General features: G+C 45.3%; 1 protein-coding gene across 1 annotated transcript; it reads left to right on the top strand.

Annotated features, from left to right (window-relative positions):
- Nucleotides 1–30,586: 30,586 nt before the first annotated feature.
- LOC144792103 (cathepsin S-like) lies at nt 30,587–76,082 on the top strand. Its single transcript, XM_078667007.1, has 8 exons — nt 30,587–30,637; nt 34,453–34,556; nt 38,598–38,740; nt 43,435–43,620; nt 44,868–45,050; nt 49,541–49,703; nt 69,344–69,443; nt 74,147–76,082. Exons 2-8 carry the CDS (start codon nt 34,454–34,456, stop codon nt 74,262–74,264), a joined length of 996 nt encoding a protein of 331 aa, XP_078523133.1. The 5' UTR covers nt 30,587–30,637; nt 34,453; the 3' UTR covers nt 74,265–76,082.
- Nucleotides 76,083–135,168: the final 59,086 nt, after the last annotated feature.

Below are 135,168 nucleotides of genomic sequence, written 5' to 3'. Positions count from 1 at the left end.
ATCATAATAACAATACGTTATTATCATTTTATTTTTCCTTTAAGTAGTGGCGCGATGCTGCTCCACCTTAGTGGAGAAGCCGCCACTGATGGTATGTTATGTTATGTTATGTAAATCTGATTTGTATAGCGCATGGCTACCCAGCAACGGGGCGTCCCAGCCCTTGCAGACGTGCCTAATGACGAAAACAGCATGAACAGTGAAGAGTGCCAAGAGGCCCTTTGAAGTCTGTTTGTAGCTGTCAGGTTAGAACCGAGCATGAGGACATTACAATAGTCTAAGTGGGATAGGACCAAGGCTTGGACAATCATCTGGTGGGTGAGGGGTTCAAAGAAGCCCAGAATGGGCTTGAGGGAGCGTAGGCGACCGTAGCAGGTGCCTGCCACTCTTTTTGCATGAGACTCTAGGGCGAGTGAATTGTCCATAATCACACCCAAGTTTTTGACTTCCTTCTTGGGAGTAGGTGGTGGACCCAGTGTAGGGGGCCACCAGTGCTCATCCCACTTCTGTGTGTCACTAACAATTAAGAGTACCTCGGTTTTGGATGAGTTCAACTGCAGACAGTTCTCTGTCATCCAGCTTGAAATGGCCAGGATATATTCTTGGAATTTGGCTCGGTCCACTACGGTGTCGTTAGAAAAGGTGAAGATAAGTTGCGTGTCGTCAGCGTATGAAATTAATTTGATCTTACGTTCTCTGGCCAACATGGCCAGGGGGCGGACATACACGTTAAACAACGTGGGACTGAGAGCAGACCCCTGCGGGACACCACAACCAAGCGGAAACCTGCTGGATGAGTACGGCGGAGCATGGACCTGGAAGGAACGGTCAGATAGAAATGACGCAAACCAATCCAGAGCACCATCTCCGACTCCGATCTCCCAAAGGATCCTATGGGAGACCGCGTCGAACGCCGCACTCAGATCCAGCAGGACCAGAGCCGAGGTGCCGCCCAGATCCTGTGTCGCCCCTTAGTTGTTCCATTGCGGCCAGCAGGGCAGATTCCGTGCTGTGTTTTGCCCGGAATCCGTTTTGAGATTCATCCAGAATCCCGTTGGTCTCCAAGTAGCTGGTCAAGGTGGAATTCCCGTGTGCTTCCGCCACCTTGGCCAGGTACAGGAGCAGGGAGATAGGTCTGAAACTTTCTGGCCTGGAAGGGTCCAGAGTGGGTTTTTGTAACAGTGGGACAACCTTGGCGTTTTTCCAAGAGTTGGGGATTGTAGCTGACTGGAATGATCTGTTGATCAACTCCCGCCCCTCCATCAGGATAGAGTCCTGAAATAGTCTGAACATTTCTGGTTTAACGGGATCTTCCAGAGACCCCGACTTAACTTTTAAGGCCAGAAGTTCCATGTCGGCCTGGGTGATGGGCGCGCAAGTTAGTAGGGGAGGTCCGGTGAGTCTATGGCTGGGCCAGTAGTCGAGATGAGCCTGCCAGGATTAAATGAGTTGTAAATCCCTTGGACTTTATTAACAAAGAAACAGGCTATCGTTTCGCACTGCAAGTCAGATGTTATCGTGCTGCTGATTCCCGCCGGTGACTTAGTCATATCCTTCACTAGAGAGAAGATAATTTTAGAGCGGTTTGAACTGGAGCTGATCAGATCAGTGTAGTAACTGGCTTTGGTCTTTTTTATAAGTCTATGGTAGGCTTTGGTGGCAGATCTGAAGTTGGTTTTAGCCAGGGGATCGTAAGATCGCCTCCAGATACGCTCCAGTAGCTTGCATTGCTTTTTTTTAATTGCGAGTGCCTCAGAGTACCAAGGGTGGGACTGCTCGCGCTTAGGCCTCGACAATTTCTTGGGGATGAAGTGATCCAATGACTTATTGATCCACTCTCTGTATGCTATGTCGGCCTCCTCCAGGTTGCCAGACCAGTTTGGTTGGGAATTTTTTAGTCTGGCCTCAAAGAGGGCACCATCTAATTTGTGCCACGGGCGCAGTTGGCCCGCTAGATGAGAAGGCCCTTCAAACAATTGAGTTAGCTGGCAGGCCTCCAGGTCTCCCAGAAACTTCAGTATAGCAGGGGATTCACGGCACTCAAGGTGGAGATTGAGGTCACCCAATATACTGAAGTTTGCTGACTGTAAGGCTAACGCTGAGATGGTTGAGACCAGTGACTCCTGAAAAGCGCTCGCTGGCCAAGGTCAAGATGGCCGACGAGTCATCGGTTAGCCACGTTTCCGTTAGAAATAACAAGTCCGGGGAGCGATCTACAAGAAGCTCGTGGACATCATCGTGATGTTTAGCTAAGGACCTGCAGTTCAGGCTCAATATATTTAATTTCACGGTATCTTTTCCCACCGAGGTAGTGGCCGGTGGAGTCAGAGAAGCCTCTGTGGTATTGAAACCGCAGCGGTCACACCGCAGGCTGTGAGAGCCGGGGTGCAAGAGATGGGCCGCACAGGCTGCCTGACACCGAAGAGCGAGTAGCTCCTCCAGGGAAAATGGAGCCATTCGGTATAGCTATCAACCAGGGGTCCTGGCAACGGGCGACGGACCAGCATGGACGGGCACAGACGGGCTCGCCTTTGGTGAGCCTTCGTCGACCCGCCGGCGGTCCACCGCGTGCGTCCGCTGCACGGGAGAAGGTGGTGCAGCCTAAGAAGGCACCGGTCCCGCCTCTGGCGGAAGTGCAACGCCCTCAGGGGCCGGGCCAAGGTCAGAAACGCCCTCCACACAAACGGCACCAGCCGTGATGGAACGGGGCGGCGACCGAATGCAATACACAGTGAGCTCTTTTGATTTAGCACAGTTTTAAAAGCATACACACTTGACAGGACAGTTTCAAGATTAAAATTGCAAGTTTGAAGCACACAATCACCACTGCGGTGCCTCGTACCTCAGGCGCGTCCGCTGCGCGGGAGACGGTGGTGCAGCCTAAGAAGGCACCGGTCCCGCCTCTGGCGGAAGTGCAACGCCCTCAGGGGCGGGCCCCATGCCACCTTGAAAGTTTTCCTGGTGCATGGTAGAAAACCCTATGAAAAAGAACAGGTGCAAAGATGTCTGCTGCACTGGGTAACACTACATTTTGTTACTTGCTACATCCCCACTCTGGGACTGACATCATTTTACGGACAATCAGATTCCCCCTTTAGTTAGTGCCCTAGCCAGCCAACCAGTTCACTCCATGTTCACAAACTTCTTATACATACTGACGAGTCACGCACAACTGCACTAGCACACATTCCTTTTGCTTCGTTTGTTATTATTAAGGAAAATAATTTCGTAATTCAAATGCTTTAGACAAGCATTTTTTTAAGTCAGTCAGGATAGTGATGAGAGAGTGAACTGAGTTTGCAACTTATTAAGGTATTTAAGTGTGTTAATGGGGTGTGCATGAAAACGATGCCAGATTCAGAATCGTGATGCACATTAGTACAAGAATGGTATAAAAGATAAGGGCATGACCTCGAGAAAATGGAGTGCCAGACCCATATATACATGAAGAAACCCATAGGGAGTTTGATGCTATTCTACAGTTTAGAACAAATTCCATACAAAGAATTATGTATGTTGATAAAGGTAAGAGTTGGGAGAACAAAGATATCTTGAGACAGTTCTCAAGCCAATCTCCTAGATTAGGTTTTGTTGAAAAGAGAAATAAGTATATACCTCTAAAGGAGCTTCTTTTAAAAAAAATATATATTTTTTTGTATTGTTTTAATGTAAACATCGCAGTAATTGTCAACAAACAGATATATATGCGGTCAAGGTTTCGTACAATGAAGTGAAGTCACTCTTAGTTATAAAGCAGAAAAGAGGTATAAAACTTCTCGTCACAAACTTGACATTACTAAACGCGAACTACCACCCCACCCACAAATCCCTCCCCCATCCCCATTGGCGTAACAGGAATACATAGGCATTTGGAAGTACATATTGCAGCTGCAATTAGTTTAGGCTAATGTAGGATGTCATACAATAACATTGTGCTCCTCCGTCAGTGGTAATACCCCAACAAGACAATAAAGGGCTTCTCTCCTTGCTACCAGGCGGCCCTCTCAAGGTGACATGTTTAAGTCTGGTTCGCTTGAATTTGCGTCCGAGTCTGCTTCTGAATTTTTAACAACACCACCGTTGCCTCCCAAGCTTGCGCCATCTCTACAGCTTTTTCGTTATTAGCTCAGGTCGCCAGCTGTATTCTCGTAGTCCCTTCACACTCTGCTCATTTAAGAAACTCCGTGTGCCATCTTCGAAAACTAGGGTCCTTTTTCGATTTCCAATGAATTGTGATCTCCCTTTTCGCCAGTACCAGCCCTAAATCAATGAATTTGCTTGTTACCTTATTCTTAGATGTGTGCGGGAACTAATGTAATAAACAAAGGCCCATTGTGGCCTCTATATCCCTAGTAGTAATTTCCTGCAATTGTGTCACCACCTCTTCCTAATTTGTTCCTAGCTGAGGAAATCCCCACATCATGTGAGAGAAATCTGCGCCCATCTTATTGCAGCGCGGGCACATTGCAGTGGTTACTTTAAAGTGCTGATTGATTTTTGTTGAATATCAGTAATTGCTAAATAGAAACAGAGTTTGCCAGAAATCTCTTACGTGTGTTGAGTGTTTGCCAGATGCCAGAATATGGTATTAATATCTAAAAATTTCTTGTCAACAATACCATTAGCAGGTGATATGCAAGATGTGACCAGAGGGAATGCTTAAACTGTTGAGAGTGTGGGCATAACATTGATTTTATAGCAGATTTGAAATAGGAAGAATAGAGTCCTACCCAATGGTTCAACAAATTGCAAGAATTTCTCCCATCACCTTTTATGTGTTTGATGTAATGCCCTCTGTAGCCAAAGGTATGCCCAGACATGGGCCCTTGCTCAATGTGCCACTGGAACCAAGCTGTACCTACTAAGCACATGAAAAGGCCCAATCAGGCTCAAACCGGACCTGGGTTGCTTATATTCTTGTTCAGAAAGGACCTGGTATGGCAGTTGGGGCTGGACTGACCCTATCAGACTCATGTGCATATGATATATGACTGGATGTAATCCGAGGTGGCATGATGGGCAAAATAGTGGGTTGAATTGCTACCAGGAGTGACTGCCAGTGGTTAGACGAATTGCAAGCATTCTTCCCATCACCGTATTCGTGTTTGTGGAAGAATGGATACAGGATGTGTATGGAGATTAAAATACTTGCGAATGATCGTGTGTGGTTACTCTTAAGACACAAATGTCCAGTGCAGAGCAAACGTGCAAATAATCTATAATAAAATCTTCAAAGAGCTGTTTACAATGGGTTTTTATTCTTTTATCACCTTTATCCCTCTAGAGACTTGTTCGGTGGAAGAGGGATAAAGTGGGGAGAGGTTGCCACTTTAGTAAGAGACAATATTTGGCAGTATTTTTGAAGCCTCTATTCTTTCAGTCTTTGATGTTATGCACTGCCTTTAAGAAATGAGAATATAATCCATCATAGAAAAATATGTATTGTAATGATAATCCACCCCTCCAGGGATATCACGCCTGAATCAAGGCTGAAAGTATGGGTATGATATTTTCACTAATGAATTACACTTTATAACTCATAACATTGCAAGATAAAACTCTGAGCAATTTAGTAGTCTAAAGGCAGTGTCACTTTAAAGATGACTAAAAATAGCCTTTTCTTGAAGATATGTGGCAGCCAGGTGAATGACATGATTTAGAACCCACCAATGAGGCAGGGGTTAATACCTGTGTCTTCTCAACACCTTTGAAAGATACTTGACCACTTTATCTAAAATGTTCATGTTTTTACCACTTGGTATTCATAAACAACTCATCACCAGAGACTAAAGGTATTCAAAATTTAAAGACACTAATTTACGTGCGTCAATATTGATTAAGAGCGTGCAAAGGTGTATGTCTTCCCTTCCACACACATTGTGAAGATTTTGGGAATGTTGGCAAACAAATTAACTTCTGAAAGTTGTGAAGATATAATTTAATTGTGTGAATAAAACACAGAAAGTTTAGTGTTGTATTCAACGAGAGAGGTGAAACAGATCTTTGAGTTATAATGATGAAAAATCTTAAGGGAGAAAAGTTTCCACAAATGTACTCTTGGATATCGAGTACCGGAATATTGTGGTACATTAGTATCCCGAATAAAATAACGAGTGACAAAATATTGAAAGGTAAGTGCACAGAGGGAAGCATAGATTTACTATTCTTAACTCCACATATACATACCTTCGAGGTATATGTATTGTCAAGGTACATATTTGTGGAGTTAGATATAGAAATATTGTCTCCCGATATTTTGCAAATGATGTTAGTTTCCAGGACTCAAAATTCAGAGCCCAACCCCAAAAAAGAGATTTTGAAGGGCAAACTTTCTTAGTGTGAATATAGGTCAAATTCTCAAGACTTCACGAAATATAAAATGATTACACATCTGCTAATTCCTCCAGAAGAATAAAAACTTCACCTTTACACAAAATATCAATCACACACTAAGAGGAAGGGAGCTCTGAAGGATCTTTGAGAAAGTGCTTGATTCATGTAATACACTCATGTCTTTGCTCATTTAGCTGCTCTATGGCTTAATTTCCAATGCTATTAGTAAAGAACAATTTTACATTTTAATGTGTTGACATTTTTAATTTGGAGTCTTTTTTTAAAGCTTCTATCTGATGCGAAGTACTCTTATACACACACTTAAGGTCAAAATGGAATCCTCTACAATTTCAAATTGGCTTTTGTACTCTTTAGCCCTTTTAAAAGTGTGTGTTTGTGTGATGTTAGTTTCATTCATAAATAGAAACAAGAACAGTTAAACTTAGTCATACATCATTTAACACTTTCCAGATCCACATAGGTGTGTGAAGTGTATGAACAATACCATGCAAATACTCAAGGGATGACTGTGGTCCTCCAGTGATTCTTCCCGAGAATCTTGTCCCAAGCGGGGAGCTTCCACTGAAGTGCACCTCCTTTGAGAATTACCTTGCTGTCCTCATGAATTAGGGACTTTGTTATTTCACCTGCTTCATTATCACCAATGCCAACCCAGGCATAGTCTCTGATGGGATTGACCGTCGCACCCCACTCTCCCAACCCCGGGACTCCTGAAATCCCTCTAGTGCATCCCATTCATTGAAATATCTCAGGCTTATTATATTATTTAGAATCCTGGTGGTGATCCCATCATTTGCAAAGTGATCGAAACACTGAAGAGTTAAAAAAGCAAGAACCCTTTCAGACTGTCTATTTTTGAGACCGGTCATGCTATGCATGTTTCACTGGTACACTTGGTGGGCATATTTGATCACTTTAGTGTATCACTTCAAAAGAGAGCTTAGAACGTGTTGGCTTGCACCAATGTTCATTGGCCATTGTACGTTTTTTTTGAATTCCCAGGTTTTTCTCGACCAATGATAATTCTAGATGGTTCTTTGCATTGTAAATGCTATCAATAGGGACCATTGTTCTTTTTGTTACTATCAATACCCCAGCTCCCCGGTGATCCCTGGGCCTCACCTTGTGTAAATACAAATACCAAGTACACATCATGTGTCACATGCCCGGAATTTCGTGAATGATTAATGATTTAATAAGATTTATATTTTATGATACAAATATAGAACGATGACTGGGCAGAAAGAATCTATGTTATTTAAAAACAGGCAAAATTCAATGACAAATACAATGATCTATCTTTAGGTTGAAACATTCAAAATGCAAAAAATGCCTTATATTGTCTCTAACATTTGTTTAATTGTTCAGCTACTTGGATCTTTTTCGAGAAAAAAATACAAGTCATGTATATGTCTGTTGAGTTCTAGAAGGGCCAGGAGGTGAAACTTAAATAAGTTTGTGAAGAAATTCCTGTGTTAATTTTTTGAAGGGTTTAGCCTTGTCAAGAGGGGCTATGTTGATAGGTCAAAATAGGAGTTTTAAAACTGTACAGGCAGGCTACAGTGATAGGCATGCACTCATATTTTGCACTGTCACTCTAGTAGTGGCACAATGTGTGTCACAGTCTGCTAGTGGCATTCAATTTACAGGCCCTAGGTACACTTGATACTATATACTAGGGACTTACATGTAATTTAAATGTGCCAATTAGGAGTATAGACAATTTTTACATGTTTTACGGGGTCAGAGCACAAGCCCTGGCACCTGTCAGCAGTGTACTGAGAAAAAAAACAGCAACATCACTCCAAAACAAATGGTGATGATCATCCAAGATCAGGCTTTTTCTACACAAACTCATGGTAGCTGTGCCCCAATATGTAGCTACCCTACGTTTCATTGCTAAAACCTGATAAATTCTCCAGACATGAGATCCTTTAGCTTTCTGCTTCTCACAAAATCCCTGGTTCAGTGCCCTACTCTACACCCAGCATCCCTGATGCCCAAAGCTCGAGAGGGAGAGGGGGCACTCTGATTTCCTGATTGTTATCGCACACTTGACTATGCCCTGGATTGAACTCTCTGATGCACCAATATACAAATGTGATCTCATATACTATGTTGAGGGTTCATATTTCAGGAATGATTGCTGCTCCCTAGTATCAAATATGTTGTGTGTGTGTACAATATAAAGTTGCTGAGTTGTTGTTTCTCTCAGGTGCCAAAGTTGCTGAGTTACTAGCCCTACCCAAGAATGCATCCTTTTTGCTCAAAAGATTGGCACTATTTTTACTGATTCAAAATATGCCTTTGGAATAGCCCACAACTCTCATAGCAGCTACATTTTTCCCAGGTTTACATTTTTAAATTTAGTCATACTAGCATCCTGGCATAGTTAAGGAGCACACCGTAAGAATTGTACTTAATTTTAAGATTTGCTTGATCAACCTTTGTTGTCTCTTGTGATTGATAAATGTGCCGGCCCTGAGTCTTCACAAGATGAAATGTCTAGGGGCAATGCAATTGCTGCTCAAACAGCTATTAAGACTGCACTTTTCCCGAATTCTGAAGTATCTCTGCTTTTAGTTCAAACTGATGATTCTCTAGTACAGCACTCAAAGATGTTTCTAATTTTCAGGAAGCCACACCTGAGGCTGAAAAACAGGCTTGTAAGTAAGAAGGGCCTTGAAGGAGTATTGAGGGGCAATACTGGGCAAAAGGTTGTCCAAGAATTTCTTCTTCCCAACTCCATATATATATATATGAAATAGGACCAACTATCCACAAGCCTAAAACTGTTGCTAAGGTTGACCCTACGCAACTGTCCTCACTTTGGGGTTCATCTTTCACATGAAGAAGCACCAATAACAGTTACTTTGTAAAATAGAATTGCAGGTCCTGTGGTCTTGTCTACCAAGGATTGTATCTGTGCCATAGTTGAATCAGAATGATGCTCTTTCAAAGCGAACATTGCATTGACCATACATGACCAAATAGACCAAATTCCAATAGCATCAAGGAATTGCACAAAAACAAAGATTGATTTAACCTGGGTGGATGGAGTATTTGAACTTGGTTGAAAGTTACATTTGGGGGCTTTAAAATGAAAATCATAGAGATATTGTGGACATATTTATCATACTGTTCTTTCCTAACAAGAGCTTAAATGTGTACCATTCATCACCACATTAAAAAAAGAAAAATACAAATTTGAGAATACATCCCATTGCATTTCAGGTTGCAGTCAACCCTTCCTCAGGGGTATTACGTAACAACAAAGCAGTGAAGATGGTGTTTTTGAGGAATTCCTCCGTATGGAACCAAAATAAAATTAGATTCTGATAGCCGAGTTTCACAGTATGTGTAAATCTGAAGCACCTGAGCTTCGGTACTATCACCGGTTTTTTTCCTCGGCTACTCTCAATCGCCGCCTCCTGCGTGCACACTCAGGAGGCGGCGCTCAAAAGGAGTTCCTCAAAAACACCATCTTCACTACTTTGTTGTTATGAAATACCCCTGAAATGTATTGGGATTTATTCTCAAATTTGCATTTTACGTGTTTGTAATATTGAAAGAATGTGTTTTCATGATATTGAATCACAGACCTATGAGGATTCAATTATGTTTGTGTATGTTATGTTAAATGTTATGTTAAAAGCATTTGTACAGCGCACGGACACCAGGCGGTTTCATGGCGCTAGAGACGAAGAGATGATGATGGACGTATGATTACTCGTAGGCTTGCCGGAACAGATAAGTTTTAAGAAGTGTCCTGAAGGAGAGGTAACTGGGGCAGAGTCTAAGTTCGCTCAGAAATGAATTCCATAGCCTAGGGGCCAGGAAAGAAAAACTGAGGCCACCATGTTTTTTCCGCTTATATGAGGGGATAACTAGCAGGTTATGGTGAAAAGAACGAAGGACCCGAGCGGGGACGTAGCGATGAATTCTGGAGGCAATGAAGGCAGGGCCCTGATCAGAGAGAGCCTTAAAGATTGTACACCCCAGTTTGAAGATACAGCGTTTGGCCACCGGGAGCCAATGAAGGCTCCTCAGAAGTGGAGAGACATGTTGATGTTTAGGCTGGTGGAAGACAAGCCTAGCAGCCTGATTTTGCACCAGCTGCAGACGCTGGAGCTGGTAGGCATGAAGGCCAACATAAAAGGCGTTGGCGTAATCAATGCGAGAAATGATTAAGTCCATGATGACAAGGATAAGAGCCTCCGTGTTTAGAAACCTACAGATTTTGCAAATTCTGCAAAGATGAAAAAAGCAGGAAGAGGTAACAGCATTGATCTGAGGTTTCATAGATAGGTCTTTGCAAATGATAACGCCAAGACTTTTAACCGAGTCTGCAGGGTGGGAGAGAGAACCCAAAGGGGAAGGCCAAAAGCTAGTATTCCAAGGGTTAGCATGCCCTCCAGTTAAAACAAGCTCCATCTTATCAGGATTGAGTTTCAACTGGCTGTGATACATCGAGTCGCTAATGGACAGCATGGTGGATTGGAAGTTAGTGTGGGACGCTGAGGTGGAGTCAAGTTTGAAGACCAGCTGAAGGTCGTCCGCGTAGTTAAAAACGGAGACCGGGCTATTACAGAGGGAGGTTATCAAGGGGTGCATGTAGAGATTGAACAAGAGGGGTGATAACGCAGAGCCCTGAGGGACTCTGCAGGTCAGGTTGGAGTGGGATGCCACTCCAACCTGAAGACAAACCTTAAGACAAACTTAAGACAGACTTAAGACAGACTTAAGACAAAATCCTAACTTCTGTGAATTCCAAAAGTAGTAAATTAATTCTGTGAATGCCAAAAGTAGTAAGTGCATTCTGTGAATACCAAAATAGTAGTAAGTTTAGGATTGAGTCTTAAGTTCATTCTGTGAATCGGGCCCAGAGCATTTGGATATTAACCCTACCCACTCCAGACGTCTTATGGAGTATTATGAGTAGGGGTCTCTGAGAAAAGCACGACTGAGTTAGTTCAGTATCTAGCGTTAAATTAGTGCCTTACCAAACCATTAGGCACCATGTAGTGTGGTTCCTATTTCCCTAATAGGCTCTGCGCATTGGAATAATATACACTATAATTTTGGCATAGGACTGAGGTCAATAGGCTCCTATCAAGTACATTAAACTTAATTACTTTGTGTGCCAGCTATCTCACAGGCCACTAGAAACTCCTTGAAAAATAAGAAGGGAGTAGTTTCTGGAAACCACATAAACATGACAACTTTGTTTCCCTTTAGAATCGGAACATGTCTCAGAATCATGGAAACAATAGATAACAGTATCACTCAGTCAATCGTGAATGCTTAGTTTCTTCAGAGTTACACAGAAAGAGATAGGCTGGCGTTTCAATAAAAGGATTTATTAAACAGTCTTATTTCTCATGTAAGAGATATGAGCTATTGTAAGACAGTATGGGAGATATATTACTTACAGCGTAAGCAGTTGAAAGAAATAACGCTGCAATAGCATTGTCTTTTACCTATGACACATATTCATATACATATACATAAATAACACAGGCTAAAATGTGGACACTCGTCTGATGCTTCTAACTAGTTCTACCCTAGTGTACCTAACCTAAGTGTAGTACAAGGTAAGAAGTAGGTGCTGTATTCTATAGTATGGTAAGCTATAGTTTGGTATGCCAAGAGTCCTTCTAGGTTCTAGGCAGCTCCATACTTTAGAATGAGAGAGGTGGGAATCTCTTTCCGGCTCTCAAACTCTAACACCCCGCAAAGGGAGTTAGAACACTGGAAGCTGGATTCTCTTCGAGCAGAGGTGAAAGCGTCTGGTCATTGCGTCAGGCTGGGATACGATCTCTTCTGAATTTGCCGTGGCGAACCGTGCAGCCAAGTGGAGCCATGCCATAGGTTTGCCATGGTAAGGAAAGGTATATATATACCTGGAAGGTGCTTAGGAATGTTTGCATTGACATAAAGTCGGGCACAGGAAGACATCATGAATGAACACTTAAGGAATAGCGGTTCATGCACAATAGATTAGTTCTTGGAGAAATCAATAGTCCTAGGCTAGGGAAAGTCCCAATGGCTTAAAGGTCTGGTTTCTAAGAACTCATTGTGACGTTGGGATGGACACATGAAGGTGACCATGCCATATTTGGAGAGCATGGCTAATGCCTAAATAAGGGCAGTGATCTTGTGCCTGTATAAGGGCCATGTGAAGTGTGCCTATATAGTGACATGTATCGGGAAAACCTATATAAGGACATCTAAACCGAAACACAACACCGTAGGGTGACAGTTGCCTGATTTAGAGTTGAAGTAAGAATGAAAAATTCTTTGCTTAAGGGAGGAGGCACTAAATCAGCTAGTTGCTGATTCTCCTCCAGGGGAGAATCCTCCAGTTGAATTGCTTTACTTTACTATTCTTATGCAGGAGGTCATTGTAATGGTGTATTCTTCACTAAAGGGTACTCCGTCAACAGGACAATGGCACTTCCTGCACAACTCAGAGGATTTAACATTAAAACCTGGTTTTATACTAGGTCTATAATGCAGTAAATCAACATGTTATACCAACATTGTGGGGACAGGGTATCATACAGATTCACTAAGTATAATGTTAAAGTATTAACAATTTAGGGGCTTATTACGAAATCCAGCGGACTTGCTTCCAACCGACACCGTAGCAGATACGCGTCCGACCGACCGACTTCCAGTCGGTGGCCACCATCACTTAATTTTGATGCGATCGCTCATGGTGCGTTGCAATCTGCCTTTTCTGTGTGAGAGTTTGTGCTGCGATCAGAGGAAACCGTCCGCAGCACAAGCTTCCATACAGAAGAGGGAGTTTGTGTTCATCCCTGCACTGCATGCCAGGGTGCCTGCCATACGGTGCAGGAATCAACAGGGATGCCCTCTCGGCCACTAACCAAAGGCCGCAGGCTGAATGGGGTCCTGCTAGGAGCACCTGAAGTTGCTTTCTGACAGGATTTGCATGTCAGAAAGCCCAGCATAGATACCTTGCTGGAAACCAACATCGAAATCCAGACGTCCATATGGATTACATGCCGGTTCCGACTGGCAGACAGGCTCCTGGAGCCCGTTGGAAGCCAGCCGGAATATCCGACCGGTTTCAAAACCAACAGCCTCCATTGTAATGAAGCTGCCAGTTTTTAAACCGACAATCTCAATCGGAAAGCCTCCGACATAAGGTTGCAGGCTTTCCAACCGAGATCGTAATCGGCCCCATCATGTGTTTTATTTTTTCTTGTATGGCTCATGCAGTCAGACGGCTGCTTGACAGCGCTAATTAACAAGCATTGGCAAAGCCATTAAGCCTTGCACTTGAGACCTACCTGCTTTGTTCATAGGTTTTAGCCATGCTGCACAGCATCCTGATGCTGTGTTGCTGGCTTAGGAGCAAAAAAAAATACTTTTAAAGCAGATGGCTGCATAATTTTGTAGCCATGCGCACAATGCTTGTAAGTACCTACAAATTAATGAGGGCATTTTTTGGATCAGTAACTAAAAGGGTAAAAAAACACCAGGGGGAGAACAGTAGCAAAGCTGGGGAAGTAGGTGGATAGGGAAGCAAAATGGGGATGTGGGATGTGGGACAGGTGTGAAGCAATATGGGGGCACAAGGGTAAGAAATATGGGGGACAGAAGCTACACACGTGGGACAAAGAAGCACACAATGAGACAAAGCAATACAGAAGGAACACAGAAGCACACAGAGAGACAGAGCAACACTGCAGCGTGTGTTATGCGCTGAACCTTGTTTTAGTGAGATTGACTTTTAACCACAGGGGGAATTGGGGGCTTGTTTATATGCCTAATGATACTATATTATTATTACATTTGGCGGTACTCACTGTTGCAGCCCGCCTTCTCTGTTGGCTTCGGGAGTCGGGTGGGGGTCTTCCTGCCTGCCACCTCAAGTGTTGCTGGGCGGAGGCCATCCCTCCCACTGAGACAGTTTTAGAGTGTCCATCTTGTCAGAGTGCGCTCTAGTTTTTAAGGCTCTAATTAGGTGAATGGATTTAAACCGGGCCGCTGCGCGGACATGCGCTGCAGGGGCGCCGCTGGAGCGCCTCTGGCGTGCCAAAGGCAAGCCCATCTGTGCTTGTCAGTAGTCCCAGAAGCGACCAGCGCAAGCCATTCTGCCCAAAACTGCAAACTGGGTAAGCACCGCCAGGCTTATACTTCCCAACAACTTCATTCTTTTAATGCTATACCCAGTTGAACATCACTGAGTATGGACACCTTAGGTCTCTCAGTACGCCATATGCACCTCTTGCAAATTTTTCTCACAAATATCAAATTTAGCCCCTGTGACGACTTAGAGCAGGGTCCGTCATTAAAAGCGGCACTCATAAATGCACGCTCTCTACCTAAGCATGCTATTGATATTCATGATCTTCGTAGGGAGGAAGACCTTGATGTAACAGAGACCTGGCTAACAGAGTCGTCGGGACCAGACATGTGGACAGCCATTCTGGAGGGCTATAAAATTGAACGGAAAGACAGGAAAGAGGGCACGGGGGGGCGGGTTAGGTATTATATTCCATGACTGTTACACCCTGACCCAGTTGCTCCAGGTGAACCTGGAGATGGCAGAGATATTGGGATTTACCCTAATGTTCTCTTCGAAACAATAAACAACAGGAGGCCTCATATATAGACCACCTGGTACAGAGGTCGACTTTGTTCAGGCTCTCTGTGAATAGTTTTGCCTTTGGTCCTGAGGTACATACACTGTGTTTTGATGGGGGTCTTTAACTTACACATTGATTGTGATCAACTAACTGATAGCCATATTCTGATGGGAACTGTGCTTCTATGGTACTCACACCCTCTATTAATGCCCCGAATCATCTGGCCGGTCATAGGCTGGACCAAATATTCACTTTTAGTCCCCTTGCTGTTGACTCTCCAGTGCCTATGGTTTGTTCCAATCATTTTCTCCTCAGATTTAGGTGGCCAACATTTAGTAAGGTTCCTCTCAAAGAGAGCATACTTTCCGATCGAGTCAGGGCTTCTGGCAAAATTAAAGCAGATTCTTTGATTGATGAGCTGGTTGCCTCTAGTCCTTTTCTGACTGGCAAGTTTAACACGGACGTAGGTCTTGTTGCAGATTGGATTGAGTCCGCCTATCACTCTCTGACTGCGGAAAGTAGCACTACACAGTCTCAGTCCAAAGTGCCCAGTCCTTGGTTTACCCCATCTCTATAAAAATTGAAGCTGGCATGTAAACGCAAAAAAAGGCTATGGAGGACTAAATATTGTCCATAAGCTAAAGCAGGCTATAAAGCAGAGTTAGGCAACTATTACAAATATCGTGAGAGATTTTTAAGATCCTGGGGTCCTTCTCTAGGCCGGAGGTTGGCTAAAATATGAAGCCTCCCACTAAGGAATGGTGTGAGACACTGGCCTCCTTTTTTCAAGAAAAAATTGTGTCCATCCAGACCAGCCTCCCTTTACCTGCGATGGATTCTGGCATATCAGGGAAAGCTTAGAACGGTCCAGCGCTCAAGAATTTTTTAAAGACATTGAACCGGCGAAGTATGTCCCCTGGACTCTTTTGGACTCTTTCGATCCCATTTCTTTAGAAAATTCTTTAAGGGCGCTAAAAGGCCTTAAATCGGGCTCTCCTCTGGATCCCTCCCCCACCTTCATTCTGGCCTAGGGAGCAGAGGCAATCAATCCTCACATAAATCAACTATTAAATGACTCCCTCCTTGAGGCTATGGTCCCCACTAAATGTAAATTGGCTAAAGTTATCCCTTTGCTAAAAAAGGATCAGGCCAATCCTTCTGATCCGGCTAATTACAGGCTGATCTCCATGCTTCCAGCCTTTTTGAAGATACTGGAAAAAAACTTGAACTGCAGCTAGCATCCTTTCTGGACAAAATGGCCTGCTCCACCATAGCCAGTCAGGCTTTTGCCCGAATCACAGTACGGAAACAGCTCTGTTAGAAGTGGTGGACTTTATCCAGCTAAGTCAGGAGGCAGGCGAGATGGCATTGCTGATATTGTTAGATCTGTCGGCCGCCTTCGATACGTGTCACACCAAATGCTCCTTTACGTGATTGGCATCAGGGGTTTGGCTTGGAAATGGTTGACTTCTTTTCTAGAGGGGAGCGGGCAGGAAATCTGGTGTAACCCTTTCTCAGCTTCCTCGTGCTCATTGGAGGTGGGTGTCCCACAGGGTTTGGCTTTGAGCCCAACCCTGTTTAACATCTACCTCACTCCTCTAGCTGAGGTGGCTGAATCATGCGGGGCCAAAATTGTGTCCTATGCAGTCAACACACAGTTGTTGCTTACATGGAAGGCTAACGAGCCTTGCCCGGGTGTTCTAATCAATTCCTGCCTTGCAGCTGTTTTAGGTTGGCTGGCCTTCAACCAGCTGAATTGTAACGCTGCTAAAACAGAACTACTCTTCTTTGGTAAAGCGGCAGATACCCCTTTACTTGTCTTCTGGCCTGCTCTCACTCTGGCCCCATCAGGGAATTGCTTGGTGGTGATAAATCTGGGGTTCAAACTAGACAACCAGCTGCTTTTTCACGCTTGGGTGAACGCAGTATTTGGCACCTATTTTGCTTTGCTGCGTCTTCTGCAGAAATTTCTGTTTTTTCAATCTAAAGGGGCCAGACAACAGGTGATCCAAGTTCTGATTATATCAAGGCTAGATTATGGGAACGAAGGGGCATATTATCAAGGGGGTTTATCTCCGCTTTTTTGGCTTTAAAAGCCAAGAAAGCGGAGATAAAATTATCACCCTATTACCTAGCTGTCGCTAACACCAGTTAGCGACAGCTAGTAGGAGATAGCGACCATCTTGGGCCCCACTTTGCATGTCAGTGATATTTATCACTAATGACATGCAAAGTGGGCGTGCCAAGATGTTAGCGACTGGAAACAGTCACTAACATCGCTATCTCCTATTACCAACTTATGGAGATATTCGCCCTAAGCGCGAATATCTCCAAAAGCTAACACCTGCCCTGAGCAGTTCTTAGCCATGTTATCCAATGGGAGGTGGATAACATGGCTAAGAGCATTAGCTCGGTAATGCATGAATATCGCTGACTTTTCAGCGATATTCATGCATTGCGGCCGATTTTTATTGCATTTGCGATAAACCTTGGTAATACCAAGGTTTATTTGCGATAAAAATCGCCGCAGCTCACCGGTAAATTTTTGTCTCTAACCAAGCAATAGCGATAATTATCGCTATTGCTTGGTAATATGCCCCGGAATCTTTCTGGGTATGCCTGGCTTTTTGCTGGACAGGCTTCAACTTGTTCAGAATGCAGCAGCCCGGACCATTTTTTAGCTCCCCCGAAATTTGCGTGTGTCACACCTTCTGAGGAGCCTGCACTGGCTACCTGTAAGGAAAAGAATACATTTTTAAACTCTGCTTATCACACAGAAAGCAGTCTACGGGAAGGACCAAGCTACCTTAAACGTAGGATATCTTTCTACTCTCCTCGTAGAAAGCTAATCTCTTCTGACCTGTTGTTGGCCGAAGTCCCCCTAGCTAGGTTAGAAGGTAAGTTTCTCTCCTTCCTGGGACCTTGCCACTTGAACAAAATAGGCAGAGCATCACAGAGACCAGAGATGGGGGGCAGAGAAGCACATGTACCCAAGAGTGCCTGAGCGCTGCCTTGTTTTAGGAACCCAGTAAGAACTGTTATTTTTGCTGGAAGAGAGACAAACATAACTGGAAACAATTGATTTATTAATTACAAAACCATGTTTTAAGTGATTTCCTGAAATATTTGAGATTAGTCAGTTCTTTCTATTTGAGAGAGAGTTTGTTCCATACCTTGGTTGTGCAAACAACAAACCTTTTGCCCCCCCAGTGGGATTTTCTGAATTTGGGAACTAACAATTTTTTCAGCCATTGACCATAATTGTCTGGTGCGATATACCAGGAGAAGTTTTGAAGTAAATACTCTAGTCCTGTTTTGTGAAGTGTCTTAAAAGCATTACGCAGAGCCTTTAAGGCTATACTTTTTTTTATTGGTGACCAGTCTAGTTCTTTAGGGGCAAAAGTGGCTGATTGATGTTTAGGTAGTCCAAACAAGAGACGTGCTGCAGCATTTTGCAGTGTTTGCAGTTTGGTCAAAAGTTTTTGTTGCATATTAATGTACAGGGCATTGCAATAGTCCAAATAAACAGGATCAATGCTGCGGCGATTGTCTTTTGAAGGTTGATAGGTCAATCAATAATAACTTCATTTCGCATTTAAAAAATGCCTAAAAGTACATAAGATTTCATTGCATACAGTTGATGCAACACCAAAAACAAATATTTTAAAAAAAGGGGTCCAATTTATATTAAATGAATGATCCTTTCATTAAAATCTTTCAAATAATAAACAAATGCTTATTAAATATTATGTATATACTAATCAAATGGAAGGGGGAGAAGGAATAGTCTGATCCCTCAGTTTCCTTACGTTAATGCAATAAATCAAATGGGGAAGGATCACTTGTCCTGCATGAACCAGGGTATGCAGGAGAACGTACAACGGTGTCTCCAAATAAAAAACCCTCATGCACGTGTTGGGTAGTATGGTAAGCGGTATATCTTGGTTCTCCGCTTTTCACACACGTGTGTGCATAATCATAGGGTTAGTCTCGGTATGCAGCCTCCACCAGGAGGATCTTACCCTTGGTAAAAACAGTAGTGACCCAGTGATGTGGATAATGTGCAAAAAGTTAAAAACCCCCGGATAACCAGAATAGGAATTTTATTAGGTCTGGGTTCGGGTGGATCCCTTGAGGGAATGCTTAAGTGACGTGCGCTCTGTTGAAAAAGTTAAGTTTTCAGGACGCACTGGCATTCAAAAGGGCCATTTTAATTCTTTTGAATGCCAGTGCGTCCTGAAAACTTAACTTTTTCAACAGAGCGCACGTCACTTAAGCATTCCCTCAAGGGATCCACCCGAACCCAGACCTAATAAAATTCCTATTCTGGTTATCCGGGGGTTTTTAACTTTTTGCACATTATCCACATCACTGGGTCACTACTGTTTTTACCAAGGGTAAGATCCTCCTGGTGGAGGCTGCATACCGAGACTAACCCTATGATTATGCACACACATGTGTGAAAAGCGGAGAACCAAGATATACCGCTTACCATACTACCCAACACGTGCATGAGGGTTTTTTATTTGGAGACACCGTTGTACGTTCTCCTGCATATTAAATATTATGCTCATGTGTTAAATGGCATCCATTGCCCTAGGTGATAGGTAACATATACACAGCAAGATTTAGGGCCAGATGTAGGTAATCCCAGATTACCGATTCTTAAAAACCGAATCATACCGATTCGGTATTTAAGAACAGGCAAATGGGATGTAGGTAATTTTTCTTAAACAATTACCGAATCGGTAAGTTTTGGTAGTTAATAGCGAATCGGTATTTAAAAATTCAGTAATTTACCGATTGCTTAAATTGCCGATTCGGTAAATTACCAAATCCTTTTTTAGCCTCCTACATCTGGGAAGCCTATTACCGGTCGGTAACGGCCGATTTCAGCCGTAACCCACCGGTAATAGCCTACCTACATCTGGCCCTTAATCACTTAAATATTGGGTATCAGCAGGGTATAAATGAACTTATATCACCGTTTAAGTCACACAAGATTAAATCCATCTCTATCCAATTTTGTCAAACCAAGGTAACATTATATTGGCAATCTTCCTAGTTTTTAGGACAGCTTATAGAAAAGATGCCATCATAAAACATACAAAGGGTGTTTCTAATTGAAAGTGTTGAAGTATGATTAACCAGCGTGAGCTTGCACAATAGCGGCACAATAAACCTTTTCCTCTCTGTCACATGTAAGGCACAGAAAAATAAGATGTGGAAGGTTGTTTGTTTATATAAGGAATTGCAAGGACATTCAGATAAATGGTTTAATGAATATGTGTTTTCCTGGAAGCCCAACATCAAGGGAACATAATTTAATCTAAATCCTGTCAATAGATAATGGTGCTAAGAATTCACAAAAAAAGAAAGATAAGAGGATTGACCACACAGAACAGGAGTTGTTCCTTTCCCATCTGGTCACTTTTCGCTTTAAAGAGCTGTGTCAGTCTCAATCTAGAGTATGTTTCACTGGTGCTAGGATTTTCATATAGATCCTCCAGGCCCATAGATATAAAGATCTGTCTGACATAAGTAAACCAGGGGATAGTTGTGGCACGATCAAGTTCCATAATATTGCTTATGAGTTGCTGATTAGGTTGGACTGTATCTCTTTTTGTTCTTATCACTAATATAGGACAGTCCTAATTCCTTACGTATGATAAAGTTGCTACAAGTACCAGGAATTGACAATAGCCTTTATTTAGGTTGATAGGTATAAAAAGGAGGATTTGCCTAATTATTTTTAGAATATAGAAAATGGATGAGGCAATTTTATTAAGCTGCCCGTCGATAGACAGCTTATTACTGAAAAGGATATCTAGGTTCCTTACTTTTTTAACAGGAGTTAGCGGGGCACCCACATCTTAGGGCCAAACTAACTAGGGGACCAAAACAATGTGTTATTTCCAAATAGGGGGCATTCGGGCTCTCCTGAATTTAATTTTAAACAGTTGTAGTTCATCCAGTCTACAATGTTGTTCATGAAATTTGGTGGCCGTGTGGTCTGGATTGCCTAAGACCGAGACCACAATTTGGGTTTCATCAGCGTATGATATAACTGAGAACTAAGACAATTTTATCAGTTTGGCCAGGGGTCTAATATATAATTTAAAAGGAGAAGGGCTCAGAAATGTGTCCTGTGTTACACCGACTGGAAGGGTAAAAGGAGTTTGGCACAAAGTAATCTAATGCTACACAGTGTCTCGTTCTGACAAGAATTATGTTAAGAGGGCGAGGGCCGTTCCTTTAATTCCCAGTGAGTAAAGGTGGTCAATCAAGATCTAGTGGATGACCATGTCAAATGCCGCTGAGAGGTCTAACGGGATTAGGGCAGCATTTTCTCATCTATCAATGGAGGCTCTTATATTCTCAGATACAACAATTAATGCAGATATCTAAAGCCAAATTGAGTGGCATCTAGGAGGCAATCTACTTCAGTGAAGGCTGTCAAATGTTTGTTCATGGCCTTGTCTATGATTTGAGCTGGGAACGGCCAATGGCATATTTACCTATAATTACTCAGGCCTGTTAGCAGGAGATTTTTTTACTAGGGGTAAGACAAATGCTCTTTTCCAGACTTTTGGGAGATAACCTTTGTTAAACATATGATCAAAGATATTAGTTAGATAGGCTTAGATTATTTCAGGTACTTTTGGGATGATTTTCAGACAACAGGGGTCATTAGAGGATACCGACTTCATGTATTTGGTTAGTCTGGGTACCTGAGCCGCGGTAAGCGGAAAGAAGGAGGTCAGAGATTATGAGCTGGTGAAAATAGATGTATCTCTAGACGCGCTAGATGACAGTGTAGATTTAGCTGTGAAAGCTGCATAGACATCTGAGACTTTAATTTGGAAGATGGTAACAAGTATGTTACAAAAAGACTGACAGGAATTGCTGTTTTTATTCTCGAAGGTGTTGGAGAGCGATTTCACTGTTTTGAAGAGCTCTTTAATAGAGCCTTTGGCAGTTTCAATTATATGAGTACAGAAAGATATATTTTCTTTGCAAATCACGGTTTTGTATTCTTTTAGGGATTGTTTTTATGTATATACGTCTTTACTTTTGTTGCCTCCATCTATGTTCTAGTTTAGAACACAATTATTTTTGTGTTTTGAGACGGTCTAAATACCAGGGTTCAGTAGGCTTCAGTCTTTGGTTAGTTGATTTTATCTCGGGGACTGACTTACTGCATTGTCTAACCATGAATGGTATTCAGAGACAGTCTAATCTAAAGTTTTAGCATAGGTAGGTTTGTTTTAGTGAGGGCCATTTTTTCATTTTCAGGGTCCACTTTTTGCCAAGAGTGCATTATTTTAGTTTTATGAGGTATTGTTGAGGTAAGCACTTTCTCTATCCCTGTGATATGGAACATCATCGCTGGGTGATAGGATCAAGTAAGCAGTAGAGCCTTTTCAAATTTTTTATGGGGATTGTCAGTAAAAATCCTGTCAAGGGTGTGACTCGACATATGAGAGAGACAGCTGCAAAACACACACGCTCTTATAGAGTGCTTAACTAAAAAGTGGCAACACAAAAATGAGCTGTATAAGAACACAATCATGTATGCATGCTCTAGAGGAGAGAAAAACTTAGAATGGAGACGTTAAGACCACACAAGTTATTAAATAAGAAACAAGCAAATGTGAGTGACAGTGAGGCCAACTAATGCTAAATAATTGGCTTGGCCACTGGAAGCTAACAAACAGTCTGGTACCAGCCAGTGCCTCTGCTGTCTTAGGCAAGAGCTAAAAACATTATTTAATCACAAACCTCACACATCATGTCTTATGAATTCCCAATTCCAAGTTCATATGTTTGACATGCAATTGATTACAACATTAGGAGTTCATAACTTCTTAGACTGTTTTACTGGTAGTACCCGAGCGGTTTACGGTTGAGGGAGCCCACCGAAGTCCAACAGGGTCAAGCACCCCTTTGCGAGCCATATAAGCCAGACTATTAAACTACTTAGATTGAGAATAGTGAGGATGCGCAGGCATTGGCAAGTGGAAGGGGAACAGTTAATGTTTACCCAGACTACACCATAGATTTGCAATGAGAAAGGGGAAATCTTCTTAGAGGTCAAGCGCCACTTAAATCAACTTACTATTTTCCATGCCAAGTTACGCATTATCTCACAAGGCGATTCCTACTGTTTCCTTACTCCAGAAGCAGGCTCTTAGAGGCATTAGGAACAGGGATACTTACCGCCCGTAGATGGAGGACGGCTAAAGTCACTGGGATGGCAGTACACGAACAGCCCTGTAAGCAACGGAAATGCACTGAGCAGGCCACCTCGAAGAAATAGGCTGGATCTGAAAGAGCGAGTGTGGTAGCAGTTCTCCAAAAAGAAAAATCTTGCTCCATGACCAACAGGTGGCAGCTTGGATGACTCTAGTGGATGGAGAAGGAAAACTTCCATCAGTAGTCATGCCAATGACCACAGAGGAGATCATCTGAAGTGAGGGCAGCCTCGGCAGGACTTACGAGTGTCGAAAGTCTAAGGGTCCCCTCCCCAGTAGATCACAAGAGATATACATGAAACAACCTGCTGCAGATAAGTAGCACTCTGAGCGAGTACCACCCGGACAGCTGGAATACAAAGGCATGGTACATAAATGAAAGGACATGCAAGTTTTACATTCATTGTATAAAGAACATACAGTGAATTGGGGTGGCAGTCAGTTCCAAGACCATGGCACAGTAAGGTAGGGAGGGATGGGAGTTGGGGGAAGACTACACAGTTTACAATGTTATTGATTTATAAGTATGGTTCCCGGTTTTATGGTATTTATTTTTTTGACATTTCTGTCTGTATTTATCCATATTGATTTTTTGCTAATTTTATCAGTATTTATCCATATTTATTTTGGGTTTTCTGGAAAAATTAGGCTTAAAATAATATGTTTCCACATTTATTTAACCAGTAAATATGCACCCATGCTTGAATGGCCACCAGGTTTCAATACTATAAACACCCACAGAAGATAAATTAATGTGATTATAAGAAAAAAAGCAAATTTCAGTATCAACAAAGTGCATATCTACTGCTGTTTAGAGCCTCTTTACTACAATGTCTTTCTTTTTTTAGCCCCCTTACTTATCAATCCACACAGTTACTGGCCTGACAGTCATGGCAGACAGTATTTAGAATTACTCAAAAAGCAACTCAATTTCGGTTTTATCCACATTTAACAATAAATACAGACAAGAAAAAAAATGTTTTCTGTATGTTGCGCTCACTGATGAGCAAGGTTTCATACGTAAAGAAAACTTGCTTGGACTCAATCCTCTTGAAATAACATGTAACAAATTAACCAACATGTTTTGTGAAAACTAATAATTGCACCACACGGCATTTTCTTTATGTAGGGGAAGCTTGTCTATGTGCTTTACTAACAAGTAAGCTAAGTGACTAAAAATGGCTGCTGAAAAACGCGGGAACTCTTCTGCGCATGCGTCTACTGCATCTTCGTAATATGACGTCCTTTGCTTTTGGTGGGAATTCTTTGCAGCTGCACAGTAGAGCCTAAAATGGCTGCTTCAAACCTTACATGTTAATACATATGCTTCTGCTTGAACTAAACCTCGCATGTCTTGCTAATCTGCTAATGCAAAAGTTTAAATAAAGTAATAGGATTAGAGTAGTAATAAGTGGTTTACAGTGCATTCATTTATTTTCGTATATTCTAGCATGTCCTTCTTTGACTTTACTATTAGCTCGTATTTGGGTCTGAAGGGTGACTGGAATCGCCATTTTGAAAACCTTCTGCGCATGTGCTGAAAACACTGCAGGACCTCGAGAAGTGACATTGAACGGCTGCCAATTCCCATCTTACCAGTGATGCACCTGAGAACTTTACCTCTTGACCCGGAGAAGGGACGAAGATGTGTACAAATAAAACACATTGTTTTAAAAGTAATATGAATGTTGCTGTGTGGATTAAAAGCTTTGGAAAGTAAATGTAACGGTGGAAACTTAGAACAATTAAACTAAAGTAAAATTACTTCCCTAGTATGGTGTGATGACCTCTCTCCATCCCATTAACCAATTAAATGAAGGAAATACACAAATCTTGAAACATTGTGGGGTGGTACATACCCTGGAAATGGTATAACTAAGGTAGGCTTAGAGAGTTAGATTGTCCGACTTGTCACGCACCTGTCACTGACCCAACGTATGCTGAAGGATATTGTGAATGTCACGGAGCTCCGAGGGCTGGTAGAGCACTCTTAAAGAAGAATCTGGAGATTGCTGAAGGAGAAGACTCTGTCCATCTAGAAGGGGAACGAGAGTAACTGTAGAGAGTGGTGTAACGCTAGCGTTGCACTTAGCAGAGGTTACCTGTCCTGTCCTGCATCTGTCCTGACCTGTTGGTTCCTGACTAGTCGAGAGCCCTTTCTTTCCAGCTCTAGGTCAAGGATTGGTACTCGCACCATTCTAGGTAAATATAAATCTGTGTAGTATGTCTGTGAACCGTTTCCCTTTTTCACCCTCCCCAGGTACCAATGTCTAGAAAGTTTTCTAAGTTTCTAAAGATTTTTGCTTTGATCATTATTTTCCTTCCCGAAAAGTTGGTGATTGATATGTATTGGTATTTGACTCATAAAATAATTTATACATTCCTCTCTGAATCAGAAATAGGAGGCAGACAACCCTTTCATTCTTACTCACAATTGATGAAGGAAAAGTAAAAATCTTTTGCAAGTCAGAAATAATTTTCATACTCATGGAAAGATTTTTGTACAGAAAGAAATGCCGTTTTGCTGGGTTGCAACTGCAGAAAATGCTCTGGACATCTGGGCTATAGACTCCTCCATGGAGGGAGTAAGGAATATTTTGGAATAAACATAAATAGAATTGAAAGAAGTTAGCGTTAGCTGAGGGGAGCTGAAGGGAGAGCGGGGCTGCAGAGAAAGGATAGTAAGCCGAGTAAGATGTTAGCATGTAAGTATGTTTGGGTATTTCTGAAGTATGAACCTTGGTGCTAGCAACAGTGGAGCATATTTACAATATTTTGGCATAGGGCAGCGCTGCGAGCCTTCTAGATATGCTGCCCTTCAACAAAAGAAATGGGCAAAGGGCAGGAATGTGCCGTATCTACAAGATACGACGCGCTCCTGTCATTTCTGCAGAAGCACAAACTGCAGCTGAGCGCCAAAGCAGGCCCCTTTGCCCCATGGTGGAACAGTGTATGTGTCGTTCGCATGATTGTTTTTGTGCAGTAAGGGACACTTTCTGCACAAAAACATTCAAAAGAGGGGTTTTCCTCTTTCTATGTGTGCTGCAGAATGCATTTCTCCTCATGGCGCTTGCCTTGGCGAGGCGTTAGTTTTGGCGCTGCCCCAGATTTAAGCTATATTGTAAATCTGGGGCAGTGTCAAAAACCATGGGTGTTGCGTGGGAACACCCACAGTGACACCCATGGAACACCCCTTCCACGCAGAGTGTAAGTAATAGGTCCAATACTACAAATGGATAAGCATTGACATTTCAACACAATCACACTGCAAATAATAAAGTTAGGAACTTAAATAGTACCCGATAGAAAAACAATGTTAATCTTGGCGCTAAATAACAGATGGTTATTGTTATCCAACTCCATGGGACTCATTTTAAATACTGCAGATGGATGAAAGGCTGAGTGGACCCACTGGAATTTGAACATGTGACCTGATTGATTGATTATTGAGTGTGAAATGTAAGCCTGTACTTGGGCTGTGAGATCCCGTGTTTGGGGAGTCAAATTTGTGATGCTGACAGATCAGAAGTCTCTGATTCCCATTTCAAGAGGTAACAATGTTAATTCAAGCAAAAAGACAGCCCAATAAGTCAGACTAAGTTCAAAATTGTTGCAACACTATTGTACGGTTGTTTTTGGCCAGGGAGAAGGAAAAAGAAGGTGAATTGTTTCTCTTGCCTTCTGGGATAAGGTGAGGATGGAACTGAGAGTGTAGAAGATTTGACTAATGAAGAGTGTTTAGTAGGAAATTTTAGATGGACCTAATTGAGGAATGTGCTTGAGGAGACTTGTCTATTAAAATAAGTCATTGATCATGTATCATGGGTAAAACCTTCCCCGTGATTTGCAAGCTCACATCAAGATACAAGTGTGACTGTCTGTTGAAGTGGGGTTGCTCTTTAGGGAAGATAAATTATTTCCACACATGTTATTAGGTGTAAATTGATTGACAGCATTCATGATGTTCATCTGGAAATTCCATTGGTGGTCTGGTATGGCTAGGGATGAGAAAACTGGGTTGGAAATTGTGCAAGGTAAATGGGGAATAATAAGGTGGTTAAAAGTAGGGTTCCACTCACGCTTGAGGTGGGGTGTCCTGAAAGAATTTGGTAAAGAGTATGCATTCTTTTTGGGGGGCCATCAGTATTTTACCACCTGCTTGCAGGATGCCATTGTCTCAGTTGCATGTCTCCCCACATAGATATAAAGAGTGTAATTGTGTTCTTCACTGCAGCTACTACTGGATAATGGTGTCCATTTCACTTCTATGGAAAAGAAGGACTTTTTAACAAGTGCAGGCATCAAACACAAAAGGTGTCATCCATACCAACATCAAAGCATTGGTCTGGCAAACAGTATGAATTGTTTGGTAAGTGAATGTCTTAAAACGGCAATTATGGAAGGCGCTGAAAATGGTGACGCCCTGAGAACAATGTTATGGGCTTACTGCACAGTGTGACAGACATCATAACATTCAGCGCTCTTAGAGTTAGATCTTCACTAAATTTGCTGCAGCCTGCATGACTGCCTAAGATAAAGGTTGGTGAATTAAGTGGTAAAGAAAGTGTAATGGATGTTAGGAAGCATGTTCCGGATATATTTGAATCTAGTCAAAGTAGGATCAAATAAAGATTTGATTTACTAAAAATGCTAAAAGTGAAAGCTGGAAGCAAATTATCTTTCTTCCCATATGAATGTCCCTGAAACCAGGACGAGGAAAGAGAGGGTAAGATTTGGCCCTCCCAAGAAGGTTGTGGAAGTGAGAAGGGTAATGCTGTCAAATTGTCAAATGATCAATGTGTAACTATGAAACAGTTATTAAAGTTGGTAAGAGTGACACTGTTGAAGTTCAATCTGCGGTAAGAGAGTCAAGTTAGTCTTGGATGATTCCAAGAATTATGTTAGGGAAAGCTGAACGACAGTCCAAGTGCCGTCTGCCCAAAGCAGAGCAAATGAGATGAGTTCGGCACGTAGGAAGAGAACAGCAATCAAATTCAAGGCCTATCTTCTTTCCTGGGAGAGATATATATTATTATCATTGATGCTGCAGTTCACTCTCTGTTGTGTTTTCTCTATACATTAGTTTATATTTTACTAGTGTTTTGACTTGTCTTTTCAGTTATCATGTGTTATGTACATTTTGCCTTGTTTGCCTAGTTGTTTTGTGCGTGTTTCATGAACAAAAGGGGGAAGTGTGCTATGTTCTGGTCATCTGCAGCTTGAACAATAGGTAGGTCTTTATCAAATGTATTCCCAAATTTTTAGCAACTGATGTGGGACCAGGGGGCTTGCCAAGATCTTCGGGCCATAGTCTCACATGGTCCAAAGATGCTGAGTTCCCAAAAACGGAACCTCAGTCTTGTCTGAGTTCAGTTTGAGACTGCTGTGTTGCATTCACCAAGCTGCCACCTTGTGGCAGCCATGGAATTTCTCCACAACCTTGTTGGAGGATTTCATGGGACACTGCGTCAAAAGCCACCGAGAGATCTAAATGAATGACCACTGCTTTTTTTCCATTGTCAAGGTTAACCTTAACAAACTCAATAACCTCTAACTGAGCTACTTTGGAACGAAAGCCTGATTGAGTAACATTAAGGATCCATGTACTTTCCGTAATCTGGGTAAAATGGATGCTTACCAATTTTCCAGCATTCTCCCTAAGGCTAGAAGAAGGAAAATAGGCTCAGACAAAGTGGGTCTGCGTTGGACATTTTTAATAGTAAGAGCACTAGAGATTTTTCCCATGAGCAGGGACTGCTCCTAGTTTCAGTGATTGATTAAATAATGGGTTAATCCAGGGACAGCTCCTCCGTTATGGTGGAGGAGCGTCGCACTTCCTTCTGCCAGCACAGCAGGCACACACATTAATAAAATGGAAATAGATACCATTTTGTTATATGTGGCAGGCTTGCGCTGTTAGAGTGCGATGGCAGAGGGCGGGTCTGATTAGTGAAATTGCACTATTACCTCAACCCCCAGCCAGGGCCCATGTCAGATTGGCAGGGTGTTTTCAGATGGCCAATCTGACCTGCGCACTTCAGAGCATGCAATCCTAGGGCTGAGAAACAGCTGAGGAATTGCAGCTGCAGGCCCCCAGCCTAAAAATTAGCACTATGTTAGCCTGCTCCAACCAATACAGCTCAGCTCCAGGATTGGTTGGTTTCAGGTTGTACCAGGGAGGAAGTCCTTCCCTTACTGCCGAGGAGAAAAGAGAGAGACGGCAACAGAACCTTCAAGCACATGCAACATGTATAGGGTAAATTGTTTGGACATCGCACCCCACCATGTTTAAATGTTGCTGGCCGCTACTGGGTTGATCTGTATATTAACTATTGATACAACCTGTTTTAAAATGCTAGGCGGACAAGGGTCCAAGTGTGGTCTGGCCTGGCCTTCAGAACAGTTGATTCTGTGTCCTCTGGTGTGATCATTTCAAAAGATTCCAATTTGATTAGATCACTCAAAAGCCTGGCCTCCCCAGACCAGGAGCAGAGGACGGCACTCTTCTAGGCTTATGACAAGGATTTTTGTAATCTTTTTTTCATTTTATTGTAAGAAAAGATGTCCAAATTCTGGAAAATCTGTTCCTTCTATACTCTGTCTATTAGCAAAACCATTTCAAAACGTAAAATGATTCCGAAACTACAAATGTAACATGTCACTGCCAAAAACGACACTACAAATATAACTACAGAAGCAACACAACAACACGAAACAACACCACCACAAAGGAACAAAAATATATCTCAAGAATGCAAAACCATTTAGTTTTGCCAATTCCTGTTATAAACTTTTTTAGATCTGGAATATCTCTTGCTTTATGCCCACCTCCTTCTTTTCCCATGATATGTGCACTTAAGAAAGGCCTTCTATCACTTAATAGACCTTTGCTGGGGTCTGACTGCATCTTGCTGGCTCATCTCCACTCTGCCCTGTCCCTAACATGTTTTGATCTCTATGAAAAGCTAGCCATTTACCCAGACCCAACACTGTAACCTCGACCCCCTGTGATTTATTTCTAGTATTTTACTTGATATAAGACTTAATGTGATGAATGGACATGCTGTGATTCCTGCATCGTGATGTGCTTGTCCACAACAGTCATGAAAGCTGTGGTCACTGGGTGGTTGACAGTTGATGCAGATTATGAATGGGAATGTAGTAGGCCTGAGGATATTGACAGACGTTTGAGGAGACCGTTGTGATAAGGCCACATCTCTCTTGGGGATCATCTTACTCATGCCCGCCCACCAGCAGAGGAAACGAGACAGGAAAATCAGGGCTCTTGTCAGATTCTAAGGGCTCCATAAAATGGCCAGCGCAAAAGACTTGGGTATCCTTCTCCAAGAGGTCCCACTGGAGTGCGCATCTCAAGATCGACGAAAACCTGCAAAGCCTATCAGTCAGGTAACTTACTAGAAAGGTCAGCTGAAGACTCACAACAATATAACATGTACATTTGTAAATAAGTCATTTCACTTGAATGTTTTATAACAGTGATGGCAGTAGATAACTGTGTGGGACAAAAGTCGCAGAATGCTATCTTTTGAATGCCCCTCTCTTTACCAGATCTGAGGGTTTCAAGTTAGATCAACAAAGGACTAAGCAAGCCGGATAGAGTAAATCAGAAAATGAGAGGAAATGACAGTACAAGAAATTTGAAAGTAGATCAGCGGGCAGGTCGGTGAGCCTGGGATTGAGTGATTTAATTTAAGGCAACTTTTAAGTGTATTATACAAAATAAAGCACGCCTATATGATCCAAAATTCGTGCTTTCCAAGGCTGTAGGGATAAAATGTTGCAAGAAAGTGAGTGAATCAGCTCTATAGTAAGTAAACACAGAACAATGGTATTTTATTTTCCCATAGGAAATTGGTTACATGGCATCAGTGTTTTTTTTAGTTAGGCTGCAGGTGCAACATGATGGTGTATGCTCTTTGATAAGTGGGTTTTTAATTGCTAATAAATGGATTATTTTGTATGAAGTTCGTTTGGATGCTGTTTACAGCGTTGTTTGTTCAAAAATGAGCTGTGTGCAGGATTTCTTAAAGATTAAACAAAAATACTACCATGTGCACTATTTAGTTGTGTGTGTCTCTTATGTTTATGACTCAAAGTGCAAAACGTCCAAGAGCCCTCATTTGGGGGCGCTCCTTGACATTCCTAATTAAGTCTGTTCAGCAGATCAGCTCTACTTCCAGCCTCCATGTATTTGCAGCCCAAAATTGTGCTTCATTGAGGAACTTTCTTTCCAGGACTCCTAAAATTAACACACACAAGATCGGCTAACTATTAACAAACACTTCCTGAAACAATATGGCAGACCTGTTGACCTGGCCAATGCTTACGAGAAAAAGTGGTACTTCTGTTCTACAAGGAACAGGGGCAATATTACTCTTGGTATTATTAATAATTACCATATTTATGTGTTTCACTGGATTGATTATGGGAAATATTATCAGAAAAACAGAATCAAAAGTGCTTAAGACTTTAACAACAATGTCTCTTAAAAGACCCATTTGGTGGATTATGCCCCAACAGATTTAGACCCCAAATACCACCAGACATCATTATAAGAGGGAAAATTCCATTACCCACTGTTTTAGGGATTTCTATACTGAACAGGATTTTCTTCACTAGATGTCCCCATTAACACAGCTTATCCTACCTCGCCGCCAGCTTTTAAGATGTGGGCTCTCCCTGCATTTCTCTCAAACTTTACAATCCCATAGTTATGTTTGGGGCTGTGCAATGTATTTAGTATCCTTGCAATTCACAGGATTACCATTACAAATTATAACTTCACACTCATGTGAGATATTGTAATTATATTCTCCTATATTTACTATCAAATAACAAATGCTTGCAACATGCGTTTGGTTTATTGTCATAAGTATTTTGATGTGTGTGACAAATCCCTCCTGTTTTCTTGAAGATGTACACATATATATTATAATTCTGTAATCCACTGTTCGCAAGCCGCAGAGATGCTCTGCACTGCGGCCGTTTTACAACCATTCACAGCTCCTCCCTGGTTCTCTGACTGATGGAACCCCTATTAGCCCTAGTAGTAACTATGGGTCTGATTCACAAAGGTAGCTTGCACTTTTGATTAAGGTTACACTTTTGAGTAAGTTTACTACTTTTTGATATTTGCAATCTACACTTTTGTAGCAACTTACACTTTTGTAATAACTTAAATTTTTGTAGTAAGTCCGGCACTGCACATGGCCTACCACTGGTACTGCAACACCGTGCAATAGAAAATAATGGAGGTTGGGACTCAAAATAAAACCCCATACGAAATACTGTAAAATTTAATTGAATGATACAAAATAGTTATAAATATAAATTAATGTGACAAATATATCCAAATAGTACATATGTATTATTTAACTATACATATTTCATCACCTATTTCAAACTTAGACATATTGTAACAATGAACATTATTAATTTGTAATAACATTGATTTTCACATTATTTTTTACATTCAAAATAGTTTATTTAATAACCATTATTGTTATATTATTTGTTTGTTTTTTAGTTCATAACAGGTGTCAGATTCTCATCTAGTTGTCTGTTTTGAATTCTGGTCCTTGCCATTTAGCAGGTTAGGGCACTGCAAGTATACAAACACAAATTACAAAACAGAAGACTTAAATCTTCGAAGCTAACAAGACAAATAAGGTATGAAGTATGTTAAATTAAGAGGTTGAATAGTCAGAGAAAAGAAGCCATAAGTATGAGTAACAGCTGAGGACAGGCATGAACAAAGCTAAGAAAGATTGTAAACTAGGCTGAGGTGCACAAGGGATGGGGCAGAAAGAGACTGGGGTTCAAGAGCATGCTTTGAGTTAGAGGGTGCCTAGGTCCAGCTGGGGCCGATGTTGCAATTACTTGAGGAAGGAGCTGAATCTCGGGAGGGGGTGTGATTGGGGCCTCAGTAGAGCATGGGTCTGGAGTTGGGAATTAAATTAAAAAACAGTCATACAAACAGAGCAGTTGTAGGGTCTGTGCATCACAGCTTTAAAACACTTTGGATTGTATTCCATGCCCTGAAGGTGCCATGCTCTATTTTTATTTGGCAAATATCATGTTATTACCTTGACGCATTCGGGAATTTGCAGCGCTCTACAAATATCCTTCAAATCATATCATATCATACTATATCATAGCATATTACATCATTTATTATTGCCTGTAAATACATTATATCCTTTTCCAAGACATTGACTGGCCTTGAATACCTCATTCTTGAGTTTTTGGTCTTGCAAATCATTCTTACTTGCATAAATAGGTTGGTTTACAAGGGAGAAACCCGCTTTGATGGAATTAGTCAAACTGAATGAATCTGGTCCTGGCAGTGGCCGATGGGCAAGCCTGGGTGAAAATGCCTTGAATTTTGTCACCAACCACAATTTTACAAGAATCATTTTGTGACCCTTTCTCTTTCTGAAAAGAAGAAAAACCTCGGAAGTGCATTATAATTTGCTATTTTTTGTTTTCTTTCCAAAATACCCAGGGATGTATTATTTCTTTTAGAAATCAAATACACAATTTTTTTCAGGATTATGAGTAGGTAGCTGTTTTGAGCACAATTTGTAAGTATAACCTTGAAAACATTTATAAATTCAAAAAAGGTCATACATTGGGACCAGGTGAGGCAGTAAATCTGTAGAAGTGTTTCTCTATGTCTTTAATTCTTGTTATTCCCTATGTTCAACAGTATCTAGACCCAAACCCTTATGGCCTTACAGATTAAACGGTGACTGCCTTTCCACCTAAAATTGGAAACTAAAGAACACTAAGGCAGCCATTGTTAGTCAATCGAAATGTAACAATATTTAATGCACTGTGACATTGAAACTTAGATAAGTCTGGTTCAAGTGTGCGCATAAACAGGTATCTTTCATGCCTTGCCTTGTTTCTGTATGTCTTTCATTCATCATTGACCGTCAGACAAAAACCCAGGCACCTCATAAGTCACTTCCATGTTCTCATTGTTAGACCCAATCAAAGCTTAGAACTTCCTGAGTGCTGAGACTGTAAGGATTTCTTGGGTGTATGAGCAATTAGAGATGTCGATCGAGCGTTCCTACAGGGGAGCACATTTATCCCAGTGAAGGGGGCTCTAGCAGTAGTCAGAGGGTGGAAAAGGATGTCAACGTCGAATAAATGACATCAATTGAAACTTTACACTGCCTATTTCCTTCTTGTAGGATGCAGGTGATGCAAGCAGTTATCCTCCTGCCAGCTCTCCTGGCCTTTTCCATTGCTTTCAAACATCTTGACCAGGAATGGGAGACATGGAAGTCAAAGTACGGTAAGAAAGGCGCTCTGTAGTTTCCAAAGTACATCCATCTGTTAAAACATAGAAGTCAACCATGTTGAGAATGATTCCGTAAATTGGAAGATTTCACTGAAATGAGAAACAGTTCACCAGAAATTTTACACACCCATCTCTTATAACTGTGCCAGAAATATACCAGGTTTCCTGAAAAGTAAAGTAAAATTATTTCAAGCTCTGGTCATTCATGAAAAAATGTTTATACATGCAATTTCGATTTTTAAATGGATCAAAAATCCTTGTGGGATTAGCACGCCTACTGCGGATGCCTGTTTCTAAGCCAATGCCATGAACAAATAAACAGATAGATTTAAGTAGCAAATATTATATTTTGTCCATTGCTCCATCACCAATGAAACCAGTTGTCCCTACCTCCAACCGGTAAAAATGGTCAGGTAGTAAAACCCCATTTTTCCTTTCCCTAAGGGCCGTCCCGGTGAAAAGGTCTAGAAAAACCAGTCCTCAACCTAGGAGCCCGGGAGTTATTGTCAAATTGCTTAATCATCAGACTTCTGACTTCTGAACCAGTTTTAACAAAATTAAAACACCAGTGGAAAAATATCAAAACAAAAAATTCTGATCCCAAATGTCCCAGAAATCAAGTTTCTTAATCCCCTCCCTACTTCCATCCAACTTTCAGACCCTTCCCACTCCCTCTTTAAGGTAGGGTGTTGCGATACCCACTTTATACAAATTTCACACCTTGCTAACAATATCATCACAAACAGTAGATTCCTCTGTTTGCTGCTCAGAATTACCCTTGTCTCTTCCTCTAACGCAACCCCAAACATAATTAAACTTATGCTTACCTCCAGGTTCATGTCCAATGATGTTAAAAGGACTTCATTTACATCGTGCCAATACAGCTGGAGGTTCGGGCAATGACAGAATATATGGAGGTCATCCGTTTCTCTTTCCCCACACTTACGACAACACTTGATCGACTGCTTATTCATCCTTGTTAGCCTTTTTGGTGACCAATAGGAACCTGTGTAACATGAATGAATGATTTCTCCTGAGTGAAGCAGCACAAACAACATACCACAGAGTAGACATAGATACTTGCCAAGCGCTTGGTATGTCTCCTGATGGAGATCCTTCCTTCAGATCTCAACAGGAAGAGTGAAATCTTCTTCTCCAGCGAGTACAAACGCCCAGTACCAATCTGATACCTCCTTTTTCCGTGGAAAATTTCTTTAAAACTTCTCTTTCAATATACTACAACCCGCTGCTTCCTTCTCCAATGATTTTGCCCAACTGGCCAACTGATAGTATTTAAATCTGGAGATACCCCTATTCGTCATTAGTGATAACTGCTCCCAATCTCAGAGTCTTCCCATTGAGTAACTGGCCCCATCTCGTTATTCCCGCGTCTACTAACATGCCTGAAAGCTATCCTTAAACATTCATGAGTCCCTGGAGATGCTCTTATCGGGGCACAGTTACTGTAATAAGGAATTCCTATGACTCTTCTGATTTGACACCAAAGTGTGCATGCTGCTAGGAGTATCTTCAGTTTTACTTTCTTGAAAAACTTTGGCTGGCCAAATTTATACAAAAAGTGGTCTCCTTTTAACTGTGTCATCGCCTGTAAATACGGTGGATTCTTTGGATAGTCTTGAAGTATAATTCTAAATGTTTCAAACTGAAATGCTCTACAATATCGGGACACTTCTGGGCTAGCAATTCCTCCCTGTTGTTCCCCCTTCAGAGTTTCCTCTACGCAATTCTGGTTGCTTTAGAAGCCCAACTAAAACTTGACAGTGTACCCTGCAATTTGTCAAACCAAACTTTCTTAAACTCCAGGGGATTGAGCCACACAGAAAAGTGAATTTTGGTAGTATCACCATCTTCAAGATATTCGATCTTCCCAAAAAAGAGAGTGGAAGCCCTGCCCGAGTTTTTATTAACTTTTTGGACTCATTTGCTACGCACTCCAACTTCCCCATTGCAGTGTCTTCCAAGCTCTTTGTCAGCGTAATAACCAAATACCTAATTGATTCCTTCACCAGTTGTTAGTCTGCAAGTTCCACTCCATTACATCAGTTTTTTGCCAGTTTATCTGGAACCGAGAAACCTCCCCGAATTTGTCTAAAGATTTCTTGGAGTGAAAATGACAAGTCCCTTGTAAATATCATTAGATCATCTGCGTACAATACTACTCTCTTCTCCCAGCCCCCAAACTCAAATGGCAAAATCTGTTGACTCCCATGGGTTCAATATAAAGATTGAAGAGAAGAGGGGAGAGAGGGCAGCCCTGCCTTGTACCTCTTGATATGGATATTTTTTGCATGAGGTTCCCGTTTACCAGTATCCTAGCAGATGGGCTTCTATAGATCATCTTCAAGGCCCTACCAAAAGCCTCTCCCAACCCGTATGACTCTGCAACTCTATGCAGGAAGGGCCAGCTCACCCTATCAAAAGCCTTCGCTGTGTTGAAGGTAATTATTGACAGAGGGAGCCCTTCTTGAGTTGCCATTTCTATTGCCCCTAATAACTCTTGTGTCAGCTCGTGAATCTGCCTACCTTTTATAAACCCTTTCTGGTCTTGATGAGTCAGATTGCCAGCTACCTCTCCCAGCCAGAATCTGCGTAAAGATCTTATAGTCGCTATTCAGCAATGAGATACGTCTGTAAGATTCACAACACTTCGGGTCCTTCCCTGCTTTTAACAAGAGGCAGATAGTAGCCTCCTTCTAAAACTCCGGGATAGAAGACCCTCCAAAACAAAACAATTTAATTAGCTTTGGGCAATCTCCTATTTAAGGGACACATATATCTCGTTTGGGAGGGCATCCGGACCTGCCGCATCCCCCCTCTCCCAATCTCGCTATTGGCCCTACTACATCTTCAATCGTTATTTCAGCGTTCAACAACCCCGTTTGCTCATCTGACAAAAAAGGCCATTTCAAATCATTCGGATATCCCCCAACCTGTTCCTCCGTAGCTCAAACATCATCTGTATAGAGGGTTTGAAAAAAATCTACAAAAGCACCTTCTATCTCTTTGTCCACACAACTGGCTGACCTCTGCCTCTAACATAATGGCTGGTATCCTATTTTAATTCTGATCCATTTCTAATTTCCAAGCCAGGGGCTTTCCGCATCCTTCCCCATATTCATGGTGTGCGTACTTGCTCTCCTCCCACTTTCTTCTGACTATCCCCTCCAAAATACAAGATAATTCTTCCTTCCTTTCTCCTATTTCCAACACCGCAGAGCTCATATCCTGAATATCCTGTGCTCGTTCTCGCCCTCACCAATTCTTACAGCTGTTTCAATCTATTTTCTATAGAGCTTATTTTGCCCTTGCTGACCTTACTTTTTATATGCAGCAATCCCAACCAGCCTCCCCTTAACAACTGCTTTGTAAGCTTCCCAGGTAACCTGAGGTAAGATGTCCATACTATTTACACAAAAATAATCCTCAGTTATCTCCTTCAACTTTGATCTCACTTGTGGGTCTAACAATAGAGATCTATACAGAGTCCACCTTAATGGTGGGGATTTTCTGCCCGCCTTCAGGCTCAGACAAACTGCCGAGTAATCCGACAAATGGGCAGGTAAATGCTCCACTGTTATAACCTTCCTGCCTTCCCCTCTCTCAACTAGGAAATAAACCCCTTGCTTCAGATGTAGGACCCAGTTGCATGAGAAATGCCTGGATAGAAGCAACCTAAAATTCTATATCATTGGCATGGGGTCTTATAGCCTAACAGAAAACCAGCTTGGAAGAGAGTCAGTTCTAGTGGTCAGGGTAATTGTGGTCTAGACAGCTTTATTATTCAGAGCCACACAGCACTGGTCCTGCAAGATAGCACTTCAATGACACATGGAGGTCAGGGAGGATGGGACTTGGGAAGCACTTCTTATCCTAAATTGTATTCATTCCTAAAAAGCAATTTTGGTGACTCAAAAATGATTTCACTTAAGGGATCACACAGAAAAAAAATTGGCATATATCAGTACAATCTATGCACAGAGGGTTCTTCATATTTGCATTTCTTCTTCTTTTCAGGAAGGAAATACTTAAATGCGGATATGGAGAAGGTCCGAAGGAATGCATGGGAGGCCACCTGGCAAAAAGTGAGAGATCACAACCTTCTGGCTGACAGTGGAAACAAGAGCTACCGATTGGAAATGAACCATTTTGCAGATTTGGTATGTGCTTATCTTTCCTGTCAGATCTACAATATAAACTCAACAGAACTGTCTATCAAATGTTTAAAGGTTCAAGATATACATATTTCGGTAGGTAGGACATGTGCCAGACAGATCAATGTAAGTGATATCATTGAAAATACAGATCTGATTTGCTGTCTGTGGTTTACTCTCATTCTTGCATCCCTAAACAAGCATCCATGGAGTCCATACTTTTTATCTTTTTTTTTTACACTCTCATCCGTGGGAGTATTTAAAACATATTTCCTGGCAACCTTTGTAAACTATGCATTGCATGCTCCTGTATTATTGTTCGAATATTCACCAGTTTCCCTTTGTAGTATGCATGTGTTGGATTTATATAGATTATTTATTTATTTAGTCATTTATTTATTTGACATTTATATGGTGCCGCTAATCATCCCATGGGGGATCTCTCGGCGCAAGGCAGCACACTAACAAAACCCTCACCTAGTGGGCCCCCTAGAACAACCAGGTTTTTAGACTTTTCTTAAAGTGTCCCAGAGAGGAACAGGAATAGTTCAAACCCAACTATTAACTACCTGAGATCTGTACAAACTGAAAGCAGAGGAAGCAAATAAAACAAGGTTATAGGAGGAGAGGAAGTGAAATATGAGTTGCGGGTGGGATATTGAATTTGCATTTCCTGATGAAGCCTGAGTTGGCCTGTGCATGTGAACCGCCCATTAAGGCAAATCATAATGTAGTGTGCTAGGGTTAGGCCCATTTCTCTAGTTCTCCCTAACTGCCTACACTTTAAAAACATTATAATTTAAATTCCAAAGCTTTCTAGAGCTTCCATCATAGTAATCTTAATTTCATTTTAGTTCATATGAACTTTTGGGTCTCCCAGTCATCAATATTATAAAGCTGTTATGGAGCTCATAGGTGAAGTAGGGATGTACAAAGGTTAAACGCATGAGACCTGAACAGCCATACCCTGATTGACCAGTGGTCTCCATCAGCCTCCTTCTTTGAGATGTCCTGCATTGCCCCTAGGAACATACAGAGCATAAGAGGTCTTGAAACTACTTTTTTGGCAGCAGAAATGGAAGCATCCACTAAGATCGAAAAGGGTCAATGTATATTGCATAGACTGAAGAACAAATAGAGGAAAACTAACGGATGTTGCTGGGGCACACTAAATGGGAGTTTAGAAGAAAATATACAAAAATGGAAATAATGCTAGGAAAATGATAGCATGGCTGAGTAGCCACAAAGAGACATCTTGATGGACATTAGGAGTAATGCTTACGGGATAACCACAAAGTTGTGCGCACTTAAGTGCCCTAGCAACTTCTCCCCTTCTGGCTGTGATGTCAGCCCAGCCCGCCCCGTAAACCTCCCCCAGTATGGAAAATAAAATGATAATGACGTTGTGTTATTATCATTTTATTTTTCCTGTTTCCATTGCTCACAGAGCAGTGGGGCGGCACTTCTCTGCCTTAGCGAAGGAGCCGCTGCTGGGTAGCTGTATAACCTAATTTCAGACCCATATACCCTAAATGTTTACAGGAGGCATACTTCTGCAGGTCAAACATTGTTGTTATGGAGTTCATAGGTTGTGTGCTTTGCAACAGTGACAAATGCACCACTTATCATACAATTAAAGACTGTAGTGTAATCCAACTATTCTTGGGGGAGAAACCTTCTGAATAAATGAGGGGATTTCAAAGTGTAACAGTTACTGCAAGAGTGTCCCGGCGCTAAGGCACATGGCTAATAGATTGCATCTCACACCCTACAGCTTAAACAGATGAGTTTCAACATGCTTGTGAAATGATTTCTTCTCAGGAATGCATCTGAGAGGAAGAGGGAACTCATTCCATTACTTGGCCGCAAGAACCGAGCAGGCTGATCCACCCCATTTCTTCTGTTCTGTGATGGGGATAGTTAGCAACCTCGCGGTCTGTGAGCAAAGAGTTCTTTCAAGACAGTATTCAACCATCCTATTGAACATGTATTTGGGTCCCATCTTATAAAAGGCAGCATGTGCCACCATCAGTGATTTGAACCTGATACTATTTTTAACTGGTAGCCAGTGCAATTGATCATGGTAGTGGGAGATGGAGGCATGTTTGGGAAGTTTTAACAAAAGGTGAATTGACATATTTTGCACCATTTGCACTTGATGAATTAGATCGTCCAGGGTCCCGAGGTACAGTATGTTCCCGTTGTCAAGTCTGGAAAGGATTAATACCTGGACTACATTTTTTGGGGCTTCGCATGGAGGTTTGAAAATCTTTCCAACACCCTCAATATCCAACAGGAGATTTTAACCACCGATTGTTTGATGACAGTCATGCAGAAGGATACCATAGTGACTTCTCACATGGTACGTTTGGGAATAAATCCTGAAATAGTCATGTCCAGATGCAAGTGACTTCTCTACACTTTAGGTCTGATGTTGGCCCATAAGGACATCTCTTGAATGGGTGGTTCTAACCCACCGATCTGGATATCTGTTAGCTGAGGAGGTGGGTGAACAGGTGTGTGGCCACAGAGTAATCCATTTATGAAGGCTGGGCTTTCCATCTGATCATTTCATGTTAGTTCAGATTTTACTGGGGGATGTTGATAGGAGGTTTGCAAGGTTTAGGGAAGAAAGTTGTAGTAGGGCAAGTGTAAGGATCCTGTTCACAAAGCCATTTGACATTATGCACTTAACTTTGAAACACTTTCTTCATCTTGAAATCTCCTTTGTGTCCCTCAACCTACTAGGAATTTCTGATCTTCCTCAGATTTTCTTCTCACTGTTCCTTCATTTAAAAAACTACGACTAGCTAGATTTTTTTTGTATATTTTTTTTGCATTATAGTCAAGAACTGAAATCACCTCCCTAGATATCAAGTATCAACATGGCTTTTTAGGTCTTAGTTTTTTTTAATGTACATTTTGGCAGGCTAACTGAAATAATTTGAACTTTGAACTAGCATTTACAGGATCCAACGCTGGGTCAACTTCTTCAGTATTTACATACTTAGAAAATTCATAAATAAATACATTAAATTAAATAAGAAATCCTTAATAATGCTTTACTGGTCTTATTTGTCTAACTTCTGAAATTCTATTACGGTTGACTTTTGCATAAAAGAAAGTACTTGTGATGCTGCAGTCTACCAGGAATGTGTTGACATACTTCGTGTACTTGAATGTGAGAAGAAAAACATTAAAAAAAGTTAAAGATTGAAAAGAGACATTGTATACAGGGGACAATGCAGTTGGAATTCATTCTTTCCCTTGTGCCCTTTGTTATTACTACTTACATTAAAAATATTTTGGCTCCACTGATGTGAGAAAGGGGGGATTGATAAGTATGGCGATTGAAGCTGCAATGTTTAAATGCCCTGAAACGAAATCTCTTAGGCAAATGTGTCCACATATTTGCATAGAAGAAAAACTGGTCTTTTAGAACATGAGCCATGTCAGAAAATATTCATCTCCTCTAAACACCACTTTAACTCATAACAAAGGAGTGCCAAATATGCCCTATTTTGCTTTCAAGAACCACTTTCTGTGATGGCACCAGGGTCAAGCGCTATGTGACAATACTATAGCCCTATAGCCCGCCGTGGCAGGCTATACCAGCTATTAAAGGCCCCTTCCTGGGTTGAAGGCCCGAGCCGAAGGCAATGGATTTCAACAAGGGACGGGACTTTAATAGCCGGTATAGCCCTACTAGGAAGGGCTATAGGGCTATTAGAACATTCTGCCACTAGAGAGCAGAATGTTCTAACAAATAAAACAAAGGCTTCTCAAAGCTCAAGGGGATTTAAATCCCCTCAGGCTCTGAGAGGCCATTGTAAAATATTGGAATGTTGCTCTGCGGGCCTTTACCGGCCCATAGAAGTAGGGAGCACTTCATTGTCTTCAATGGCGCTCCCAACATTCCAATGTTCTAATTCCTGTGATATCATCATTAATTCATATCATTTGATGTCCCATACTTCAACTTGGCCTTTTGGTGAATTTACATCACTTTTGGTGTGACTTGAATTCATTTCTGCAATCTCTAGGGACTGGTGTGAAATATTAGGAATAGCTACTGGTGAAGAGAGGTAATCATTTTAAGCTTGGCATTACATTTGCATTAATCTGCACACTCATACACTTACATTGAGTTTTATTGTCATGTTAGATTTGACCATAGTTAGTATAGGCCTTGATTTAAAATTACTTTTGTTAAGTTGAAATGCTTGTCTGTCTTCTGTGTATCTTTCCCTTCTCTCGTTTCAGGAGCCGGGCTACAACAGTACACATTAATTAAATGGTATCATAATGTCCTGGTATGTGTTCCTTTGGGGCTGAATAATGAACCGCTGCACCTGTGAGAAGAATACGCTAAGCACCATATAATCCAACCACAAGATATCTGTAGAAGGTCATGCATCAGAGACTTCCATAGTGTTATAGCTGGGAAGAAGGCTGAAACTAGATTATCATAAAATGTTCAATCTTGATTAGTTGTCTTCATGCAAATCGTAGGGAGTTGCTTTTCAGTGTAAAGAGATGATTTAATTGTGCATTGCAGATTTAGAGCAGATCAGATGCCCCTTTCCAACTTCCTGAGAGTAGACTGTTTTGCTCCGGTCCAAAGAGACTGACTCCTTCAACTGTGCAAATCCCACTGCATTACTGCATAATAAACATTTAATTCTATTTCTTATATCCAGACAGCACATGAACGAGAATCAAGGGGATGTTTGATCCCTCCACGATCTGCAGAAAAACCCATGGAAGTCCAAAAATACCGTACTAATGTCAACCTTCCCAAAGAGGTTGACTGGAGGAAAGAACATTGTGTCACAGAACCCAAAAATCAAGGCTCCTTCTGTGGATCTTGCTGGGCATTTGCCACCGTAAGCATTTACATTCTACTTTTTGAGGAATGCACAGCAGCTTTATTCCCTAGGCACAGTGCAGTTATTTCATATGACTCAAGAGTATGTTTGGTGTCTGAGCATTCATCACATTTGGAGGTATGGTATGTCAGGTTGGAAGAAAGAAAAATAAGTATTATACACGACGCTTTAACTACATTCTTGCACTCTAGTAGAGTTGTGATGGACTCTATTTTGAAGCTGGCAATTAGTTGTACTTTTTTGACTGGTTTGCCCTTAATCTGATGTAATGTGCGTTGGTTTAGTTACTCCACATTCTACAAACTGGTTGTGGTTGATGAGCAGAACTGCAATCCAAAGTAGCCTCATCCATTAGAACCATGTTTCCCCTTCATTTATAAGTATATGCTGAACTTGTTCTCTTTGAAGAACCTACGTTTTTTGACTCATTTTGAAACGGTGGGGGTGTGAGCAAAGAAAGTGTTTGGGGACATGATGTGGAAGGTCGTATTGCAGAAGTGTTATCGCCAAGGAGGGTTGTTGACCTGTTTTATTTGATGACACTTTTATCCGTCCTCTCCTTGAATAGGAAATCTCTTTGTTCCTGGTAATTATCCATATCATCAACATGCATTCAAAACACCATTCCTTGAGATGCAGCAAATAAATAATAAATAATAGGGAAACATGACATGTGGAAGGCTTAGATTGCCAGAATTAGGCCACAGAAGAAGAGGTCCCATACCATGGTAGCATTAAAATCTTTGCAGGGTGGCATTAGAAGCAATGCTAGCTTCCTGAATTTAGTAGATTAGATGATCATGAGTAACAGTGATGAGGCAGGTGACTGCTCTAATAGATTTAGAATGGAGAGGCAACTGTTGTTTACTTGAGAATAGAAAGACAACCATTGAAAATCAGCAATTGATCACATGATAATGGCGATGCATCCATAGAAATCCAGAGTATGGATATGCAGTCTTTGATTCCACTGATTTCATTCCTTACCACTGGCAGTGTGGTTTCCGCCCCATGCCTGGACTAGAAACTGGATTATATGTTGGATTTTTGTGGATCTTGCATGGATCTGTAGGGTTTAATGTAAAAGAACAATTCTAGGGTGGATTTCTCCAGGAAGACAAACAGTGGCACCACACGTCTTCTCCATTGTTCTTGCAAATACTCAATGAATTTGTTATTGTTTTTCAACAATGTATGATTTTACTTTTGTTTATGAAGCAGACAATAATGTATTTTCTACACAGGTTGGAGCCCTAGAGTCCCGTTATTGCATTAAACATAAACAACTCTTAGACTTCAGTGAGCAGCAACTTGTCGACTGCGACTCACGAAACAAAGCCTGCTGTGGAGGGTTGCCAAGGCTGGCCTTTGAATATGTCAGTGAACACGGAATTATGAAAAAAGAAGATTACAAATATGTGGAACATGTAAGTCTCTCAATTACAATAGAGCAGAGGTCTCCAACCTTTTCTTTAACAAGAGCTACTTATGAAAGTACACCAATTTTTATCTCGAATACTCTCTTTTGAATTCTGCTATACATTTATTTACTCAACCAAACAAAACCTTCTAATTTAGTAGGCTGGGCAGCACTCGGGAGACCTGCTTTTTGGTAGCTGGCGAGCTACCAGTCGCTGACGAGGTACTCGCTGTAGAAGCCTGCACTAGAAACAAAGGCATTTAATCACTGTTCCACCTGCGAATTTCAGCAATTGCAGCCCCAATCACGGTGGCAATTCTGTGTACAATTACAATGTTGATTACTTCCCCTTTTATGTCCCTGAGAGGGGAATTCTGGTTCTTGTAGTGTCTCTGGCATTAGACCTTAAATATACCTTAATCGTTGGTAAAAACATAGGCCATATATCTAATCCCTTTACGATGCCGATTCCTTCGCGTGCTTGCGATGGTGGCCCTGACGGGGTGGCAACCCCTAAATCACACAACAGTCTTTATCCTCATCATTTGAAAAAGACAGTGAGGGCACAAATTCCATAAAGCGTGAAACTTTTAATTTAAGGCAAAAAAAAAATCTTTTGATACATTTATTATATACATAATGCATATTTAAATAACGAAGCAAACCACATTCACTGGATGATGTCATCAGTGATGTCATCAGTGATGTCATTTGAGATGTCATCAGTGATGTCACTGACCATGTCATGAATGATGTAATATGTGACATCATCAGCAGTGGATTGCGGGTGCGCGAAATATAGTTAGTACAACTAACTATATAGGAACAATTTCAATGGTTTTGTATGAGTGAAATGTCCAGCTAACTATAACACCCCTAAAACTTATAGTTTTTTGAGTGAATTTCAAAGGTTTTTTAAATGCTAATTCCTAACTATATAAGGCCTGAAACCTATGGTTTTTTCAGTGAATTTCAAAGGTTTTTTAAATGCTAATTCCTAACTATATAAGGCCTGGAACCTATGGTTTTTTCAGTGAATTTCAAAGGTTTTTTAAATGCTAATTATATTAGCGGATAATGTTTAAATATATTAATATCCTAGTGGGACCACCTGATCAGCCCTAGGGGGTCAGGGTGTTTCTACCCTGCCCCCTTTTTGTGTTTTACACGTTTGTTTTTCTGTTTTCTTGTGCCTCAGTCTACCGAGCACAAGATGGATGCCAACACTTCCTGGTTAGAAGTGTTGACAGCCAATGAGCATGCAGCTTTCTCGGGAAGGCATGCTGATTGGCTGCCACTGTCTGTCAACACTAGCTCAAGATGGATGCCAACACTTCCTGGTTAGAAGTGTTGACAGCCAATGAGCATGCAGCTTTCTCGGGAAGGCATGCTGATTGGCTGCCACTGTCTGTCAACACTCCAAACCAGGAAGTCCTTGGCAGCCATCTTGTTCGTCACTAGAACTGAGTCAACCACTTTTTTTTCATAACTCCTACTTTCAAACTGCCATTTCATTTCCACAACTCATCTGAATACAACCACATCTACCTTCAAGATGCCTAAAGTCTGGATTGTGGGTCATAGCTTTGTTCACTGGAGTGAAAAGTATGCAGCAAACAGAGGTATTTACAACCTTGATTTACCAAATGTGGATGTTATGTGGATTGGCCAGAGAGGATTGAGAAGTCACCAATTGATACCATTGGTAAAATCCTTTATGCATCTACCACACCCTGACCTCATAATTGTGCACTGTGGTGGCAATGACCTGGGCACTTTGACTGGGGTAGGTCTGGAAATGCTTTTAAAGGACATCTTTGGGCAATTGATGTCACTTTTTCCAAAAACTGCCTTGGTATTTTGTAATATATGCCAAAGGCAAAAATGGAACTGGTCCAACCAATTTTGTCCACAGATTGAGAAAGCAAGGAAACATGTGAATAAAACTGTTTCTGCTTTCCTCAAAGACTATGGTATGGGTTCCATATACCACAACAACTTGCGTTACAACATGCAAGGCATCTATAGGAGAGATGGTGTACATTTTACAGATGAGGGGAATAGTCTTCCTCTTGAATTTGAGACTCTGCATTGGTACCTACTTGTAGGTACAAAAACACCCACATAACGCAACAGCTCTTTTCAGAGCTACCCTACCTCTAAGCACTCTAAATTATTTTTTTACTCTAATTTTTTACACTGTTTTTCCCCGTGGTTCGCTCAGGGTGCGCGTACCAGGAAGCATACATGGGAACGCACCCAGCGCTTACCCCGCAACATTTTTTAAAAGCCTTCTAGGCCCCCCTCAGAAAACCTAGGGAGTCAGGGGGTGTCTACCCTGCCCCCTTTTAATCATTTCCCCCTTTTTTTTCACCGCTTGTGTCTCGATTTTACCGAGACACAAGATGGCGGACTCTCCGGACTGTTTAGAATGTTGTCAGACACCCGAGAGCCAATCAGCTTTCCGTTCGCGCACTTCCGTGGCGCGCCGGGTGCGCTCCCCGGTACGCGTACCGGTGAGCTCTCGGAGCACGCCTATAGATATATATCTGTTTTTAAAGTTAATTTTCGAAAAAAACACTGGAGCAATTTTCTCCAAATATAAAAAAGGCACTTCTGCGTACTAGTCCCTACAATTTTGCAAAGTTTGGTGTAATTCCGTTCAGCGGTTCGGGCTGTAGCCTTGTCTATTCGTCCTATGGAAATTAACATGGGGAAAACACGTTTTGGGACCCCCCTTTTTTCTCGGCCCCCACTTCACGAATCCCCCCGAAACTTTCAGGGAAGGAGCTCTGCATATATACATATCCATATATATATATATATATATATATATATATATATATATATATATATATATATATATATATATATAGAGATAGAGAGAGAGAGAGAGAGAGAGAGAGAGAGAGAGAGAGAGAGAGAGAGAGAGGAGAGAGAGAAAGAGAGAGAGAGAGAGTGATATACACACTGCAAATTGTCCAAGTTTTTCCTTCCACCTAAATAAAATTGAAAATCTCAAATAGGTTGGTTTGTGTATCTAAGCCTGCCGGATAGCTTTATAGGGTAGGCTGATGTTTGTTGGGATGCCATCCCCTTCTAATGTCCTTCTGGGGATGACATCCACAGAGCTCACAGCTCAGGTGGAGGATGAGTCTGTGCTAGAGGTACAGGTGACCCTGCTGCTAGCAGTAATGGAGTATGGCCAAGTGGGGTGATTGTGCTCTGCTACATCCTTGCTCAAGGAAGGAAACTAATTGCATTTTCTGGACTGATGCCACGTATGATGATGTCACAAACCGAATAGCAAGAGAAGTGAGTCAAAGCTTAATGTAGTATATCGAAGCAGGGAGCGCACCTAGATACAGCTCCCAAGAGACAGAGGTGTACAAAGGCTCTCTGAAGCAAACCCGACTCACAGTTTAGTATCTTGGGTCAAAGGATTTGTATGAATGACATAGGCCTGTTTTAGAGTTTGGCGGTCGGATGCTCCATCACAAATGTGTCAGATATCCCTTCTGCCTTGTTGCAAGTGCCATACCATGTAATGCATTTGAAATAAGGCAGACAGGATATCTGTCACGTTTGTAATGGCGTAATTTGTCCTCCAAACTCAAATTCAGGGCCATAGTCTAGTCAAAGGGCTCCTAATAGGGCTTGTCCCTAAGACTGAGCTGGCCAGAGTGTGCCCATGGCTTGTAGCCCCATAGGATGGTCTCCTTCTATAGGCGTGCATTGAAAGTCCTCCCTGTGGAAACCAGTCATAATTATGTCTAATGAAGGTAAGTTGAATTTGGAATGACTTAAATTGGTGCTTCAACTTTCACACTCAGATCGAAGTGCCCGAATTACTTGTTCTCATGCATCAGTTCTGATTTTCCATTGGAGGTTTTATTTACTTAGACCAGCCAATCACAATTGGCTCTGGATGTCTTCTAAGTGAGGACCCATTGTTTGGCTCTGTGCATACCTTGGAATTATCTTAGCTCAACTCTTGGCACTAAAGCTGCTCACCCGGAAGTGGTTACATGTGAAAGCATAGCTTGCATCGGTCCCCTCTGTGGGTGAAGCTACAGTGTCAAAGAAAAGGGAGGCACAAGTACACCTGCGTGCAAAATGGTGAAAAAGCTGAGAATGCAATATTAAAATCATTGCGAATGTTAAAATTTTCAAACAAAAGCCTAATCCCACATATTTTTGTAACCTTTATGTATTAAGTTTAAATTTGGAAAAGAAGGAACAAAATAATATTTCATTCATGTGGGTGCTGCGCTAAATAGTTGCCAGCACAGGATTTTCCAGGTGGCTCGCTCAGCAGAATAATGGATCCGAGGTTAGCGGTGAGCAATAGAATAGAATATTCTGCGGACTGGACCAGAAATTGCCTCGTAGCACTTCAACACTTTAGCACTTTTTCATGTGATTAACTTTCACTGTCCGCGATAGAAAATGAAATGGTGGTCGCTCGCCTAAGGTTGTTTCTATTTCTTCCTGCAGGCTGAGATGTGCGCCTACCAAGAGAAAGATGCTATAAAAATGAATATATCAAAATTTTACGTCCTGCCCGAAGAATCCAACATTGCTGCCGCGGTGGCTTTCGAGGGACCGGTTACTGTAGCATTCGCTGTCTCCCATGATTTTATGCTGCATAGCGGGGAAGGTAATATGTTTAACTCCATCTATCACGTGACCATTATAAACAAAGGATGCACATGTTTGTTAAAGAGGTGTGTGTCCTTTCAATAGCCCGAGGGTTTGTGCAGTCTTTGTTGCCAGTAGCTCCATGGCTCCCAGGACCCTGAGTCAAGGAGAAAGCCTTGCCCCTTAAAGATTGCAGCGAAACTTGTGTCATTGCCAGGCCTGGGACTCTACCTATGATGACACTAGGCCAGGGGTCTCCAACCTTTTCTTTAACAAGAGCCAATTCCGTTGATTGAAAATTATCCTGAGTTAATAATATTATTTGAGGTGTAATAGTGACCCCCTCACACAAGATTACATTAGGGCAGAGGTCTTCAAACTTTTTGATGCCGAGACCCCCTGGTCAAACTTTTTTAGACGTAAGGACCCCTTTCTTACAAAAATTTCTAGAACCTGGTATTCCTCATCATCGACAGCCATAAAAGCCCCCAATTCCCACAGCAAATAATGTTTACGGTGGGGAAATAATATTAAACAGTGTTTAGCAAACCGAAGGTCAGTGAGCGTGGGGGTGTAGCCAGAGGTGTAGCTAGAAACAAAGGGCCTAGTTTATGAGATATTGCCGTAGGGCAGTGCCACAAGTTTTCCTGCGGCGCTGCCCTGTGCCAATGTGAAAGGGCAGGAATGCACCATATTTATGAAACACAGTGCATTCTCATCCTTTTCCCTTGCGTTGGAGCACAAATCGCTGCCTCCCACCAACATAGGCAGGGTTGTTTCTGTACAGGAAGGGGCACCTTTCTTCACAAAAACAATCCAGAGAGAAGTTTCCCTCTTTCTATGTGAGCTGCAGAATGCAGTGCACATGGAAAGAGAAAAAACGAGGTGAAAAGAAAATATTTCTCCTCGTTACGCATCTGCTGGGGAGGCATCAGTTTTTGGAGCTGCCACAGGTTTATGTGATTTTGTAAATATGGGGTAGCATGGAAATTCATGGGTGTTGCGTGGGAACCCCGTGCAAAGCCCATGGAACACGTCCTTGATGCAGAATAAGGCAACGCAGTGGCTTGCCCTGCTATGTCTTACTCCATATATATGAGGCCATGCAAAGCCATGCAGGGTGATTTTGCACCGCCTCATAGGTATGGTTGAGACGCTTGCACTGGCGGAGCGTAAAAAAAAATGCAAGCCTCTCCTAAATTAGCACTAAAATATTCTGTAGTTTTTTTAGGTCTTTCACCATCAGCTATCTACATATAAAATAATGGGCAGCGTAAATGAAAAATAAATAAAAAAGTTGTTACTCAGTGGGAAATGCACTGCAGTACATTATGAAACTTCTCTTATTTAATGCACTGTAGAGGTCTGTGCGTAACCAGAGAGCTACAGAATTAAATCTGGATTGGTGCAGTGGATAATAGTGATGTGTATTTTTAGTACAAAGAGGTCCCAGCCTGTGACAGAAAACACTGTAAATATGCAAGTCATTTTCTTATACTTGCATTACACACAGTGTAAAATAGAATGCTGCAAAACGTGCAAATAGTTTTACTATAAAATGGTGCTTCCAAAATGTAGATTTTTTTAATAATAGAGCAAATGTAATGCATTTCTTTTTTTTACACAATTGTCCCGTCAACGCCTCTTTAGGGGTTCTAAGGACTGTGTAAATGCAGTAAAATTAAAAGCATGCACTTCCCTGCCCGATTATTAACTCTTTGCACTTCCACTCACAGATTTGTTTTTTTGTCATCACGAACCTTAGGAGTTATTTGATCAATTAAATCCAGAACTGCTCATCCTTTACACTTGCAGATTGACTGGTTTGCATTTCATTCAAGCAAGTGGCTGATAAGGATCTAAATTAGCCCTCCCAGGACAGCTGTCTTTTTCCAAAAGGAAAGCAAACCTTTTGGATTGCACAGACAAGTGAAGCTGGGGAATGCACAACCCCCTTTCCAGGACTCCAGGCCCCCCCTGGGGGTTCCAGCCCCCAGATTAAAGACCTTTGCATTAGGGCAACATAACAATCATAGCAGCAATGCCACTGGCACCAAGGTAATATTAGGAACTTCTCTTCAATGCTGCATGATTTATCACTCAAATATAAGCTTTAAATATATTTGGGTAATTCAACCTTTTTTTCTCCAGACATCATCTTCTGAGTTTTGAAAATACACAATTTTTTTTATCTCGAATACTCTCTTTTAAATTTTGGTAAACATCTATTAATTCAACCAAACAAAAGCTTCTAATTTAGTAGGCTGGGCAGCGCTCAGGAGACCTAATTTTTTTGAAGCTGGCGAGCTACTCGTTGGAGAAGTCTGCACTAGACTTTGCACACCTGTTTCTACTGACAGAGGTAACTCGACAGACCTGAATCTCAGTGTTGAATTGTAATCTAGTCACTTCTCTGCTTGATGCCATCAAATAGTGGCTGCTACCAGTCGGGAGTGAATGGGGGGTTGAGAAGAAAACGAAAGAAAAGGAAAGACTTACCTGTGCCGGCCAGCCGGCGGCTACCTCTCCTCCATCCTCCTACGTCTTCCAGTCTCCAGTCCCAGCTGCCAGCAGGAAGCACCTGGGCTCCCAGGCTTCCCTAAGCCAATCACAATGCTGCAGTGCAGCATTGTGATTGGTCTAAGTCCTGTGGTTCGGCGCTCATACAGGGACTGGGAGAGTTTGCATGTTCCTCGACAGGGTGTGTAAAGCAGCCTGGTGAGGAAGATGTAAAGTGTGCAAGACTGTTTGGCTGGCCCAAGAGGGCTGGCCAAACAGACATGTGCACTTAAGGAGTGCAAACCACTCCTCTCCCTGCTCTTAATAGCCCCGCCCCGCCACTGACTCCAATGGGAAAAATAAAATGATAATAACGATGTATAAGTTTTGCTGGTACATGTTAGAAAACGCTACGAAAAAGGACAGGTGCAAAGATGTCTGCTGCACTGGGTAAAACTACCTTTTGTGACTTATATATATAAATCTTTATTCGGCTTATTCACAGTGGAAAAACCATAAAAGCACACAAAATTTCATACACTGTAAAAGTACACATGTTACAAATGTTTCAGATAAAATTCATTTCATGGTTAAGAAAAAGAGCATAATCAAAATGTGCAAAAAGGCCGCTTATGATAAGTCTGACGAGGTTTTTAGAGGTTCTTTCTATGTTTCATGATGCACTTTAGGAAACTACTAACGAAATAACAGACATTTACCGTTTCCAGCATTTGCAATCTTAAAAGGGCTGGTCTGCACTGTCTCAACCCCCAAGATCTTAATATCGGTAAAAGCCAGATCTTTCTGTGGGCTTGGTGGTATTTGCAAAGCAGGATCACGTGTAGGTTCGACTGCGTTGATAAACCATCACATGGGCACGGCGGGAGTATGGAATTCCAGCAGTTTTGTGACGGAAAAGTGACCATTCTAAAAAAGGTATTTAGCCTGAATCTTGTGATTAACATTCTCTCGTAAGTTGATATTTGGTATACCAAATACGGGTGAATGTCAAAGGCTACTTGGATCATGTTTGCGTGGATCACTGCCGTTTTTAAGGAGTTGGATGTGAGTCTTAACAATTCCAGATGACTTAGTGCTTTCTGTTTAAGGTCTTTTTTTGATATGTCCGTTATAGATGCCGGGTCCAAATAATAGTTCTCAAAGCCTAAATCGTTGAAAAAATTCCTAACATATAAGAGCCACTTTATTTTTGCAGAGTTATCCATGTTCATTGAGTCTGCGATAATGGCTTGTGTCAGAGCATTTTTTTTTTACTTCCAGATGCGACGCCACAACATCAGAGGTTCTATTTTAATTAGATCCTCTAAGTAGGGTATAGCTAATTCTAGGTGCATTGCATAGGTTGAGGTGCCTTTGGGGGTGGCTAACAAGAATCTTAGAAAGATATTTTCTACCTTCTGGATGGCACTAATGTCAGCGTACCCCCAGACTCCCGCACCATAAGTTGCGATTGCCTGGCATTTGGCCTTATAAATCTTGAGGAGCTCTACTGGTGGTTTTTTACCTAATCTCTGAGAGAAAGTTATTAAAGCGGCAATTGATCTCCTAAACAAAAGTGCCCTTGTGTTCACTGCTTGCTTCCAGCTGAGTTGGTCATCTATCATGACCCCCAAATAGGGATAGTGGGGGGTGACTTCAAGCTTTTGATTGTTAAGCAGTGTGGGATATGTTCTTTTTTGGCCTCTGCCGACTGTCATTACGAACGTTTTTTTTACATTCACCATTAAGTCTAAATTGCCCATGAAGGACGTGTACCTGCCTACTGCTTTCTGGAGCTCCCTGGGGGTTCGCGCTAGGATAACGGCGTCGTCCGCATAGAGCAGGGCCGGGATCAGGCGGCGATTTATGCGTGGGAGGTCCTGAGCCCCCTTCAACATCTCCTCCTCCAAGCCATTAGTGTAGAGTGAGAAGAGGAAGGGGGCCAGGACACATCCCTGCCTGACCCCGCGCCCTACACTAAACGGAGACGTCAGTTCGCCATTTACGCCAAAGCGTACTCTAGCTGTTGCTCCAGTATAGAGCTCTCTTAGGAAATCCAGAAGGGGTGGATCTACTCCCAGTTGGGCTAAGACCTTCCACAGCTTTGTGTGCGACACGCAGTCAAAAGCTGCGGAAAGGTCGACAAAGACCATATATATCTTGGTAGGGATGGCCTGTGTATATTTCCCCATTATTAGGGTAAGGTTGAGGAACTGCTCTAGGGTACCAAAACCCTCTCGGAAGCCGAATTGGATATCGGAGATTATGCCCCGGTCCTCAGTCCACTGCTGAAGACGCTCTAGAATCACTCTCCCCACTACTTTCCCGAGCGAATCCAGCAGTGATATGGGCCGGTAGCATTTTACATCTTGCCGGTCCCCCTTTTTAAAAATGGGGACCATTATTGATTTTGTCCAGGAAGTTAGGATCCCCTCACTCGCTGCTGCTATACAGACTCTAGTTAACACAGGTGCCCAGAGGTCTTGGTTACTTTTAAAAAGGTCCACTGGGACCCCATCAGGTCCTGGTGCCTTGCCTGATTTGCTACTCTGCAGAGCATCTATGAGATCTGGTATATCAAAGGGTACCAAGATGGGATAATTAACTTTGGGGGGAGGGGATTCTGCTGGTGAGGAACTTTTAAAAATTTCCTCGAAGTGGGAAACCCATGTTTTTTCGTCGATGGCGACTTCTATTTTCGGGGTATCCTTTTCACTAAGATACGGGGTTCTGACTGTGCGCCAGAAAAGCTCAGTATTTTTTGAGACTGCACCTTGGTGTAGATCGTCCCATAATTTTTGTTTAAGTTGGGCAGTTCTTAGCTTTCTTTCCCCTGTATATTGGCGCCTTAAGAGCTGGATCTGGGCTGCATCTCGTGGATTGTTTTTGAGTGCAGATTTTAATTTTGATAGGGCCACTGTGCAGTTATGATTAAACCACTTTGGATTTGTAACGTGGTTTGGCTTAGGTTTTGAGGTAAGTAGGTCCTTTATGGTATCTAATATTAGGTTAAAATTTCTTAGGACTTCCTTATGGCTAGTTGCAAGATCCAGGCATTTCACTATATTTGGGTAGGACCGAGTTATTAATTTTTTCGTTATGTCAGATGGGTTAATATTAGCCCATTTGATTGTAAGTCCATTATGTTTACCAACCTGGATTTTATTCTGCATGAGGGTAGTCGCCATCTCCAATTTATGAGAAAAATTGGATGGCATAGACAGTGTTACTATTAAGGCTGCGTGGTCGCTAAAGGGAGTGACAATAACCTTAAAATCTTTAAGTTTAGTCATAAGACTTTGGGAGAGAAATATAAAGTCTACTGTGGTTTGATGCCCTCTGCCCACATAGGTCGGGATACATTTATTTGAATCTGCTTTTGGATGGTTAGCAATGTAAAGATCGAGATCTGAAAGGGCGGTGTTTATTATATTTCCCAATTTGGTATGAGCGAGGTGCGCTAATGGGACATTGAATTCGTCCACTATCCCGCAGCACAGTGGGTTAGATGCTGTGCAGGGGTGAAGATTAAAATCACCTCCCCAAATTAAATGGGTTGCCTTGTTTACAGAACTTCGATGGTGAACCTGTTTCAGTTTGTCGGTTAAAGTAGTGAGAAGAATTATGAAATTTTCTTCCGATAGGTTATTGTATGTATTGACTAAAATAATCGTATCTTTATTGGGGAGGGTAAGTGAAAGAATTTGATGGTTAGCATCCTGGGAGAGTGTAACCAGTTTGTTGAGAGGTAGGGAATTTGAGATATAAATTGTTAGCCCACCTTTTGGTCTACCCATTGTGCTGGTTAGTGCTGGAACATTATAGGTTTTATAGCCTTGTAGATGTAATTCTTCTACAGACCATGTCTCCTGGAGACAAATTATTTGGTATGGGGTTAGGAACTTCTGCGCGGAGCCATCCTCGATTTTATTTCGGAGGCCCGCGATGTTCCAATAAGAGACTATGATGGATGAAGAATCTTCACCACCTTCTACTTTTGAGGTTATGGGAACCTTGTTAGAAGTGACTGGAGGGGTAATAATGGGCTGTGAAGGGAAGAATACTTGAAGGTCGGTTGGAGAAGCTTCTATTGATGGTCAGTCGACCAATTCTAGGCCACTATACCTATTGTTTAGCGGGATGTTATGCCATGGGTCCCATCGGGGTTGATCTCTGTGTTGGGGCCAATGTGTGTAAGATCTTCTGTCGTCCCACCTTCCTCCCTGGTGGCGCTGTCTCACTGTGTGCCAGGAGTAGTCTGGCTCGTAGAGGTTAGGAGGGCCATGATATCTGGGGTTTAATAGGTCATCCTGCCTGAGGAATGGAAGCGACCAAGGAGGCTCCTGCTCCTGTATGTAGCCGTCCGCTTGCCTAAAGGGGTAAAAGAAGGAGAGTGACTTGATCTTAATTCCTCCATTAGGGGTAATGTCTTCCCAGGCGCAGACATACTCCGCTATTCGTGGGTCCTCAAATGTGATTGTTATGCAGTCCCCAGGAATAGTTTTTCTAGTACTGCCCACCCACGGTACCCTAGCTACAGATCTGATTCTTCCGCGCCAGGAAGATGGAATTGGGCGGTTGGTCTGAAGCCAATGCTGAGCCTTATTTTTTAGGGACCAGATTGGTTCTGAGGTGAGGTCTGTTAATTCAGGAACTCCAGCCATAACCGCCACGTAGGGTGAGGCCTCAGGAGGAAAATCTGCCGGGAGTCTTGGGGGGCCGGGATTCCTCGCTGTATTTCTTTTAGGCCTATCCGCAGGTGTTTTTGGTGGTAGGGGTGGAGGGGGTAAGGTTTTCGTTATTGTTTTATTCGCAATTTTGCCTAGGGTTTTATTGGCAGTGGTACTAGATGCCGTCGGAGTCGCGGCAGTAGTAACAACTGCCGTCGGGGAAGTCAAAATAATTGTCTGTTGTGAGTTATTAATGGTGCTTGAGGCTGCAGCGGTTTTTAGTGTTTTGATCGGATTTGCAGTGTTTTTGTTAACAGGCAGATTTGAAGTAGATATCCGGAGGGTCTTTTGTTGTGGAGTGGGCAAGGATGGATTAACATTAGGTGCACTAGTATTAGTGGGTTTTTTAATATTGTTTCTTCCTGAATTTTGAGGGCATGGTGGAAGAGTTGGCTGTTGGCTTTTTAGAAGTTTAGAAATTTGTGACTCAAGTGTTGCTAACCGATGTTCTAAGGGTTTTAAAGCGTGTTTGACCACGCTGGCTATGCTAGAGAGAGTTAATTCCTTAGCCTCGACGACATTCAAATCCATCTGGACTTGTTTGGTGGAATGAATGTCCAAAACTGTCGGAGGGGACGGTTCCTTCTCTATTTGATGGTCTGACCCTAGAAACTCAATATGTGTCACCCTTTCATCTTGATTTTGTAAGATGATTGGTGGTATTACCGGGTTTTCTGGAGTAATGGGGTTTCTAGGGGCCCTTTTCTTACTAACTGCTCCCTCCCTCCTACCCCTTTCTGTTCTTTTATCTGAAGAGGAAATTTGTACTGGTGTTATTGGGAGCAATTCTGGAGTTTTTTCTAAGTCAAAGCTGAGTTGGGAATCCGCCAGTTGAGAAACAGACAGGTCCACTATATTTGGTAGGCTGCGTCTCTCTCTGGCTGGCAGCAACTCTCCGTTCGGGGTTCCTAATGCTGGAGATCTGGCTTCCGCCAAAGTGCCTAGTGAGGATCTTTTTTTGGCGAATGCCAGATCTAGGGAGACCCTTTCTTCGATCATTGAAATACTTTCATCTATGAATGTGTTGGCCTTCGCTAGGAAATCATCCATGGGGCCAAGCAGTTTGCCCACTGCGCTGGGGGCTTTGGTTTTGGTTTTATTCCCCCTCGTGAGGACCATTACTATTCTTGTTGGATTATGGAGCTGGAGAAGTTCGTAAAAAGGCACGAAAGAAAAGAGTCAGATGTGAATATCAGGGGGGTGGCCCAGTCCAGTCTCTACCAGCCTCTAACGGCCTAAAACGGCCCGGTCTTTGCCCGGTCTTCGCCCCGGGCTCCGACCCGCGCGCGTCCCGCTTCGCGGAGGAAGTGATGGCAGTGAAATACGTGAAGGCGATGGGCGCGGCCGCCGGGGGAAGAGGCACCAGCTGGGCTGATTCTGGAATGCTGGTCCTCGCAGTCCCCCGGTCGGTGCGCTCGGCGGTAGAGATTGCCTCTAAGCCTCAACCCACCGGACTCCAGCTGGGAGCGATGACCAGTCTTGCCGAATGCAAGACGCGCTCACACCAGCGAGTCTGCTGCAGTGGGGAGGCTCGGTTCTCAGAGCTGTTGCAGGCGGAGGAGAGTATGTCCGTGACAGGCAGGGAGCAGAAACAAATCGCTGTGAGCGGCACCCGCGGAGCGGGTGTCGCGAAAGGTAATGAGGCAGAAAGCGGTAGGCGCGGCCGCCGGGGGAAGAGGCACCAGCTGGGCTGACTCTGGAATGCTGGTCCTCGCAGTCCCCCGGTCGGTGCGCTCGGCGGTAGAGATTGCCTCTAAGCCTCAACCCACCGGACTCCAGCTGGGAGCGATGACCAGTCTTGCCGAATGCAAGACGCGCTCACACCAGCGAGTCTGCTGCAGTGGGGAGGCTCGGTTCTCAGAGCTGTTGCAGGCGGAGGAGAGTATGTCCGTGACAGGCAGGGAGCAGAAACAAATCGCTGTGAGCGGCACCCGCGGAGCGGGTGTCGCGAAAGGTAATGAGGCAGAAAGCGGTAGGCGCGGCCGCCGGGGGAAGAGGCACCAGCTGGGCTGACTCTGGAATGCTGGTCCTCGCAGTCCCCCGGTCGGTGCGCTCGGCGGTAGAGATTGCCTCTAAGCCTCAACCCACCGGACTCCAGCTGGGAGCGATGACCAGTCTTGCCGAATGCAAGACGCGCTCACACCAGCGAGTCTGCTGCAGTGGGGAGGCTCGGTTCTCAGAGCTGTTGCAGGCGGAGGAGAGTATGTCCGTGACAGGCAGGGAGCAGAAACAAATCGCTGTGAGCGGCACCCGCGGAGCGGGTGTCGCGAAAGGTAATGAGGCAGAAAGCGGTAGGCGCGGCCGCCGGGGGAAGAGGCACCAGCTGGGCTGACTCTGGAATGCTGGTCCTCGCAGTCCCCCGGTCGGTGCGCTCGGCGGTAGAGATTGCCTCTAAGCCTCAACCCACCGGACTCCAGCTGGGAGCGATGACCAGTCTTGCCGAATGCAAGACGCGCTCACACCAGCGAGTCTGCTGCAGTGGGGAGGCTCGGTTCTCAGAGCTGTTGCAGGCGGAGGAGAGTATGTCCGTGACAGGCAGGGAGCAGAAACAAATCGCTGTGAGCGGCACCTTTTGTGACTTGCTACATCCCCACTCTGGGAGTGACATCATTTTACAGACAATCAGATTCCTCCTTTAGTTAGCGCAGTAGCCAGCCAACCAGCTCACTCCATGTTCACAAACTTCTTATATAGTCACGCACAACTGCACTAGCACACATTCCTTTTGCTTCATTTGTTATTATTAATGAAAATAATTTTGTAATTCAAATGCATTAGACAAGCAGTTTTTGAAGTCAGTCTGGATAGTGATGAGAGAGTGAAGTGAGTTTGCAACTTATTAAGGTATTGATGTGTGTTAATGGGGTGTGCATGAAAATGAGGCCGGATTCAGAATCGTGATGCACATTAATTGAAGAACAAGAATGGTATAAAAGATGATGGCATGACCATGAAAAAATCGGGTGCCAGACCCATACATCTATGAAGAAACCCATAGGGAGTTTGATTGCATTCTACAGTTTAGAACAAATTCCATACCAAGAATTATGTATGTTGAAAATCAAGGTAAGAGTTGGGAGAACAAAGATATCTTGAGACAGTTCTCAAACCAATCTCCTAGATTAGGTTTTGTTGAAAAGAGAAATAAAGACAATTAATAGACTAGAAAACCTTATTTGTAATGGAAATTTCCTGAGGCGTGCCATTAAAAAGTCTCTAAAGTCAAAGGGCTAATACACAATTCAACTCATGTCTGTTTAATTTGCAACACAGTGTCCATACAGCGCGGAGGATACCAATGAAGTTAAAGGAAGAATTAAAAGCACAGCCAAATCATCACTGCTGAGTTAATATGTTATAAATATTAGAGAGTGCAGAATGGTCGATTCTAGTTTTCTGCCCGAAAGGCAAATGGATCATTCAGGATGGACGTTGACTTCTAGAACTTGAATGCTAAAATTTAGGAGTAGGCAGCCACTGTCAAATACATCAGAGATGTTGGCATTACTTAAAAGTGCAGAGATGTTTACCAGCCTGAACTCAGCAGTCACGAAGCACCAAATTGTACTTCACAAAGACTACAAACACTTAACATCCTTTGAAAATCTAAATAGGCATGACATTTGGATAGGCATTGGCCTCAGCTGTTTTTTCCAGAGAGTAATGGGCATCCTCTTTAAGAATCTTGATGACATTTTGTGCGTTCAAGGTGATGTATTAGAGAATTGAAGAGTGTACTAAAAGATATCGTAGCATTTACTGGGAATCTTGAGTTAAAAGGGAATGACATTGTGATCACTTAAGTATGGAATGAGTGGAATCAATCAATCAAGAATTTATAAAGCATGGCAAATCACCTGTGAGGGTCTCAAGGCGCTGGCATGGCCTACGTAAGGCATCATCAAGCAATGGTGCAACACACAAGGAGAGTTAAGTTGAAGCTTTCCAAGTTACCTCCAATTTGCAAAATATGGAGCAATGGAGATCTTTCGTGGACACAGCACAATTTTACACCAGATTTCTTCGAGGTTTTTTAGAAAAAGTTCCTTTATGAGCATTTAGGAGAAGCATTAGTATGTGGAGAAGAACGTTCACTTGCTATTGTGGAGGGGAGAAAAGATGTTGTTTAAGGCTTTTAGCATGTGTGACCCCAAAAAAGTAGCCATCAGTGTGAGTGTCTGTTCGCTAAGTGCAGTATTAAGGCAGAGAAGAGCTGGAACAGAAGAAGTGAAGCATTCACTTCCAGAGCTGGGAGGAGTGTGGAAGCAACAATATCTGTAATCAAATATGAGACATTGGTGTGCTAGTAGGGTGTGCATGACTTACGACCATGATTATGGGGAAACAAGAACCTTGGGGCATATTATCAAGAACGGCGTTAAAATTATCGCTGGTTTAGCGGCAGAAAACTGTCATATAGATATGCTCTGCCTTCACACTGTGTTAAGTTAGCATGAGCTCATTAGAAGTTTAAACGCCATTTTACCTTTCTGCTGCTTTTGCACACGGCACATATTGTTATTAGAGATTTGAGCCTAGTAGAATATTTTGCTTCACACGAGAATAATATGTTTTGCTACTGTATAAGCTTTGCTTGGTAAGCTATGTCTGACCAGTGAGTGCCGAGGCCTTCAAGGTTATTTAAACACAATGGATGTTGTGAGGTCTGATCTACGCACGTTCTAGACATAACATATATGCAGCTGCGGCAAACTCTGGCTTAAGGTGCGTTTAAGAATGCACTGGGCAGAGCATGCACACACACTTGATGATTCTTCGCCTGCAGAGGGCTGGTGGAAGATGATGTGATCCCTTTCCACTAGGATCAGAGGTATGGGGCCGCCCGTCTAAAACCCAAAGAGACCTTCTTTAGATATAATTTAATATACTAGCAAGGGAGGGTAAGACTTAAGTGCCATTTAGCCTGCTTCCCTTTGGCATTTTAACATGCTTTCTCCCTTTGTATTTTATGGACTAGTAAGTATGCTGATAACTTTGTTTCTTATAATATGTTTGCTTGTATTAGCTAAGATACTGCGCTTGAGAACACTGCATTAGAAATAAACATTTCAAGCTTGCATGTGTCTTCATTTACTCCTCGTTCTGGATTGATATGTTGGTATAACGAAAGAGTGTTCATGTGTTCCACATTACCTGAGGTGTTCTAAGTCCATGTTCTGGGTTGTCTAAACATTGGGAGTTTGTAAAACCCAATGAGACACTGATTGCTAGTCTGGTAGGGGATTTTGGGTACTAAGGTGAGTTTTGGCACACCCTAATTCACTGAAGTTCCAAGCCTCTATGCACAGTTCTGTGTGAGAGCAGGATCCCTGCGACAAAACTGCCGCTAAAGCAGTTATAATGGGCTTGATAATATGCCCTGGAGAATTCGCAATAGAAGCCCTTGTTCACACCAGAACATGGATTTCTATTGGAATACTCAAGGACATATTATCAAACCCATTATTGCCAATTTAGCAGCAGTTTTCTGCTGCTAAACTGGCGATAATTTTTAACGCCGTTCTTGATAATATGCCCCTTAGTTCTTCATGCTGATGATAAATCATTGGTGGAAGTATATACCTCTAAAGGAGTTTCTTTTTGTTGTAAATTTTTTATGTTTTAATGTAAACATCCCAGTAATTGTAAACAAACAAATATATATGCAGTAAAAGTACAAGGAGGTGTAATCACTCTTAGTAATAAAGCAGAAAAGATGTATAAAACTTCTTGTCACAAACCTGACATTACTAAACACGAACTCCTACCCCGCCCACAAATCCCACCCCCATCGGCGTAACAGCAATAAATAAGCATTTGGAAGTACCAATTGCAGCTGCAATTAATTTAGGCTAATGTAGGACATAATACAATAACATTGTGCTCCTCCTTCATTGGTAATACCCCATGTTAAAACTGGGGGTCTCTAGTTGGCAGAGGTAGTTACCACTGTCCAAATAGGGATCCTTGCTTCTAGTCAGGGTAAGGAGGAAACCCTCTGAGATAACCCCAGCTCACCCCCTTGGTAGCTTGGCACTAGCAGTCAAGGTTTATCAAAGGCAATGTGTAAAGTATTTGTACCAACACTCACAGTAACACAGTGAAGACACCACAACAGTTTAGAAAAATAAAGGTATTTAATCTAAACTACACAAGACCAAAACAACAAAAATCCAACATACACAGTTCAAGAATATGGTTGCAAAAGAGTTCTTAGGTTTAGCGATAAAATAATCCACAGTTGCGTGAAAAGATCACAGTTGTGTCACATTTAGCCAAAGTAACTTTGTTAGCGATAAAAAGTTCCAAGCACAGAAGATGTAGCGGTGGAAAACAAGCGATGCATTGCTCCTGAGACCCTCTTGCAACAAATCTGGTCTGTATGGGGAGGAAGGCGATGACTTATATGGATTCCGGTGTGTAGGTTCCATAGGAAGCTTTCTCCCGCAAAGGCATGATGCGATGATTCTCGGGGGCTGCGACAATCTCCAGGGCGACGATGCGCGGTCCAGCAGTGATCTTCCTCTCGCAGTTCCTCGATCTGATGGCTCTGCGATGAATCTCGCAGCGACGTGATGCGGTGATCTCACCCAGCGGCGACAGGCTCTGCGACGATGTTCTCAGCGGCAGAAATCTTCCCGCTAACGAAGGGTGTGACGTCTTCAGGCAGCGGTGGCAGGCGCTGCTACGATCTTGGTCTTCGTTGGGGCGGGAATTTTCTCGCTCTGCCGGCTTTGCGACAAAACTTGAGGAAAGTTCTTTAAAAGAGTGATTTCCAGCTCCCCAGCACAGGTAAAACTTCCAGAGGCACCACAACTGGCCCAAGCAATCTAGGAAGGACATAGCTCTCTCAGCAGAGCTCAGGGAAGCTGGGGGGTAAAGTCCTTTTGTTCCTGGGACTTTAAAACAGGGAGTCAGCTCTTCTCAGGCCCTTGGAGATTCCTTCAAGCAAGGGGACACAGCACAACGCAAAGTCCTTCCCCTCTCCTTGGCAGAAAAGCAACTGCAGGTCAGTCCAGCATCACACAGCAGGACAGTCTTCTTTCTTCAGTCTTCCAGCTTTCTCCTTGGCAGAGGTTCCTTCTATTCAGGCCCAGGTGCTATCCCCTCCCACCACTCAAGATGCAGATGCAGTCATTCAGCCTAGGGCTGACTCAGCCAGCCTCCTGGGGGCTCCCCAGCCTCTGTCACTCTCAAACCAGACAGTCAATTCACAAACAGGCCAAGGCACACAGAAAGGTCAGAAAAGAGAACAGCAACTTTCTAAAAGTGCTGTTCTCAAACACAGGATTTAAAAAACACCTTTCCTAAAAGATGTGTTATTAAATTCTGAGTTCAGGGATACCAAACGTTTATGTCCTATATTGCTCCTATGGGAAGATATGCTAGTAGCCACTGTAACCAGCATCCCCCATGATAGCCCATGGGCAAGATAGCCTTACAATAGTGAAAAACGAAAATGGCTGTAATTCACTACCAGAGCATGTCACCTGCACACGTACATGCTCTACCTTTCACATACACTGCACCCTGCCCAGGGGGGTACCCTGGGCCTTCCATAGGGGTGACCAATGTGCACTGAAAGGGAAGGGTTAGGCCTGGTCAGTGGGGACACTGACCAGGAGGACATGGCAGTTCACAGACTGCACACAGGCACTGCTGTGGCAAGCCTGAGACACCATTTTAGGGCTACTCGTGTGGGTTACACAATCAGTGCTGCAGGCCCACTAGTAGCATTTGTATCACCAGCCCTGGAACACTCCATGCACTTTACTAGGGACTTCTTGGTAATACAAATATGCCAGTCATGGATAACCAATTAAAATAACAATTTACACAGAGAGCATATGCACTGATCAGCAGTGGTAAGGAGTCCTATTTCCAACAACCACAGGTCAGGAAAAATAAGGGAGGAAGAAGCAAAAGGTTTGGGGGTAACCCTGCAAAAAGGGCCATTTCCAACACCCCAACAAGACAATAAACGGCTTCTCTCCTTGCTACCAGGCAGCCCTCTCAGGGCGACCTGTTTAAGTCTGGTTCGCTCGAACTTGTGTCCGAGTCTGCTTCTGGAATTTGTAACAACACCACCGTTGCCTCCCAAGCTTGTGCCATCTCTAACGCTTTTTTGCTATTAGCTCAGGTCGCCAGCTGTATTCTCGTAGTCCCTTCACACTCTGCCCATTTAAGAAACTCAGTGTGCCATCTTCGAAAAATAGGGCCCTTTTTCGATTTCCAATAAATTGTGATCTCCCTCTTCGCCAGTACCAGCCCTAAATCAATGAATTTGCTTGTTACCTTATTCTTAGATGTGTGCTGGAACCAATGTAATAAACAAAGGCCCATTGTGGCCTCTAACTCCCTAGTAGTAATTTCCTGCAATTGTGTCACCACCTCTTCCCAATATGTTCATATCTGTGAGAGAAATCTACCCCGGACCCGGAAGCAGAGGACGGCCTGGGACCAGGGTTCAATTCCCGACGCGGCAGGGTCGTGGACCAGGGTCAGCGGACTCGATAATTCTCGCTTCGGTGCCTACTCTAACCAGGGATCACACTCGGCAACTCTGGGCATTAGATTGCCTCATCTCCACAACGGCCCCCCACATACACCGGGGATGCCTGGTTTCACCTTGGAGATACCCAGCAGGGATCATCTCACAGGGAAAGCCAGGACGGGTTCCCCAGTGGTCTACAGCGCTGGGACGCCCCATTGCTGGGGTAGCCATGCGCTTTACAAGACAACATAACATAACATAACAACCCCCACCTTATTGCAGCGCCGGCACATTGCAGTGGTTACTTTAAAGTGCTGATTGATTTTTGTGGAATATCAGTAATTCCTAAATAGAAACAGAGTTTGTCAGAATTCTCTTACAAAGTGTTTGCCAGATGCCGGAATATGGTATTAATATCTAAAAACTTCTTGTCAATAATACCATTATCAGGTTATATGCAAGAGGTGACCAGAGGGAATGCTTAAACTTTTGAGAGTGTAAGCCTAACATTGATTTTATTAGCAGATTTAAAATATGAAGAATAGAGTCCTATCCAATGGTGAAAGAAATTGCAAGAATTTCTCCCATCACCTTTTATGTGTTTGATGTAATGCCCTCTGTAGCCTAAGGTATGCCCAGACATAGGCCCTTGCTGAATGTGCCACGGGAACCAAGCTGTAACTACTACCCACATGAAAAGGCCCAATCAGGCTGAAACTGTACCTGGGTTGCTTATGTTCAGAGAGGACCTGGTATGGCAGTTCGGCCCCTAACATAGCAGGAATAAGACTCATATGCATATGACTGGATGTAATCCGAGGTGGCATGGGGAGCAAAATCATGGGTTGAAATGCTACCAGGTGTGCCTGCCAGTGGTTAGACAAATTGCAAGCATTCTTCCCATCACCTTCTGTGTGTTTGTGGAAGAATGGATACAGGATGTGTATGGAGATTAAAATATTTGTGAATGATCATTTGTGGTTATTCTTAAGACACAAATGCCAGTGCTACGTCCTGTGATTGCCATGATGCTGCTGGAAAAGGCATGGAATAAATTGACATTTGATATTGTTTTGTGTGGACACTATGAATACAGCGTGATTCTGACAGACTTTTCTCAAGATGAAAAAAAGTGAGCTGTGTCAATATCGGGACCACTGGAATTGTGAGTTAATAAGGAATATTTTTGTAAGGAAGTATTTTCCGAATGAGGTGTCCACGGATACATGGGGTTTGTTGAAATGGACAGCAGTGTTGAGACTTGTTGAATGCTGATCCATGGTCATCTTCTTCATGGGGATAAAGTATGTGAAGACAATATGAGGTATTTGAAGGAAAAGAGACAAATGATCTACAAGAGATCAGAATGCATAAAGAGTAGGTTTGCGACTAGTTGAGAGAAAAGTGATAAAAAACTTCTAAGGTTGCTTTTAAGTTTTCAGAGTAAAAAACGATTGTTGAAGTCAAGGAGATGGTGGTGATATTATTGTAGACTAAAGGGAACTGTCTATTACAACACAGGGAATAAAGACACAGGGAATAGGTGTCTCAGAGATTGACTGGGGAATGTAGTCATGAGGGCACTGGTGTGAGTAATAGGTCACAGACACTATGAACGAATGGAATCTCATCTGAAGCATTAACCCCTTCGCCATGGCACGAATTCCGCGCGGAGCGAGGTGGGGCGGGATTGGGCGTGGCACTGCGGTACTCATGACGGCTACCGGCCATCATAAATCATGGTGGGCGTGTGCTCATGATGGCCGGGAGCCGTCAGAACTCCCCCCACTGATTAATTCTCCCACACAGGCGGGGAGTTAACAGCGCATGGGTGGAGCGGCAATGTTCCGACTGCTCCTGGCCGTCATGAGCACACGCCCACCATAACCCATGACTGCCGGGTGCCGTCATGAGCACCGAAGGATTTAAGAGGACTATGTCATTTCTTGAATATCTATCCGTCTTTGTAGTATCATGTAAAAATGGGGTGCTTTGTGTATAGTTTATGGGAAGTATGCACATTGTCTTTTGGGACTGGAGGAGGGTTGCTGGCTCTTGCACAGGTATTGGAATGGCTGGAACATATAACTTTAACATGTCACACGGAATGTTTACTGTGTTTGTGAATTCATTGTTCTCTGCCTCACAGATTCTCTTGCTTAGGGAGCATGCGGGCTATGCACTAGTTACCTCTAAATAAAAAGCTGATTATTTACACTCTTGTGGTCTGTTTCAGAGAAGGACGGCAAAATGAGGGATGAGGATAAGAAACTGCTCCTTCTGCAGTTTGTGTTTATCGTTCATTCGTCAGGTGTTTTGAGGCTGAACACACATCTTAGATCTAGGTAAGGGCCTAGTAAGGTCCTTCCAGTCACTTGGATAATTAAACATCAAAACACATTCTAAAAGCATGAGCATTGCAGATAATGACAGTTTAGGCCAATTTATTGACAAATCTCCCTGATGATGTTTGTCCAAGAATGCTTTGTAAAGTTAATGTATAGTGTGTTCACTGGTAATTTTTTGTAGGAATTGTCATTGCTGTCTACGATTGTAGATGATTGTTTTTTCTGGTGTCCAGCTTTTGACGTCCATTAACTGCAACTTAATAAAAAATATGATGGTGATGGCCTCAGTTCTGAACTTTGTCAAGGTTTGGATGATGGGGGGTGGGGCGACAGATGCGTTATGGTTAGCTCTTTGTTGATCGAATAAAATAAGTAATTAAAAAGCACTGTAACCTGTCAGAAACAGAGAGGTTTGCATACTTGCAGATAAGGCACTGGATTTTCCACCCTTCAATGAAGAATGTAACAGATTCTCCATTCAAATCCTTCGAAAATTACTTTAGGATTGGACTGATGATTGCAAGGTAATATTGGTCCTTCAAAAACTATTATTGGGCCCGGCCTCGACTGCGGAAACACATGGACAGAATCAGTGGGACAGGGAGCTTGGTGGGGACATATCCCTCAAAGACTTGGGAACACTTAGATAACAAAGCACCATCTCTGCTCAGAATGTGAATCTTAGAGAAACCCATCACAAACCCTCACATATTGGTATAATACCCCAAATCAAATAACTAAATTAGAATAATCAAAGCCAGACAAGTGGCATGGGTGCTAATGGCTAATGCAGCTACTGTGGAATTCTTAAAAATTTACAAAGATATTGGGAGAAGGTTCTCAAAAAGTTAGACTAGGATTTTGAAGTATAGATTCTGAGGGATCCTGTGGTAGTTCTCCTGGGGCTGTAATTTCCTGGTTACAGATTCCACAGATCCTTGAAAGGAATCAACTAACGGTCACTCCCGTAACAGCTATACAAGTAATTTTACTCTACTGGAGAAGCATACAGTCTAGAAAGTGGCAGCTGCAATTGTGAGAGACCCTTGCCATGGAAACAAATTCCAATATCTCTAAAGCACAGACTTAAGGTATATAAGGCATACTGGCCTCCGCTTATTAGAATGATCTCCCAGGAACACAAGAACTATGCACTCCTCATTTCCTATGAATCTTCCATCTTATTCTAAAGACCCTGCTCAGTTGATAAAGTGAGAATCCCTTACATTTCTTTGTGCTTTTTACAGGGACAAGGCCTCCTAATTTGCATATTTTAGCAATAACACAGTCTGCTAAATTGCTTGAGATTTGTTATTGCTTGGCGGCTGGGTATAGGGCAAGGGGTTTTCGGAGGACATTCTTGCCTTTTTTTGTTATTGACTTAGTATTATGCTACAACAAATCTTTACTGCTACTCGCTGACCAGGTGTTTGCATGTGTATCCCAATTTTAAGAAAATTAATTTACCCATATAATGACCATTTAGTATACATTGTGACGATTTTGCAAACAAGGGGGTTGCATATTTGGAGGATAATTTAAATTTCGAGTTTAACACACCTCTAACTCTGTAACATATTTTTCATAGGAATATTTGATGGAGACTGTGCAGAGGAAGTAAACCATGCCATCATTGTTGTCGGTTATGGAACCGAAGATGACGAAGATTTTTGGATAATCAAGAACAGGTGAGCTTCTGTAGAACTTAAATCCTTTGCCCCTTGGAACAAAATTCCTTCCCTGGACCACACCTCTAGTAAAGCCCCTGCTCCACTTTGTAATAGGTTCCTAATAGACAGGAGTGTGCTTACATTCGCAGCACTGACTGGGTGGTGCATCTGTTGCATGAGCTGGTGCACAAAAAACCTGAAAGGAGGTTTCAATATTTGGAAAACAGGCAAAAGATAAATGTTGGTGATCCATGGACATTACATAATCTCCCTCAAATTCGATCCACATCAACTTGACTAGCTGAAATCTTTTATTACCTCAATTTCCTTGTACTATGCTTTTTGTTTCCTATGGAGATAATGAGCAATGGAGTAGACCACCAGACAGCTGATGGGCTTTGCCATTGAAGTCCATGCATCGTATGATTAATGCAGTTTATCACATGGGACATAAATCAGTACCTTCTTGCCACAGTCTGTCTGGTTTTCAGCCATTAAAGGACAGAGTACAGTTTCAGGTGCTTTGCTTGATCGCAGATGACTACGGTTTGCACTTTGTTGATGGAGGTCAATATTGTCTAATTTAATCCAGCAGCTTCTGGGGGTCAAAGAATCCATTTTTCCTATTAGTACAGAGCACTAAAGTCCAGAGCTGACTGCAGGTGGCAAGTACCATCTTGACAGTTTGCAGATTGGAGGGGTAAGGGGTTCATTAATATCCACCATCCACTGGTCCTGGAATGGCCTTTTAATTAGACCAGGGAATCCATTATTAAAGGATTTGATTCGGAGATCCAGCGGTCTATTTTAAACATTGTTCTGCACCTTTCAATTGATCTTGCAGTGTCTTTTACTGCCTATTGCTCCACCTCCAGCATTGGTCTGCATGGTGGTGTGTTAGCAGCCCTATGATGAAGCATGCCACAGATTTCTATGGGTGAGGGAAATATTAAAAGGCATTATTAAAACACTTGTGGGTTTTTCTCCTCTTCTTCACAGCAACATTACTTGCGTGGCCCCATTTCTATGTGTGTGTGTGAAAGTTCAATCCTGACCCTCTGTATTGCTTTTAGACCTTCTATTATATAATTGCCTGCCTGTTTGGCTTCAGGAAGGCTTTGAAAACCTGATTGCCTTTGTAGTATATTGTTTTCTTGCCCCTCCCTCTTGCTTCTGGGCTTTTATTTATGGGGTGTGAAACCTTCTCAAGCAACAACCACAATCCTTGTCCATGTGAACCACAAAAGTCGCTAAATTAACCCATGCTTATCTATCTGGTAGCGTGGCACAAAAGCAGTCAGGCTTAAATTATAGGCAGTGTGTTGAGTATTTATGCAGCACACAAACAGTAATAAAGTGACAACATAAGAATAATCAAAAACACATTTACAAAATTAGACAAACTTTTAATAAATAGAATGACACCAAATTGAAATAAATCCAAATGGTAGAACCAGAGTTCTGAATTTGTTATGTTATAAGTGAAGAATAGCACATAAATGAGCAAAGAGTCACCCGTGGATATCTGGTCTCACAAGAGCAGGGCAAAGTCAAAAGTTAAGGCCGACCACAATGGAGAGCAGGTCGGATACAAGAGATGGATGGTCCGGTTTTGGCTTACGTCTTACGGTTGGATTTAACAACATTTTGAGATAAAAGTCCAGTAGAATGTAGAGATCAGTGGGGCAAAGCAGCAGGCGGTATCCAAGGAGGCATCATCATTGTCAGGGAGCAGCTGGGCGAAGTCTCAGTGAAGCCCGTTGACAATGGCAGGGAGCATGCTGTCTTCAATGGAGAGCCTGTCACCATCGAGTCTGGTGAAGATTTTTACCTTCAGGCCTAGACCTATTTATGGAAGTCAAAAGCCTCCAGCTGGACGAAGCTGTAAGTCATACCTGAAGAGGGATCCAGGAGGTTGTAAACCATTGCTCAGAGGTCAGGATTTGCTTTGTTTACCAGTAATGCACCATGGGTGAATCAGATGGCGGTAGGTCCCAGTCTTCTGTCAGTTCTTTTGGCACCTTTTGCTGGATTTTCTTACCAAGGTCTATGAGTCAGCAGGGAATGCATCGCTAACACCACTTCCAAGGGCCCAGGACCTGGGGTCATCACTTGGGGAGTTAGGTAGGAGTCAACCCAAGCAGAGGCCAGGTGCAGGGTTCTAGGTCTCTGGAGCTTGTTATGTCCCTGGAGCTCACACAGGAGGCCAGCCAACTAGCCCTTAGCGTCACTCTGCTGGTACTGGGTTCAAGGAACAGGCACAATCCTCCTCCAGTCAGCAGAGCAGCAAGGTACTCCTTCCAGCTGCACGTTAGCAGGGTTAGCAGGGCTGCAGAGCAGCAAACAGTCCTTCTTCTGAATATTCGACAGGTAAGAGGGTGTACCGAAGAGGTAGTTCAGGAGGTCCAATATTTATGCCAGCCTTTGAATTTGATGTGACAGCCTAACTCCCACCTCCTCACACCACATTTGGTACGTCAGAGTTCTACTCCTTCGAATGCCAATGCTTCAAGAAGTCTGGGGTGACAGAAGAGTAGTGTCAAGTGCCTTTATAAGTCTTCTGAAGGAAACAATTTAAAATGTAAGTGAGGCAGGGAACATCTTGCCCCCCACAATCCTGGCAGGGTGACCCATCCTGCCAGGACTTGGTCCCACTTTGTCTGACTGCCTGGGAGCAATACACAAAGGCTAAGCTATTAAGTTATGTGACACAGGACACAGGCTGCAGGCATCAAATGGTTGGGACAAGAAAATGCCTACTTTCTAAAAGTACAATAGAGTGGCGGTTGTGGTTGTGGTTGGGTTGACAATCTACAACCCAACCACAAGCTCAAAGGATTGTCTGTAACGAATAACATGTACATTTGAGCTATGTTCACATTCAAGAACAATTGACCAATTTTAGGCTGGAAAGGTTTAACTTCATGTATTAATGATGTTCATATGACACTATACCTGTACCCTGTCCTTCACCCACAGACTCACCACCATCTACCCTACCCTTTCTTCTTCTTCCTTCGCACCAAGAACACTGTAAATATTGATCGCACTGCTATCTATTGGAGCAACCGTGTTGCCATTCAATAATGCTCTGACTTTATATTACATTTGATTCCTTTCGACTTTACAATTAAAATCTGATTTGAGCATCATACATAAGCAAGAGTGGTGAATGCTTTTCCATTATTCCTTTGTATAAGAAAGTTGCTACCACGACCACCACTCTATTGTACTGTAATACTGACCCAGGTCTGGTAGTTGTTCGTGGGTTACCCCGTTAAAACTCAACATACTTTCTAAAAGTGGCATTTTCAGGATTGTAACGTAACCATTAAATATGAGAAGATTTTAAATTACAATCCATTTGAGTCTAAACTTGCCATTCTTATCTGTTCTCCGGTTAGCACTAATCAACTGTAGTAAGGTAACCCAGTTTTATCCAGTGGGAGGTATAGGCCATACAGTAGTGAAAAACAAATGTGGGATTTTTGTTATTACCAGGACAAGTAAAACTTAAACACACACATCCTACTTTTTAAATACACTACACCCTGCCCTATGGGCTGTTTCTAGGCCCACCTTAATGGTGACCTATATGTATTCAAATGGAAAGCTTAGGCCTGACAAAAGGTTTACTTTGCCAGGTTGAATTGGCATAATGAGTACTGCAGGCTCACTTGTAGCATTTAATTTACAAGGCCTAGATGTTATATTATGTTATGTTAGAGAGTATTTGTAGAGCATGACTGCCACTCCGAGGAGTATCCTGGTGCTATAGCAGATTAGTTAGCGGGCAGAGAGAAAATAGGAACTGGAAAGGGAAGAGATTAGATTAGTGCTCTGCATAGTGCTTCTGAGGCAGTGGTTAGAAGTAGTATCACTTTACTAGGGTATTACCAGTAATTTAAGTGTGCCAATCAGTTCTGAGCCAGTTTTACCATATTTAAGGGAGAGAGCACATGCACTTTAGCAGTGGTAAAGTGCACAGAAACCTACTGCCAACAAAAAACAAAACTTAGCAAACAGGAGGGGTGAAGGCAAAGGATGGGGAGAAAACCACACCATGGATGACAGGTCTAACACTGCCTCTTCCTCTTACTTATGCCAGCATTTTGACGTCCACTGGATTGTCCTATACTTGGCAGATCTACATCTGTGTACAGCAAGGTATTTAAAGAAGGTTCACGACGGATAGATCAATGCCATGATCAATTGTCTAAATATGAGAGGAGTCAAGATATAAGTGTTCTAGAAATGTTTTAAGAGTTGTGACATATAAGAAATGTTTCTTTAATATGTATTTCTTTTTTTGGAACAATAAAGAATGGCTCTTTTTGTCACCACTAATTTTAGAGAAGTTCTGAATACCTGTATGCTATTTTCCTGTAAAATTCTCAGCAATTTAGGCACAAAGAAACTGTGGTCTTTTCTGTAAAGCAGAGCAACATTGATCAGACACTACATTGCCATCAATTTGTCTCATCAAATTGGAGCAAAGTACCAACAGTGCTAATAAAGCTGATAGAAAATAATAAAAACTAGGCTTCAAATCTAAGCTGGAAGGCATAACAGATATGAATCAAGGTTCAATGAATGATTACAATACCAGCACATCTTTAAAACATTTTAAATATTTTCTTTTATGATTAATGTTAGAGTTTTTCTGTAATTGGATTAGCATTGTAATGTGTTACTAATATTATTAATCCTATTACTTACAGTTGGGGGACAGAATGGGCCGAAAACGGCTACGCAAAAGTTAAACGCAATTCCAACCTATGCAAAATTGCTGAGGAGGCCGCCACTGCTGACATCGCAGGCCCCCGTGAGGAAGAATAGCAAGTCCCATCATGTTCATGAGCACATAATTGGTTTGGCTAACAAGATGAGGGTATACTTTCATGACTGAACCATGTTATCATTGTCAGGCATTCACGCACAAGTAAATATTGTTGTCCAGTGCAGAGCAAATGTGCAAATAATCTATAATAAAATCTTAAAATGGCTGTGCAAAATTGGATTTTGTTCTTTTATCACCTTTATCCCACTAGAGACTTGTTAGGTGGAAGAGGGATAAAGTGGGGCGAGGGTGCTGGCAGTTGCCACTTTAGTAAGAGACATGTCAAACAATATATACTTGAGAAATATTAACCTAAAACTATAGGTTCTCAAATAACAGCTACATTTTCCCCAGTTTTACATTCATAAATATAGCCAAACTTGCATCCTGGCATATTTAGGGGAAAAACTAAATGTTTATAGGTAGATATTTACACATGGACGATATTTTTTATGGCAGTATTTTTGAAGTCTCTATTCTTTCAGTCTTTGATGTAATGCGCTACTTTTAAGAAATGAGAATATAATCCATCATAGAAAAATATATATTGCAATGATAATCCACCCATCCAGGGATTTCAGCCCAGAATGTAATTTTCACTAATGAATGACACTTTTTAACTCATAAAATTGCAAGATAAAACTCTGATCAATTTACTAGTCTAAAGACAGTGACACTTTAAAGATGACTAAAGATAGCCTATTCTTGAATATGTGTGACAGCTATGTGAATGACATGACTTAGAACCCACAAATGAGGTTCATACATGTGCCTTCTCAACACCTTTAAAAGATACCTGATCACTTTATCTAAAATATTCATGTTTTTACCCTTTGGGATTCATAAACATACCATCACCAGAGACTAAAGGCACGCACAATGTAAAGACACTCATTTACGTGCGTCTATATTAATTAAGAGCGTGCAAAGGTGTATGTCTTCCCTTCCACACACAAGTTTTTAGGAATGTTGTAAAACGTCTACAGGTTGTAAAGATATAATTCAATTGTGCGAACAAAACACAGCAAGTTTAGTGTTGTATTCAACAAGAGAGGTAAAACAGCTCTTTGAGTTAATATGCTGAAAAATCTTAAGGGAGAAAAGTTTCCTCAAATGCACTCTTGGATATCGAGTACAAACATATTTGGGTACATTACTATCCTGGACAAAATAATGAGGGACAAAATATTGAAAGGTAAGTGCACAGAGGGAAGCATAGATTTACTATTCATGTACGTACCTTCAAGGTATGAGTATCGTCAAGGTACATATATGTGGAGTTAGATATAGAAATATTGTCTCTTGATATTTTGCAAATGATGTTAGTATCCTGGACTCAAAATTCAGAGCCCAACCCCAAAAAAGAGATTTTGAAGGACAAACTTTCTTAGTGTCAATATAGGTCAAATTCTCAAGACTTCATGAAATATAAAATGATTACACTTTGGTAATTCGTCCAGTAGAATAAAAACTTCACCCATACCCCCAAATATCAATCACAGACTAAAAGGAAGGGAGGTCTGAAGGCTCTTGTGTCATATGTTATTTCCTTTATATGTCTTATTTCCTGAGAAACTGTTTTGGTGTCTCATGGTGTATCTCTGACATGGCCTGCAACGAATTTCCACTGTGTATGCTTAATAAATGCTACATGATAATAAAATGCCTGACGGGCACAGATCATGGTACGAGAAATATTTGTAACATGTACTTTGAGAAAGTGCTTGATTCATGTAATACACTCATGTCTTTGCTCATTTATCTGCTCTAAGGCTTAATTTGCAATGCTATTAATAAAGATATTATTTACATTTTAATGTGTTGGCATTTTTAATTTTTGTGTCTTTTTTTAAAGCTTCTATCTAATGCAAAGTGCCCATATATACGCATTTAAGGTCAAAATAGAACCCTCTACAATGTCATAGTGTTTTTTGTCCTCTTTAGCCCTTTAAAAGGGGAATGTTGTGTGACGTTAGTTTCATTCATTAATAGAAACTAGAACAGTTAAACTTAGTTATACATCATTTAACACTTTCCAGATCCACATAGTTGTGTGAAGAGTATGAACAATTCCATGCAAATACTCAAGGGATGACTGTAGTCCTCCAGTGATTCTTCCCGAGACTCTTGTCCCAAGCACGGAGCTTCCACTGAAGTACACCTTCTTTCAGAATTACCCTGCTGTCCTCCTGAATTAGGGACTTTGGGGCATATTACCAAGGAATAGCGATATTTATCGATAAATCGCTGGCTATCGCTGATTATGTTAGCAGAGAAAACATGCTATTAGCAACGTTTTTCTCCATTGTGCAAAAATATCCAGCGATAGCGGCGAAATGCGTGAATATCGCTGAGAATACAGCGATATTCACGCATTAGCGACGAAATGCTCTTAGCCATGTTATCCACCTCCCATTGGATAACATGGCTAAGAACTGGTCTGAGCAGGCGTTAGTTTTTGGAGATATTCGCGCCTAGTGCGAATATTTCCAACGCTTCGCCTGCCTTGTTAATAGGCAATAGCGACGTCATGGACTACGGTCGCTAACGGGTTGGGTACGCCCACTTTGCATGTCATTAGCGATAAACATCGCTGACATGCAAAGCAGGCCCCAAGCCGCTCGCTATTGCCTAAAAGCTGTCGCTAACATCAGTTAGTGACAGCTTGCTAATAGGGCGATAGAATTATCGCCGCTTAGCGGACGAAAACGGCCGCTAAATCGGCGATAATTGCCTATCTCCCCCCTTGGTAATATGCCCCTTTGTTATTTCAGCTGCTTCATGATCACCAATGCCAACCCAGGCATACTCTCTGATGGGATTGACCGTCCCACCTCCCCCCCCCGAACCCTGGATCTCCTGAAATCCCTCAAGTGCATCCCATTCATTGAAATATCTCAGGCTTATTATATTATTTTGAATCCTGATGATGATTCCATCATTTGCAAAGTGATCGAAACTCTGACGAGTGTAAAAAAGCAAGAACCCTATTAGACTCTGTATTTTTGAGACCGGTCATGCTATGCATGTTCCACTGGTACACTTGGTGGGCATGTTTTATCACTTTAGTGTATCACTTCAAAAGAGAGCTTAGAGCATGTTTGCTTGCACCAATGTTCATTGGCCATTGTGTGTGTTTTTGAATTCCCAGGTTTTTTTTCTCGAACCAATTAAATTGCTATTTGGTTCTTTACATTGTAAATGCAATCAATGATGTCCATTGTTCTTTTTGTTACTATCAATACCTCAGCTCCCCGGTGAACCCTGGGTCTCCCTTGTGTAAATACAAATACCAAGTACACATCATGTGTCACATGCCAGGAACTTTGTGTATGATCAATGATTTAATAAGATTTATATTTTAAGATAACAAATATAGAACGATGACCTATGTAGTTTAGAAACAGGCAACATTCAATGGCAAATACAATGATTTATCTTTAGGTTGAAACATTCAACAAGCAAAAAATGTCTTATATCGTCTCTGACATTTGTTTAATTGCTCAGCTACTTGGATGTTTCTTGGAAAACAAATACCAGTCATTTATATGTTTATTGAGAGTTTGTGAACAAATTGCTGTGTTCATTTTTTGGAGGGTTTAGCCTTGTCAAAATGGGCTATTTTGATAGGTCGAAATTGGAGTTTTAAAACTTTACAGAAAGGCTACAGTGGTAGGCATGCACTCATATTTTGCACTGTCACTCTAGTGGTGGCACAATGTGTACTGCAGTATACTATTGGCATTTCATTTACAGCTCCTAGGTACACTTGGTACCATATACTAGGGACTTACATGTAATTTAAATATGCCAATTAGGAGTATAGCCAATTTTGTTTCACGTTTTACGGGGTTAGAGCACAAGCACTGGCACCTGTCAGCAGCATCACTCCAAAACAAATGGTGCTGATCATCCTAGAAGAGGCTTTTTCTACACACACTCATGGTAGCTGTGCCTCAATATGTGGCTACTCTTCTGCTCATTGCTCATTGCTAAAATCTGATAAAGTCTCCAGATATGAGATCCTTTTGCTTTCTGCTTCTCACAAAATCCCTGGTTCAGTGCCCTACTCTACACCCAGCATCACTAATGTCCACAGCTTGAGAGGAGGGGACACTATGATTTCCTGATTATTACTGCACACTTGACTATGCCCTGGATTGAAAACTCTGATGCACCAATAACCAAATGTGATCTCAAATACTATGTTTAGGGTTCATATTTCAGGAATGTCAATCTCCACGAGGAAACCATCTCAGCTTGGCTCTTAGCAGCCAGCAATAAACATGCCCCACTTAAAAATCTTAGGCTAACACGCTGGTTCGAGGCTCAGAGGCGGTTTCCCCCTGAATTAAAACTACAAAAACTCACCCTCCGTCAATTGGAAAGAAAGTGGTGACGGAATTAGTTACAAGAAGAAAAAATCACTTACCTTGCAAGTATGAGGGAATATAAAAAGGCGATTCTCACAGCCAAAGCACCTCACTTTTCCTTTAGAATCTTAACCCCTAATAACAAAACCAAGGCAATTGTAGAACAACTGTCTAACCCAGACAGAGTCCTAAGTAAGACCACACCGTCTCAGGCCCTCCGCAACTCTCTGAATAATTTTTTATTGATAAAATTGCCTCCATTAAAGACAGCATCCCCACACATACTCCTCAAAAAATCTTCCCTCCGATTCCCACAAATCCCTACTCCCTTGAATCCTTGCCGCCCATTGACACCCAGACCTTTCACTATCTGCTATCCAAAGTCAGATCTGGATCTCCCATGGATCATTGTACCCCACATATTTTAAAAGCTGCTTTCAAAACCTCACCAGAACTGTTCTGGCCCTTTTGAATAATTCCATATCTCAGGGTAGTGTCCCTAAAGCCTTCGAAGAGGTAATAGTGGTCCCCCTATAGAAGAAACCTGAGGCTGATTCCCAAACACTGTCAAACTACCACCCCATCTCTCTGCTCCCTTACTTAGCTAAGGTGCTGGAGGCCCATGTGGCGAAATGTCTGTCCAGCTTCTTGGAACAATCCAAATTTCTTGACCCACAGCAAGATGGATTTTGCCCGGCTCACTCCACTTAAACTGTGATCCTAGCAGTACTGTACACCCAACGGGAAAAGGCTGACATAGGTACTCCCCAGGCCCTTGTGCTGTTGGACCTCTCGGTCGCCTTCGACACGGTCGACCATGGTATATTGGCCGACCTTGTCAGAGCGGCTGGCATTCAGGGCCCAGCCCTTAACTGGATCAACTCCTTCCTGAACAACCGCTCCCAGGCAGTCCGGTGCAGCCTGTTTTCGGCCCCAAAATTAAAAACTACATGTGGGGTCCCACAGGGCTCATTGTTCTCCCCGCACCTGTTTAAACTTTACCTTCTCTCGCTGATTAGATCTCTGAAGGAAAGCAAAGTGATCACCTTTAATTATGCCGATGACCTTCAACTATTGTTCTCAATTAACAACTCTCCCCAGTCTAGTTTCAGTCTACCATGCAATTCATTCGGCACTGGATGGACCACAACCACCTAAAATTAGATCCAGGCAAGACAGAACTTGTCCTGATGGGAGGCAGTTGTAATCTGTGGGGCACACACTACTGGCTTCCTCCTCAGTAAAAAGCTTAGGGGTCACTATAAACAATGACCTCTCCTTAAAAACCCATGTTGGCTGTGTGATCTCTACCTGCTTCTCTCAGCTGCGTAAAATTAGGAAGATAAGCAGGCTACTCACCCCGGCAGCTCTGATCCAGGTCGTGATAGCCATGGTCTTATCACGACTAGACTAGGCCAGAGCAATCTACCTTGGTATGCCACTTGGCCTTACAAAATGGATACAGCTGGTGCAGAACCTAGCGGCAAGACTGATTCTCTAACAGCCCAGATGGCAAGATTCCTCCCCTCTCTTAAGGAAGCTGCACTGGCTTCCTTTTTCCCAACGCTGCACTTTCAAAATCGGCTGCCTTGTGTTTAAATCCCTGAACGTCCGGTGCTCTGAATTCATTGATAGCCTTGTTTCAAGCTACACCTACTCACGCAACCTTCGCTCAGCTCATCTTCAACTTTTGACTGATCTGACTTTCAAGTTGAAGCATCAAGGGGGCTGTAGGTTTGCAATTCTGGCACCTTTCCATTGTGGAATTCCATCCCCCTGGAAATCAAATCAAGCCCGATCGCTTGAGATTCAGGAAATCCCTTAAAATCTGGCTGTTCACCCAAGCCTATGAGTAACTGCTCTGGTTCGGCACCTCCTTTTATTAGCACCATGAAACCAACTGGTGTATGAGCGCTTTACAAAATGATTTTGACATAAAATAACAATGATTGCTGATCCCAAGTATCAAATTTGTTGTCTGTGTGTACAATACAAAGTTGTGGAGTTGTTGTTTCTCTCAGGTGCCAAAGTTGCTGAGTTACCAGACCCACCCAAGAATCCATCCTTTGTGCTCAAAAGATTGGCACTATATTTACTGATTCAAAATATACCTATGGAATAGCCCATAACTGTCATAACAGCTACATTTTTCCCAGTTTTACATTTATAAATTTAGCCATACTAGCATCCTGGCATAGTTAAGGAGCACACCAAAATAATTGTACTTTGTTGGACACGGCCTCGTGGCGTGGTCCGACCCCGTCCGCATGGAGGGCCCGGGACGACATCGGCCCTCCATTGACCTACTACTGACCCTCCTGACACGCCCATTCACAAACCATCGGCGCAAGCAGCCTCCCCGGCCACCTACAGCTCTCCCCCTCCCTGGTGCCCCGGCAGAACCTGCTCGCCAACGCTGCCAGCCTGGCACCCTGACCAGGCCACCCTTTCCGGCCCGACTCCATCTTGGGACCCTCACGCCCCGAACAAGTGGCCGCAACCATCCCGGGCCCGGCCCCAGCGAAGCCCAGACATTGAGGCACCAGGATCCTCCCAGGTGGTAAAGTGGCCACTCGACCAGACCCCGGAGGAGGAGAGTCTCGATGGGCCTTCCACCGCCCCCGGACGCCTGGTATCGATCGCTCTCCCGGCTCCCTGGGCACTGGCTCCGCCCCCCTGCTGGGTGTCTGGACACCTTCATCCCGGCCCCTCTGACCCCCAGGCGCGAGGGTCCGGACATCAAAGCCCTCCAGTCCTATATCTGGGCCAGCCCCGGATCCAGACGGCAGTTGTATCTGGAGTCGAAGCCCTGTTGACCTCGTCGCGGCTGATCCTGATCCTAACTCCTGCACCTGGAACTATCTTCGAGGCCCTGCTGACGCTGTCGCGGCCTGTCCAAGCTGAACCACCTTCGAGGCCCTGCTGACGCTGTCGCGGCCTGTCCAAGCTGAACCACCTTCGAGGCCCTGCTGACGCTGTCGCGGCCTGCCCAACCTGAACTACCTTCGAGGCCCTGCTGACGCTGTCGCGGCCTGTCCAAGCTGAACCACCTTCGAGGCCCTGCTGACGCTGTCGCGGCCTGCCCAAACTGAACTACCTTCGAGGCCCTGCTGACGCTGTCGCGGTCTGACCAAGCTAAACCATCTTCGAGGCCCTGCTGACGCTGTCGCGGCCTGAACCCTTGAACTATCCACGCACCAGTGGGTGCCAAGACTGTCCCGCTACCCCCTTTCCCCCGAGACCACGACATTGCGGATCCCTCGATCCTTGCCGCTACCCTGCCAAGAACTTGCTTTGAGTACTTATATAAAGATTCTTGTGAACATTCTTCCTGTGTAGTGTCTATCTGTAAGTAGTGTGATTGCTCTGCTGTTACGATTGTAGGAGAGGAGCCTCGCCAAGGAGGCCTCCCTACGGCGCTCGGCCTATTCCATACAGAGAGGTGGGCCTCGGGGCGGACAGTCAGACCCCTTCTGTCTCCCCTGGGGTCGCCTTTCCAACATTGGTGGCAGCGGTGGGATCCGAGCCCACGCAAATCGTACAGCGAGTAACACGTCACTACTGACAGAGACCCACAGCCACGATGACTACTAAGGAAGCCGGAACGACCGCAGAATTCCAGAAAGACCTGTTAGAGGAGTATACCCATAAAGAACTTAAACAATTTTGCAAAGACTTGGGTATCGCTACCACTGGACTAAGTACAAAGGACGATTTCAAAGAAGCGCTGCAAACCTGGGTGGAGACCAGAGAGACCCCACCCCAAACGAACGATGACATTGTCCGAGAAGTACCCGTGAGTACCGTCATAGCCCCCATAGAGGAAAGAACCGCCAACAGGGACCCGGGCCTCTCCCACGAAGATGCCCGGTAGCGAGAGAGGAGTCGGCTCCATGAACTAGAGCTCGCCCGACTCCGGCTGGACGGAGAACTCCAATTAGCAGATAAGAAAATGGCCCTTGAACAACTGCGATTAGAGGGAGATCTGGAAGAGAGGCGGCGGCAAAGAGAATTGGAAGAAAAAAAAACTCGCATACGAACACGAGCGTGGCCTCAAAGAACTCGAAATCAAAGCCAAACTCGAAGAAGCTGGCGCCACGGTAGCCCGGAACCCCTCACCTCCTGCCGACCCAAAGGTCCACATCCCGAAGGATATCGTCAAGGAGTACTACAAGAATTACGATATCCAGCAATGGTTCAAGGCGTACGAAGTTGCCATGACCGCGCACCGCATTCCGCGATCAGACTGGGGTGCCGGCTTATGGGGGAGATTCGTCAGCGAAGGAAGAGACACCCTGCTGGAGCTGGCCGACGACGTAATGTCCTCCTATGACCACATGAAGGACGCCCTGCTTGTCCGGTATGGCCTCACCCCCGAGATGTACCGGCAGAGATTCAGAGACTGCAAGAAAATCCCCGGTACCACGTGGGTCGAGTACGTGAACTTTTATAGCAGGGCCCTAGAAGGATGGATAAAGGGCAGCAAAGTGTCCACCTACGAGCAGCTGTTCGACCTCATCGTTTGGGAGCCCCTCTCCAACAACTGCTTTGTCGAGCTCCGACAGCATCTACTCGACAGCAAGCTAACCGAGCCCCGGAAACTCGCCGTCGAGGCAGATCGATGGGTGAGCACCCGGGTCCCCCGAACACCGATAGGAGAAACCGGTCAGGGCGGCCGGGGGCACCCCCGCCAGCGGGGAGGCGGAGGAGGACAGAACCCGAGCCGAAGCTTCCCGCCGGCCTCGGGCCGGGGTCCCCCTCCAGGGAACCCCCCGAGTAACACTTCGCCGTCCCTGAAGAGGGACCCCCCAGCACGGCCGGGGCCCCCCCCGAACATTACTTGCCACAGATGCCAGCGGACCGGTCACTATGCCAGTGACCCCCTCTGCCCCATGAACCAGCGTCCCGGCACCACGGGGCCTCCGACCCGCCAGTTCGCTGCTGCAGCTCTGGGAGAAGAGAGAGAAGAAGACGTAGAGGTCTACGAGGAAGATCAAATCGAGTATGAACCGGCCGCCATGGCCCTAGCCTGCCTGGGCAATAGAGACCTGGTACCCCAGGCCCCGCTACCGAGCAACACTCGAAAATACCGTCAGTGGGTCCACATCAATGGACAACGGACCGAAGCCCTCCGGGACACGGGAGCCAGTGTGACGGCCGTCCGCTGCCACTTGGTGACCCCCGAACAGATCATCCCGAACGTACGCTGCCCCGTGAGGGCCGCCGACAACTCAGAAACTCTATGCCAGATGGCCCGAATTCCCTTCGAATGGGGGGGAGTGTCGGGCACCCTCAAGGTGACCGTCCGGGACGACGCCCCCGTGGACTGCCTCCTTGGGAACGACCTCGAGAGCTCTCCCTGGGCCCAAGTCGAGCGGAGAGAGCACCTAGGAATGATGGGATTACCAGAGTGGGTCTGTGCGACGACCCGATCTATGGCGGCCCGAGCCCCGGCAGCGACCGAGGCCGCCCCGACCGAGGAGCCGGAGTGGCCCGAGCCACCACCCCCTGCCATCCCCGAAGAATGCGACTCCGAGACCAGGCCCTCGGAGCCCGGGAACCACCACGAGCTCAGCGACATCCCCGAACTAGCCCAATGGCGCCAAGAGGGGGGTCCCACCCGAGAACAGTTTCGGCAGGAACAGAAGACCTGCCCTTCCCTCGAGGGGACCCGCCAACAAGCCGCTGCCCAAGCTACCGGGGACACCTCAGGGTCCCACTGGGTCTACTGGGACCACGACCTCCTGTATAGTGAACAGAAAATTGCCGAGCTGAGGGCCAGCCGAGTGCTAGTGGTTCCCCTGCGATTCAGAGACTTACTTTTGAACCTGGCGCACGATGTGCCCCTCGCAGGGCACCTGGGGCAGGACAAAACTTACAGCCGCCTGGTGACCCATTTCTACTGGCCCAAAATGCGCACTGATGTACATAACCACTGCCGCACCTGCCCGACATGCCAAGCCAGCGGAAAGAGCGGAGGGAAGGTGAAGGCCCCGCTCCAACCCTTTCCAGTCGTAACCACCCCCTTCGAGCGAGTGGGAATAGACATTGTGGGGCCCCTGGACCCTCAAACCTCGCAAGGGCATCGCTTCATACTTGTCCTGGTGGACCACGCCACCCGCTATCCTGAGGCCATCCCCCTCAGAACCATCACCGCTCCCGTGGTGGGGCGAGCCTTGATGGGGATCTTCTCCCGAGTAGGATTCCCCCGGGAGGTCGTGAGCGATCGGGGCACGAACTTTATATCTAAATATATGCGGTCCCTGTGGCAACAGTGCGGGGTCACATACAAGTTCACCACCCCGTATCATCCCCAAGGGAATGGACTTGTGGAGCGGTTCAACCGGACACTCAAGGGAATGATACAGGGCCTAGAAGAGCCACTACGACGCAGATGGGATGTCCTGCTGCCCTGCCTCCTGTTTGCCTATCGGGAGGTACCACAGAAATCCCTGGGGTTCAGCCCCTTTGAACTCTTGTACGGACACCCTGTCGGAGGTCCGCTCAGCCTGGTCAAAGAGGGCTGGGAAACTACCGTCCAAGGCGCACCACCGGATGTCTACCGATACCTCCTGACCCTCCGAAACCAGACTCGGAAGTTCCGGGCCCTTGCAGAGGCCAACCTGGAGGCCAGTCAGGAGGACATGAAACGCTGGTACGACCAGCACTCCTCCTCCATCGAGTTCGAGCCGGGCCAGCGGGTCTGGGTCATGTCCCCGGTCGAACCCTGTGCCCTCCAGGACAAATGGTCGGGCCCTTCAAGGTGATCGAGCGCAAGAGCCCCGTCACTTACCTCGTGGATATGGAGTCTCCCCGGAACCCCCTCCGGGTTCTGCACGCCAACCGGCTCAAACCTCATTTTGCCCGCACAGAACTGAGCCTGCTACTCGCTACCGACGATGGGACCGAAGACGACTCCGAGCCCTTGCCCGACTTCCTAAAGTGCACTGAGAAGGACGGCTCCGTCGAAGGGATCTCTCTCTCCCCCGACCTGACCCCCGCACAGCGCCGAGACTGTCAAGAACTGTTGGGACAATTCACAGATCTGTTCTCCCTCACCCCCGGGGTTACCCAATGGTGTGTCCACGATGTCGACACCGGGGACAGTCAGCCAGTACGACACCGGGCCTACCGGGTCCCCGACCGAGTTCGGGCCTGCATCCAGACGGAAGTCACCAAGATGCTGGCCCTGGGGGTAGTCGAACCCTCCGACAGTCCCTGGGCCAGCCCAGTGGTCCTGGTCCCCAAGGCCGCCGCACCTGGCACCCCGCCAGAACTCCGGTTTTGCGTCGACTACCGGGGGCTGAATGCTGTTACGAGAACCGACGCACATCCCATCCCCCGGGCCGATGAACTGATCGACCGCCTGGGGGCCGCCAAGTACCTCAGTACCTTCGACCTCACCGCCGGGTATTGGCAGATCGGCCTCACCCCTGGCGCCCAGGAGCGCTCCGCCTTCTCCACACCCGACGGCCACTTCCAGTTCAAGGTGATGCCCTTCGGCATGAAAAACGCCCCGGCCACCTTCCAGAGACTAGTAAACAAAGTACTGGCGGGGCTGGAAGAGTTCAGTGCCGCCTACCTAGACGACATTGCGGTCTACAGCCTCCACTGGGCTGAGCACCTGAAACACCTCTGGGAAGTCCTGACAGCCCTCCGCCGGGCCGGACTAACTGTGAAGGCCAGCAAGTGCCAGATAGGCCAAGGGTCCGTGACCTATCTGGGACACCAAGTGGGGAGCGGCCAAGTGGCTCCCCTCCAACCCAAGATCGACGCCATCCTAGCCTGGGAACCCCCGGTCAACCAAACCGCCGTCCGAGCCTTCCTGGGGCTCACGGGGTACTATAGGCGTTTTATCAAGAACTATGGGAGCATTGTGGGCCCCCTCACGGAACTGACCTCGAAGAACCGGCCCCAAAAAGTGCAGTGGACACCCGCGTGTCAGGTGGCCTTCGAGACCTTGAAAGCAGCCATGTGTACCGCCCCTGTGCTCCAGGCCCCCGACTACAGCCGAGAGTTTGTGGTCCAGACCGACGCCTCGGAACACGGCATCAGGGCGGTCCTATCGCAAATGGACTCCGCGGGAACTGACCATCCTGTGGCCTTCATCAGCCGGCGGCTGCTGGCCCGAGAACAGCGATGGAGCACCATCGAGAGAGAAGCCTTCGCTGTCGTATGGGCCCTCAAGAAACTCAGGCCCTACCTCTTCGGCACCCACTTCCGGGTGCAGACTGACCACCGGCCCCTAAGGTGGCTGATGCACATGCGGGGCGAAAATCCCAAACTGCTGCGATGGTCCATCTCCCTCCAAGGCATGGATTTCACTGTGGAGCATCGCCCTGGCAGTGACCACGCCAACGCTGACGGCCTGTCCCGGTTTTTCCGCCTCGACGAAGAGAGCCCCCAGGAAGATGGGTGACTCTCCCCGCCTTCAGCTGGAGGGGACGTGTGTTGGACACGGCCTCGTGGCGTGGTCCGACCCCGTCCGCATGGAGGGCCCGGGACGACATCGGCCCTCCATTGACCTACTACTGACCCTCCTGACACGCCCATTCACGAACCATCGGCGCGAGCAGCCTCCCCGGCCACCTACAGCTCTCCCCCTCCCTGGTGCCCCGGCAGAACCTGCTCGCCAACGCTGCCAGCCTGGCACCCTGACCAGGCCACCCTTTCCGGCCCGACTCCATCTTGGGACCCTCACGCCCCGAACACGTGGCCGCAACCATCCCGGGCCCGGCCCCAGCGAAGCCCAGACATTGAGGCACCAGGATCCTCCCAGGTGGTAAAGTGGCCACTCGACCAGACCCCGGAGGAGGAGAGTCTCGATGGGCCTTCCACCGCCCCCGGACGCCGGGTATCGATCGCTCTCCCGGCTCCCTGGGCACTGGCTCCGCCCCCCTGCTGGGTGTCTGGACACCTTTACCCCGGCCCCTCTGACCCCCAGGCGCGAGGGTCCGGACATCAAAGCCCTCCAGTCCTATATCTGGGCCAGCCCCGGATCCAGACGGCAGTTGTATCTGGAGTCGAAGCCCTCCTGACCTCGTCGCGGCTGATCCTGATCCTAACTCCTGCACCTGGAACTATCTTCGAGGCCCTGCTGACGCTGTCGCGGCCTGTCCAAGCTGAACCACCTTCGAGGCCCTGCTGACGCTGTCGCGGCCTGTCCAAGCTGAACCACCTTCGAGGCCCTGCTGACGCTGTCGCGGCCTGCCCAACCTGAACTACCTTCGAGGCCCTGCTGACGCTGTCGCGGCCTGTCCAAGCTGAACCACCTTCGAGGCCCTGCTGACGCTGTCGCGGCCTGCCCAAACTGAACTACCTTCGAGGCCCTGCTGACGCTGTCGCGGTCTGACCAAGCTAAACCATCTTCGAGGCCCTGCTGACGCTGTCGCGGCCTGAACCCTTGAACTATCCACGCACCAGTGGGTGCCAAGACTGTCCCGCTACCCCCTTTCCCCCGAGACCACGACATTACGGATCCCTCGATCCTTGCCGCTACCCTGCCAAGAACTTGCTTTGAGTACTTATATAAAGATTCTTGTGAACATCCTTCCTGTGTAGTGTCTATCTGTAAGTAGTGTGATTGCTCTGCTGTTACGATTGTAGGAGAGGAGCCTCGCCAAGGAGGCCTCCCTACGGCGCTCGGCCTATTCCATACAGAGAGGTGGGCCTCGGGGCTGACAGTCAGACCCCTTCTGTCTCCCCTGGGGTCGCCTTTCCAACATACTTATTTTTAAAATTTGCTTGATGAAACTTTGTTGTCTTTTGCGATTGTTAAATGTGCCAGCCCTGAGTCTTCCCAAGAAGAATTGTCTAAAGGCATGCAATTGGTGATCAAACACCTATTAAGGCTGCGCTTTTCCCGAATTCTGAAGTAACTCTGCTTTTAGTTCAAAGAATGATTCTCTATTACAGCACTCAAAGATGTTTCTAATTTGCAGGAAGCCACACCTGAGACTGAAAGATAGGCCTGTAAGTAAGAAGGGCCTCTATGGAGTATTGAGGGCCAATTCTTCCTCTTCCCAACTCCATATATATATGAAATAGTACCAACTATCCACAATGCTAAAACTGTTGCTAAGGTTGAGGAAGAGGACCCTACCAACTGTCCTCACTTTGGGGTTAATTTTGTATCACATGGAGAAGCACAAATAATAGTTACTTTGTAAAATAGAATTGCAGGCCCTGTGGTCTTGTCTCCCAGGGATGGGCTCGGTTCCATGGTGGAATCAGAATATGGCTCTTTCGTAGCTAACATTGCATTGACTATACATGACCAAATAGACCAAATTCCAATATCATCAAGGAATTGCACAAAATCAATGATTGATTTAACCTGGGTGGATGGAGTATTCGATCTTTGTTGAAAGTTACATTTGGGGGCTTTAAAATGGAAATCATTGAGGAAGTTTATCAGACTGTTCTTTCTGTATTTACTAATAAGAGCTTACATGTGTACCAATCATCGCCACATTACAAAAATAATAAAGGGTGCTGATAATGATTTTGAATATGGATCAATGAACTGTTTCAACAATGATGTTGACGTATGATGTTTAAAGACAAATGTCAAGATTGAGCAAAAGGTAGGCTTTGAGAATTTGTACTATAGTAGGGCCAAGCAGTGTGCGTTTGACATATTCAAGATCTTTCTCATGTCGGGTATTAAGCGAGAATTCACAAGTAGCTGGCTCAGTGTTTAATAAGTTTACATTCTTTCATCATTTCAACGGTTGAGAGGAACCTTTCTCATGAGAACACTTTTCACCTGCTATGATTTAATGGCCTTATTTTAAGTCACATGTTTGCTATTGTGCTTGTTTGAAAACTTAAGTCGTCTTTGTACGTTGAAGCCTCAAAGTTTATCTGCTTATTCGAGCAGTGTTACCTCTTGTCACTGACATCTGTAACTCACACATTACTTAGTTTTTAATATACTTGTTCAGTCTCCTTGTATGTGTAAGTGCTGTTCCTAATGATATCAAAGGACAGTGATATCAAAGGACAGAAGAGGATTTTTTTGTTGTATAAGAGAAGAAAGGAACAGAAATGATTGAATAAGAAAACAATAGAAAAAAGACATAGAAATTTCATACAAGGAATATTATTTATATACACTTCCTTCTGCTCTGTTGAGGTATTGACATCCAAATGGAATTATTAAGATTGTTTTGTAAACTACGGCTTAAAGACTGTTTCTTGGACAAAGAAACCACAGAAAATTTCAATCCTTCTAGACTAAAATTACCATCAACATTTAACCCACCTAGTAACAAGATGCCCATTGAATTGTTGGCTTTTGAAACTATGATCATGAAAGATGTCACTACCCTAGGAAAAGGTTTTGAATATATTCCACACATGAATTTCCTTATGGAAAGAAAGCCCTCCAGACCTTAAAAACCAACAATGAATTCATCATAAGGCCAGCCGATAAAGGCCGGGGGATTTTTATTCAACCGACTGTGACATATAAAGCTGAGATAGATAAACAGTTGTCCAATTCCAATCATTATGCATTATAGAGATCCAATCCCTAGATGGAAATTCAAAAACTAATCGCCGATGTTACATCTAGGGCTAAGGACAGTGGTTTTTTAAGTACCCAGGAATTAGATTATCTTAATGCAAAATCACAAAGGACACCGGTCATGTATACTTTACTTTACTTTACCATAAATCCATAAATAACTTACTTCCCCACCGGGCCGACCCATTGTTTCCGGGTGCTGTTCAGTACTTGAACTGCAGTGTAAGTATCTCAATGTCTTCATCGGGGACTTGGCGGTCCATACAGAGAGTTATGTTCAAGATAGTGGTGATGTCATCCTCCAACTCGAGCATCTGGACTTTGACCCCAATGCTGATCTGTTATGGTATGCTTGGCAATTGAGTCCTTGTTTACCAACATTCCCCAGCAGTAGGGGATCTAGGTGATTAAGGAAGCCCTTGAACCTAGACTTGGCCAGATTTATCATTGATCTTTTGACCATCTCTCTCACTCGCAACTATTTTGCATTTAACTGCGAGTTTTTTTGCCAAGTGAAGGGGCAACGTACAAGATTGCAAAGTTGGGGGCTTCTTATGCCCCCAACTTTGCAATCTTGTATGTTGCTAACTTTGAAAGACGCAACATATATGATTGCACAGCAAACCCATTATGACAATGTATGCCTTTGGAGACACTACATTGATGATATTTTTTTCATCTGGTTGGATAACGAATCCAACCTATCCCTTTTCCTTGATTGGCTTAAATTTTGTTCTCCTGGTTTAAATTTCACATCACAATCAAGTAATGAGCAGGTGAGCTTTTTAGATCTTACCATCATACCCCATGAAAGTAAAATAGCAACTAAACTCTACACCAAACTGAGAGTCTGCATACTTTATTATAATACATGAGCAATCATCCCAAAGGCCTAAAAGATGGATTGCCCTCCGGTCACTTCCTGCGCATACACAGGAATTGTAGATTTCAAGCAGATTAATTTCGTAAAGCAGACATCTTAGCCAAAAAACTTGCACAGCGCGGGTATCCTCCAGGGCGAATATAAAGATCTCTTAGGAGGTCATCTTACAATCATCGTGAGTTTTTGCTTGCAGTTCAACCAACCATAAAGATGGATGGAATTCCTTGTGTAACAACAGTACATAGAGCATTTGGATTATCAAAATCATTTAAAAATATTGGCCTTTAATTCAATCAAAAGGCATTACAAAAGAACAACCCTTGTTTCCCTTTAAAAGAGGTCGGAATATAGGTGATCATTTGGTACAAGCCTCTTCACCCACGGTCAATTCCCCTGATCTTGCCATATGTGGGGCCTCAGCAAGATTGTGGGACACTATAGTTTCAGCAACTGCTTAGTGTGTGATTTGACATTTAACACTAAGCAATTCCTACATGATGATATAGTGTACAATCTCAGGGACCCACAAACTGCAACTCGCAAAATGTAGTTTATGTGGTGTGGTGTCCTTGCAAATTCATCTGTGTGGGTCAGACTACACAAAAACTTAAGACTCGTCTTTCACAACACAAAAGTCGCATCAGGTGTCAAAATGATCATGCCCCTTTGGTGCCTCATTTTCTTGAATTCAATCGCTCTCTGGCTGAACTTGTACAGAAACCCCCACATGTTGGTAATATTCAACTGATGTTTAATAAAGCTGAATGCCCCTGGATCTTAAAACGTGATAGCATCAATAAGGGATTAAATACACCGGAGGAATGCAACTCTATAATTTCACATTGATGCTTTATTTGTTTATTCTGTGTCCTAATATTATCTTTTATGTACATTGAATGAATGTATCTTAAGCATATTTTATTGTTGTTATGCTCATTCAGATAGGCCGTAATGAGTATCTGGATTTTCTTGCATTATATGATACAATCCTGTAATAACTTCTGTACTGGAGATGACTCCCTCAATTTTGACATTTTAATTTTGATGTAAGAATGCAATTGTATAATTTCAAATTTAATATTATTTGTTTAATTTTTTTATTTTTTATTAATTTATTATTTTTTGTTTCAATATCTTCTTGTATGTATTTAGCATGAATGCATTTGAAGCACATTACCTTGTTGTTATGCTCATTTAGAAAGGATGTAATGTGACTCTTGATCATTTTGTATTATACTACATTGTTCTGAATGATCCTTCATACTGGAGATGACATATTCAATTTTGAAAGTTGCTTATACTTTAATATGTTTAATCGCCACAGTGTTTTTTGTGTGCATTAGATGGTTATTTATAAGCATAGCACAACGTCGAAATTGGGGTTGATTCGCAATTTATAATAGTTTTTTCATTTCTATTCTATTTAGTGCATGCACAATTCTTTTCTTCGTTTTTTGTGTTTGTGAAAGTAAAGATTTGGTGTGACCATTTCATTGGTTTAGTCACCATGTGTGCATATTCGTGGCCCATTTTGTTTTGATTTAGTTTTTTGGGATTGTTCTTTTGGGATTTAATTTTTATTTATCTCCTTTATTCTTCGTCAGCTTTGTTTAAATTATTTTATTGCTCCAGACCATCAACCTGTAGGTCTGTTCCGCTACGGAGAGCAGATGAGTCTTTTTTCGGTCTCCATGCTGGTGAGCCGTGCCAAATTAGACGTCGCGTCCGACACACCGGCACTGTTCGCACGGAGCCCGAACCCCTTTTTCATTTTCATTTTTGTGAATCTGAGCTCTACTTCTATATTTATAAGGATTTCATGAGCCTTCCCCCCTTGTTTCTTCTTTTCGTTTGTTACAAAAATTATTCCAGAATTTTCCTTTGGTGGGTTATTAATCCTGCACCGGCCTCTAAGTGAGGGATGTGATCTTGTTCTGTCACGCTCCTGAGTATATCTATGGACTGTGAGTATTTATTTAATTATACTCACAATCCTATAATCGGTTTACTTTTCGGTTGCGTCCGGTTTCTGAAAGTCCCTTATCTTGTTTAGCTGTACTTTGGCTTGATTCCTAATTCATGAATTGATTCACTCTTTCCTTGGCCTCAACTGCATTTTTCAGTCTAACGATGTTTTCCTTTAATGAGCAAGTATGTTTCTATGTTTATAGCACTCTAAATTGCATGGGTGCACTATACTCATGGTTTAAACGCACTCACATGAATTTTTGTCATTTGCAGTGTTTTATGATTATTAAGATGCATTTATTCAAGTTATATTAGCATTGAAATGTAGTGTGCACATTTAAGTAGGACTTTGTATGTATTAAAGAAACATAATTCCTGTTTGTATAATGTGCAGGATGAAATTATACTCGTGAAATTTAAATTGTGTTAGTTTAAGTTGCCTAAATTGTAGGTCCAAACTGTAGGTTGTTTTGAGTTTCGTTTCTCCTTGGTTGCTCAAGAATTATAATTAAAAGAATCCTTTTTGCGCTCGGAGACAGTGTGTTCTCATCCTACTGCAGGTGCAGGAATTCAATCTCGTTATTCTTAGATTTAAGGACATACCCGGAATGTCTTTCAAGAAGACTGGAAGGCGAAAAGGGCGGACGCCTTTCGTGTCTGGCCTATCTGGAAACCAAGGCCGCTGGAAGAAAAGTCAAATTAATTAAAGTTTCTGTGAAAACTTACTAAAAGATGTTGCAAATGGAAAAATTTACCAAGTGACTTATTGTAGGTTGAACATTTAATTTTTGTATGATGCACAGGGATAGATTGGGGAGACTTCTTTTGATTTCAGAGGAGAAGGAGCATCTTAGAGCGAGCTCCATAGCTTTAGGCTATCAGACCCATTTGACGTGTGTACTTCTTAGGAAGTCAACACGTGCTGACACCTTTGGGATTGGATATTGGGGAAATAGGTAGGACTTTCATTTAGAGCAGTGTAGGAAAAGAAACTTTTGTTTTCTTGTCAAATGAAAAGAGAATTGGACTCAGCTTCTATTATTTGTTGCATTTTGATTTTGGAGTTTATCATATTATGCCTTTTGCGCCGAATGAATTATATTCGTAGACTTGGCTCTGTATTGATTTTTATGTACCTATATACTCTGATATTGAGGTGTGTTTATATTCAATTATTTTTGGCCTTATAATAAATCCACAAAACTGGAGTTTGGAGTCTGTGGTTCTTTAAACCATGACTAAATTTAAAGTATAATCTTGAATTGTTTTACTCCCCTCCACACTTTTAGCAGGCAATAAAAGACCATCTGCATTGAATTTAGTAGGGAAGGCAAAGAGCAAAATTTAGCGTAACCAAATGGTAGCAAAGGATGGTTCGCCTCTAGAAGTGAGGGGAGAAAAGGGAAATTAGGAGTAGGATCCGATGAATAATAGGGCTTTGGACACGGATTAGATGACGGCGAAGACTGATGGAAGTCGGCGGACGTTGATGGTGCGGCGTAAACAGTGGTAGCATGAGTATGAAACTGTGTGATGTGTTAGATTGCGATGATGAATTAATTGTGTGATGTCTTGCGAAGTTGGGATGCAAATTGAGTGATTGTGGGTTTATCGGTTTACTAGTTCGGACACGTGCAGATTAGGAAGTTTGGTGAGCAGACTCAAGAGAAGTCCAAGATCCTGGGATAGTTTTTTATTTGTAATTTTCAATACTGTGGGAGTTGTGAAGTGCTATCGACGATTCACTTGTGACTGGGAACTTTGTGTGAATGTAGCAGTACGTCGTGGGTAGAAAGTCTCAGGTACCGGGGGTGGACTATGGCGATTGAGTGACCGACACAGGTCAGGGATCACAGCGGATGAATGTTCCTGTAAGAGTGTTCTATCGATATTTTAGCGGATGAAAAATTACTTGTGTTATGTAACTGTAAGTTATTGTGACTGCTTTAGGAGCAGTTACTTGGTTTAATAGATTTTGGATATACAGTTACTTGTTAGTACAAAAGTGTACGTGGTGAAATTGTAAAGGAGGTTGAGCCGCTGCAAAGAGGGAGCAGTGACGTCAGTGCACGCCGTGCTGTGATTGGTTGGTTGGTGTAATGGCGCGCTGGGATTGGTGGAAGTTTATCCGAAGTTGAATATCGAAACTTAGGTTGCAAATAATTGATTTTCACGATGAGGTGTTTTATGGTGTTGCGAAATTTGTGTAGAGGGGACACAGGGGTGGTGACTCGGGTAGGAGAAAAAGAAGCTCCACCAGAGGATACCCCGGCACATTATATGGCAACAAATGTAGGGCTCCATACTATAGCGTGGCTTCAAAATTGACATAAAATTACAGAGAAAGAGGGAGATTTGGCTTTCCCTCGTAATGGGTCATTTCGTATGGAGATGCTGTACCAGCTGAGGGGAGTGATGTCTCTCTGAAACCTCCGCTTAGACCAACACAATTTCAGGCATTAGATGCATGGTTGAGAGCAGCAATAGTGAAGAGAAGAGAAGCTTCACAGGGAAGAATGAAGAAAGCAATGAATGCATATTAGGATACCAAGTGGGATGCACAGCTGAAGAGATGGAGAGTAGACACTATAGAGGGAGAACGATTGTATCCATTTCGGTTGCTAGAAGGAGGGTCTGGAGGAAAGAGTAAGACAGTAGAGGAAAGTGATATAGATGACAGTTTTCTTGATAGACTGCTAACAGCACGTCCTCCACCTTCTGACTCTAGGTTGGAGACGGAGAAGACGCAGCAAACAGAGGAAACTTTAGGAGTGGGAGGAATGGGTTCAGAGGAGAAGACAAAAGGAGTAAGAGGGAGGATTTCAGTGGGAACAAGAATTGCAGGAGGGTCTGGAGGGCTAGGGTACACAGATCCTGAGCCAGGAGAAACTGCATGTACCATGCGGTTACCAGAAGCTCCTACAGTTCCAGTTACCATTGGACCTGTGGCTTCAATATATAACTCTAGAGAGAGAACAGGTTGAAGTCAACAGCAAACAGGAGAAGGGTAAGAGACTATATCTGGAGGGAGTCTTACAATGAGAGGAACGGGTGTGGCTCAGATACCAGTGGAAGCTAGTACTCCACTGCCAGCTATGGCGGATCCGTCAGGAATGGACAGTGGCTTGGAAGCAAGACGAATAGGAGCTTTGGCCAATTCTAGGTCAGATATCGGAATGTGGGTTCCACTGGTGAGGGAGTCAATGATACAGAGAGAGGAAATGGGAATGAGACGAGAAGCACCTAGGGTACTGTATGAACCACAGAATTTGTTTGAGGGTAACCATAGGAGAAGTCGATGTTGTGAGAGAGAAAGTCACCCAGTTTTGAGAATGGAGGAGAGTGGGGGGTCCAAGGAGAACACAATGTTGTGACAGGGAGGAATCAAGAAGTGGAAGAGATCAGATAATTTTACAAGTTGCAAAGAAGGCACCAATGTTAGATGTGTTAAGATTAAAAACAGAAAAGGATGAGGTGATTGAAGGGAATCTGCCTTTGGACAGAATTGAAACATATGACCCCAGCGAGTTTTTATTTGTATTTAAGGATGTTACTAGAAAGGCAAAGGGAGCTCATGAAGCATTGTCACAGTTGGCACGAAGATATGAAGTGGATTTCACAAAGACCAAAATGCAGATTGAACTATACTGATAAGGAATTGGAAGAGAAACGAACAGCAGGATTAAAGGCACAAATTGGAGAATTGGTGATAGGGATGTGAGCAAGGAGAGAATTAGGCAAATGGGAAGAGAGGTGGGCCAAAAAGAAAAGTGCCAAGAAAGTGATTGGAGATACTCCGCCTCCGGGTGGAGGGACGGGACAAGTAGGAAATTTCCCTCTGAGAGAAGTACAAAATGGTGGGTATGTTCATGTGCTACGGAGCAGGGGTGATTTGGCAGCATTCACTAATGATTTTAATTGACTGAGGGAAAAACCTGCAGAGTGGTACAAACAAATGGACCGGTTTGTTTGGATTGATTTGAATACCTTGTTTGATCTAGTGGTCCCGGGTGATTTGTGGGCAGCATGTAAAGTTGCAATTGATTGGCCCGCTGCAGAACCAGCTAGAGATCCGGTGAATCGTAGTCCTTCACCCGAGGTAATGAAGAAATATGAGCATGTGATTACATGCTTACAATCTAAAGTATCTCCTCAGACGGTTGGTTGGCTTAAAATCAATTGTACTACTCAAGAGCCTAAGGAGTCGGTACATGACTATTATGAGAGACTTTTATTGGCTTTTAAACAGCATAGTGGATTTGACACTATTGAGCAAAAAGATATGGGACAGTTTGTCTCAAAGTTTGTGTTGGGATTGAAATCTGATATTAGTTTGATGATACACCATCACTTGATATGTTGTCAGAATAAGTCGGTTGACGAAATTCTGCGTTATGCAAAATACTGCAGTGAGCAGGTGGAGACGGCACAAAAGAAAATGAAAGACAAGTTGATGTTGGTGCAGTTGAGGAATGCCGAAAGGCCTGATCTGATGCAAGAGCTTGGAGGAGCGATGGGTCGAGGTAGAGGAAGTGGCAGGGGAATGGATCAACATATGATAACCCAACCTGAACAGGGAAGAGGAAGGGGAATGGATGCAGGTACAAGAGGTGAATGGGTGGTGAATCAAAGAAAGGTCTCTGCTTGTCATTATTGTCACAAAATCGGGCATTGGAAGCACGAGTGTCAATTAAATCCGGCAAATCAAATGCAATATGAGGAAGAGGAACAGATATCCGAGGGTTTGAACATTGTGACTAGACCTAGGTCCATGTATGGGGGAGGTTGTGAGTCAAAGATGCAGATACCTCAGCCTCTGAGAATACAAACAAGTAATCAGGTGTATCATCTGATGCCCTATTTTGAAATACAAGACAGATTTGACCAAACTCAAGATCCTCATGAGTGTCAGAGGGGGGTGCAGGAGGAATGCACTTTGGGTGCGGCCCTGGAAGTAGATCAGAGTGGACCGTTTGTAGATGCAGAGGTGAATGGACATCCTGTTAGACACTGGAGCTGTGCGGTCCACAGTAAAGACTGAAGTGGTCCCAAATGTATCCCTTTCAGGACAATCGATTCAAGTGTTGGGAGTTACTAAACAGAGAATGACTTACCCATTAACAGACAAGTTACCTGTGAGAATAGAATTGTCCGAGACAGACATCAATTTGTAGTGTGCGATTCAAGCCCAGTCTGTCTATTGGGACGTGACCTTTTGTGTAAGCTAAATTGTACTATATCTTGCACTCCGAGGGGTGTGGAGTTGCAAACCTGCGATGACAATGCTGATTTAAAAGTGGCCAATATGAGCTTGTGTGCAGAAATATTTGTGGTTCTCACAACAGAGGAGTTACCACATGACTTGAGGGACTCGGTTTCTCCGAAAGTGTGGGATTTCATGGGTGAGGAGATAAAATTGATTCGAGGGGTTGAACCTGTTAAGGTACAGGTCAAACCAAATGCTGAATTTCCACTGACTCCGCAGTATAAATTGACTCCAGAAACTGTGGCTGGAACAAGACCTGTAATCAAGTCTATGATTGCACAAGGCATTCTCAAGGAGATAAGAGGAAGTCCCTGCAACACACCTATTATGGGACTGCAGAAGCCTAGTGGCAAGTACAGAATAGTGCAGGATTTACGCAGGGTTAATGAAATTGTGATTCCTAGTTGTCCTGTGGTACCGAATCCAGCTGTTATAATATTTTAGATATCATGTGAGGCAGAATGGTTTACAATCATAGATTTATGTCAGGCATTTTTCACCATACCGTTGCAAGAAGACAGCCAATTTCTATTTGCATTTAGGAGGAAAGACCATGTGTAAACATGGTGTCGTATCTCTCAAGGGTATACAGAAATCCCCTCAATCTTCAGTCAGAGTTTGAAAAAGAATCTTTAAGGGCTGGTGATGCCCCAGAGCTCAGTTCTGGTTCAGTATACTGATGAAAAAAAACACAAAAACTTTAGATAGGGTCAGAGACAATCTTTAGAGACCTACCTGGATATCTTGCCCCAAACAACAATATTAACATACCTAGAATATCCAAGGGTCTGCAACCATACTCTGGACACTATACGATCTGAAGGGAAAAAAAATGAGACGCTCACCACAAAAATAGGAAATATACAATACATTTCCGGATTCCAATCACTCACCACACTGGCTACATGCTTCATCACCTGGGTCTCCTCTTTGGGTCACACTGGTGACACTAAGGGCTACAACCCTATCATAGTAATGGTGAGCCCAAGGATGTATTTCATATAGATGTACTAACTCTTTATCATACCAGATTAAAGTAGTTGAGTGTGTGGGAACTGAGTGCAGTGCAAAGGTGAAAGAGTGAGATTAAAATTGAGATGCGATTGACCCTAACTTTATTAATGTCTCCCGCAATTCAAATTAAAAACAGTGCAGAAAGACAGTTTTACCAAATAGCTTTCAAGAATTTAAAATGTGATCAACATATTTCAGCACATACAGACAACGTTTTGTCTAGTGCCTTCATCAGGACCCACCAATTACTTGCTACTGCATTAGTGTGTAAAATAAAAGACAAAAATAAACAATCCTCGTGGAATAGGAATTATTGGTAATGGTACAATCACATCACCTCTAATGTAGAGTTACTAATCCTTGCTGTGCAAGCACCATGTGTCCGAAGGTGTCTTGACCTGCAAGGAAACTACCTCACCCCACCTGGCAACTGGCTCAGCTGACTGTCTAGAGGTACCGACGGAGAGAGCGGTGCCTCCTTCTCCCTGAGCTGTTGCCAGGTGGGGTGAGGCAACTCTACATTAGAGGGATTATTCTTTTTCTTTTCATGACAATTTATAGATATGAATTTGCATTATGTATATTTGATGTAATTATAGAAATGACTTTGTCTTTTATGATGGCACATCATCTAGGAGCACTGCACTGGCCTCCGGTTAAGAAGAGGATTGCATTCAAGACTCTTTGCATTACATTTAAGGCATTGCATGGAAGGGGTCCTGCTTACCTCACTTCAGGCATAAAACTCTACATCCCCCTTGGAGTCTCAGATCCGCACAACGCAGAATTTTGCAGGTGCCTAGGTTCAGACAGAATCGATGGGGAGGAAGGAGTTTCCTGTTGGGAGCTGCTAGGCTATGGAACCTTCTCCGCCAACTATCAAAGAAAGCTTAGACCTTTTAGTACTCAGAAAAAAAGTAAAACCTGGCTCTTCCAAACTGACATTTAGCTCTCATTGGTCATTAGTGCTACACTCCCTGAGTCCACAGCGCCAAGATGCCTCCGGGCATTCCTTGCGCTCTACAAATTTATAAATCAAATCAAATCAAATCAAATCAATGATGAACAAACTTTTATAATGAAAAATATAAGAAAAAAAAAGAAAAGTTAAACTGAAACTTGATAAATTATACAAAGAAATGAAATAATAAAAGTAATGAGAATCAAAATGTTTAGTGTCACTGTTGTAATTCTAAGTAGTATATAGCCCAGGAGAGATTATGTCTCCCATATAAGTGATAGATACGCCACGAGGGAATATGTTTAGTTTAAAACGAGTGTCACTACAAAACATAGAGACGATTCTGCAAATGGGAACTCAGAAAACACAGATAGAAGTCTGCATGTTTCTGGGAACGGTCGGCTATTGTCGACTGTGGATCCCAAATTTTTCCTTGCAAGCAAACCCACTATTGAGGCTGACTTAAAAGGACATTAGTGATCGGTACCATGGGATACCGATTGTTTGAGAGCCTTCCACAAGCTGAGAGAGAGTGTATGTTGCGCTCCAGGTCTGGGAATGCCGGATATAACAAAGCATTTTCGCTTTTCTACTGTGAGAAGGAGGGATGTGCATTAGCGGTCCTTGTACAGACACATGGAGGTGCCCGTAGACCAGTGGCTTACTTTTCAGCTACATTAGATCCAGTAGCTTCTACATTCCCCGGATGTCTCAAATCTGTTGCTGCAACAGGTGTCAGCATTGAGAGATTTGAAACCATCGTTTATGTGCCACATTCAGTAGAGCTGTTGATGACAAGAACCAAGACACAGCATTTAACGAATAACAGTCTTACAAAGTATGAACAGGTTATATTGGCTTCTGTCACTAAAATGCTCTACCACCTTGAATCCCGCTACATTGTTGCCTCTTCGGCAAGAGGAATGAGAGGATTGTGAAGAGCATGACTGCCTAGATCTTATTGAGCTATCTACCAAACCCAGACCTGACATTGTTGATGAACCTCTGCCTGAATGTGATTTGGTCCTTTTTGTTGATGCTTAGTGTTTAGGAGACAATGAAGGGTGTTTGAGAGCAGCGTTTGCTGTGTGCACCATCTCTGATGGGTGGTGGAAGCTGCCTATTTGAAAAGAGTATCCTCTGCTCAGGTGGCCGAGATTATTGCTCTGATACGTGCCTGTACCATCTCGAATGGAGTCCGAGTGACTATCTATATGGACAGCCAATATGGTTTATAATGGTTCATGATTTTGGGCAGTTATGGTCACAGAGGGGATTTTTTACGTCCTCAGGATCTACAATCCGTAAAGGAGAATTAGTGCGCCAATTTTTGGATGCTTTGCAGAAACCTAAGGAGATTGCATTAGTAGAATGTGCAGCCCATGGGAAGGGAGAGGACTTTGTTACAAAAGGGAATAACTACGCTGATGAAGTAGCTCGTTTTTGTGCAATACATGCTTGCGTTTTCAATGGAGAATATGTAGGAGAGAGCACAGAAGAGACCGAGCTCAGCATGAGGTTAGCTGTAGCCGATACTTGGGATGAGGTGAAGCGGCTGCAGGATGAGGTCTCGGAGGAGGAAGCTGCATCATGGGTTAGAGCAGGCTGTGAAAAGAGAGAAGATGGCATTTGGGTGTCGACAGATGACAGGGCAGTACTACCTAAATGTTTATTGAGCCCAATGGCAAGACAGATTCATGGAGCAGTTCATCTTGGGAGAGATGCCATGGTGCTAGTGTTTAGGCAAACTTGGTTTAACCCACGATTTTGTGTGTGTGCTGAAGCAATGTGTCACAGGTGTGTTACGTGTCAACAAATGAATGTTGGAAAGAGAACTGTGGTTGCGATTAGTCACACTGGAAGATCAGGAGGTCCATTCAATAGGATACAGTTAGACATTATTGAGATACTGAGGCGCAATAGGCTGAGATATGTTTTGGTGGTGATGTGTATCTTTTCACATTGGATTGAGGCATATCCAACTAGATGATGTGGCAGTCTCACAATGGCAAAACTGCTATTACGAGAACTGATACCGTGATTCGGATTTTGAACCTCAGTGGAGACAGATAGAGGAACACACTTCCACAGCGAAATCATGAAATTGTTGTGTACAGCTTTGAACATTGATCAGAGACTGCACTGTAGCTACAGTCCTGAGGCATCTGGTCTTGTGGAGCAGATAAATGGCACAATTAGGATGAGGGTATAAAAGGTTTGTTCGTCAACTTCTTTGAAATGGTCAGATGTGCTGTCATTGGTATTGATGAGTCTGCGTAATACTCCTGATAGGAGGACAGGGATCTCTCCCCATGAGATATTGATGGGAAGAGCTATGCGATTTCCTACCGTGCCAGCTACAGCATTGATAAACATCACCGATGATTTGGTTTTGTATTATTGTAGGGGACTGGCTGATGTGGTTAATTCTGTGTCCCATCAGGTCGAGGATGCAACTGCACCCACCTCTAGAGACCTGCTGAATGACCTTAACCCTGGTGACTGGGTGCTTGTCCGAAAGCACGTGAGGAAGAGCTGCCTTGTTGCTCACTGGTGAGGACCATACCAGGTGATTTTGGTCACAAGTACAGCTGTGTAGTGTGGAGGATTGCCAAACTGGATCCAAGCTTCGCATACCAGCAGAGTTCCAGAGCCTATGGAAGAAAAGACTCTCCTCGTTCCGAGAAGTGCAACTGAAAATGCAACAGTAAAGGAAGGAACAGGTCAAGTTGTAAGAACTCTTGGTGAGGCTAGATAATCAACTGAGCAAGGTAGAAGAGATCAAGCTGCTCCAGAGTTGAGTTCAGATTCTGAGATAGATGAGATTGCAGAAGTGAACTTTGAACCAGATCAGAGTGAACAGTCTATTGAAGAAGGGTCAGATCAAGAGGAGAGTAGGTGCAGAAGCAGAGATTTGGCCAGCAAGAAAAGAGAGGCTGAATATAAGGCTTGCATCTGAGAAAAATCTCCTGAAACGTCTGAATCAGATCAAAGTGAAACCGAAGAGAGACCGAATGGCCTAAGACGATCCAGAAGTGAGAGGGTACTATCTCAAAAGTACTCATCTCCTGAGTGGACGTACCTGGCAGTAAATGTGCAGGGACAGATTGGGGAGACTTCTTTTTATTTCTGAGAAGAAGGAGCATCTTATAGCGAGCTCCATAGCTTTAAGCTATTAGACACATTTGGCTTGAGTACTTCTTCGGAAGTCAACGCGTGCTGACACCTTTGGGATAGGATATTGGGGAAATAGGTAGGACTTTCATTTAGAGCAGAGTACGGAAAGATACTTTTGTTTTCTTCTCAAATGAAAAGAGAATTGGACTCAGCTTCTATTCTTTGTTGCATTTTGACTTTGGAGTTTATTCCATCATGCCTTTTGTGCCGAATAAATTATATTCGTAGACTCGGCTCTGTATTGATGCTTATGTACCTGTATACTCTGATATTGAGGTGTGTTTATATTCAATTATTTTTGGCTTATAATAAATCCACAAAACTGGAGTTTGGAGTCTGTGGTTCTTTAAAGCATGACTAAATTGAAAGTATAATCTTCAATAGTTTTACTCCCCTCCACACTTTTAGCAGGCAATAAAGTGGGGAAGGCAAGGTGCAAAATTTAGCGTAACCATTTCCTTTGAGTTTTATCACCTAAGGGCTTCTGCGCAATGACTAATTAATGCATGCATTGATGGTGGATCATATTTTGGTGTTTTTTAGTTTTTTTAGTTTTTCACTTTTATCTTGTTACTGCATGACAATGGGAGCACATTGCTTTGCTTTCACCCACCCAGTATTATTTCAATTTTTTTTGTCTAGTTCTATACTTTTAAATCTACATTCATGACAGTGATGTTTTGGTCTTGTGCTATGCTGATTTTATTGAAGTGGATTCTTGATCATGATATCCCTGTATATATTTGTTTTAGACATTTCTGTTGGATGCTCTGTCAACAGTATTGTTTGTCCTAATGATGACCATATCAGTTTAGCTTTGTCGAAATGCCGTAGAGGCCTATCTTTGGCACATACTGAAGAGGAAGCATTTTTGCTACTACTGATTTTGTGTTTTGTCCAATCAGTCTTTATGTGAATCCTTTTTTTCTCAGCCATTGTTTTTCTGTTTACCCTGTCAATTGTGCTTATGTTTGCTTTATGTGATGCAATTTGTATATTATTTTCATGCTTGGGTTATTTTCAATATTAGCCACATTTATGTTTTGTGTAATGTTGTACTTGAACCTATGTTAGGATTATAGTGAACTGGTTGGAGGCCCGCCCCCTTTCTCCACCATTCTGTAAAGTGGCGGTCTCCAACCTTTTCTGTAGTGAGATCAACTTCTGATCAATGAAAATCGTCTTCAGCTACTAAAGGCCAAGCAACTTGCTCATTTTTACGAGAGATTCTCCCACACCCAGCTTCATTGACTTTAAGCCTAATTTCTTTGGAGCCCATACTGTGGCTTGAACAAAATTCTTATTGTAGCTCCAATTACCTTTTGGCGTTACAAAATTAAAGCTGATATGGGCAATTAAAGGGAGCACAACAGAATCCAGAGACAGCATAAATAAATGTGCTGAATAAGTGGCTCTTCTTCATCAGGGATCTTATCCTAAGGTAGATCTGCCTAATGATTGTCATCATGTATTTAATCATGCATCTGTATACTGAAATTTGGAATTCATGTAATTTATTCGAGGGTCTTGGAGTGACCAAATTTAGACAAGGAACTGGGTTTCATCCTTTTTATGTGGTACTGATTCCTTCAACCTGTGTCATAAGTGTGAAACTTCAGCCTGGTATCACAAAAGGCACTTTGAAAATGTATCCATAGGTAATTGGTATGTATGTATTTCCTATTTCTTTGAGACTTAGTCACTTCTGCTCTCACAGCTACAGAATAAAGCACTGCCTTGGCTTCATAGAGACACCGTTTTGATTAAAGAAAACGCTCTACTAAAGTTCATCTGGTACTTTTAATAAAACTATCAAAATTATTTCTAAGTACTATCCCACCCACCCACCCCCACTAAAAAACAATTCTTAAAAAAAACACATACACACATTTTATGCGTCTTGCACATGGACAAACATTTCGAAGATTTTCTCCTGCTCGTTTCAATCTCACAAATAAAGGAGATTTGACAGGCCCAGCTTTAGTGCACTCACTATTCCTAAACTTGGAATTGAAGGCAGTAAACACCACGCTTTAAATTTATTAAAGCACGGTGGCTGCTGACTTTAAAATCAAAGGGCCTTGCCAGCACCGAGTTGCTTTCAATGACTACTACATGAAGGCAGACAAAAAAGCGCAGTGTAGTTAGTGAAAGCTGCTCCACGCATGCTAGACGAGGCCCTTTGATTTTAACGTTGGCTGCCACTGTGCTTTACCTCTAGTAATGCTTGCACTGTGCTGCATGCAGTCAGACGATTTACATCTCTAGTAACAACGCTTTACCTCTAATAAAGCGTTGTGGCAACCGACATTAGAAATCAAAGGACCTTGCGTGCACTGAGCCGCTTTCACTGACTGCGGATATAAAGAATGGTTACTATAGATGTAAAGAGGTTCAGGGCATTCAAGGACCTTTGATTTTAGCATTGGCTGCCACCTAGCTTTACTAAGGAAGGCAGATATAAAGTCCAGTGCTAGCCGATGGTAAAATCAAAATGCCTTCCAGTTGCTGAGCCGCTTTACATTTGTAGTACCCACGCTTTAAATCTAGTAACGCGGGGTGGCAACTAACGTTAAAATCAAAGGGCATTGGGCAGCTTTAACTGACTGTAGATAGAAAGCTTGCACTGCGTTTTTAAATCTGCCTTTTTATCCTACACAGAATAGAGCAGCAGACTGGTAAGTGAGCTCCTGGCGTCATAGCCGAATATTCAGTAAAAGCAGCTCAGCACATGCAAGGCCCTTTGATGTTAACATCTTCTGCCACTGCTCTTTACATTGGAAGGCAGATATAAAGCACAGTGCCAGCGATGTTTTTCAAGATGGCCTAATATCCGTCTTGGATTCCAATGCCAGTAGTACTATCTCTCATTGCTCCGTGGAGGGAACCTTAGGGTTTTTCCTGTGTAAGGCTGTCAGAGTTCTCACTTCAACTCTCATCCATTTAATCACATTACTGGATCGAGTGGTATAGTATGCTCTTATACCTCTTTTATTATGCACTACTTCACCCCTGATGTACGTGCAGTCTGATACCATTGGAGCAGCGCAAGTTAGGCTCCACCCTTACACGTTGCAGATGTGCAATATTGAGGTGTACCTGACACTATATACACTTTGGGCCTAATTTATGATGTTTTACCATAGGGCAGTGCCACAGTCTTCCCTGCTGTGCGGCCCTACTTTAAAAGAAAAGGGCAGGAATGCGATGTATCTATGAGATATGGTGCATTCCTGTCCTTTTCCCCTGTGCCAGGGCGCAATGGACTGCTGTGCACCAAAACAGGCACCTTTGCAATGTGGTGCAACGGTGCCTGCATTGAGGGATGATTGTTTTGTGCAGGAAAGAAAACTTTCCTGCACAAAAACAATCACAAGAGACGTTTTCCTTTTTCTATGTGTGCTGCAGAATTGAGCACAAATAGAACAAGCATTGGCATAGCCAATGGGTCTCGCTTTTGGGACCTTCTAAGTATTTAGTTATGCAGCACAATATCCTTGGTGCAACCACATCAACTGTTGCGTGGCTAAACACTTGTAAGGTCCCAAAGGCGAGACCTATTGGCTATGCCAATGCTTGGTGTGGTTGTGTGTGTGGTTGTGTGTGTGTGTGGCTGTGTGTGTGTGGTTGTGTGTGTGTGTGGCTGTGTGTGGTTGTGTGTGTGATTGTGGTTGTGTGTGTGGTTGTGTGTGTGGGTTTGGTTGTGTGTGGTTGTGGGTGCAGTTGTGGGTGTGGGTGTGGTTGTAGGTGTGTGTGTGGATGTGTGGTTGGGTGTGGTTGTCTGTGGTTGTGTGTGTGGCTGTGTGTGTGGTTGTGTGTGTATGTGTGGTTGTGTGTGTGTGTCTGTGTGTGTGGCTGTGTGTGTGGTTGTGTGTGTGGTTGTGTGTGGTTGTGTGTGTGTGGTTGTGTGTGTGGCTGTGTGTGTGGTTGTGTGGTTGTGCTTGTGTGTGTATGTGGTTGTGTGTGTGGTTTTGTGGGTGTGGTTGAGTGTGTGGTTTTGTGTTTTCTGGATGTGGGATGATTGTTTTTGTCCAGGAAATAAAACTTTCCTGCACAAAAACAATCAAAAGAGACGTTTTCCTTTTTCTATGTGTGCTGCAGAATTGAGCAGAAATAGAACAAGCATTGGCATAGCCAATGGGTCTCGCTTTTGGGACCTTCTAAGTATTTAGTTATGCAGCACAATATCCTTGGTGCAACCACATCAACTGTTGCGTGGCTAAACACTTATTAGGTCCCAAAGGCGAAACCTATTGGCTAACCCTGGGCTTAAAACTTTGCTACGCTGACGGAGCATGCAAAGTTTGTACTAATACGCACTTTGTAAACTGCACATAGTACAGTACCAAAACTGTGCGAAAATCACGTAGCTTAGCATCTCAATGAACAATATTCTCAGATGCTTTGAAAAAGCTATTTTACATGCTTAACCGCATATAACTGTGAGAAAGGCGATCCCAGGGGAGACAGAAGATGTCTGACTGACCCCCCCCCCGAGACCCACCACTTCGTATGGAATTGGCCGAGCGTCGTCGAGAGGCCTCTTTGGCGAGGCTCCTCTCCTACAATCGTAACAGCCGAGCAATCACACCACTACAAAGGGACACCACACGGGAGTAGATTCTTAAGAGTCTTTATAAAAAGAATGAAGGCAAGTTCTCGCAGCAATATGTACAGGGGGATCGCGGGATCCGTAAAGTCTCGGTATCAGGGGAAAGGGGGTAGCGGGACAGTCTTGGTACCCACTGGTACTAGGATACCCGGCGCACAGCTCTCAATCCTCGAGCAGGGGGGGTGCAAGGAGCCGCGACGTCGTTAGCAGGGCTCTGAGAAGGGTTCAGCGGGGTCGGGCCACGACGGCGTCAGCAGGGCTCCGAGGATGGTTCAGCGAGGTCGGGCGCGACAGTGTCAGCAGGGCTCCGAGGATGGTTTAGCGAGGTCGAGCCGCGACGGCGTCAGCAGGGCTCCGAGGATGGTTCAGCGAGGTCGGGCCGCGACAGCGTCAGCAGGGCTCCGAGGATGGTTCAGCGAGGTCGGGCGGCGACAGCGTCAGCAGGGCTCCGAGGTTCCAGGTTCCAAGCACATGAGTTCTTATCAGGATCAGCCGCGACGAGGTCAGCAGGGCTTTTACTCCAAGATACAACTGGAGTCCTTATCCAGGGCTGGCCCAGATATAGGACTGGAGTCCTTTGATGTCCGGACCCTCGCGCCTGGGGATCAGAGGGGCCGGGATGAGAATGTCCAGACACCCAGCAGGGGGGTGGAGCCAGCGCCCAGGGAGGCCGGAGGGCGATCGATACCAGGCGTCCGGGGATGGTTGGAGGGCCATCAGAACTCCCCTCCTCCTGGATTCGTCAAGTGGCCACTCTACCACCTTGGCGGATCTTGGTGCCTCGATGTTGGGGCTTTGCTGGGGCCGCGGCCGGGGTAGGGCCGAGGCCACGTGCTCGGGGCGTGATGGGCCCAAGATGGAGTCGGGCTTGGAATGGCGGCCCGGGGTGGTGGCCGGACCGGCAGGGTTGGGCAAGCAGGTTTCGCCGGGTTCCAGGGGGGAGAGCCGTGGGTTGGATCACTGACATAATATAGAATGACAAAATATAGACTTACCAAAATATAGTCACCAAAATATAGAATGCCAAAATATCGAATTCCTATCTACAAACAGGTAAGTACAAAAATATCAAATCCTAAATATAGTCTGTAAAAAATATAGTCAGTCAAAATATCGATTTTTTTTAATGTCTTAAAAGTAATTTAAAATTAATGAAATAATAAATAAAATTAACTAAAACATACTTAAAAATACTCAAATAACCTTAAAATTAAGATATAATTAATTTAAGTTAGTAATAAAAAATGTACAATATTTTACCGTAGGATAGCAGGAGGGTAACATTTAATATTACCACTCCAGTGAGTACAACAGTAGGGAAAGCGTTGGATAGCTTAGGGGTAAAAAATACTATTCCCACTCCAGTGAGTGCAACAGTAGGGAAAGCGTTGGATAGCGTAGGGGTAAAAAATACTATTCCCACTCCAGAGAGTGCAACAGTAGGGAAAGCTTTGGATAGCGTAGGGGTAAAAATTACTATTCCCACTCGAGAGAGAGCAACAGTAGGGAAAGCGTTGGATAGCGTAGGGGTAAAAAATACTATTCCCACTCCAGTGAGTGCAACAGTAGGGAAAGTGTTGGATAGCGTAGGGGTAAAAAAGTACTATTCCCACTCCAGTGAGTGCAACAGTAGGGAAAGCGTTGGATAGCATAAGGGTAAAAATGACTATTCCCACTCCAGAGAGTGCAACAGTAGGGAAAGCGTTGGATAGCGGGAGGGTAAAAATTACTATTCCAACTCCAGAGCGTGCAACAGTAGGGAAAGCGTTGGATAGCGTAGGGGTAAAAATTACTATTCCCACTCCAGGGAGTGCAACAGTAGGGAAAGCGTTGGATATTGGAAGGGTAAAAATTACTATTTCCACTCCAGAGAGGTCAACAGTAGGGAAAGCATTGGATAGCGTAGGGGTAAAAATTACTATTCCCACTCCAGAGAGTGCAACAGTAGGGAAAGCGTTGGATAGCGGGAGTGTGAAAATTACTATTCCCACTCCAGATAGTGCAACAGTAGGGAAAGCTTTGGATAGCGTAGGGGTAAAAATTACTATTCCCACTCCAGAGAGTGCAACAGTAGGGAAAGCGTTGGATAGCGTAGGGGTAAAAAATACGATTCCCACTCCAGAGAGTGCAACAGTAGGGAAAGCGTTGGAGAGCGGGAGGGTGAAAATGACTATTCCCACTCCAGTGAGTTTAACAGTAGGGAAAGTAATGATTTAATATATTATTAAAAATAAATTAAATATCAATACCAATAAAACATTAATTGAAATTAATAACCAATTTAATATTATGTAATAATTATTTAGAAATACAACTACATATTAGTTATTAAAAATTAATAACCTATTCATAATTATTTACCAACTAATTAATTTTCAATAACAAAAACTAATTAATAATAAAATTAATACCAATTAAAAATTAACAGTAAATTAATTATCAATACACAAAAAGTATTTTTAATATGTAATTAATTACAATTACATTACTTCCCACCCTATTCCCCTATAAACCCACATCCCACTACAGAAAATACATTAATACAATTATCATAATTATCAAATATTTAATTAATACAAAATAATTACCAATTAATAAAAATGAATTTCCAATTAATAGAAATTAATTACCAATTAAAAATTAATTAACAATAAATTTAAAATCAATACCAATAAATGAAAAAAATTATTTACTTAATTACAATTAATTTACTTCCCACCCTATTCCCCTATAAACCCACAACCCGCTACAGAAAATAAATTTAGAAAATTAACATAATTAACAATTAATCAATGAATACAAATTAATTGGCAATTAATAAAAATTAATTACCAAATAAAAAATAACAATAAATTCAAAATGAATACCAATAAATAAATACAAATATTTAATTAATTACAATTAAATTACTTCCCACCCTTTTCCCCTATAAACCCACAACCCGCTACAGAACTAGAAAGCTAAATTTTATTAAAAATTCATAATAATTGCTAAAAATTAATATTTAATTTAATATAATTAAATCACTTCCCACCCTATTCCCCTATAAACCCACAACCCGCTACAGAATTAAATTACGCAAAAATTAAATAACATAAAATTCATTACTTAAAATACATTAAACATACATTACAAAAACTAATATACACTTTTCACACATATACTAACATACAAAACACTTGTATACTTCGATATTTTGACTTCTATATTTTGAAAATCGATATTACTTACCTTAAATTCGACATTTTTAATCACTATATTGTGTCCATTCGATATTTTGTCCATTCTATATTTTTACTTCGAGATTATGTCCATTCTATATTTTGGAATCGATATTTTGACTGTGTACCCCGTGGGTTGCCAGGGGGGCTGCCGCGGGTCGATGGGGAGCCGATGTCGTCCCGGGCCCGTCATGTGGGAGGAAAAGGACCACGCCACGAGGCCGGGTCCAACACACGTCCCCTCCAGCTGAAGGCAGGGAGAGTCACCCATCTTCTTGGGGGTTCTCCTCGCCGAGGCGGAAGAAGCGGGACAGGCCATCAGCATTGGCGTGGTCGTTTCCAGGGCGATGTTCCACAGTGAAGTCCATCCCTTGCAGGGAGATGGACCATCGCAGCAGCTTCGGGTTCTCGCAGCGCATCTGCATCAGCCACCGCAGGGGCCGGTGGTCGGTCTGGACCCGGAAGTGGGTGCCGAAGAGGTAGGGCCGGAGTTTCTTTAGGGCCCACACGACGGCGAAGGCTTCTCTCTCGATGGTGCTCCATCGTCGTTCTCGAGCCAGCAGTCACCGGCTGATGAAGGCCACAGGGTGGTCAACCCCCTCGGGGTTAACTTGCGATATGACCGCCCCGATGCCGTGCTCCGAGGCGTCGGTTTGGACTACAAACTCTCGGCTGTAGTCGGGGGCCTGGAGCACAGGGGCGGTGCACATGGCAGTCTTCAGAGTCTCGAAGGCCGTCTGACACTCGGGGGTCCAGTGCACCTTCTGTGGTTGCTTTTTGGAGGTCAGTTCAGTGAGGGGCCCCACAATGCTCCCATAGTTTTTTACGAAGCGCCGGTAATACCCAGTGAGCCCCAGGAAGGCTCGGACTGCTGTCTGGGTGACCGGGGGCTCCCAGGCCATGATGGCGTCAATCTTTGGTTGGAGGGGAGCCACATGGCCGCTCCCCACTTGGTGCCCCAGATAGGTCACAGACCCTTGGCCTATCTGGCACTTGCTTGCTTTCACAGTTAGTCCGGCCCGTCGGAGGGCCGTCAGGACCTCCCAGAGGTGCTTCAGGTGCTCGGCCCAGTGGAGACTGTACACCGCAATATCATCCAGATATGCGGCACTGAACTCTTCTAGTCCCGCCAGCACCTTAATCACCAGTCTCTGGAAGGTAGCCGGGGCATTTTTCATGCCGCAGGGCATCACCTTGAAATGGAAGTGGCCATCGGGGGTCGAGAAGGCAGATCGTTCTTGGGCACCAGGGGTGAGGCCGATCTGCCAATACCCGGCCGTGAGGTCGAAGGTGCTAAGGTACCTGGCGGCCCCCAGGCGATCGATCACTTCATCGGCCCGGGGTATGGGATGGGCGTCGGTCCTGGTGACGGCACTCAATCCCCGGTAGTTGACACAAAACCTGAGTTCCGGAGTGGCGCCGGGGGTGGCGGCTTTAGGGACCAGGACAACTGGACTGGCCCAGGGACTGTCTGAGGGCTAGACCACCCCTAGGGCTAGCATCTTGGCAACGTCGGACTGGATGCAGGTCCGAACTCGGTCGGGAACTCGGTAGGCCCGGTGTCGCACGGGCGGGCTGTCCCCGGTGTCAACATCGTGGACACACCACTGTGTGACCCTGGGAGTGCACGAAAACAGGTCCGCAAACTGCCCCAACAGCTTTTGGCAGTCCTGGCGCTGTTCGGGGGTCAGGGTGGAGGAGAGGGTGACTCCCTCGACGGAGCCGTCTTGTTCCGAGCACTTCAGGAGGTCGGGCAGGGGCTCGGAGTCGTCTTCAGCTCCGTCATCTGTAGCTAGCAGCAGGCTCAGCTCCGTGCGGGCAAAGTGAGGTTTGAGCCGGTTGGCATGCAGGACCCGGAGGGGGTTCCTGGGGGACTCCATGTCTACCGGGTAGGTGACGGGGCTCTTGCGCTCCACCACTTTGAAGGGCCCCGTCCATTTGTCCTGGAGGGCACAAGGTTCGACCGGGGACATTACCCAGACTTGCTGGCCTGGCTCGAACTCGATGGACGAGGCGTTCTGGTCATACCAGCGTTTCATCTCCTCCTGACTGGCCTCAAGGTTGGCCTCGGCCAGTTCCCGGAACTTCCGAGTCTGGTTTCGGAGGGTCAGGAGGTACCGGTAGACATCAGGCGGAGCATCTCGGACTGTAGTCTCCCAGCCTTCTTTGACCAGGCTGAGGGGACCTCGGACAGGGTGTCCGTACAATAGCTCAAAGGGGCTGAACCCCAGGGACTTCTGTGGCACCTCCAATAGGCAAACAGGAGGCAGGGCAGCAGGACGTCCCATTTGCGGCATAGGGGCTCTTCCAGGCCCTTGATCATCCCCTTGAGTGTTCGGTTAAACCGCTCCACAAGTCCATTCCCTTGGGGGTGATACGGGGTGGTGAACTTATATGTGACCCCGCACTGTTGCCACAGGGACCGCATATATTTTGATATAAAGTTTGTGCCCCTATCACTCACGACCTCTCGGGGGAACCCCACTCTGGAGAAGATCCCCACTAGCGCTCGGCCCACCATGGGGGCTGTTATGGTCCGGAGGGGGATGGCTTCGGGGTAGCAGGTGGCATGGTCCACCAGGACGAGGATGAAGCGGTGCCCCTGAGAGGTTCGGGGGTCCAGGGGCCCCACGATGTCGATCCCCACTCGCTCGAAGGGGGTGGTTACCACGGGAAAGGGTTGGAGCGGGGCCTTGACCTTTCCCCCGCTCTTTCCGCTGGCTTGACAGGTCGGACAGGTTCTGCAGTGATTGTTCACATCGTTGCGCATTTTTGGCCAGAAAAAATGGGTCACCAGGCGGCTGTATGTTTTGTCCTGCCCCAGGTGCCCGGCGAGGGGCACGTCGTGTGCCAGGTTTAGGAGGAAGTCTCTGAATCGTAGGGGGACCACCAACACTCGGCTGGCCCCCAGTTCGGCAATTTTCTGTTCACTGTATAGGAGGTCGTGGTCCCAGTAGACCCAGTGGGACCCCGACGTGTCCCCGGCGGCTTGAGCTGCGGCTTGCTGCCAGGTTCCCTCGAGGGAGGGACAGGCCTTTTGTTCTTGCCGGAATTGCTCCCGGGTGGGACCACCCTCCTGGCGCCATTGGGCTAGTTCAGGGAGGTCGCCGAGCTCGGCGATGTCTTCGCGGTGGGGCTCCGGTGACTCAGGGTCGGTTTCTTCATCGACGGCGGGCGGCGGTGGCGCCGGCCACTCTGGTTCTTCGGTCGGGGCGGCCTCGGTCGGCGCTGGGGCCCGGGCGGCCATGGATCGGGTGGTCGCGCAAACCCACTCGGGTAGTCCCAGCATCCCCAGATGCTCTCTCCGCTCGACTTGGGCCCAGGGGGGACTCTCAAGGTCGTTTCCGAGGAGGCAGTCCATGGGGGCGTCGTCCCGGACGGTCACCTTTAGCAGGCCCGACACCCCCCCCCACTCGAAGGGGATTCCGGCCATCTGGCACAGGGTCTCGGAGTTGTCGGCGGCCAGCACGGGGCACAGCACATTAGGTAGTATCTGTTCGGGAGTCACCAAGTGGCAGCGGACGGCCGTCACACTGGCTCCAGTGTCACGGAATGCTTCGGCCCGGCGCCCATTAATGTTGACCCACTGACGGTATTTTTGGGTGTTGCTCAGGAGTGGAGCCTGGGGGATCATGTCTCTTTCGCCCAGACAGACTAGGGCCATGGCGGCGGGCTCCCACTCGGTCTGGTCCTCGGGGTAGACCTCTTCTTCTCCTTCTCGCAGGGCTGCAGCAGCGATCTGGCGGGTCGGGGGCCCGGTGGTGCCGGGATGCTGGTTCATGGGGCAGTGGGGGTCACTGGCAAAGTGACCTGGCCACTGGCATCTGTGGCAGGTAACGTTTGGGCGGAGCCCCGGCCGTGCTGGGGGGACCCTCTTCTTGTCAGGGATGGCGAAGTGTTGTTCTGGGACGACCCCCGGGGTGGGCTCCGGGGCGGCGCTGCCTGGAAATCTCTGTTCTGGTTCTGGCCTCCTCCGCCACCTCGCTGGCGGAGGTGCCCCTGGGGGTTCCGTCCTGATTCTCTTATCGGGGCCCAGGGGACCCGGGTGCTCACCCATCGATCTGCCTCGAAGGCGAGTTTCCGTGGCTCGGTCAGCTTGCTGTTGAGTAGATGCTGTCTGAGCTCGACAAAGCAGTTGTTGGAGAGGTGCTCCCATACAATGAGGTCGAACAGCTGCTCGTAGGTGGTCACTTTGCTGCCCTTGATCCACCCTTCCAGCGCCCTGCTATAAAAGTTCACGTACTCTACCCATGTAGTACCGGGGATCTTTTTACAGTCTCTGAATCTCTGCCGGTGCATCTCAGGGGTGAGGCCATAACGGGTGAGCAGGGCGTCCTTCATGTGATCATAGGAGGACATCACATTGTCGGCCAGTTCCAGTCATCCTTCGCTGACGAACTTCCCCCATAAACCGGCACCCCAATCTTTTCGGGGTATGTGGTGTGCGGCCATGGCGACTTCGTAGGCTTTAAACCACTGCTGGATGTCGTCATTTTTATAGTATTCTTTAACGACATCCTTGGGAATGTGGACCTTCGTGTCGGCAGGAGGCGGGGGGCTTCGGTTCACAGCGGCGCCAGCTTCTTCGCTCTTGGCCTTGATCTCCAGTTCTTTGAGGCCACGCTCGTGCTCAAACGTGATTTTCTTTTCTTCCAATTCTCTCTGCCTCCGTCTCTCCTCCAGGTCTCCTTGCAGCCGGAGTTGCTCAATGCCCATTTTCTTTTCTGCTAGCTTGAGTTCTCCGTCCAGCCGGAGTCGGGCGAGCTCCAACTCATGGAGCCGGCTTCTCTCTCGCTCTCGGGCATCTTTGTGGGAGAGGCCCGTGTCTCTGTTGGTTGTTCTTTCTTCCGCTGGTGTTGTTATGGTTTCCTGGGGCACGTCTGGGACCGTGTTGCCTTCGGTTTGGGGTTGTGTCGCTTCGGCCTCCACCCATGTTTGCAGCGCTTCTTTAAAATCCTCTTTGGTGCTTAGTCCGGTGGTAGCGATACTTAAGTCTTTGCAAAATTGTTTGAGTTCTTTATGGGTGTACTCCTCCAATAGTTCCTTCTGGAACTCTGCGGTTGTTCCGGCTTCTTTAGTACTCATGGTTGCTGTGTGTCTCTGTTAGTAGTGGGCGAGTTACTCGCTGTACGATTTGCGTCGGCTCGGATCCCGTCGCCTGCTACCAATGTGAGAAAGGCGATCCCAGGGGAGACAGAAGATGTCTGACTGACCCCCCCGAGACCCACCACTTCGTATGGAATTGGATGAGCGTCGTCGAGAGGCCTCCTTGGCGAGGCTCCTCTCCTACAATCGTAACAGCCGAGCAATCACACCACTACAAAGGGACACCACACGAGAGTAGATTCTTAAGAGTCTTTATAAAAAGAATAAAGGCAAGTTCTCGCAGCAATATGTACAGGGGGATCGTGGGATCCGTAAAGTCTTGGTATCAGGGGAAAGGGGGTAGCGGGACAGTCTTGGTACCCACTGGTACTAGGATACCTGGCGCACAGCTCTCAATCCTAGAGCTGGGGGGGGTGCAAGGAGCCGCGACGTCGTCAGCAGGGCTCTGAGAAGGGTTCAGCGGGATCGGGCCGCGACGGCGTCAGCAGGGCTCCGAGGATGGTTCAGCGAGGGTGGGCCGCGACAGCGTCAGCAGGGCTCCGAGGATGGTACAGCGAGGTCGAGCCGCGACGGCGTCAGCAGGGCTCCGAGGATGGTTCAGCGAGGTCAGGCCGCGACAGCGTCAGCAGGGCTCCGAGGATGGTTCAGCGAGGTCGGGCCGCGACAGCGTCAGCAGGGCTCCGAGGTTCCAGGTTCCAAGATACAACTGGAGTCCTTATCCAGGGCTGGCCCAGATATTGGACTGGAGTCATTTGATGTCCGGACCCTCGCGCCTGGGGGTCAGAGGGGCCGGGATGAGAGTGTCCAGGCACCCAGCAGGGGGGTGGAGCCAGCGCCCAGGAAGGCCAGAGGGCGATCGATACCAGGCGTCCGAGGACAGTTGGAGGGCCATCAGAACTCCCTCCTCCTGGATTCGTCAAGTGGCCACTCTACCACCTGGGCAGATCTTGGTGCCTCGATGTCGGGGCTTTGCTGGGGCCGCGGCCGGGGCGTGATGGGCCCAAGATGGAGTCGGGCATGGAATGGCGGCCCGGGGTGGTGGCTGGACCGGCAGCGTTGGGCAAGCAGGTTTCGCCGGGTTCCAGGGGGGAGAGCCGTGGGTTGCCAGGGGGGCTGCCGCGGGTCGATGGGGAGCCGATGTTGTCCCGGGCCCATCATGTAGGAGGAGTAGGACCACGCCACGAGGACGGGTCCAACAATAACCAATTAACAAAAATGAATTTTACAATGAAAACATTGGTAATGAGAGAGTTGATGATTTTGGGGTCCCCCTAACCTAGAGGGAGCACCAAGCAGATGCCTTGAACACAAAGAGCAAAAACTTCAGTGGTGATCCCTTCATTTTAGGACCACCCCAAGCACAGTTATTGGCAAAAAAACAATCCCAACCAAAGGCCCTGCAAAGCATTATGGGACAAGATTAGCTGTGGCAGTGAATATTATAGTATCCAATATCAAAATAATTCTACAAAGAGCTGCAGTTCCACTGGTCATCCCTAGATGTCCCTCACGAGTCAAATGCGAAGCATTGAAATTATTCTTACATCAAGCTGCAGTTCCACTGGTCGTCCCTAGATGTCCCTCACGAGTCAAATGCAAAACCATTGAAACCCTTTCATCAAGCATTTGCATTTGACTCGTGAGGGACATCTAGGGACGACCAGTGGAACTGCAGCTCTTTAGTTTTTTTGCAAATAACTATGTTTGGGTTTGTCCTAAGAGGATGGGACCACAACTAAATCGTTCAATAAGATGTGCTTTTTTGTTTTCAAGGCATCTGTTTGGTACTCTCCCTAGGTTAGGGAGGAACCCAAAATCATCACATCTCCCAATGCTTGCCAATTTGTCAGTTTCACCATTGTGAAAGTACTATATGCATTTTAGCATATAAAGATAGACAAGCTTATTACATCATATCTGATCTTGTACAGGAAGCTTTTTGCAATAATATTGCAATTTTTGCACTGTACAGACAAGTACGCAGTGTTTTCAGCTATGCTACACAGACTACGTGTACTACACAAAGTTTGAAGTATACTACGTGAAGCTACATGTAGTGCTGCTACGCAAACTATGCCCAGGCTTACTAATGGCTATGCCAATTCTTGGTGTGGTTGTGTGTGTGGTTGTGTATGGTGTGTGTGTGGCTGTGTGTGTGGTTGTTTGTGTGGTTGTGTGTGTGGTTGTGTGTGTGGTTGTGTGTGGTTGTGTGTGTGTGTGGTTGTGTGTATGTGGTTGTGTGTATGTGGTTGTGTGAGTATGTGGTGTTGTGTGGTTGTGTGGTTGTGTGTGTGGTTTTGTGGGTGTGGTTGAGTGTGTGGTTTTGTGTTTCTGGTTGTGTGTGTTTGGGTATGTGTGTGTGTAGTTGTGTGCATGGTTGTGTGTGTGGTTGTGTAGTTGTGTATGTGTGTGGTTGTGTGTGTAGTTGTGTGGTTGTGTGGGTGGTTGTGTGGGTGGTTGTGTATGTGGTTGTGTGTGTGGTTGTTTGTGTGTGTGTGGTTGTGTGTGTGTGGTTTTGTGTGTGGTTGTATGTGTGGTTGTGTGTGTGGTTGTGTGTGCTTGTGGTTGTTTGTGTGGTTGTGTGCGTGGTTGTATGGGTGTGGTTGTGTGTGTGTGGTTGTGTGTTTGTTTGTGGTTGCGTGTGGTTGTGTGTGTGTGTGTGTGCGTGTATGTGTGGTTGTATGTGAATGGTTGTGGTTGTGTGGGTGGTTGTGTGTGTGGTTGTGTGTGTGGTTGTGTGTGGTTGTGTGTGTGTGGGTGTGTGTGTGTGGTTCTGGGTGTGGTTGTGTGTGTGTGTGTGGTTGTGTGTGTGTTTTGTTTGTGTATGTGGTTGTGTGGTTGTGTGTGTAGTTGTGTGTGTGGTTGCGTGTGATTGTGTGTGGTTGTGTGGTTGTGATTGTGTGTGATTGTGTGTGTGTAGTTGTGTGTGTGGCTGTGTGTGTGGTTGTGGTTGTGTGGTTGTATGTGGTTGTGTGAGTGGTTGTGTGTGGTTGTGTGTGTGGTTGTGCGCATGGTTGTGTGTGTAGATGTGTATGTGTGTGTTGGACTGGGCCCTTCTGGCAAGTTTTGCGTGTATATGTGTGACCTGGGGATGGTGATTCCCACTCTGAGTGCGTGTAAATGAGAGAGGCCTGCCTCCCCATAGGGATACATGGGGAATGTGTGTGTCCCTGATAGTTCTGGATGCGTGGGGGGTACAGGGTCGAGTCTGGTATGTGTGGACTCGTGTGTTTAAATGCTGCACGATGATTTATGCGGCGTGTGTGTGTCTAGAAGGGAAGTGCCACTTCTAGACATGGGTGTGTGTGTGCAGTAGGTGTGCTGGCGCGTGATTGGCTGAAGCCGACTGGGGAGCCTGGCTCCAAGAGTCTGTGTGGGTCTGCCCCGGTGGTGAATGGAGAGATTAACATGCTGATGTGAGGGAGGAGCTGTGCCTGTATCCTGTATGGGGCTGGGCTTTCCCCCACAATGCTGGCTCCGCCCCCCTGGGGTGCGTCTGATGACCTGTCTTGCCTGATGAATGAAAGGGGTGGTTGAGGAAAACAAGATACTCCCAAAACCAGCTGCGACTGGTTTCTCCCCCACCCAGCACCTTTAGACAAAGGAATTTATGGTATAAAAAGAGGCTGTGACCTCTTCTCAAATGTTCTTGTTCCCAAACTTGAATCTACGAGGAGCTGCTGCTGCTTGGGCCCAGGGTTGGCTTGCCTCCCTGGGCCCTGCCCTTCTCCTGGACTTCTGATGGCCTTTCCCTGCTAGGAGCTGCTGTGCTCCTCCTGAGGTCCTGGACTCTGATGGACCTTGTTACTTTCCCTATCCCTAGCGCTTGGGAGCGCCTTGCCTGCTGTAGCGCTGGGAGCGCTGGTTCTTGACCTGTAGCGCTTGGGAGCGCTCCATTCCCCCTATAGCGCTGGGAGCGCTGTATGTCCGTCCTAGCGCCTGGGAGCGCTGGTTATCCAAGCCGGTGCCCACCCGGCATTTGCCCTGTTCTACGTAGGTTTTGCAGCCGCTGCGAGTGCCTACCTCGCTATTTCGCCCTTCGACCTCGAGGGAGCCTGGCCCTCGTCATTTCCCTCGGGTTTGCCGGCCCGAGACCCCTCCGTGAAGCCCTCCCCCGGGCCGCGCTCTGATTGGCCGGCGGCCCGAGGAGCTGGAGGTGCGGCTGGCGAGAGAGTCGAGAAGGAAGGGGGCGACGGGAGCCTACTCCGCGCCCCCCAGGAGAACTGCCGCTTCCCCCCAGGGCCCCCAGGAGCGAGAGGGGGCCCCGGAGCACGAGAGAAGTCCGGCGCACCCAGACCGGTGAGTGCTGCGGCGAGAAAGGGAGAGGAGGGGCGTCGGGCCACATTGCCGGTGGCCGCTCCTCCCCTCCGGTACAGTTGTTGTTGTGCCTCGAGGCCCGGGGGGGCCACCAGTGATGCCGGGTCTCCCGAGGGGGATCCCGCCTGCCGCAACTGTGACCCCCGAGCCTGAGAGGCTCCCCCTGGTGCCACTGTCCTGACGAGCCTGCGAGGCTCGCCCCACGCATCAGGTCCCGAGTCCACCGCGAATCCTGAGCCGAGTAGGCTCCACCCTTGTCCTCGAGCCCTGAGAGGCTCTACCTTCGTCCCAGAGCCCGGAGAGGCTCCGCCTGTCCCTCATTTCCTCGAGCCCTGAGAGGCTCCGCCTGTCCCTCATTTCCTCGAGCCCTGAGAGGCTCCGCCTGTCCCTCATGTCCTCGAGCCCTGAGAGGCTCTACCTTCATCCCAGAGCCCTGAGAGGCTTCGCCTGTCCCTCATGTCCTCGAGCCCTGAGAGGCTCTACCTTCGTCCCAGAGCCCTGAGAGGCTTCGCCTGTCCCTCATGTCCTCGAGCCCTGAGAGGCTCCACCTGTGTCTCACTTTCTCGAGCCCGGAGAGGCTCCACTGGTGTTGTCTGTTCCGAGCCTGTGAGGCTCCAACGTGTTGGCTCCATCCTGGCCCCTCGGCTGCCCAGCACTTTGTGGGCAGCTGCTACGTGTAGGTGTGCTCTGGGCTACCTGCAGCCTGTGCTGACATTGAGACTTTGGGCGTCCTAGCCCCAGAAAAGGCCGCTGGCCTGTTAGAAGTTATTGTTGATGTTCTATGTGATCCCTGAGAGAGTATTCTGTGTGCGCCTCAAAAGGGGCCCCTGTTGTGTTACGTGCTTGTACTTCCTTCCCTCCTAAGTATCCTAGGTCTCATGTATATGGCTTCTGGTTAGAGTGAGTTCTACTGCTAGTTCTATTGAGTTCCAGGATGTCATGTGTTCTAATGCTAGCTCCTGGTTGTTATGCGTACTAGTACTAGTTCTAGGAAGCTCCCAGTGGTTATGTGTCCCTATGCCAGTTCCATCACGTGCATATTCCTGGCAGTGGTCCCCTGGCCCTGTCCTGTGTTCCGTCCCTTGTAATCCCTGCCCGTGCCCCTGGCACCCTGTAAATTGTGTATTTATCCCTAAGTATGTTTTTTAATACAACGTCTATTTTTCATATATATCTTGTGTGGAGTTCCTTTTGTGGGGGGCCCGGGAGGTTGTTGCTGGGGGTGCGTGCGCAAATGCTTTACACATGACCTCCGAGATAAGCCTGACTGCTCGTGCCAGCTACCAAGGGGGTGAGCAGGGGTTGTCTTGAAGGGTGACTTCCCTACCCTAACGGGAAGTGGTGATTTCTGCCTGGCCTTGGCGCAAGCCTCGGCCAGCCAGGGATCCCATTTCTAACAGTGTGTGGTTGTGTGTGTGTGTGGTTGTGTGTGTGGTTCTGTGGTTGTGTGTGTGGTTGTGTGTGTGTTTGTGGTTGTGTGTGTGGTTGTGTGTGGTTGTGGTTGTGTGTGGTTGTGTGTGTGTGTGTGTGTGTGGTTGTGTGTGTGTGTGGTTGTATGTGTGGTTGTATGTGAGTGGTTGTAATTGTGTGTGGTTGTGTGTGTGGTTGTGTGTGTGTGTGGTTGTGTGTGTGGTTATGTGTGTGGTTGTGTGTGGTTTTGTGTTTGTGTATGTGTATGTGTGTGGTTGTGTGTGTGGTTGTGTGTGTGGTTGTGTGTGTGGTTGTGTGTGTGGTTGTGTGTGTGTGGTTTTGTGTATGTGGTTGTGTGTGTGGTTATGTGCATGGTTGTGTGTGTGTAGTTGTGTGTGTGTGTGGTTGTATGGGTGTGGTTGTGTGTGTGTGTGTGGTTGTGTGTATGGTTGTGTGTGTGGTTGTGTGTGGTTTTGTGTGTGTGTGTGTGTGTGTGTATGTGTGTGGTTGTTTGTGTGGTTGTGTGTGTGTGGTTGTGTGTGTGTGGTTTTGTGTATGTGGTTGTGTGTGTGGTTATGTGCATGGTTGTGTGTGTATAGTTGTGTGTGTGTGTGTGTGGTTGTGTGTGTGTGGTTGTGTGGTTGTGTGTGTGGTTGTGGTTGTGTGTGTGGTTGTGTGTGTGGAAGTGGTTGCGTGTATGGTTGTGGGTGCGGGTGTGGTTGTAGGTGTTTGTTCCGGATGTGTGGTGGTTTGTGGTTGTGTGTGGTTGTCTGTGTGGCTGTGTGTGTGGTTGTGGTTGTGTGTGTGTAGTTGTGTGTGTGTGGTTGTGCGTGTGGTTGTGTGTGTGTGGTTGTATGTTTGTTTGTGGTTGTATGTGTGGTTGTGGTTGTGTGGTTGGAAGTGGTTGTGTGTGTGGTTGTGGGTGTGGGTGTGCTTGGGTGTGGATGTAGGTGTGTGTGTGGATGTGTGGTGGTGTGTGGTTGTGTGTGGTTGTGTGTGTGGTTGTGTGTTTGGTTGTGTGTGTAGATGTGTGTGTGGTTGTGTGTGTGGTTGTGTGTGTGTATGCGTGGTTGTGTGTGTGTGGCTGTGTGTGTGGTTCTGTGTGTGGTTGTGTGTGTGTGGTTGTGTGTGTGTGGTTGTATGTGTGGTTTTATGTTTGTTTGTGGTTGTGTGTGTGGTTATGTGTGGTTGTGGTTGTGTGTGGATGTGTGTGGTTTTGTGGGTGGGTTTGGGTGTGGTTGAATGTATGGTTTTGTGTTTTCTGGTTGTGTGTGTGGTTGTATATGTGTGTGTGTGTGATTGTGGTTGTGTGTGTGGTTGTGTGCACGGTTGTGTGTGTGTGTGTGTATTTGTGTGTGTGTGTGTGGTTGTGTGGTTGTATGTGTGGTTGTGTGTGTGTGGTTGTGTGTGTGGGAGTGGTTGTGTGTTTGGTTGTGGGTACGGTTGTGGGTGCGGGTGTGGTTGTAGGTGTGTGTGTGGATGAGTGGTTGTGTGTGGTTGTGTGTGGTTGTGTGTGTGGTTCTGGTTGTGTGTGTAGTTGTGTGTGTGGTTGTGTGTGTGTATGTGTGGTTGTGTGTGTGTATGTGTGGTTGTGTGTGTGGGTGTGTGTGTGGTTGTGTGTGTGGTTGTGTGTGTGGTTGTGTGTATGTGGTTGTGTGTGTGTGGCTGTATGTGTGGATGTATGTTTGTTTGTGGTTGTGTGTGTGGTTGTGTGTGGTTGTGGTTGTGTGTGGTTGTGTGTGTGTTTGTGTGGTTGTGTGTGTGGTTGTGTGTGTGTATGCGTGGTTGTGTGTGTGTGGCTGTGTGTGTGGTTCTGTGTGTGGTTGTGTGTGTGTGGTTGTATGTGTGGTTTTATGTTTGTTTGTGGTTGTGTGTGTGGTTATGTGTGGTTGTGGTTGTGTGTGGTTGTGTGTGGATGTGTGTGTGGTTTTGTGGGTGGGTTTGGGTGTGGTTGAGTGTATGGTTTTGTGTTTTCTGGTTGTGTGTGTGGTTGTATATGTGTGTGTGTGTGATTGTGGTTGTGTGTGTGGTTGTGTGCACGGTTGTGTGTGTGTGTATTTGTGTGTGTGTGTGTGTGGTTGTGTGTGTGTGGTTGTGTGGTTGTATGTGTGGTTGTGTGTGTGGGAGTGGTTGTGTGTTTGGTTGTGGGTACGGTTGTGGGTGCGGGTGTGGTTGTAGGTGTGTGTGGATGAGTGGTTGTGTGTGGTTGTGTGTGTGGTTCTGGTTGTGTGTGTAGTTGTGTGTGTGGTTGTGTGTGTGTATGTGTGGTTGTGTGTGTGGGTGTGTGTGTGGTTGTGTGTGTGGTTGTGTGTGTGGTTGTGTGTATGTGGGTGTGTGTGTGTGGCTGTATGTGTGGATGTATGTTTGTTTGTGGTTGTGTGTGTGGTTGTGTGTGGTTGTGGTTGTGTGTGGTTGTGTGTGTGTTTGTGTGGTTGTGTGTGTGGTTTTGTGGGTGGGTTTGGGTGTGGTTGAGTGTGTGGTTTTGTGTTTTCTGATTGTGTGTGTGTGGTTGTGTGTGTGTGTGTGGTTGTGGTTGTGTGTGTGGTTGTGTGCATGGTTGTGTGTGTGTGTAGTTGTGTGTGTGTGTGTGTGTGTGTAGTTGTGTGGTTGTGTGTGGTTGTGTGTGTGGTTGTGTGTGTAGTTGTTTTGTTGTGTGGGTGGTTGTGTATGTGGTTGTGTGTGTGGTTGTGTGTGGTTTTGTGTGTGTGTGTGTGGTTGTGTGTGTGGTTGTGTGTGGTTGTGTGTGTGGTTGTGTGTGTGTGGTTGTGTGTGTGTGGTTGTGTGTGTGGTTGTGTGTGTGTGGTTGTGTGTGTGGTTATTTGTATGGTTGTGTATGTGTAGTTGTGTGTGTGAGCGCTTGTGTGTGTGTGGTTGTGTGGTTGTGGTTGTGTATGTGGGAGTGGTTGTGTGTGTGGTTGTGGGTGCAGGTGTGGTTGTAGGTGTGTGTGTGTGTGGATGTCTAGTGGTGTGTGGTTGTGTGTGGTTGTCTGTGTGGTTGTGTGTGTGGTTGTGGTTGTGTGTGTAGTTGTGTGTGTGTGTACGTGTGGTTGTGTGTGTGGTTGTGTGTGTGTGGTTGTGTGTGTCGTTGTATGTGTGTTTGTATGTTTGTTTGTGGTTGTGTGTGTGGTTGTGTGTGGTTGTGGTTGTGTGTGGTTGTGTGTGTGTGGTTTTGTGGGTGGGTTTGGGTGTGGTTGAGTGTGTGGTTTTGTGTTTTCTGGTTGTGTGTGTGGTTGTGTATGTGTGTGTGTGGTTGTGGTTGTGTGTGTGGTTGTGTGCATGGTTGTGTGTGTGTATGTGTGTATTTGTGTGTGTGTGTGTGGTTGTATGTGTGTGGTTGTGTGGTTGTATGTGTGGTTGTGGTTGTGTGTGTGGTTGTGTGTGTGGGAGTGGTTGTGTGTGTGGTTGTGGGTGTGGTTGTGGGTGCTGGTGTGGTTGTAGGTGTGTGTGTGGATGAGTGGTTGTGTGTGGTTGTGTGTGTGGTTGTGTGTGTGGTTGTGGTTGTGTGTGTAGTTGTGTGTGTGGTTGTGTGTGTGGTTGTGTGTGTGTATGTGTGGTTGTGTGTGTGTGGATGTGTGTGTGGTTGTGTGTGGTTGTGTGTGTGTGGTTGTGTGTGGTTGTGTTGTTGTGTGGGTGGTTGTGTGGGTGGTTGTGTGTATGGTTGTGTGTGTGCGGTTGTGTGTGGTTGTGTGTGTGGTTGTGTGTGCTTGTGGTTGTGTGTGTGGTGGTGTGTGTGTTTGTGTGTGTGTGGTTGTGTGTGTGGTTGTATGCGTGGCGGTGTGTGTGTTTGTGGTTGTGTATGTGGTTGTGTGTGGTTGTGGTTGTGTGTTGTGTGTGTGTGTGTGTGGTTGTGTGTGTGGTTGTTTGTGTGTGGTTGTGTGTGTGGTTGTTTGTGTGTGGTTCTGTGTGTGGCTGTGTGTGTGGATGTGGGTGTGGGTGTGGTTATGGGTGTGTGTGTGGTTGTGGGAGTGTGTGGTAGTGTTTGTGTTTTGTTTGTGTGTGTGGTTGTGTGGTTTTGGTTGTGTGTGTAGTTGTGTGTGTGGTTGTGTGTGGTTGTTTTGTTGTGGTTGTGTGTGTGTGGTTGTGTGTGTGGCTGTAGGTGTGGTTCTATGTGGTTGTGTGTGTATTGTTGTGTGTGTGGTTGTGTGTGCATGTGGTTGTGTGTGTGTGGTTGTGTGTGTGGTTTTGTGTGTGGTTGTGTGTGTGGTTGTGTGTGCGGTTGTGTGGTTGTGTGATGGTTGTGTGTGTGGTTGTGGTTGTGTGTGGTTGTGTGTGTGGTTGTGTGTGTGTATGGTTGTGTGAGTGTGTGGTTGTATGTGTGGTTATATGTGTGTGTGTGGTTGTGTGTGTGGGTGTGTGTGTGTGTGTGTGTGTGGTTGTGGCTGTGTGTGTGGTTGTGTGTGTGGCTGTGTGTGTGTGTGGTAGTATGTGTGGTTTGTTTGTGTGTGTGGTTGTGTGGTTGGTTGTGTGTGTGGTTGTATGTGGTTGTGTGTGGTTGTGATTGTGTGTGGTTTTGTGTGTGGTTGTGGTTGTGTGTGTAGTTGTGTGTGGCTGTGTGTGTGGCTGTGTGGTTGTATGTGGTTGTGTGTGTGTGTTGTGTGTGTGTGGCTGTGTGTGGTTGTGTGTGTGGTTGTGTGTGTGGTTGTGTGTGTGTGGTTATGTGTATGTGGTTGTATGTGTGGTTATGTGCATGGTTGTGTGTGTAGTTGTGTGGTTGTGTGTGTGTGTGGTTGTGTGGTTGTGTGGGTAGTTGTAAATGTAAATGTAAATGTGGGATACTTGTAAAGCGCACTGTTACTCTACCCGAGTGTCCTGGCGCTGTAGACCGCTGGGGAACCCGTCCTGGTTTTCCCTGTGAGATGGTCCCTTTCAGGGTATCTCCAGGGTGAAACCAGGCATCCCTGTGGGGGGCCGTTGTAGAGATGAGGCAAGCTTAATGCCCAGAGTTACCGAGTGTGTTCCTTGGTTAGAGTAGGCACTGAGGCGAGAATTATCGAGTCCGTTGACCCTGGTCCAAGACCCTGCCGCGTCAGGAATTGAACCCTGGTCCCGGGCCGTTCTCAGCTTACAGGTCTGCCGCCTCTAACCAGTGAGCCACACCTCTCCACTAAGTGTGTGTGTGTGGTTGTGTGTGTGTGTGTGTGGTCGTTTGTGGTTGTGGTTGTGTGTGTGGTTGTGTGTGTGGTTGTGTGCATGGCTGTGTGTGTGTGTGGTTGTGTGTGTGTGTGTGGTTGTGTGTGTGTGTGGTTGTTTGTGTGGTTGTGTATGTGGTTGTGTGTGTGTGGTTGTATGTGTGTGGTTGTGGTTGTGTGTTTGATTATGTGTGTGTGGTTGTGTGTGTGTGTGTGTGTGTGGTTGTGGGTGTGGTTGTGGGTGTGGTTGGGTGGTTGTGTGTGGTTGTGTGTGTGGTTATTTAACACATAAGGTTCCAAATGGAACTTCTGCTCATAATTAAAAATCAGTCTTGGCTAATGCTTAAACATAGTTTGAAAAGATACACAGGAAGATGACAAAGACAAGGAGGGGGTACAAATAATGAAAGTGAGTGGTTGTGTGTATGTGTGTGGTTGCGTGTGTGTGTGTGCGTGTGTGGTTGTGGTTGTGTGTGTGGTTGTGGTTGTGTGGGTAGTTGTGTGTGGGTGGTTGTGTAGGTGTTTGTGTAGGTGGTTGTGTGGGTGATTGTGTGTGTGGTTGTGTGTGTGTGTGGTTGTTTGTGGTTGTGGTTGTGTGTGTGGTTGTGTGTGTGGTTGTGTGCGTGGTTGTGTGAGTGTGTGGTTGTGTGTGTGTGGTTGTATGTGTGGTTGTGTGTGTGGTTGTGTCTGTTTGTGTTTCTATGTGTGAGGTTGTGGTTGTGTGTTTGGTTGTGTACGTGTGGTTGTGTGTGTGTGTGTGTGTGTGGTTGTGGGTGTGGTTGTGGGTGTGGTTGGGTGGTTGGGTGTGGTTGTGTGTGTGGGAGTGGTTGTGTGTGTGGTTGTGGGTGTGGTTGTGGGTGCTGGTGTGGTTGTAGGTGTGTGTGTGGATGAGTGGTTGTGTGTGGTTGTGTGTGTGGTTGTGTGTGTGGTTGTGGTTGTGTGTGTAGTTGTGTGTGTGGTTGTGTGTGTGGTTGTGTGTGTGTATGTGTGGTTGTGTGTGTGTGGATGTGTGTGTGGTTGTGTGTGGTTGTGTGTGTGTGGTTGTGTGTGGTTGTGTTGTTGTGTGGGTGGTTGTGTGGGTGGTTGTGTGTATGGTTGTGTGTGTGCGGTTGTGTGTGGTTGTGTGTGTGGTTGTGTGTGCTTGTGGTTGTGTGTGTGGTGGTGTGTGTGTTTGTGTGTGTGTGGTTGTGTGTGTGGTTGTATGCGTGGCGGTGTGTGTGTTTGTGGTTGTGTATGTGGTTGTGTGTGGTTGTGGTTGTGTGTTGTGTGTGTGTGTGTGTGGTTGTGTGTGTGGTTGTGTGTGTGGTTGTTTGTGTGTGGTTGTGTGTGTGGTTGTTTGTGTGTGGTTCTGTGTGTGGCTGTGTGTGTGGATGTGGGTATGGGTGTGGTTGTGGGTGTGTGTGTGGTTGTGGGAGTGTGTGGTAGTGTTTGTGTTTTGTTTGTGTGTGTGGTTGTGTGGTTTTGGTTGTGTGTGTAGTTGTGTGTGTGGTTGTGTGTGGTTGTTTTGTTGTGGTTGTGTGTGTGTGGTTGTGTGTGTGGCTGTAGGTGTGGTTCTATGTGGTTGTGTGTGTATTGTTGTGTGTGTGGTTGTGTGTGCATGTGGTTGTGTGTGTGTGGTTGTTTGTGTGGTTTTGTGTGTGGTTGTGTGTGTGGTTGTGTGTGCGGTTGTGTGGTTGTGTGATGGTTGTGTGTGTGGTTGTGGTTGTGTGTGTGGTTGTGTGTGTGTATGGTTGTGTGAGTGTGTGGTTGTATGTGTGGTTATATGTGTGTGTGTGGTTGTGTGTGTGGGTGTGTGTGTGTGTGTGTGTGGTTGTGGCTGTGTGTGTGGTTGTGTGTGTGGCTGTGTGTGTGTGTGGTAGTATGTGTGGTTTGTTTGTGTGTGTGGTTGTGTGGTTGGTTGTGTGTGTGGTTGTATGTGGTTGTGTGTGGTTGTGATTGTGTGTGGTTTTGTGTGTGGTTGTGGTTGTGTGTGTAGTTGTGTGTGGCTGTGTGTGTGGCTGTGTGGTTGTATGTGGTTGTGTGTGTGTGTTGTGTGTGTGTGGCTGTGTGTGGTTGTGTGTGTGGTTGTGTGTGTGGTTGTGTGTGTGTGGTTATGTGTATGTGGTTGTATGTGTGGTTATGTGCATGGTTGTGTGTGTAGTTGTGTGGTTGTGTGTGTGTGTGGTTGTGTGGTTGTGTGGGTAGTTGTAAATGTAAATGTAAATGTGGGATACTTGTAAAGCGCACTGTTACTCTACCCGAGTGTCCTGGCGCTGTAGACCGCTGGGGAACCCGTCCTGGTTTTCCCTGTGAGATGGTCCCTTTCAGGGTATCTCCAGGGTGAAACCAGGCATCCCTGTGGGGGGCCGTTGTAGAGATGAGGCAAGCTTAATGCCCAGAGTTACCGAGTGTGTTCCTTGGTTAGAGTAGGCACTGAGGCGAGAATTATCGAGTCCGTTGACCCTGGTCCAAGACCCTGCCGCGTCAGGAATTGAACCCTGGTCCCGGGCCGTTCTCAGCTTACAGGTCTGCCGCCTCTAACCAGTGAGCCACACCTCTCCACTAAGTGTGTGTGTGTGGTTGTGTGTGTGTGTGTGTGGTCGTTTGTGGTTGTGGTTGTGTGTGTGGTTGTGTGTGTGGTTGTGTGCATGGCTGTGTGTGTGTGTGGTTGTGTGTGTGTGTGTGGTTGTGTGTGTGTGTGGTTGTTTGTGTGGTTGTGTATGTGGTTGTGTGTGTGTGGTTGTATGTGTGTGGTTGTGGTTGTGTGTTTGATTATGTGTGTGTGGTTGTGTGTGTGTGTGTGTGTGTGTGTGGTTGTGGGTGTGGTTGTGGGTGTGGTTGGGTGGTTGTGTGTGGTTGTGTGTGTGGTTATTTAACACATAAGGTTCCAAATGGAACTTCTGCTCATAATTAAAAATCAGTCTTGGCTAATGCTTAAACATAGTTTGAAAAGATACACAGGAAGATGACAAAGACAAGGAGGGGGTACAAATAATGAAAGTGAGTGGTTGTGTGTATGTGTGTGGTTGCGTGTGTGTGTGTGTGTGTGCGTGTGTGGTTGTGGTTGTGTGTGTGGTTGTGGTTGTGTGGGTAGTTGTGTGTGTGTGGTTGTGTAGGTGTTTGTGTAGGTGGTTGTGTGGGTGATTGTGTGTGTGGTTGTGTGTGTGTGTGGTTGTTTGTGGTTGTGGTTGTGTGTGTGGTTGTGTGTGTGGTTGTGTGCGTGGTTGTGTGAGTGTGTGGTTGTGTGTGTGTGGTTGTATGTGTGGTTGTGTGTGTGGTTGTGTCTGTTTGTGTTTCTATGTGTGAGGTTGTGGTTGTGTGTTTGGTTGTGTACGTGTGGTTGTGTGTGTGTGTGTGTGTGTGGTTGTGGGTGTGGTTGTGGGTGTGGTTGGGTGGTTGGGTGTGGTTGTGTGTGTGGTTGTTTAACACATAAGGTTCATAATGGAACTTCTGCCCATAATTAAAAGTCAGTCTTGGCTCAAGCTTAAACACAGTTTGAAAACAAATACAGGAAGATGACAAAGACAAGGAGGGAGTACAAATAATGAAAGTGAGTGGTTGTGTGTGTGTGGTTGTGTGTGTGTGTGTGTGTGTGCGTGGTTGTGGTTGTGGTTGTGTGGGTGGTTCTGTGTGTGGTTGTGTGTGTGGTTGTGGTTGTGTGTGTGTGGTTGTGTGTGTGTTGTGTTTGTGTGTGTGGTTGTGTGTGTGGTTGTGTGTGTGGTTGTGGCTGTGTGTGTGTGGTTGTGTGTGGTTGTGTGTGTGTGTTTGTGGTTGTGTGTGTATGTGGTTGTGTGTGGTTGTATGTGTGTATGGTTGTGTGTGTGTGGTTGTATGTGGTTGTGTGTGTGGTTGTATGAGTGTGGTTGTGTGTGTGGTTGTGTGTGGTTGTATGTGTGGTTGTGTGTGTGGTTGTGGTTGTGTGTGTGTGTGTGTGGTTGTGTGTGTATAATTGTGTGGTTGTGTGTGTGGTTGTGTGTGTGTGGTTGTGTATGTGTGTGGTTGTTAGACGGGGACCTGGAGGGTCGGCCGAGCACAAGGGGAGAGGCCTCCGGTGAGGGCCGTCTCCAGTGACCGTACAGACAAGTAACTTCCCCCCCACAGATGGACACCACACGAAGATCAGATTAACACCTTTTATAGGCAGTTCTTGAAGTAAGGTAGTACGATACAAGGAGATCAGGACACAATGATCCTCTCAATTCTAGTCTCTAGTAGGGGAAGGGGGTAGCGGGACAGTCTTGGTACCTACGGGTACTGAGGTGAAACGGCGGTAGCTCACAATCCTCGAGCTCGGTGGTAGGACGGGTCGGACCGCGGCAGCGCCAGCAGGTCCCGAAGAGATCGTAGGTGGCAACGGGCCGCGGCAGCGCCAGCAGGTCCCAACGAGGATGACGGTTACACCGGGCCGCGGCAGCGCCAGCAGGTACCCGAGGATGGAAGTTACAACGGGCCGCAGCAACGCCAGCAGGTCCCCCGAGGATGAAGGGTGCAGAAGGCCGCGGCAGCGCCAGCAGGCAGGACGATAGTTCACAAGGCAGGGCTGCGGCAGCGCCAGCAGTCCGTCAAGGATGAGTTCTTCTCGGTGTCTCTCGACTCCAGGATACAACTGCCTTCCTGCTCTGGGGCTGCCTCGGTTATAGGTCTGGCGCCCTTTGATGTCCGGACCCTCGCACTGGGAGGTCGGGAGGTCCGGGATGAGGGAGTCCAGACACCCAGCAGGGGGGTGGAGCCAGCACCCGGGGAGGCTGGGGGCGATCGGCACCTGGCGGGGGAGAGCCATCGACACTTCTTTCTCCCATTAGCCTGCCAAGTTGTCCGTTCACCTCCTGGATGGATGGTGGTGCCGGGATGGCGGGGCCTGGCCGGGCCCAGGGTTGGGGTCGAGCTGAGGCCACGCGGCCGCGTGGTGCAGTGTCCAAGATGGCGGCTGGGCCGGGCAATGGGGCTGACGGGGGCCCGGGCCCGTGACACAGAGATATCCGGGAGCAGGCGTCCCGAAGGGGACGGGTGGCGGGTTGCTTCTGCGGGTAGCCCCCGGAGAGCCGGTGTCTGGGCCCTGTTATGCGGGGAGGGAGCGAGCCCTTCGTGGGGCCTGTCCAACATGCGTCCCCCCAGCTGAAGGCGGGGAGAGTCACCCATCCTCTTGGGGACTCTCCTCGTCGAGGCGGAAAAAGCGGGACAGGCCATCCGCGTTGGCGTGGTCTTGGCCAGGGCGATGCTCCACAGTGAAGTCCATCCCCTGCAGGGAGATGGACCATCGCAATAGTTTGGGGTTCTCCCCCCGCATTTGCATTAGCCATTGCAGGGGCCGATGATCTGTTTGTACCCGGAAGTGGGTTCCGAAGAGGTAAGGCCGGAGCTTCTTGAGGGCCCATACTACTGCGAAGGCCTCTCGCTCAATGGTGCTCCAACACTGTTCTCGGGGCAGGAGGCGTCTGCTGATGAAGGCCACTGGTTGGTCGACTCCCTCGGGGTTCAGTTGGGAGAGGACGGCCCCGATGCCATGGTCTGAGGCATCAGTCTGGACGATGAACTCACGGCTGTAGTCGGGGGCCTGGAGCACAGGAGCGGTGCACATGGCGGCCTTCAGCCTCTCGAAGGCCGCTTGACAGTCGGGAGTCCAGTTGACTGTTTTTGGGTTGGTCTTGGATGTGAGTTCCGTGAGGGGCCCCACAATGCTGCCATAGTCCTTTACGAACCGCCGATAGTATCCAGTGATCCCCAAGAAGGCTCGGACCTCGGTTTGGGTTACGGGGGGCGCCAGGACTGGATGGCAGCGATCTTGAGCTGGAGGGGGGCCACCAGACCGCTCCCCACTTGGTGTCCGAGGTAGGTCACGGACCCCTGGCCGATTTGGCACTTGCTGGCCTTGATTGTGAGGCCGGCCCGTTGGAGGGCCTGCAGGACCCCTCGGAGGTGGCGGAGGTGGTCTGACCAGGGGCGGCTATACACCGCGATGTCGTCCAGGTATGCGGCGCTGAACTCTTCGAGGCCCGCCAATACCTGGTTCACAAGTCGTTTAAACGTGGCTGGAGCGTTTTTCATGCCGAATGGCATTACTCTGAAATGGTAGTGTCCATCCGGGGTGGAGAAAGCGGATCGTTCTTGTGCCCTGGGGGTGAGGCCGATCTGCCAGTAGCCCGCCGTCAGGTCGAAGATGCTTAGGTAGCGGGCCGCCCCCATGCGGTCAACTAGTTCGTCGGCTCGGGGGATGGGGTGTGCGTCGGTTCTGGTGACAGCGTTCAGACCCCGATAGTCGACGCAGAACCGGAGCTCGGGTGTGGTGCCCGGGGCCGCAGCTTTGGGGACCAGTACAACCGGGCTGGCCCAGGGGCTGTCCGAGGGTTCGATGACTCCGAGTGCGAGCATCTTGGAGACTTCTTCCTGGATGCAGGTGCGTACCCGATCTGGTACTCGGTACGGCCGGTGTCGGATAGGAGGACTGTCGCCAGTGTCCACGTCGTGCAGACACCAGGGGGTGACCCCGGGTGTGAGGGAGAATAGGTTTGCAAATTGCAGCAGGAGGGCCCGACAGTCTTGGCGCTGCTCCGGGGTCAGAGCCTCGGAGAGTTGGACCCCGTCCACCGAACCATCTTTTTCCCCGGCCCCCAGTAGGTCAGGGAGGGGCTCGGAGTCCTCTTCCGCCCCACTGTCTGTAGCCATCAGCAGGCTGAGCTCCGAGCGTACGAAGTGGGGTTTGAGTCTGTTGGCGTGGAGGACCCGGAGGGGGTTCCGGGGGGATTCCATGTCGATGAGGTAGGTGACAGGGCTCTTACGCTCGATCACCTTGAAGGGCCCCGTCCATTTGTCCTCGATGGGGGACATCACCCATACCTGCTGGCCAGGCTCGAATTCGATGGAGGAGGCATGTTGATCGTACCACTTCTTCATGTCCTCCTGACTGGCTTCAAGATTGGCTTTGGCGAGCTCTCTGAATCGCCGGGTCTGATTACGGAGGGTCAGGAGGTACTTGTAGACGTCTGGAGGGGTCTTCAGGGGGGCCATTTCCCACTCTTCTTTAACTAGGCTGAGAGGCCCGCGAACAGGGTGTCCGTACAGGAGTTCGAAAGGGCTGAAGCCGAGGGACTTCTGGGGGACTTCTCGGTAGGCGAAGAGGAGGCACGGTAGTAGCACGTCCCACTGGCGGCGTAGGGGTTCTTCCAGCCCCATGATCATCCCCTTGAGAGTGCGGTTGAATCGCTCGACCAGTCCATTTCCTTGCGGGTGATAGGGGGTTGTGAACTGGTAGGTGACTCCGCACTGTTGCCATAGGGATTTCATATATTTTGAAATAAAGTTCGTGCCCCTGTCGCTGACGACTTCCCTGGGGAAGCCCACTCGAGAGAAGATCCCCATTAAGGCTCGACCTACCACTGGTGCTGTTACAGTTCGAAGGGGAACCGCCTCAGGATAGCGGGTGGCGTGGTCCACCAGGACCAGGATGAATCGATGCCCTTGTGCTGTTCGGGGGTCCAGGGGCCCCACAATGTCTATTCCCACCCTTTCGAACGGGGTGGTCACAACGGGGAATGGTTGCAGAGGTGCCTGGAGTTTGCGGCCGCTCTTCCCGCTGGCCTGGCAGGTCGGGCAGGACCGGCAGTGGGTGGAGACGTCATTTCTCATTTTCGGCCAGTAAAAGTGAGTCACCAGGCGGTTGTATGTTTTGTCTTGCCCCAAGTGTCCAGCCAGGGGGACATCATGGGCCAAGTTCAGAAGGAAGTCTCTGAAACGGAGGGGCACCACCAGCACTCGGCTGGCCCCCAGCTCCGCTATTCTTTGTTCGCTGTACAGTAGGTCATTGTCCCAATAGATCCAGTGGGCCCCTGCGGTGTCTCCTGCGCCCTGGGCGAGCGCTTGCTGTCGCAGTCCCTCGAGGGAGGGACATGTCTTTTGCTCTTGCCGGAATTGTTCTTGGGTGGGCCCCCCTTCCTGACGCCACTGAGCCAGGTCCAGAAGG

The sequence above is a fragment of the Lissotriton helveticus genome, chromosome 1_1, assembly GCF_964261635.1.
Source record: "Lissotriton helveticus chromosome 1_1, aLisHel1.1, whole genome shotgun sequence".
NCBI classification, from domain to species: domain Eukaryota; kingdom Metazoa; phylum Chordata; class Amphibia; order Caudata; family Salamandridae; genus Lissotriton; species Lissotriton helveticus.
Note: the sequence above shows the minus strand (reverse complement) of the source record. Positions and strands in the feature narration are given on the sequence as shown.

Coding starts and splice junctions, on each gene's coding strand:
- LOC144792103 (XM_078667007.1), top strand. CDS start 34,454: ATGCAGGTGATGCAAGCAGTTATCCTCCTGCCAGCTCTCCTGGCCTTT. Junction 34,557..38,597: donor GACATGGAAGTCAAAGTACG/GTAAGAAAGGCG, acceptor TCTTCTTTTCAG/GAAGGAAATACTTAAATGCG. Junction 45,051..49,540: donor ATTACAAATATGTGGAACAT/GTAAGTCTCTCA, acceptor TTCTTCCTGCAG/GCTGAGATGTGCGCCTACCA.